The 144,179-nt window shown below is 42.1% G+C and overlaps 3 protein-coding genes across 8 annotated transcripts; 2 read left to right on the forward strand and 1 right to left on the reverse strand.

Moving 5' to 3' along the window:
• The first annotated feature begins 281 nt into the window (after nt 1-281).
• On the forward strand, nt 282-25,520 carry Rnf125 (ring finger protein 125). Of its 5 annotated transcripts, XM_038331090.2 has the most exons (7): nt 284-300; nt 1,745-1,951; nt 15,182-15,335; nt 19,710-19,804; nt 21,163-21,253; nt 22,793-22,900; nt 24,524-25,520. In XM_038331090.2, exons 2-7 carry the CDS (start codon nt 1,788-1,790, stop codon nt 24,608-24,610), a joined length of 699 nt encoding a protein of 232 aa, XP_038187018.1. In that variant the 5' UTR covers nt 284-300; nt 1,745-1,787; the 3' UTR covers nt 24,611-25,520. The 5 variants fall into 5 exon arrangements, with proteins under 5 accessions (XP_038187021.1, XP_038187018.1, XP_038187019.1 ...); XM_038331093.2 differs by lacking the exon at nt 1,745-1,951 and having other exon boundaries at nt 282-300; XM_038331091.1 differs by lacking the exons at nt 284-300; nt 24,524-25,520 and adding an exon at nt 23,349-23,639 and having other exon boundaries at nt 1,427-1,951.
• A 20,064-nt stretch (nt 25,521-45,584) lies between these two features.
• Nucleotides 45,585-70,528, forward strand: Rnf138 (ring finger protein 138). Of its 2 annotated transcripts, XM_038330323.2 has the most exons (8): nt 45,589-45,780; nt 46,185-46,379; nt 54,308-54,473; nt 55,806-55,921; nt 61,765-61,821; nt 63,741-63,852; nt 66,354-66,461; nt 68,368-70,528. In XM_038330323.2, the coding sequence occupies exons 2-8, from the start codon at nt 46,270-46,272 to the stop codon at nt 68,434-68,436; spliced, it is 738 nt and encodes a 245-aa protein (XP_038186251.1). In that variant the 5' UTR covers nt 45,589-45,780; nt 46,185-46,269; the 3' UTR covers nt 68,437-70,528. The 2 variants fall into 2 exon arrangements, with proteins under 2 accessions (XP_038186252.1, XP_038186251.1); XM_038330324.2 differs by lacking the exon at nt 66,354-66,461 and having other exon boundaries at nt 45,585-45,780.
• A 36,036-nt stretch (nt 70,529-106,564) lies between these two features.
• Nucleotides 106,565-136,880, reverse strand: LOC119815303 (meprin A subunit beta-like). Its single transcript, XM_038331443.2, has 15 exons — nt 136,818-136,880; nt 134,361-134,379; nt 133,765-133,815; nt 133,029-133,069; nt 130,516-130,594; nt 122,300-122,417; nt 120,834-121,012; nt 119,684-119,902; nt 118,923-119,075; nt 117,514-117,729; nt 115,708-116,151; nt 114,003-114,182; nt 113,071-113,224; nt 108,574-108,775; nt 106,565-106,807 (listed from the first exon to the last, which is right to left on the reverse strand). Exons 1-15 carry the CDS (start codon nt 136,878-136,880, stop codon nt 106,565-106,567), a joined length of 2,361 nt encoding a protein of 786 aa, XP_038187371.2.
• Between the last annotated feature and the right edge of the window lie 7,299 nt (nt 136,881-144,179).

Consider the following 144,179-nt stretch of genomic DNA (forward strand, 5'->3'; position numbering starts at 1 on the left):
CACCCATTGACTTCTAACCAAACTTCTACCTGCGAAGATTGCCTATTGCTGTTGTAATAGTGGCATGACTGTTCTGGGATTAACCAACTGATTTTTGATTGGATTTCAGGCCTGGTCTAAAGGAGAGAATACATAACTTGTGTTATGTCCATGTCCCCAAACAAGACCATAACAGAACTGGTATTGGATGCAAATACACTGGGATTTATTGATTTCAAGTTAGCTCAAGTTAGCTACCTCGGACTGTAATCCAACACACCGCCACAACAGATGGGGGAGAATAGACCTCAAGGCTTCAAGGTAAGGGGATTTTAAAGGGGTGCTTTCCTTTAATTCCAGTATTCAGGAGGAAGAGGCAGGTAGATCTCTGGGAATTCAAGGCCAGTCTGAGCTGGGTCCAGGCCAGCTAGGGCTACATTGTAAGACCCATTTTCAAAACAGCAACAACCAAAATCAAAAACTAAAAAAAAAAAAAAAAAAAACCCTAAGCAAAAACTAAAAAGAAAGTCCAAGCTTAATGATAGAATATCTGCCTGAGAGAGAAGGCCCAGCATCAATTAAGCAATATAAAATAAAATTAAAAGTGTCAGCTGGGCATGGTGGTATGTGCCTTTGATTCCAGCAGAGGCAGATGCAGGCAACTCCTTGATTTGAGGCCAGCATGGTCTACAAAGCAAGTTTCAGAACAGCCAGACTATCCAAAGAGACCCTGTCTTGAAAAGAAAGAAAAAATAAAATTAAAAGTCTCAAAAACAAATGGAAAACATAAAGACCGGAAGAAACTGGATGAAGAGCAGAAACTTTAATACATTACATATTTTGTAGTATTATCTATAGTCTATACTGTGTATTTGTTCATGCAATTGCATTTAATATATAACTCTCCAACCTATGTTTCCCTCCTAGCTCAGCCTCCCATGCGCTGTTACTACAGGCATGTCCCACCACAGGCAGGTACCAGTTTAGTTTATTCTTCACTTTTTCATTTACATCAGTACTGGGGACCAAACCCAGACCTCATCCAGCGTAGAAAAGCACACAATACTGAACTACATCTAAAACGATGGTGTTTTCTTGAGATGGACTCATTCCATATCCCTGAATGTCCTGGAATTCACTGTGTAGCCCAGGCTGCCCTGAAACTTTGGATAATCCTCTTTCCTGAATGGCGTACGTGCTGAAATTGAAGGCATAAACCACAATGTCTGTCTGGCTTATTTGTGTTTTTGAAACACAGCCGTGTTCAAATGCAGCCCAAGCTGGCCTCGAACTCACAGCTGCCAGACTGTTGGCTTTGTATTTGTTAAGTCACCAAGTGGCACTCTGGAGCAGGAAACTTTCCACTGCCCCGGGCTATCATCTCACCCTGATTGAAGTATTGAGTCAATCACCGAAATGGTCATAGGTCGGCTCTGAGGCTTATTAAGATACCAACTTGGAGGCCAGATAGAGTCATCCCGTCTCCAGTGGGTGTTCTCAAACTGTACTTTGCAGAACTCTTAGTGCGGTCGCCGGGTGGAAGGTTCAGGTTTCACTCTCCAGGGACCTCGAGCTTCTGCAGCGCCTGGTCGCTCGCGGAAGAGCGTTTGCAAGCGGCAGTCGCGCGCTCCGCTTGCGCTCCACCGAGAGGCCCCGCGACGCTGCTGGCCGAGCCAGGAGGCGGCGATCCCGGCTGGGCCGGGACTTCCTTCCTCCCGGGAGGGACAACTGACCCCCCCCCCCCCCCCGCGCGCCCCGCCCGCAGCCCGCACCGAGCTCCTGGCAGCCTGCGGTGCTAGCGCGCAGCGATGGGCTCCCTGCTGAGCAGCGACAGCTCCAAGTCCGCGCCCGCCTCCGCCGCCCCGCGGCCCCTAGAGCGCAGCCGGGACCCCGAGCTGCCCATCACCTCCTTCGACTGCTCAGTGTGCCTGGAGGTGCTACATCAGCCGGTCCGGACCCGCTGTGGCCACGTGTGAGTGTTCGGGAGCTTGAGTGGCGTGCCCACCAAGCGGGGAAGGTTGCGGGAGGCGGGGGTGGGGAGTGGGGATGGAAGCGGAGGGGCACAAAGTGGGTGGGAGTTGAAGCAGCGACTATTGGGGAAACTGACACAGGGCTGGTTAGGGGCGCACTTACACAAGGATTGCAAGAGCTGGGTCTCATGGGGCTGTAGGGCAGGGGGCTTCCACCATGAACAGGTCCCCCTGATTTTGAGTGAATTCGGGTGTGCTTCCTACTCTCCTGAGAACCTGGGTGGGTTTTGTTTTGCTGGGGCTTTGCACATGTTCCAGAACCTCCAGAGGCTTATCTCTTGTGCTGTAGAGGATCTGTATGAACTCTTTCAATTCTCACCCCTCGTCCTTTTCCCAACACACACAGACACCGAGCCCCTTGAAGGTGGAAGGTCGTAGGTCGTTAATATGACCTTCATATTGCCAAAGGTCTCTCGGACGTTTGCTCCCCGCCAGTATATTCACTCATTTGAAACTCAGCTACAGAGTGACTGGATACTGTGTGCTACCTGCCATAGGCACCGGCTCTTCCCAGAACTGAAAGTATAGACCGAACTGAAAGTATAGACCATGTTCTTCAAAATCTTGTGTCATGTCGTGAAAACTCACTACTGTTGCAAAGCAGTGGTAGTTTCTAAGGCTTTAAAAATGAAGCCCCGACCCTAATGGGTATGCTCTTAGGGGATGTTCGAATAAGTCAAAGGCCTTCGATGTGTGAAATTGTGCTAGCCGTTTGTTAGGCAGGTTTTTTTCGTGGTAATGTGGGTCTGAGTTGTGTGATTGTGTGCGTCATAGGTCGAAATTAAAGCCCACAACACCATCAACTCTATGAAACTAACTACACTGAGATAAAGCAACAGAACAAAAACACTGTTTGCTGGTGTGAACATTCGGCTAATCAACAAAAACAAACCAAATCCTGTATATTAAAAATGCATGTGCACGACTGTGCTTTTTAATAGCACTTGAGTGCGGCTTGACAAATACGGAGAGCCAGGAAGTCCTGGTGCCCACCGTGAGCCAGGGAGGAGAATGTGCCGGCCACACAGTGTTTAAATCGAGAGTGCTCTGGGCTCTACTTTGTGGTTCATTCTCAGGACCTGTTTTTTTTTTTCAGCTTTGTACTTTAAACTCAAGGCTTACATTTTAAATGTCTTTTCCAATTAGTGATGTTTCCTAGCTTTCTCAACATAGCTCTTTGACATACCATCCAAAGGCCAAGTTGATGGTTTAAGAGCCAAGGTTCTGTTGTGTAATGTCATGAAAGGTGTTGATTAGGTCAGAACAATAGCCTAAAGAGAACTACATTTTTTTTTTTTTTTTTTTTTTTTTTTTTTTTTTTTTTTTTTTTTTTTTTTTTGGTTTTTCGAGACAGGGTTTCTCTGTGGCTTTGGAGCCTGTCCTGGAACTAGCTCTTGTAGACCAGGCTGGTCTCGAACTCACAGAGATCCACCTGCCTCTGCCTCCCGAGTGCTGGGATTAAAGGCGTGCGCCACCACCGCCCGGCGAGAACTACATTTTTTAAAGACCTATTTGTTTTCCTTTGGGGGGCTCAGAGGTGAGTTTGGGTTTCATGTAGAATAGTGTAGCTTCAGACTTACTAAGTAGCTGTGGATATGAGGATAACCTTGAACTTTTTTTTTTTTGTTTTGTTTTGAGAATCTATTTAGCCTTGGCTGGCCTTGATATCGCTTCTGTAGATCAGGCCGACCTCTAACTCAGTGATCTGATGGCCTCTGCCTCCCGGGTGCTACCACACTTGCCCAGCCTTGGCCTTGAACCTCCCGTGTCCACGGCCAACTGCTGGGACCACTGACCTGCAGACACCGCATGCCCAGTTTGTATCAGGCTGGGGATCCTTGCATGGCAAGGAAGCTCCCTGCCTGCCAGCTCCTCATTTTCCACTGTGTGTGTGTATGTGGAATTCGGGGACCTGTAGATCACTAAGCGAGCGTTCTGTCTCTGAGCTAGATCCCCAGAGTTTTAAACTTTATTAAAGCTTTGCAGCTGAACCAAAGATGTTTAATAGTGTTGAAAATCCCTTCTACAGCCCTGAAGGGGGCAGCTTGGCTGCTGGAATCAGATGACTCCAGACTGTTTTCAAGGGTTGGACTTTAAACACAATAATTTATTTGTTTCTACCAAAGGGTAATATAAACTTGCAAAATGTTACATTTATTTTTGTTTCATCTTTTTTTCTTTGTTAAAGTGAATAGGAAACTGGCCCCTGGAAAAATAGTCATAAAGTAGCATAACAAGGGCTGGATGAATTGTCTTCCCTCCCTTCGCTGTTCTTTGTTTGGACAAATCTATGTCCATTGTTCTGGCTGGGGCAGAATTTCCACGTCTTTCCTTTTGGCCAACTTGGGCCCCTTCCATTTTATAAATGTTAACCCGAGGCCTTCTGCACTGGAGACTTTTGTTAGCACCAATTGCACATTTTAAATGAATTCCTCTTTTCTGCCCAACTTTAGTTGGAAAATGAGAAAGTCGCAAGTGAAGCCCTTTGTTTTCGATATGCCGTATTGAGGTTAGATTTCTAACAGGGCTGGCTTTGTTGATTTTAGTTCATAAATCTATGACACGTCAAATATGCATAGTGACAGCAGTTCTCTGGATGAATGTATAGATGATCCTTTACGAACACAATTGTGCCACGGTTGCGCATGACTGAAAGTGGGGTTGAAATCAGCACAGCCGCGAGCCATCTTGTGACCAAGTGGCTGAATCTCAGAATCTCCGTCTCTTCCTTTTAAAATGGTGAGAAATGTGATTTTGTGGGCATGTGAAATGTAGAGAAGCCTGTAAGAAGGGCTGAGAGCTGGAAGCGCGGATGCAGCGGTAGAGCGCTTACGTAGCACAAGCCAAGCCCTGAACTGGATCCCAGTGTCCCACGCGCAAACGGCTCAAAACGCAGTTTCTGCTTGTTTCAGTCGTTTTATAAGCAAAGCATCCGTACATAGGTATGTTCATCATCATCTTTATTTTGACAGAGTCCCAGGTATTCCTGAACTCACTATGTAGTCAAGGATGACGTCCACTTTTAGTCATTAAATTTCTCTCGGTTTTTTCTTTTTTCTTCCTTCCTTCCTTCCTTCCTTCCTTCCTTTCTTTCTTTTCCTTCTTTTCTTTCCTGCCTTCCAAGTGCTGGGATTAAAGGTGTGCACCACATGTCTGACATCCAGTATTTTATATTTTATATTACTTATCCATATCACAAAAATAGTTTTAAAGCCGGGCGGTGGTGGCACACGCTTTTAATCCCAGATTAAAGGGAGCCAGAAGTAGGTGGATCTCTGTGAGTTCAAGGCCAGCCTGGTCTACAAGAGCTAGTTCCAGGACAGACAGCAAAGCTATAGAGAAACCTTGTCTCAAGAGAACAATAATAATAATAATAATAGTTTTAAAATTGGAGTAGGAGAAAAGGATTTCTTACTTTTGCTTTAATATTGTCAGTGAACTAGGGAAAGAGGGAATTGCTGAATAGAAACTGTGAAATGAACTAAAAAGGAACCAGATTTACAGTTGGAGAGAAAAATCAAAGATGTGGGGCAGTTGTTCCTTGGTAAAGCACTTGTCTGGCGTGCAAGGCCCAGGCTCAGTGCCCAGCACCAACGAAATCAACTGTTGTGAGCGTCCTAACACTGATGAGTGACATGCCTGCCCAGGGGCCGGGGATACACATTAGCTGCTTTGTTGTTACTATGCTAAGACACTGTGACCAAGGCAACCTATAAAAGAAGGAATTTCTTATAGCTCCATGATGGCAGAGTGGAGGCATGGCAGCTGGAAACTGGGAGCTTACATCTTGGAACATAAACAGGAAGTAGAGAGAATGAATTCAGTCTTTAAATTCTCAAAGCCTGCCTCAGGTGGATCCTTCTTCCAACAAGGCTGCAACCCCCCAACCTTCCCAAACACCACCAACAGCGAGGAACCAAATGTCTACATGGCCAGAACTAGAAGGGACATCTTCAGACCAGCACAAGGTCTATTGCAGTGGCAGGGTCCTTGCCTAGTATGCACAAGGTTTAGAATTCAATCCCTTAGTTTCACATACTCAAATAGAAACGGCTGAATAATTAGTTTTTCAATTGGGTATGGAAGACAAAGGAGAAAAATGTTAGAGACAATTCCTAGGATTTAATGGACTCATGAAAGGGCCTTGTATTGTTCAGGGTTCTCTAGAGTCGCAGAACTTATAGAATGAACTCTCTCTGTATATAGAAAGGGGATTTATTAGAATGGTTTACAGGCTGCCGTTCAGCTAATCCAACAATGGCTGGCTGTGAATGGAAGGTCCAAGAATCCAGCAGTTGCTCAGTCCACAAGGCTGGAAGTCTCAGCTGGTCTCCAGTCTACCCTACAATCCTGAAGAAGTCAGCTATAATGCCAGTGAAGGAATGGACGTGCTAGCAAGGCAAGGGCAAGCAGGCAAAGAGCCAAAGCTTTGGTCTCCCATGTCCTCAGTAGGTGTGGCCCTGATCAAAATCAGGTATATTTTCCTGCTGCAAGATCTGGATCAGAGGTCCTACCTTAAAGATCTGGATTAGAAGTGTATCTACCTATTTCAAATTAAGAAAAATGAAATCCCTCATAGGTGTGACCTCCATTTTGGGGTTTTAGTTAATTCCAGATGTGGTCCATTTGACAACCTAGAATAGCCACCACAGCCCTACTGAGCATTTAACAATCTGGTAAAGAGAATTTAAAATGCAATTGCTTATAGCTGGTTCTGGTGGGGCATGCGTGTAATCCCAGAATTTGAAATGTAGAAGCTGAAGACTGTCACAAGTTTAAATCCAGCCTGAATATCAAGTGTTAGCCAGGTAGGACTGCATAAGGAGACACTGTCTCCAAAATAACAAATACCAGAAATAAACAAGCAAACACAACTTCTCAAAGATTGGGAGTAATTTTAGGGAAGTAGATGAAAGCTAAAAGAGTAACTTACAAGATCTAGAACAGTGTTTCTCAACCTGTGGGTCTCGGCCCCTTTGGGGGGCATCATATCCATTTTACAGGGTTTACCTAAGACCACCAAAAATACAGATATTTACATTATGATTCATAACAGTAGCAAAATCACAGCTATGAAGTAGCAACAAAGATAATCTTACTGTTGGGGAGTCACCAAGGATTGCAGTATTAGGAAGGTTGAGAACCACTGCCCTAGAGGTTGAGAATGGGCCTAAGAGAGCCAAGACTGGGGTGTGGGATAGGATGGGAAGAGCTGTATCTCCCTCGAACTCAGTGGAGACAATGGCTTAAAGCTATAGATGTGCACACCTTTCTGTTGAGGAAAGTGGATGAAAATGTTCATTTGTAATTAAGTAGCAGCAAAGCTTCTCCGAGGTGGCGGCTCTCTCCAGTAAGCACATCCTGGCTGGTTTTTGGTTGGTTGGTTGCTTGGTTTTAGGATGGTTCTTGCTATGTAGCCTTACCTAGCCTAGAACTCGAGATTCTCTGGCCCCAGACTCCTAAATGCTATGATGGTGGGCACACTCTATGACACCAGACTCAGATGAGGTTTCACTTCCCCGTGACTAAGAATCGAACTTGGGCCCTTGAGTCAAGAGGCAAGTGCTGAGTTACACCCCCAAAGACAGAGCTTTCATTCTTAGAGATGAACAACTCAAAAGACTTCTTTCTTATCTTAAAGTGACCCCATCTTATTCTATTGTGTATCATAGTATTTGTTATCTGCTTATGTATTATCAGTTAGTGAGAGCCCCTAGAGAAACTATCTAGAGGACGTGTGTCTCTGTATGCTTGTTACATTCAGCCTCCGGGGTATAACTGAGTTTGGTGAAGACAGTAGACAGAAGTTTTGTGGCTTTTCCTCCCGAGATGTGAATTAACACCTATTCACTCCGGATAACACCAGTGATAGATCAACGGGGTTATTTCAAGTGCGTCTTGGTAAAACAGTGAGTTCATTTTGGGGGTTATCTACATGATCATAGGTGACTCAGAGGCTTTGTTTCCACAAACCCCCATTCCATTGTGAATGGTGAACCTAAAGAGCTGTGTCCCTGCAGCTTCTTGGACAATCTGTAAGTACCTGCACTCAAGAGTCGCCTCTCCACTAGCATTTATTAAAGGTTTATTTTTAGGTATGCGTGTGTGTGGTGTGCATGTGTGTGTGTGATGTGTGTGTAACGTGGTGTGCATGTGTGTGGCATGGTGTGGTGTGTATTTGTGGGTAGGTGCACACCAGTGTAGGTACTTTCAGAGACCAGAGAGGGAGCTTGATTCCCTAGGGTTGGCTGGGATTGCAGTGTTTGTGTACTCCTGACATGGATGAGGGGAGCAGAACTCAGGTACTCTAGAAGGGCAGGAAGTGCTCTTAACCACTGTGTTATCACTCCAGCCTCTAGACAGTTTTTCTTGTTTCTGTAACAAAATGCCTGAGAAGCAACTTAAGGAAAGGTTGGTTTGGTTTTTTTTTTTTTTTTTGGTTTTTATATTTTAAATTGTTTAGTTATATCACAAAAAATTTTAAAGAGAGAAGGATTTCTTTTGCTTTAATATTGTCAGTGAACTAGGGAAAGAGGGAATTGCTGAATAGAAACTGTGAAATGAACTAAAAAGGAACCAGATTTACAGTTAGAGAGAAAAGTCAAAGATGTGGGGCAGTTGTTCCTTGGTAAAGCACTTGTCTGGCGTGCAAGGCCCAGGCTCAGTGCCCAGCACCAGCGAAATCAACTGTAGTGAGTGTCCTAACACTGATGAGTGACATGCCTGCCCAGGGGCCGGGGATACACATTAGCTGCTATGGTGACCATGACCAAGCATTTTATAAAAGAAAGATTTTATTTGGGCATATGGAAGGCATGATGGGCAGAGTACGAGGCACCTGATGATATTTTGTCTACAGTTAGGAAGCTGAGCGAGATGAATTATGAAGTCGCTAGCTTTGTACTTTCCCTCCTTTTATTCAGTCTGGGGCCCCAGCCCATGGGATAGTGCCATCCAGATTCTGACTGGATCTTCTTCAGAAACCTCTCCAGAAGTGTGTGTGCTGCATGCTTCCAAATCCAGTTGAACTGACGATGAAGATGAGCCTTCACAGACCCTTCTAACTTTGTTTGCGTCCTGAGTTTTGTGAGCTCTCCTCTCTCTCTAGGAGGGCATGCTGGGATTGCTGGAGTGGGCCACCGTGCTCAGCTCCTTCTATAGACTTAACATGAAGATTAATAAACAACGCCTTGTTCCTGGGGGAAAGAAGAAGGGTAAGGAAGTTACTTCAGTTACAGCTAAGTGAATGAGGGTCCAGGTAGGCTTTTTTTCTTAGATTGATTTTTGTTTTCTTGACCAAACCATTGCCATTTTTAACATTGGTGTATGGTAGAACATCTCTAATTTCCTGGAAATCCTCACCTGCCTCACATAACTTTCAGACTTCAGCTGAACAAAACAAGTTCAAGTCATGAGACTCAGATGGGGACATATGTACTTGGGTTTGTAAGATGGTATTGGGATTGAACCCAAGACTTTGTGGATGCTAGGCAAGCACTCTACCAACTGAGCCACACCCCAGCTCCAATGATCTATGATTTGTCTCTAATGATTTTAAGATAAACCTGATTAGACAGGAGCCTCCATACCCCAGAAGAGCATCCCAGTGTACCTGGTGAGTGTGTTAGGACGTGATGTGTGAAGCCTTTTGTTCCACAGCAATCTGGAAGTTCTTAAGTGCCATTGTTCTAGTAAATGAACACTCCTCTTAAAATCACAATGTCCCCTGATGTGAGGTTCCCCTCTGTGTGCTGTGAACACCATTGGTGAATAAAGAAACTGCCTTGGGCCTGCGCAGGGACTAGAGGTAGGCAGGGAAAACTAAACTGAATGCTGAAAGGAGGCAGAGTCAGGAGAAGCCATGGAGCCATGAACCCGCAGGAGACAGTTGCTGAAACTTTGCCGGTAACCCACAGCCTCGTGGTGATCCTTGGGCCAAGCAGTGATTTAAATAATACAGTTTCTGTGTGATTATTTGGGGGCTGAACAGCTGGGAACAAGCGAGTGCTCCTCCTACAACAGTCACCGCTCCATGAAGGTTTGGCAATTAAATGTTTGATATTGGTTGGGTTAATGAGTATCATTGACTCCAAAATAAAACATAGTTTGTACCATTTGATGTCCTTCCATATCATAAGTCACCCAACCTTCTGTGTGTGTGTGTGTGTGTGTGTGTGTGTGTCATATTAAACAGGATAGGACTGTTGTTAGTTTTTGTTTTGTTTTTTTAAATATTTATTTATTTATTTATTATGTATACAATATTCTGTCTGTGTGTATGCCTGCACGCCAGAAGAGGGCACCAGACCCCATTAGAGATGGTTGGGAGCCACCATGTGGTTGCTGGGAATCGAACTCAGGACCTTTGGAAGAGCAGGCAATGCTCTTAACCTCTGAGCCATCTCTCCAGCTCTTGTTTTGTTTTGTTTTGTTTTGTTTTGTTTTGCTGTGCCAGGAACTGAACTCTGTTTCTCGCTCCTACTAGGCAAGCATTATATATACACACTGTACTTTGGAGCTGTACTTGAGTCTGAGCTGTATGGTATGATCTATAGCTGAAGGTAGTGTGTGTGTGTGTGTGTGTGTGTGTGTGTGTGTGTGTGTGTTGCCCTATAGTGGACTATTAGCCTGTGACTGTTGTCTTTGGATAATGGCTCTAATTCTATTGTTCGATTTCCATTTTCATGCTTACTTTGCCAGCTTGTCTTTTGTTTTTTTTAAATACAGTTTAGACAGGTTCTTACTGTAACCCAGGCTGACCTAGAACACACTATATAGCCTTGACCAGCCTTCAACTTAAAGCAGTCTCCTGCTTCAGCCTCCAACTGGTGGGATTCCAGGTGTGAGCCATTAAACTAGCCATCTCAAAGTTTGAACTCAACTTTGTAATGTGGTGAAGCTTTGTGTTGGGTCTCACTTAAAAGGTTAGGCCTGCCACATGCTGCCAGCAGCCTCTTCCAGAACCCTGCCCTGTTCCCGAGAGAGTCCCCAGGGCTTCTCTTTCCTGTTTCAATTCATTTAGAGTTTAGTTTTGCTCTGAGATTGGGACATACGTCTCTCCATTGTCCTTAGCTGTGTTTTCCTGGTTCCTTCCAGCACTCTGCTAGCCTGTTTATCACAGGGGATTTTGCTAATTACTTAATTTAGAGAAATAGAATGGGGTTCGTAAAGTAACAAATAGAAGTGATGTAATTCAGTTTCCAGCTGGTTTCAGAGTTGGTTGAACTCTGTTATGGAGTTTCCTTATTGGTTTGCTCCTGCTGTGCTACAGGGGAGTGCCATCTCCTCAGGGAGGGCTTCAGTCACAGCCCTTCTGGGAGATGGCACTGCAGTGGGCAGGGACTAGTAAGGCCAGCCACACCGCTGAGCCAGGAGACTGGACTCCTGTTAAATCTGCTTTCTAAACCCTGGTAATTCATTCAGATTTCCTTCTGTTGTTTTCTCATTGAAAAAATTATATTTGTTTATCTTATGTGGGGTGTATGTGGAAGGGTGCATGTGCTGAGTCTACACGTGACAGTCAGAGGACCACTGGTGATAGACTGGGTATTTCACTGACCACATTCAGAGTTTTTGAAAATGAGGAGCCAGATTGGTTTTTTCTGTTGCTATTTGAGACATAGGGTCTCACAACGTAGTCTTCTTGACTGGCCTGTAGACAAGGCTGGTCCTGAATTCACAGAGATCCTCCAGCCTCTGCCTCCTGGATATTGGTATTAAAGGAGTGTTTCACCATGCTGGAGTGGAGCGAGATTTTCATCCGTGGTCAACTTTTATCTTCCAACTGCATATTCTTTTTGTGATGGTCCTCCCTTTGTGATTCCTCACCGCACAACCTCCTGATGGGACAGGCCAGCCAAGCAAATGCCTCCTTTCCTTAGTGTCTATTCCTCCCCCGTGGACTCTTCAGGGCAGAAAGAATCACCCCCTTTGAGACAAGATCTCACTTAGAGTTCTGGCTGGTCAACTCTTTGCCATTGGGGTTGATCTTGAACTGTGGACCTCCTGCCCTCGCCTTCCAAATGCTGGGATTATAGATCTGCACGGCGGCACCTGGGGCTCTGTGCACAGGCACTCCATCAGCTGAGCTACAGGGCACCACAGTATGACTTACTCCCGGGAACTTTGGGAATTCCCAGAAAAGACTCTATTGGGCAATTCCTCCTGATTGTTATGTCAACTTTCTGACCGTGTTCTGAGCAGCTGTGTCCTGCGTGGTGTAGGAGGGAGGCTGTGTTGGAAGTGGTCCTGTGATCTTTCTCACAGTGTTACTGTAACTGCCCTGGCATCACAGAGACGTTTTTGTTTTGCTCCTCAGCTTTACTGAGGTGATAGAGTGTGACTCATGCAGTGTGTGTGGTTGATGAATTGCAGCAATTGTTCACAGCCTGTAACAACACCATTCGGAGATCTGAGCAATCAGTTCCTTAAGCTGAGAAATCCCTTCCTGTCCTTTGTGGTCATTCTCTCCCCCCTGTGGCTAGCCCCATCAGCCCCATCTGCTTCTGCCATCAACTTTGGGACCACTTGCACAAAGGACCTGTCTAGTCCCCTTTGCCACTGTCAACTGCCATTTGCTGCTGTAAGGCACAAGTAGGTCTTGGCTTTTGAGTCAGGGTCTCCTATATCAAACTCACTAATGTAGCTAAGATGACTCTGAACAACTCCTCCCTCCACCTGAGGATTTCTGAGATTACTGGTATGTTCAACCATGTCTCACTGTGGTGGGTATGGGTCCTGGGGCTGTAAACATGCTAAGCAAGCACTCTACCCACTGAGCCATAGTCCTAACCTGGTCCTGGTTATTAGAGACAAGATCTCATGTGACTCAAGCTGGTCTTGAACTTGTTTAGAGTCACATTAGTCTTTTGATCCTCCTTATACTTCCCAAGTGTAAGGTTTGCAAGTTTGTTTTTCCACACCCAGCTTAAGGCACCAAAATGTCTTGAATAAATTTATTATAAACTTAAAAGCATATGAGGTGGTTGCTTCTCTTGTAGGGCCTAGAATAGCCTATGAAATGTTACCCCCCCCTTGCTTAATTCTAAATACCTTTCTATGACTCTCAGCTTTAGCCCTGGTTTTATATTTTGCAAGAGGTCCCCAGGGCTGAAAGTGTATTCTTGAAGTACATATTGCAAGAGGTTCAAATGTTCAACTAAAAATAATATATTTTTTAATGGTCCTCTGGATCTGTACCTAGGCTGGCCTTGAACTTGTGTGATCTTCCTCTTGAGTTTAGGCTGGTCCCCATTTACTTCTGCCCTCCTTTTCCTCTTTCCCTCCCTCCTTCTCCCCCCAGCTCAGATTATGCCCTAGGATTCCTAGTTGCCTTCCCTAACTTCATTCAGCAAAATGGTAAAATAGTCCCAAGCTGGTGTAGTTTTTGGTTTTGTTTCCATTAGGAAAGTATTCCCAGTTCTTCTCCAGGTTTCTTTGGACAAACACCACTGTTTTTCTGTTTGGTTTCTGGAAAGGGTCTTATATTGTAGCTTGGCCTATCCTAGAACTCTCATGTGTAGCCCAGGTTGACTGAAATCCTCTGCGCAGGTCTCCCAAGTACGGGGATTATAGTGGGATTACCATGCCCATTTAAATTGTTTCCTTCTAATATGACAAAGGATGTACCCCTGTTTTTATTTCATTACTCTTCTCCCTATCCCTTTTTAGTTTAGTTTGTTTGTTTTTTGTTTTTGGAGGCTAGACTAGCTATTAAGCTGGGGATGACCTTGAACTTCCAATTTTCCTGCCTCCAACTCCCAAGTGCTAAGATTATAGCTGTGTGCCACCATACCCAACTTAAAACCTTGGGGCTTATTAAACTGAGTACTTCTGAGTCTCATTTCCAACTTCTGTAGAGTAAGGGTTATCTGCTGGTACACAAGTCACATAAGCAGATAATTCAGGTTGGAGCCAATTATAGTGTATTTGGCATGTTAATTTTTTTAGTTGAACATTTGAACCATTTACAACAGGATACTGGTGGCTCATGCCTTTAATCCCAGCACTCAGGAAGCAGAGGCAGGGGAATCTCTGTGGTTTGAGGCCAGTCTGGTCTACAGAGTGAGTTTCAGGACAACCAGGGCTACACAGTGAAACCCTGTCTCAAAAACAAACAAATAAACAAATACCTTTGAACCATTTATAATGAATACTCTTAAAAGAATATACTTTGAAGGCTGTGCATGGTGTCCCATACTCTTATTCCTAGCACTTAGGAGGCAGAATCTGTGAGCCAGCCTCATCTACATAGTGCATTCCAGAAAACCATGACTACACAGTGAGACCCTTTCTCAAAAACAGACAAACAAAACAAGAACTGCATTCAGTCAGGCCTAGTGATGTATTCCTGTAACCCCAGGTATATTATGGCGGTAGAGATGTTAGTGAGAAAACTGAGGCTCCCTCTTCAGATTCTTCGTCTCATTCATAAAAGGATTTAGATGTGGGGAAAAAGTCATGCCTTTTGAGTTAGGGTCCAGCATGTTCCGTAAGCAGCCACACGGCAGAAGCAGAGACTGAGAAAACCGGAGTATCAATCAATGAGGGTATGCCCAGAGTTAGGGAGGGAGGGAGGGAGAGAGGGAGGGAGAAAGGAATGAAGAGAAAAAGTTAACATTTTTCTGGGTAATCAGAAAAGTTGAGACTCCCGTAAGAGACTACTTCCAGGGTGGGGTTTCTGAGAAGGAAAAGTATGTTTCTCATTAAGGAGATAGTTACTCCACCCTTTTTATCAAGGCTTGAGAAAGTCAGCCTGTCTGTCTGATTGATAGGCCCAGCTGGATTGACTGTTTTGGGTGTCCCTGCAGAGCCGTAGGCAGACCTTGGATTCTGGTCTTTTCACCTGGGAGCAGCTGAGTGGCCTTTACAAACCCAGGTACTCCCACCTTCTTTTTTTGAGACAGGGTCTCACTGTATGACTCTGGCTAGCCTGGAACCTGCTGTGTAGAACAAGCTGGCCTTGAACTCGCAGAACTGTTTGTCTCTGCCTAGCTATTTTGTTTTCAGTCATGTGTCTATGTCTGCAATGGGTATGTGCCCACATGAATGCAGGTGTCCTGGGAGGCCCGAAGACTTGGGTGCTGGGAATGGAATCAGGTCCTCTGGGCGAGCAGTGTGAACTCAAGTGCTAAGCTGTGTCTCCTGATGCATCCTCTGTCTGTTTTGAGTAGGTTCTGCCGATCCTGTATTGCAACCAGTATAAAAAATCATAAATGGACATGTCCATACTGCCGAGCATACCTTCCTTCAGAGGGAGTGCCAGCAACTGACATAGCCAAGAGAATGAAGTCAGAATACCAGAACTGTGCTGAGTGCGGGACTCTGGTGAGTAACACAACCCTTGTTCACGATTACAAGCAACGTTTTCATTGCACCTGCTCCATCTCTCCAGCCCCCCCACTTTGGGAACAGGATCTCATTCTATAACCCACGATGAACTTAAACTTGCCATCCTCCTGCCTCTGCTTTGGAAGTGTCAGGATTACATGCATGCCCACCACATTAGCACCCTTAGTTTTGGTGTATATATAGCACAGAGAGATTGAACCCAAGGCTTCCTGCATGCTAGGTGACTGTTTACCCCTGAGCCATATCCCCAGCCAGCTGTGCACTTACTCTGTCACCCTACAGTAGCTTGCATTACAGGCTTGCCCGCCAGCCTTGTAAACACTTGTTAAGGGGGGTGGAGGGCTCAAGACAGGGTTTCTCAGTCTTGGCTATCTTGGAACTAGCTCTGTAGACCATGCTGGTCCTAAGCCCACAGAGATCTGCCTGCCTCTGCCTCCCAAGTGCTGGGACTAAAAGCATTCACCACCACCACCTAGCAAACATTTTTTTTTCAAAGTTGGAACTTTTACTTTGTTCATCTGTTTTCTTACCACCATCCAGAGCTGGAAAATAAAAAAATTTTAACCTGGATGGAATTTAAAGAAACATACGAAAAATTCATGCCTTTAATCTCAATATACTGGAGGCCAAAACAGGAGGATCTGCTGCATGTTCAAGGCAGTTGTTCTAGTCCAGCCAGGACCCTGTAACAATGCACATGCCAGAACAACAAGGACAAATACCCAAAACAAAGTCAGTCCTGGTGGCGCACTCAGGAGGCAGAGGCCAGCCTGGGCTACAGAGCAAGTTCCAGGACAGCCAAGGCTACATGAAGAAACCTTGTCTGGAAAAAAGAAAAAAGGCTGGAGAGATGGCTCAGTGGTTAAGGGCACTGGCTGCTTGTCCCGAGGTCCTGAGTTCAATTCCAACACTCACATGGTGACTCACAACCACCTGTGATGAAATCTAGTGCCCTCTTTTGGCATGTAGGCATGTATGCAGGCAGAACACTATACATAATAAATAAATTTTTTAAAAAAATCCAGTCCTCAGCAGTTATTCTCACCCCTTGCCTGAGATCCTGGAAACCAACTGAACTTCATCCTCCTTCCTCTGCCCCTTAAGACAATACTTCTGACTGAGGGAGCAGGAAGATGCTAAATGGCCTTTCAGTTTCCTAGCTCCTGAGAGTGACTGATTTGATTTGGTTCCCTGCACCCCTTTCCCAGGGCCCTTGTCCCCTGTTAGGCTTCCTTCCTGTTACCATCTTTCCTGTTTCCTGGAGAGCTGAATGGTCACACTCCATCTGTCAGCCACTGCCAGGGCCCTTGAGCAAGAACACAAGGGGAGCTTGGCACCTCCTCTGACGTAGCACCCAGCACCTCACCTCTAAGGCCTTGGTGCATTAAAAGACATTTATAAAATGGGTGTGGTGGCACACACTTTTAAGCCCAGCTCTTTGGAAGCAGAGGCAGGTGGATCTCCATGAGTTCGAGGCCAGCCTGGTCTACAAAGCAAGTTCCAGGACAGCCACAGCAGTTACACAGAGAAACCCTGTCTCGAGAAACAAAAAAAAAATAATAAAAAATAAATAAAAGGAAAAAATAAAGACATTTGTAAGTATAAGGCTCAATAATCTATCATGACCACCTGGCCAGAATTTATACATCTCCTTTGGAGACAAGCATTCTGAGATCCAACACTAATTCTCTCACTGTTTCTGGTTTGACACAAATTATTTGTTCTTATAAATTTATTTATTTTATGTAGGGGTGGCACACATAGGCAACCTTACTTTGATTTTCTATCCAGAACAACAGCATTCTCTCAGGTCCTGGGTGGAACTCTCACCTGATTCTCATCTCTGGTATCCATCAGTCACAGGATTTTGGTTAATGTTTGAGGAACTCTATGCCCTCTCTTGCTTTCTAGACTGTTCTTCTTCCTGTTTCTTTTACAGGTTTCAGCTCTGCATGCTTCACTGTGAGGCCCGCTCCCCTCTCCATGCAGCCTGGCCTTAGTATTTTTAGTTCCTCTCAAAGCAACTTCTGAGATAGTTGTCTGCACATATTTTTCCTCTGTTTGATTGTCTGCAGCATTAGAACAGGCAAGAGACTCGTTGTCTACTGTCTGTTCGATGGCACCTTACATAATGTTGTGTGTATGTCTAGATTATAACTTTAACAATCTCTTTATTTGTCAGTGTGCAATCCCCAGGTTGATGATTTTTCTAAGGAAAGCTTGTCTTTCTTGAACAAAGAATCTGAATTTTTGTGAAACAGAGTGGTCTAGCCTGAAACTTGTGATCCTCCTGCTTCAAATCCTCCTCCTCCCAAACCTTGAGGATTATGTGTGTACCACCACACCCACTGACACACTGAGTTTTCCTTCCTTTTCCTCCCTCCCTCTCTCCCTCCCTCCCTCCCTCCTCCCTCCTCCCTCCCTCCCTCCCATCCTCCCATCCTCTCTCTTTCTTCCTTTCTTTCTTCCTTCTCCTGTTTTTATGTTTCTTTGGAGACCAGTTTCACCCAGCATGCCTGTATGATGCCTGTATGGCCTGGGACTCACAGTGTGGATCAAGTTGGCAGAGATTACCTGCTTCTCCCTCTCAAGTGTTGGGATTAAAAATGTGTGCCATAATGCCTGGCTTAGAAGTATAGACATACTTATACACAATTAAACTAAATAAAGAGAAGCTGCGTAACCAGGATTCTTAAATTTTTATCTTGGTTAAGAGGAGAGCAAGAGCGTGTGTGTGCACCAACAGGCAAATATGGGCCACAGCTTGCATGTGGAAGCCGGAATACAGTTTGTAGGAATTGGTTCTCTCCTCCCTTGTGGGGACCTAGAATCAGCTGTCAGACTTAGTACCAGGTACCTTTACTCAGTGAGCTATCTCAGCAGCCCCCAAAGAAGATGCTACAGGTTATAAACATCTCCTTCCTCCTGTTCCTCCTCCTCCCCTTCCCTACCCCAGTCTCAGATAGGGTCTCACTGGATAGCCCTGGCTGATATGGAACTCTGAAAGATCTACTCAGCTTTGCCTCCCAAGTGCTGGGATTAGAGGTGTGCGCCACTGCTGGGCTTACACCTTTAATCCTTTATATCTTAATATCTTTTTAAGATCGCTACCTTCATCGGTCTCCTCTTTATGTTTTTGATGGGGACTTTGTCACTGTTTTCATGTTCTTGCTAGCTTGCTTTACTTCTGCCTTTTGTTAGGTGACTGTGGCTATTTCCATCACGTGCTAGAGCTTTTGAAGCTGAACTTTCAAAGGAAGTTTGGGCAGAAGGAGGCTGGCTGTGGGCTGCCACCTAGCTACAGCTGTAAGAAGCCTCCTCCACCAGGAGATCTTATCAGTGTTTCTGCTGAAACTTAGTGTAGTGTTTCTGTACTCTGAGTATAGCCCCTGAGTGTTTGTCTGCACTGATCAAGGTGGGCTACGGGAACTGTGGCTCCTTAGCTCTGGGGGCACCATTAAGTATACTGTGCATTCTGATTTCACACAACACTGTTGGCCATGTCATGAATTGATGGCATTTATTCACTTAAGGTGTGCGAGGTTTCCTTTACTTCATGATGGACACTTGCAAAACATGTGCATTCAACGGTCTCCATCTCCATTTCTTTTCATCTCTTGTTAATGTTTTTCTTCTTCTCTTATTCTCACTCTTTCTCTTCATCTAGTTTTCTTTTTATCCAAAACCTACTTACAAAACAGCATGCAAAAAATTCTTTGTTACTATACATCTTTTTGCTTAAAAAAAACCAGCATGGTGGTGTTTTAAAAAAAAAAAAAAAAAGACCACGGGTGGTAGTGGTGCACACCTTTAATCTTAGCACTCGGGAGGCAGAGGCAGGTGGATCTCTGTGAGTACGAGACCAGCCTGGTCTACAAGAGCTAGTTCCAGGACAGGCTCCGAACTTACAGAGAAATACTATCTCAAAAAAAAAAAAAAAAAGAAAGAAGGAAAGAAAAAAAGAAAGAAAACAGCATGCTTTTTTAGAAGGAACAAATTTAAAAACTTAACATTATGTTAGGAGATTTTAAACACAGTATATTTATTATTGTTATTGTTATTACTATTACTACTACTACTATTACTTTTTGGTTTTTAGAGACAGGGTTTCTCTGTGTATCCCTGGCTGTCCACAGGCCGTGACACAGAGATCTGCCTGCCTCTGCCTCTTGAGTGCTGGTATTAAAAGGCGTTCTCATCTGACTCAGTATTATTCTTGATAATGCCTGTACTCTGTGACTATTCATGAATAAATCCAATTAATTACTGCCCCAATTTGAAAGTTATGGAGTTAGGTCACATAAAGGCCCTCTCCAACAGAAGTCTGATCTTGAATTTGCCTTTTTGTAGGTTTGCCTCAGTGACATGAGGACACACATAAGGACTTGTGAGAAGTACATTGACAAATATGGACCACTGCAAGAACTTGGCGAGACAACAACAAGGTTTGCTTGAATACAGTGTAGTGTCATGCTAAATTCAGTATGTCTCTGAAGAATTTAAGCCTAACACTTGGGAAGCAGAGACAGGAGGATTCTTATGAGTCTGAAGCCATTTTGGCCTACACACGAAATTGCACTGGGAATTCAACTTGAATATTTCTCTTTTAAAAAATACTTTTTAAATTTTTATTTTATTTGTCTTGCATTGTCTGTGCACCATGTATATGCAATGGCCACAGAGGTCAGAAGAAGGTGTCAGAAAACCACCATGCGGGTATTAGAATTCCAAGCCAGGTCCTCTGTAAGAATAGCCAGTGCTCTTACCTGCTGAGCTTTCTCTCCAGCCCCAACAGCCCTTTTTTAAATAGTGGGTGAGTTCAGTACCCAAATCCCATCTTTATTTTCTTAGTATTTGTGTGTATGTATGGTGCCAGAGCATATGTCTGCACCAAGTGGACGTAGGGCCCTGTGGAGGTGGGAATTTGTGTTGGATCCCCACGGGAGTTATGCAGAGTTGTGAACCGCCCCCACGCAGATGCTGAGACTGGGCCTGCGTCCTCTGCAAGTGCAGCGAGTGCTTTTCACCACTGAGCCATCTCCAGCCTTGGACTTATGCATCTCAACCTAGAAGTCTAAGGCTTACTCTGGCCTTTTCGTAAATGATGCCATAAATTTTAAATGAATATTTTTAATGTAAGCAGAGTACAAATTCTGCTAAATTGACCAGAAGAGAGGAAAAAAAGACTAAAATATAGCTTGAGAAAATATGGCTTTGACTGAAAATTGATGGAGCTTATGGAAAATTTAAAATATATAGAAACTAACTTAACCTCTTATTTCTTTTACTGGTTAAAGTTATAGCAAAGACTCCTGCAGCTAAACTTGGTGGCGTGAACTATAATTGTAGTACTCAGTAGACCAAGGCAGGAGGATCACCACTGCAGGGCTAGCCTATGCTACATAGCAACTTTGAGGACAGCTTGAACCATGCAACAAAACAAACAAAAACCCAGCCCAGTATGGTGACAAATGCCTATAACCACAGCATTCTAGGAAGCTGAGGCAGATATAAGCTTGAGAAAAGCCTGAGCTACATAGCAAAACACTTGTCTCAAAACAAACAAACCAGAAAAGCAAACCAGGTGTGATGGTGCATACCTGTTATCCCAGCACTTAGGGACTAGAAGCAGGAGGACCAAGGCAAGCCTGGGCTACATAATGAGACCCTGCTCCCTCACACACAACAAAACAAAACATACTAACCTAGCTGTAGTCAGTATAGTCTGTTTTTTTTTAATTTCTAACTGACTACTCTCTAGCTGACCACTATTTTAGTGATTGTAATTCTGTGCTATTTCCAGATGTGTCTGTCCATTTTGTCAGAAGGAATTGGAAGAAGACTGCTTGCTGGATCATTGTATTACCTATCACAGATCAGAGAGGAGGCCTGTGGTAATGACTCTTACCTACTACCTGTCTGTCTGCCTTTCTGTCTGTATGTACTGTCTAAATTTAAGATGTGTTAGAGTCTGGGCATCGTGGCTCGTGTCTGTAATCTCAGCGCTGGGGAGGAAAGGAAGGGCAGATCCTGGAGGTCTGAGACCGACCTGGGCTACACAGAGAGTTCCTTGTCGGCACTTCCTTACTTCCTAATTTTCAAAGTTACTGCATTTATTTATCTGTGTGTTCACACATATAGAGATGAGAGAACTTGGGAAGTCTTTTGGCAGAGAACATTTGGCACAACTGGTGTCAAGTGCCTTTACTACAGAGCACTTCACCAGCCCTGAAAAACTGTTTAATACTGTGTTGCTGGCATGATGGCACACACTTTTGGAAAGCAGAAGCAGGCGGATCTTCGTGAATTCAAGACAAACCTGGCCTACACAGTACGTTCTAGGCTAGGCAGGTCTGCAGCAGTGAAAGTCTGTCTTTTTTTTTTAATTCTTAAAAAAAAAAGATACTCAGTTGTAAAGATAAATACATAGAATCTCACTGTGCAGCCCCATCTGACCATCTGACCTGACCTGGAAATTTCTTTGTGAACCTGACTGGCTTTGAAGATCACAGGAAGATCACAGAGATCTTCCTGGCTATACATATAATTTTTTTAATATTGAGATATGAAGCCAAGTGTACTAGTAGACAGGTTGTTTCAGGCCAGCCTTGGCCACAGTGGATTCAAAGCTAGCCTGAACTACATGAGAAACAAAACAAAGCAGTTCTAAAGAGGTGGCTCAGTCAGTGAAGTGCCTCACCCAAGAAGGAAGACCCAAGTTCTGATCCCCAGCACTCCCCTAAAGCCCAAGTGTGATGCTGTGGTGCCCACTGGAATCCCAGGACTGGGAGTACAGAGGTGGAGTCCTGGAGCCAGCTAGCCTAGGAGGTAAGCTTAATTGCTTACCTCCAGGTTCGATGAGAAACTCTGTCTCAAAAAAGAAAGTTGGAGGGGGCTGAAGAGATTGCACAGTGTTTAAGAATACCTGCTTCTCTTGCAGAGACAGGTCTCAGCACCTATGTGGTGACCTACAGCAATCTATACCTTCAGTTCCAGGATATCTGATGTTCTCTTCTGGATTCTATGGGCACCAGGCATGGATGTGATACATATATCATATGCTAGAACACTCATACATGTAAAGTTAATAAATCATTTTTTAAAACCTTAAAAATTGTATGGCGACTTAAATACATAAAGTGGAAATTAAAAATAAAAATAAGAACACAGGATTGAGAATAATTGAAGAAAACACTCGACATTGACCTATGACCTTCATGTGAAGACGCACAAACATGACCATGTACATATACATGCAAACACAAGAACACATAGCTACATCACACACATGAAACTGAACAAAGTAGTGTTGAGGTATGGTCAATGGATTCCTCGTTAAAATTCACATTCAATGGTGACTTCTTTTTAAAAATTCTGGTATTAATAGTTATTTGAAATTCTTTCTTGAACTGTTGATTTGTCTTTCTCTCTAGTTCTGCCCGCTTTGCCATTTGCTACCTAATGAGAGCCCAAGTACCTTCAATGGCAGTTTAATTAGACATCTGCAAGTCAGCCACACTTTGTTTTACGATGATTTCTTAGTAAGTATAATTCTACCTTTTTCATTATGGTTTTTTGCTGTCTGTGTTAATCTTACTTTTTAAAATCCCAGTAAATAAAATTATACAAGAAAAGTTGAGCATGTTGGTAAAGTGTACAGTATTAGCATTAGCAAGGAGAACGCCGGAACAGTAGAGTGCTTTATAGCACTCACTACTAATGTTGACGTAGTCTTCTCTAACCATCTGTGGAAGTGTGCACCTTTGACTCCAGCACTGGGGAGGTGGAGGCAGGTGGAACTCTGTGTGTTCAAGGCCAGCCTGTTCTACACAGTAAGTTCCAGGCCAGCCAGGACCACATAGTAAGACACTGTCTGAATGAACAAACTACAATGATAAAATGAACCTAACGCAGCAGTTCCACCTTTGGTTGTAGAAGCAAGAGGGACTGGAAGGATGGAGACCTTACAGCTTTTCTTTTTACTCATAGACGTGCTGATGTGAAGCTTAAATTTCACCGTGACAAATAAAGAAGCATTTTTGTTACACTGTTCTGTCCATAAATCAATAATTAATAGAACTGTTAGCATTCTGAGTCCTAGGAGTGGCTTTGTTCCCCCCCCCCCCCCGCAGTGTTAAGAGATTGACCCTGGGGTCTTCCCCATTCTAGGAAAATACAAAATACAGCATTCAACTATGACCGCCCCCTCCCCCAAAGCTATCAGGAATGTGTAAACTTTCTTCCAAGTGTGTGTGAAATATAGAGAACATCCTGACCTGACAAGGCTTCCTTTCTCTTACATGTCTAAATCTTCAGGTTTCACTTGACTTTTTACCTATATGTCTATGTGTACTGTTGCGGAAGAGGGCGTGTTTGTCCATTGAGGTCAGAAGTGGACCTCAGATTCCCTAGTAGTTGTGAGCCACGTGATGTGGTGTTGTAGAGTTTGAGATCACCAGGAAAAGACCCCAGAGTCCATTCAGAGTATAATTAAACAAATTTATTAAGGCTGCTAGCAGGAACAACTTCTGTGCCTTCCAGAAGCAGGCGAAGGAAGGGCTCTTAAAGCCTTTTATCCACAAGAACTGTCCTGCCGTGCCAAGATTAGATGGTCGAGGCAACCTCAAAATAGTCCTTGAATGTCTGCACAAAAGCAAGTTACAGAAGCCAAAATCAGCAGTTAGTCATGATAATGAGCAGATGGTCACAGCTGTGCATTCCTGAGCGGGGGACAAGGAGTCAGGGTTGCTGGGAACTTCTCTTCCAGGAGCTTGAGTCAGAGACCAGCAGCTGTTAGGTACCAAGGTGGATGGCTAGCACAAAATGGAGTTTCTTTAGCAATCATAGTGGGTGCTAGGAAATGAGCTCGGGCCCTCTGGAAAAGTAGCTTGTGTTCTTAACACTGAGCCATTTCTCCAGCACACATTCCCTATATTCTCTATTAATTAAGACTTGATGGCAATTCCTGAAAGGCCGGTGAAGTGGAACAGGAACCAGTAACCTCAGAGTGAGTTCTGGGTAGGACAGACTTCCCGGAATGATGGACAGGCTGTGTAACTCCGGGAATTTATTCCTGAAAAATGAGCATGGCATTGACCCTTGTTCCACCCCATCCCATTTCTGAAACACTACTGGCTGTTTCTAACCATTCTTCTCTATTGTAGGATTTTGATATAATCGAGGAAGCCCTTATCCGAAGAGTGTTAGACCGCTCACTTCTTGAATATGTGAATCACTCAAATACCACATGAGTTTATAAATAGCGAAGGATCATTCCCTTGTGCCATGTAAGATGCTGCTTGAAGGACTAGGGGAAACTGTCAATGTTTCATGGAGAAAAATGTACTACAGTGTTACACACTTGTCTTTGTTATGCTGCATTCAAAAACTGCTTTCATTCTGGTCTAGATCTGCCTTTACATCCTTGAGTTTCTTAGACATTTAACCACAGGCAATCAGCTCCACAAGCTATTGGCAAATGGGAAAGACACAGGCTGAGTATGTGTGCAGGAGCTCCGTGTGCACGTTGGTGATGCTGTGCGGAAGGCTGCGTGTTCATGACTGTCATCATGGTTAGGCAAGATGACCAATCTCTGTTCGACACAAGAAGATGGAGAAAGGAACAAAATGTGGACATCAAAGGAAACCTGAAATTTATTGAAATCCTCATGCTCTAATCTGCAATAAAGGAATGTGGACAATCTTACTTGAAAGGAGGAAGGGAAAGAATTTGAAGTCAACAAAATCCATTTTAACCAAATTACAGTACATAATACCATAACAGATTTTGTGTTTGGAATGTATGGTGATGCATGCCTGCAGTCCAAGTATTTGGGAGGAGGAAGAATCAGAAGTGCAAGGCCAGTCTTGGCTAATGAAACCATTAAAAAAAATTTAAAAATTGAAAAAAGAAAAAAATCTATGCGAACTTAACTATTGAAATAATATATATACACATATAAAAATTTGATAGAATATTTTTCAAATATTTGTAGCTTATTATTTAGAAGTATTTTATAATGTAGGTGATTTCTTAAGACCTATCTGTTGATATCTGTGGTTGAAGTTTTCACATTGGTAATTTTGCATGGAATTCCCAGGCTTTGGTTTTAATTTTAAAATCTTAAAAGGTGTAAAATAAAGCACACATACTAAAAACCAGATACAAAATGTATAGCTTAATGTGTTGTTATAAGAATCATTATTGCTCATGGATGGTGACGTGTATATTCCTGAGAGACAGAGCAGGATTGTTTCAAGTTCAAAGCCAATCTGGGCTACAAGTTGAAGGCCTGCTTGGGCCATAGTGTAAGACCCTGTTTCAAAACCAAAGAAACAAAGCATTATGAACTCATGTATCTAGACATCTATCAATGGACTTCCTTCCATTACCAACGTCACTTTACTGAGATTCAACCTCTTTTCTTTGGCTGCTCCTCAAAGGTTGGCTGAGTTCTTTGAACACTTTATTACTTTCCTTGCTCTCTCCTACGGCAAGAATTTCCCTGCTGAACGTGTGTTTGCTACTATGGACCTGAAATCATCAACTCTTTTAGAATCCTGGTTGTTTTCTGTGCAGAATGGTATTTCAAACCACAATCTGAAGCTGGGGATAGTAGCCTGTGCCTGTAAGGAGGATCTGTTGAAGATCTTCCTCAGCTACATGACAGCCTAGGCTACACAAGGCCCTATTCAACCCACCCCCTTTCTCATTCCAGAAAATGTCTCTACAGATACTTACTGCTATTGAGGTGGCCGTTGTTTGAAGGAGAGAGCTGGTAAACAGCTGTGTGTTTGTTTAAAGAGAGAACACTTCATAGCCAGGCATGGTGGTCATGGTAGTCCAGGATGGCTGCTAACTTGAGACCCTCTTGCTTCAGCCTCCTGTGTGTGAGGATACAGGTGTGTGTTACCATGCCTGGCAGTCATTCCCCATTTTCAAAAATTGTTTATTGTGCCAACATTCTTGTGTTATACTGTGCTCTCTCCCTTTTATCCCCCAGTTCTGCAAATAATGTGTATTTATTATTACTGGAGTTTTCACATCTGATTCTTTAATGACACATTCAGGACACTGATGAGAATTTCCATTTTGAAATGAAGAAAAAAGATAACAAAGACTGACCATCAACTCCTGAGTGTGAAACGCTATTTGACTTAAAAGTAGCTTCTTTAAAGGGCTGGTGAGATGGCTCAATAGGCAAAGGCACTTGCTGCCAAGCCTAGCAATCTGAGTTTTGATCCCTGTGATCCACATAAAAGAGAACTAACTCCCACAAAGTGCTGACATAATGGGTACCACACACACACACACACAAACATAATACAGCTAAAGTTGTAATGATTTATAAGCATCATTTGTGCACATCAACATTGTCACAATCAGGTGCAATGATTTCTTCCCCTCCTTTGTGAGATAACTTCTCCATATGTATACCTGGCTGGTCTAGAACTCACTGCGTAGGGCAGACTGGCCTTGAACATTAGGTGATCTTCCTGCTTCTGCCTCCTAGTGCTGGGATTTAGATGTGGGCCACTGGTTTCTAAAATTTCTCTAATGAATTCTCCATGACTAGTTTGATATTGCTACTGTTTTCCCACCCAGGACAAGGTCACTTGGGAGATATAAAGGCAGGGAGGAAAAAGACTTCAGGACATCCCTTTTGTTCGTTCATTTCTCTATTTTTGGTCTTGGATTACATCCAAGAACTGGTGTGTGTCAGGACAGTGTAACATAGTCATTCTATGTTAATTTAGAATCATAAAGTCATTACATCTGTAAGTTTAAAAACCCATTCTGAGGGCTGGAGAGATGGCTCAGTGATTAAGAGCACTGGCTGCTCTTCCAGAGGACCCCGGTTCAATTCCAGCACCCACATGGCAGCTCACAACTGTAATTCCAGCTCTAGGGCACCTGACACTCTCACACAGACATAAATTTAGGCAAAACACCAATGCACATAAAATAAGAATAAACATTGAAAAAAATTAAGAAAAAAACCTATTTTGGATAACCAAGATGGCTCAGCAAGTAAAGACTCTCTGCGCAAGTCTGGCATCCAGGCTTGTCTGATCCCCAACAGCTCATGGTAGAAGAACTGACTCCGGAGAGTTGTCTTCACCTCCACACATGCACCATGCATGCTCATGTTGGAACTCACATCAGCACACATAAAAGTAACGGCTTGGGGGAGGGGCCTGGCTGAAGGGTGCTTGCTGTCCCGTCATGAGACCCGAGGTCCAGCACCCATGCAGGACAGCTCACTGTAGCAGCTCCTCTGGCTTCCACCGGTACCTGAGAACAGTGAGCGAGCACAGGTGCATGAGCATCTGCACACACACACACACACACACATACACACAAGACATTTCAAAATAATGAAGTAAGAAACCCAACAACTGGATTCTAAGTTGGACATGGTGACTAAAGTCTGTAATCCCAGCACTTGGGAGGTAAATGCAGAAAGATCAGAAGCTTGGGTCCAGCCTCAGCTACACAACAGGTTTAGGCCAGCCTGGGGTCGCATGTGGCTTTGTCTCTAAAACCAAAGCACTGTGTTTTAAGTACATGCATTGCTAACAATGCATGGACAGACTCAGAATTGCACCTGAGGTTTGTTTGTTTTTTAATTTTGTCACTTAGAGGATAAGTTAGTGCTGGCCGCCTGAATGCTTTTGGGTTCTGGATTGCTGCAGTGTGAGAGTGGCATGCAGGTAGATACCCTTTCACTATGCGTATACCTTCTTATAAAAAGGCGTTTGTGATTCCTTGCTTTAAAACGTCAAAACCGGTATTCAAAGCTGTGTCGATTGACAATACAAATCTTTCATGTGCTCTTTTGTAAATACCGCCTTATGATACAACTGTATCGAAGGGAAAAATATTCCAGTGGCGTGCTAAAGCTAAGTTCTCCTAAACTGTGGGGGGGGAAATGAAATGGCTGTGGACCAGTGGTGAAGAGTTCGCGCTCCTAAGACCCCCTGACTGTGCTAATGTTGGTTCCATAATGTTACTGGGTATTACGTGTGTTTCGTTTCAAAGTGAGCTTACTCTGCTTTTTGAATGTTTATCATATGATAATTTGTATGCTCGCACATTGACGGTATTTTTTAAGTACTAAGAGATTCATTCTTGTTCAAATGTAGAAAGAACTTTGATCAGAATTTAAAATGTATAATTCTTTTTCTTTTGAAAACTATTATTATGAAAAATAAAAATGGCAGGACCATTGCTTTCATTAAAATAGCCAATGTGTGTATTTGGTTTTTTTATATTTGTGGTACTGGGCATTGAACCTAGGACCTCACACATGCTGGTAAAGCATTTGTGTGCCAAGCTACATCCCTGGTCCTCTTCCTTTTTAAGGCAGAATCTAAATTAGTTGCCTAGGCTGCCCTCGAACTTGTGACCCTCTGTCTTAGCCTCTCAAGTGTCTGGGATTACAAGCATGAGTCACCATATAGTTTTTGTTGTTTTGAAGCAGGGTCTTACCATGTAGCCCTGTTTACATAGCCCAGGCTGGTCTTGAACTTGTGATCATTCTATCTATGTGTTCCCCTGCAAGTCCTGGGACTGTAGCCATGCATTACTGTTCCTGGACAGGTAGTTTGGAGAAGCCTCCACCACCTCTTTGCAGTGTTAGGGCAGCACCCAGGACATGTGCACACCAGCTTACCTTTTTAGTTCCAGTGGAGCCCCTTGCTCACAGCCAGCAGTAACACCATGGTGCTCAGAATGCCAAGTTTTCTAGACTGTGCTGTTGTTATGGGTATTTTGAGTGTTAATAAGGAGGGTCTACCTTCTCACTGTAGAATATATTGAATATTCTTAGTTTCTGCCTAGATTCCCAAGCCAAAAGCATGCTCTTCCCTGTTAGGACAACCAGACATGTCTCTAGACAATGACAGTGTCTGCTGGGACATAGGATCTTTAGTTGAAAACTGCTGAACTAAGTGAAAATTACGTTTGTGGTGGATATTACTTAGCAACAATTAAAAACAAAGAGGTGGAGCGTACCTCAGTAAGAAAGCTTGCTTAGGATTGTTGATGACCACCTTCAGTCATTGAAGGAGTTGTGGTCAAGCCTGAGATACTTGGGACTCTGGCTCTACATCGTAGTGCTTCTACATTGCCTTTGGACCGGGCATGAGTCCTAGAGAGCTTGCCTCACACACAAATCTGTAGATCCAAACCTTAGCACCAAATGAAATAGGTGTGATCACATTTGCCCATAATCTCAGCATTGAGGAGGTACAGACATGAGGGCCTTATATTGAGTTTGAGATCAGCTTGGCCCATGAAATATACAGTCTTATATATCAGAAAATACACATTTAAAAAGTTTTAATTTAATTTAAATGTGTGTGTGTGTGTGTGTGTGTGGTGTGCATGCATGCTTGCCTGAGTGTGTGTATATACACCATGTGCATGCAGGAACCCTTAGGCTAGAGGCATCAGATGCCCGGGAACTGGAGATAACAGTTGTAAGTTGGCATGTGGGTAATGAGAATTGAACCCAGGTTCTCTGTGAGAGCAGCCAGTGCACCAGGTGGTGGTGGCGCATGCCTTTAATCCTAGCACTCGGGAGGCAGAGGCAGGCAGATCTCTGTGAGTTCATGGCCAGTCTGGTCTACAGAGCAAGTGCCAGGACAGGCTCTAAAGCCACAGAGAGACACCCTGTTTTGAAAACAAAAACAAACAAAGCAACAACAACAACAACAAAGAGAGCTGGCTCAGTGGTTAAGAGCACTGACTGCCTGCCCTTCCAGAGGTTCTGAGTTCAATTCCCAGCAACCATGTGGTGGTTCACAACCATCTGTAATGAGATCTGCTGCCCTCTTATGGCCTGCAAGCATATATACAGACAGAACACTGTGTACATATAATAAATTAAAAATCTTTAAAAAAAAAAAAAAGAAGCAGCCAATACTTTTAACCACTGAATCATCTCTCCATCCAGAAGAGAAAACATCTTGGTTTTTTTTTTGTTTGTTTGTTTTTTAGGCACTATCTTAACCTACAGCTCCTACTGGCCCTAGAAGCCAGAAATTTGCCTCCTGGGAACACAGATTAGACATGTGTGCCACCTTACCTGAATCAAAACAAAACAAAACAAAATGAACACATCTTTCATTTGTTAATGTTTCCCAAGTTTGAGTAAAATTAACTAAAAGTTACCATGGCAAAGCTGTCTATCAGAGCCAGATATGGTGGCACATCCCTCTAATCCTGGGATTTTGGAGGCCGAGGCGGGAAGAGAGTTTAGACCTAACGAGCTGTGTAAGGAGGTCAAGACTAGACTTCAAGCCTTAGTGAGAATCTTTTTTGTTTTTGAGACAGGATCTCAGCCCAGACTGACCTCAGACTCAACATATAGCTAAAAGCAACCTGGAACTCTGTCACCTCGGGATGTTAGGATCACTAACCAGGAACTCTGTCACAGGGATGCTAGGATCGCTAACCCGGAACTCTGTCACAGGATGCTAGGATCGCTAACCTGGAACTCTGTCACAGGGATGCTAGGATCACTAACCTGGAACTCTGTCACAGGGATGCTAGGATCGTTAACCTGGAACTCTCACAGGGATGCTAGGATCGCTAACCTGGAACTCTGTCACAGGGATGCTAGGATCGCTAACCTGGAACTCTGTCACAGGGATGCTAGGATCGCTAACCTGGAACTCTGTCACAGGGATGCTAGGATCGTTAACCTGGAACTCTCACAGGGATGCTAGGATCGCTAACCTGGAACTCTGTCACAGGGATGCTAGGATCGTTAACCTGGAACTCTCACAGGGATGCTAGGATCGCTAACCTGGAACTCTGTCACAGGGATGCTAGGATCGCTAACCTGGAACTCTGTCACAGGGATGCTAGGATCGTTAACCTGGAACTCTGTCACAGGGATGCTAGGATCGCTAACCTGGAACTCTGTCACAGGGATGCTAGGATCGCTAACCTGGAACTCTGTCACAGGGATGCTAGGATCGCTAACCTGGAACTCTGTCACAGGGATGCTAGGATCGTTAACCTGGAACTCTGTCACAGGGATGCTAGGATCGCTAACCTGGAACTCTGTCACAGGGATGCTAGGATCGCTAACCTGGAACTCTGTCACAGGGATGCTAGGATCGCTAACCTGGAACTCTGTCACAGGGATGCTAGGATCGCTAACACCTGCCATCTCATCTGGCTCTTGTTTTGTTTTTGAAACAGGTGCTCACTATGTAGCTCCGGCTGTCCTGGAACTCTCTATGTAGACCAGGGTGGCTTCAAACTCACAGACATTCTCCCTTCCCCCTCCCCCTCCCTCCCCTCCCCCTCCCTCTTCCCCCTCTCTCTCTCCCTCTCCCTCCTCTCTCTCACTCACTCTCTCTCTCAGAGGGCCTAAAATGCAACATTATATTATCCTTTGATTTTAAGGTTATGGTCTGCTGGTTTGAAACCCCTTACACGGGTGTTGTAAAATATTATTTAACTAGGCAAAGATGTGTTACATTTGTTTATACTGCAGCATATGACTTTAATTGTGCAAAGGTGTGTCCCTGTGTTACTTTTGTTTATGCTCCATTTGTTTAATTATGAAAAAAGGTTGTATTTGTTTCACCTCGCCTTCCTGATTGGTCTAATAAGGAGCTGAACAGTCAATAGCTAGGCAGAGAAGGATAGTTGGGGCTGGCAGGCAGAGGAGGAGAAATCTAGGCTTGAGAGAAGAGAAGAACAAGAAGGAGGAGGAGAGAACGAGGAATTATGCTGCAGCAAGAAGCCAGGCAGACACCAGCCAGCCAGACCAGAAACACGCCCTGGGCAAGAAGCCAGGGAGTCGCCAGCCTGACGCAGAGAAGCAAAAAAAGTAAGATATACAGAAGTAAGAAAGGCAATAAGCCCCGAGGCGAAAAGTAGATAAAGAGAAACTTTTACGTTAAAAGAGCTAGCCAGAAATGATCCTAAGTGAGACCCAGCACTCAAAACTAATAATAAGCCTCATGATTTGGGAGCTAGTTGGTGACCCAAAGAAAAAGCCTGGTACAGACGGGGAATAACATCGCCCTCCCCCAATGTTGGGCACTGAACCGAGGGCCTTGCACATGCTACCCAAGCTCTCTACCGCGTAACAACACCCCCAGCTTTCCCAGTTAAAAACATGTAGTAAAGTAATACAATTCATAGAAACAAAAAACGGCATGGTTTCCAGCGATTGAGAGGAAATTGGGAGTTATTGTTTAATGGGTATAGAGTTTCAGTTCAGTAGTAGGCAAAGTTCTAAGACCTGTTGTAGAAACAAGGTATACAGCTGATACTATGACACTGCACATTTAAAAGTGATCAAAATGGGCTGTTCTAGATTCAATTCCCAACACCCGCAGGGCCCTCTTCTGGCTTTTGCCAGCATTGTGCGCACAGACATACAGCCTGGCAAAACACTGAAACACAGAAGTAATAACATCTCTGTGTTAGATGTATTCATTTTATAAGTGTTTTTGCCTGCATGCATGTATGGCTTGTTGCTCATGGAGGTCAGAAGAGGGCATCAGAAACCCAGGAGTTGGAGTTACAGGTGCTGGCTGAGCCATCTCTCTACCAGCCCCCCCCCACAAATAATCTTTAAAAAATTAATTATCTAGATGGGTTTTCTTTTGTGTGAGTGCTTGTGTGCATGTGAGGCCAGAGACTGGTGTCTTCATCAGTCACTCTCCACTTGACTTTATTTTCTCACCCCAGCTCTCTCTCTCTCTCTCTCTCTCTCTCTCTCTCTCTCTCTCTCTCTCTCTCACACACACACACACACACACACACACACACATACACACACACACACGTACACACACACACACGTACACACACACATACACACGAGCGTTTTTTCTTCTTAACAAGTCTAGTAAATTATAGTTGTCAGTGAAATTTGGAATAAAATTAAAGTCATCTCCCTGGAGTGTTCCTAAACTTTCAAAAACAAAACGTGTAAATATAGACTGAGAAACTCCTTGTGCTGGTTTTCACCCGTGGTTTCTGATCAGATTTCTGATAGAGCTCAAAGCACTTAGCCTTGTCTGACCTTTTCACCTTTCATGTGCTGCTGGTGGTGTTCTCTCACTGAGTGTTAGCCAGAGGACGATCACCCCCATTATAACTTTTTTGTTCATTTGTGTTTTGTTTTGAGACAGGGTCTCGTTACGTAGAACTGGCTGGCCTGGAACTCACTGTGTAGACCAGGCTGGCCTGGAATTCACGAAGGACTTCTTACCTCTGCCTGGGTTAAGCTGTGTACCACTATGATTGCCCCCGCTACCCCATTTGAACATTTTGTTCTGTAATGATGGGGATGGAGCCCGGAACCTTGCACATTGCTAGGCAAGCGTCCTACCACTCAGCTCCATCCCTAGCCTCCCCACCCCATCTCAGCTTAGTTATCTCAAGTACTCCACCACTGAGTGACACACTTAGGAATTGGTTGGTTTCTTTTGGTGGGGGTCTCGTTATGTTACCCAGGATGGCCTTGACCTCCTGGGACCTAGTGAGCCTTCTGCCTCAGTCTCTCAAATAGCCTGGACTATGGCGTATGATGCTGGACAGGGCTAAAATTCTCATATGGAGTTTCATGTAGTGCAGACGTGCTGATGTCCAGTGTGCAATATAGTAAAAAAAAAAAAAAAAAAAAAAGGGTTATATAACCCTGTGAAGGGGCCGTCTTTGTTAGGGTTTCTATTGTGAAGAGACACTATGACCACAGCAACTCTTAGCAATGAAAACATTGAGCTGGGCAGTGGTGGCACATGGCTTTAATCCCAGCACTAGGGAGGCAGAGGCAGAGGGACCTCTGTGAGTTTGAGGCCAGCCTAGTCTACAAGAGCTAGTTCCAGGAGAGGCTCCAAAGCTACAGAGAAACCCTGTCTCGAAAAAAAAAAAAAAATCTGAGGCTTCCTTACAGTTTCAGAGGTTCAGTCCATTATCATCACAGTGGGGAGCATGGTGGTGTGGGGAGCATGGCAGTATGTAGGCAGCCATGATGCTGGAATAGTAGCTGGAATATCTTGCAAGCAATAGAAAGTCAACTGAGACACTGGGTGGTATTATGAGCATAGGAAACCTCAAAGCCTGCCCCACCATATGCACTTCCTGTAACAAGGCTGTACCCACTCCAACAAAGCCACACTTCTTAATAGTGCCACTCCCTATGAGATTATGAGGTCAATTACATTCAACTGCCCCAGATCCCAAGACCAAATTCTCAGAACAAAGGAGATTTATTTACCCCAGAGGGACAAAAGACAGGGAATACGAGACAAATGCAGAAAAGGAAGGGTGAGGGAGAAGGAGAAGGGAAGAAGGGGGAAGGGGAAGGCATATTTGCTCTGAAGAGACAAAGGACTGCCTCTGCTGAGAGAGGAGGCAGACACAGCCTACAGGCCATGAAGAGATAGGGAAAAATGCATGTTAGGACGAGGTGTTTAATTTTGATTGGACAGGTTAATTAGGACTGCCAAAGGGGGCTTTTGCTTGCTGGACTTTGATATTTTTAAAGCTGGACCTTGGTAGTCAGCCTCAGGAGGAAGTGGCAAAATAAGGGAATAGACCTGGGTAGCTTGCTTTAGAAATGTAATCTATTTTAGCAAGGCAGAGGAAATAGGGGAAGGGCAAAGCCTAGCAGAGCCATGTTCACCATGTTAGGCCTGCCAGAGCCATGTTCACCATGCTCAGGTCTGGCGGAGCCATGTTCGCCATGCTGGGCCTGCCAGAGCCATGTTCGCCATGCTGGGCCCGCCAGAGCCATGTTCACCATGCTCAGATCTGGTGGAGCCATGTTCACCATGCTCAGGTCTGGTGGAGCCATGTTCACCATGCTCAGGTCTGGTGGAGCCATGTTCGCCATGCTCAGGTCTGGCAGAGCTATGTTCGCCATGCTGGGCCTGCCAGAGCCATGTTCACCATGCTCGGGTCTGGCAGAGCCATGTTCACCATGCTAGGCCTGCCAGAGCCATGTTCGCCATGCTGGGCCCGCCAGAGCCATGTTCGCCATGCTCAGGTCTGGCAGAGCTATGTTCACCATGCTGGGCCTGCCAGAGCCATGTTCACCATGCTCAGATCTGGTAGAGCACCTCACCTGAGCTTTTGATTCCCCTGCTTTCACCTTCCCAGTACAGAATTCAAGGGTATGTCTCTACACCTAGTTTTCATGGTTAGTGGAGTCTGAAACCCGGGCCTCACCACAATACCAACTGAACCACATCCCATCCCCTTTGAGTGTTTTTCTCGACAAGATCTCACTATGTAGTGTAGGACCCAGCCATGACAAGCTCAATAGAGGCCCAAGTTTATCCTTAGGTATTACCTGGTTCAGAGAAAGAACACAAAGTGAGACCACCCAGGAGCCACCAAGGAACAGACTATCTAAAGGAAATTCCTAACATTCCAAACATTTAGATAGGATCACTTGCCAGCACACACCCATCGCTTTTCACCAGGACACCTCTAAACAAATGTCAGCCAATCAGGGGTCCTGAACCTTAGAAAGCCCTCACCCCCAACTTTGCTACCATAAAAACCCAACCCTAACTAAGCTTGGGGTTCTCTGATCCCTCCAGTATGTTGGAGAGTCCGAGTTTGCAAACTTGTGTGAGAATAAAGGCTCTTTCCAGATGGATCTATATGTTTTTCTTTAGGTTTACCTTATTACTTAACTTCTCTAGGTTTGCAAACTATAGGCTCAATGTCCTTTGTTTATGGCTAGAATCCACTAATGAGTGAGTACATACCATATTCATATTTTGGAAGCAGACAAGATTGCCAGGCAAAAGTTGGGAGCGTGTGGGTGGGGGGGAAAGGGGAGAGGGGGAGAGAGAGGGGAGAAGGGGAGGGTTGGGGAGAGCTTGGGGGAGTGGAATGGTTGAGATGGAAGAAGGACGGATATGGGAGCAGGGAAGAAGATCTCTTAATTAAGGGAGCCATTTGGTGTTGGCAAGTGGCTTGGTTCCCAGGTGTCCACAGTGATGTTCCCAGCTAGGACCCTGGGCAGTGGAGGAGAGGGTGCCTGAACTGCCTTGTCCTGTAGTCAGACTGATGACTATCTTGAATATCACCATAGAACCTTCATCCAGCGACAGATGGAGATAGAGACAGAGACCCACATCGGAGCACTGGACTGAGCTCCCCAGGTCCAGTTGAAGAGTAGAAGGAGGGAGAGTACGAGCAAGGAAGTCAGGACTGTTATTCTTCTGGCCCTTTAAGGGGGCAAACCACGTCCACTCCCAGCGACCCCCCCCACCCCTCTTGCCGCCATCTTGAATCTTCCTTCCTGTCCCTTTGCGTGTGCACGCATCTTTCTGTCTCTCTCTCTCTCTCCTCTCTCTCCTCTCTCTCTCTCTCTCTCTCTCTCTCTCTCTCTCTCTCTCTCTCTCTCTCTCTCTCTCTCTCTCTCTCTCTCTGCCCCCCTTCTCCCTTTCCCCTCCATAACCCCCTGAATAAACATTCAACATGTTGTGTCTGTCCATGTCTCTGTCTTCTGCCCGCCCGCCCGCCCCTGCCGCAAGCAAGCTGCACCGGGGACTCGCCAGTATTCCCCACAGCTAGCTGCTCAGGGACCCGCCTGGGGATCTTGGGTAACCCGCTGGGGACCCGCAAGTCTCTGCCTTGGGACTGGCTGCTCCCAGAGTCTGCTGCCTGCCTACAGCTGCTGCCTGGGACTTTATAGCATTTTTTAAAAGAACAACATTGGTGCCGAAACCCAGGAGATTCGCCTGCCCTGGACTAACACTCGGGGCTGGGGTCAGTCCAGGACTCTGAGCCCCTCAGGAGACAAATTGTAACTGAGGACCTTCTCAACAACGACCCACACGAACAACACCGACTTCTAATTGCGAGTGTCCCCATTTGAGCCAGCTTAACCATCTCTTTTAACCTGAGAGATTGACCATTGAGCTCCTGGCAACCCTTCACGGTTTCTAGGGAGGGGAACCCCAACTGCAGGCCTTCAGGGCCTCGGTTGTTCCCTTTGCTGGCATTCAATTTGGCTTGTCTCCTTTGCTAGCCCTGCCTAGGATGGCACAGCCTCCTGGCTCACCTGCACCTGGAGGCCCTGGGTCTCCAGTCCTTTCTCTTTCTCTCTTTTCCTTCCTTTTCTTCCTTCTTTTTGTTGTGACCACCGCTACCGTGTGGCCTGCTGCTATGGTGCAGCCCGCCTCTGATTTCTGAGTAATCTGCCCAGATCCAGCCAGGCCATTAACACCCCACTCGTAAAATGGGGACGCCCGCTTAAGTGTCTTGGGTGTTCGTGCCATCTGCATCTCACCTAACGGGGATCCGTTCTCATTGTAGGCTTTAGGTGCCACGGTTTTTTGTGGGTGTTTTCACGGCCTTGACTATGGGGACCAAGCTGTCCAGACCTATCACTCTGACCTCCCTGCTGGGACGCCTTTTGGACGCCCTGCAGCCTCACACTTTAATGCCTTCCTTACAGACCTCCACACTTATCCGTCTCTGTTCAAATCTACCACTGTACAGCAAATATGTAGGCGCTAAGACGGCTTTTAAAATTCCAGCCAGCTTTTTCAATTCCAGCCGTGGCATGGTGCAGTTTTTCCAGTTCCAGCCTTTTGCCCCTTCTGCAGCTTGTGTTATGGAATAGCAGCTCAGCAACAGAGCAGATCACGCCTTTAGGTCCCTCTCATTAATCTTAAAATCCTTACAGCTCAAAAATTGTAACTTTTTTCCCACAACACGTGGCTGCTGCCATGTTCACTGGGGTCAGGTGACTTTATCGCCATCTTGGCTGAGAGCCAGGTCACGTGACCAAGCTCTCCCATTTTTAAGTGTGCCCTACATCCTCCCCCCGGTTTTCACTAAGATCCTCTTGTTAACTCTGTTACATGTGTTTTGTGCAGTGGCATGCCTTTGATAGGGCCCATCAAAGGCATCCATGTTGCCCAATTCCTGTTCACTCTTTCTATGTATAATAATTGTTCATTACATCTCATTTCAGACTACAAAATCATAAGTCTCATATTTTAAACTGGTATGTACTTTTAAGTCTCTTATATTTAATATTAAACTGTTCTCTACTATTGTCAGTTCTGCCATTAATCTTCTATTGCAAGCAGTTTCTTCTTTCTGCCCTTTTTACGAGTGTAAATCTTACCTGTTAAGAGCTAGTACAGTCAAGCTCTGACCCAACCTTCCAGACAGATTCTATACTGCAGCTATACCTAATAAGCGGCCCTCAACTGCTCAGAGATCTGGGGAATGTGATATTTAAATATTTAATTATTAAAAAAAAACGTTTCATAACAAAGAACAAAGTTAAATTAAGGAAAAAAAATTTAAAATCAGGGAATCGAGGGGGATGTATTTTTTTCCTTAATTTAACTTTGTTCTGCCAATACCTTAAACAGGATAAGGTACATCAGACATTTCCATGCCACAGACACCCGGTCGGGAGCAAAGAGACCAGCTATGCCAGGATGTAGCCAGCACCCAGCCTTCTCTCAGGTTCCCCCCCAAAGACGACGCCCACAAATCAGCCAGAAGCAGTTTTGAGAATCTGCCGCCCCAATTCCGTCAAACTGTGGTGTCTAATCTCCTACTTTTTATTATAAGGAAGACCTGGGAATGTTATTCTTCTGGCCCTTTAAGGGGGAAAGCCACGCCCACTCCCAGCAGACCCCCCTCTCGCCACCATCTTGAATCTTCCTTCCTGTTCCTTGGTGTGTGCACGCGTGTCTCTCTGTCTCTTTCTCCTTTTCTCTCTCTCTCTCTCTCTCTCTCTCTCTCTCTCTCTCTCTCTCTCTCTCTCTGTCTCTCTCTCTCTGCCCCTCTCTCTGCCCCCCCTTTCCCCTCCATAACCCCCTGAATAAACATTCAACATGTTGTGTCTGTCCATGTCTCTGTCTTCTGCCCGCCCGCCCGCCCCTGCCGCAAGCAAGCCACACCGGGGACTCGCCAGTATTCCCCGCAGCTAGCTGCTCAGGGACCCGCCTGGGGATCCTGGGCGACCCACTGGGGACCCGCGAGTCTCTGCCTTGGGACTGGCTGCTCCCAGAGTCTGCTGCCTGCCTACAGCTGCTGCCTGGGACTTTATAGCATTTTTTAAAAGAACAAGGACCATGAGGGGTTGATCCACCCACTGACACAGTGTGCCTGTTCTAATAGGAGCTCACCAAATCCAGCTGGACTGGGACTGAATGAGCATGGGATCAAACTGGACCCTTTGAATGTGGCTGACAATTGGGGCAGACTGAGAAGCCAATGATAATGGCATTGGGATTTGTCTCTACCACATGTATTGGTTTTTTGGGATCCTAGTCCATTTGGATGCACACCTTTCTAAGCCTGGATGGGGGGGGGGAGGGCCTTGGACTTCCCACAGGGCAGGGTACCCTGCCCTCTCTTACTTAGGACTGGAGGAGGAGTGGGGGTGAGTGGGGGAGCAGGAGGGAAGTGGGAGGAGAGGAAGTAGAAATTTTGAATGGTAAAAAATAAAAAAAATAAAGGCTCTTTGCTTTTACATGGTGAAAAAGGCCCTCTGCAAAGAAGGGCCACTTGGGAAGATGAGAAATCCATGGTTTTCTGAGGGCTGGAAGTTTTAAAATCTCTGAAGAGTTTTCCTTCCCTAATTTAGAGTTGGTCAGTTTGAAGAAAGACAGATGGCTATTGTGTAAAAGCCCAGACCCAGTCTTTGGGAGGCAGGGGCCTACAAAGCCTTTGTCTTAGCTGCCAGGATTTGTTTCAGATCAAGAAGGCGAGGAAGATCTGCCTTGGAAGTTCATTGTAGGGACCATGGGTCTACCCCTGTTCCCGGGGTTCATTTTGAGGACAGTTTCTGGCCAGCCAGCATTTCCTGTTTGTTCCTGTGCTTCCTCCCCCCTCCATCCCCCCCCCCCCCCCCCCCCGCCCCCGTGAGTACCTATAGGGCATTGTTGACTCCACCTTGGATGAGGTATTTTCCCACCTGCCTGGGAGGTACCCATTGTACAGCAGCCAGGTATTTAAGGTTTTTCCTAAGTTTGAATAAATGGCATTCGGCTGATCTCCTTTCGAATGACCCAGGTCTCTTGTGTGTTCTTTCAATCCCCAGGCCCTTGCCCGGCTTGCATACAGTACAGTGGCATGCGAACTGTACCGAGAGTAAGGAAGGCACAGGCATTACAGTTCGTCATCTTTATTACCCAGTCACGGTCCAGCTCCCTATCTGTCTGCCTACCTGGGAGACTGAGCCCTAGTTCTCAGGAGCACACCCATGCTGGCCAAGTGCTCTACCATGGAGCAATCTTCCCAGCCCCAGGCTTGGCTCTTCAATTCAGCAGACTTGCTGGCCTGACCAAGTTTTTGATGTTTGCATTTTAAAAGTTCCCCTGAAGCAAAACTAGCAGTGAATTCATTTCAGGGGAGTGTAAAGGCAAAATAGGCACAGCTACAACTTAACAGGGGAGTGAGTTGTCTTAACTGCTGCAGGATGGTTGAGCCTAGAGCAGTGTGTGTGTGTGTGTGTGTGTGTGTGTGTGTCTGTGTGTCTGTGTGTCGGTGTGTGATTTCCTCAGCAATTCCTTCCTTGAACTAAGGAATTATAGGGATTTTTTCTTCAGGGCCTCTCTCTAGTCACGTCCATTCCTACGCATGCTTCACTAAGGAGTCATGGCTGTGCAGGCTCAGCTCAGGATCATAATCTAAGAAGACAGCAGACGCATTTTCAGGCATTTGTAGCTTAAGGTCATGAAGCAAACAGAAGGTGAAACCTGAGCCTTTCATTCTTTTAGTTTTCCAGTTGCTTCTTCTAAAGCAATCATTTAACCAACAAAATGGGCTTTTGAAGTTTTATGTTGAGACAAAGTCAGGCTTTGTCAAGAAAGAAAATTATTTTCTTGTTTATTTAATTTTTGAGACAAGGTCTCATGAAAAGCCCATTTTGTGCCTAAGGCTAGCTTTGAGAGTGTTGATTACAGGTTTGTCCCACCATGCCCAGTTCTTAAATTTGTTGATGGATTTGTGCATGCTACCAACTACAGCTTACAGCTACACCAAACAATTTAGAATATAGGGAGTAGTATGAATAAACTTGAAATAGACACATGGAAAGTCAGGATTACAGAGGATGAAACAAAATTAAAATCATAAGATTAACTTCATTGTTAGGTATTCTTAGAAATGACTTTAAAGAACACTTAAGGAAATGTTCAACATCCTTAGTCATCAGAGAAATGAAAATCAAAACAACTCTGAGATTCCATCTTACATCTGTAAGAATGGCCAAGATCAAAAACACTGATGACAACTTATGCTGGAGAGGTTGTGGGGAAAAGGGAACACTTCTGCATTGCTGGTGGGAATGCAAGCTGGTACAACCCCTTGGATGTCAGTGTGGCGATTTCTCAGAAAATTAGGAAATGACCTTCCTCAAGACCCAGTAATACCACTTTTGGGTATATACCAAAGGATACTCAATCGTGCCACAAGGACATGAGCTCAACTATGTTCATAGCAGCTTTGTTTGTCATAGACAGAAACTGGAAGCAACCTAAATGCCCCTCGACTAAAGAATGGATAAGGAAAATGTGGTACATTTACACAATGGAGTACTACACAGTAGAAAAAAATAATATCTTGAATTTTGCAGGAAAATGGATGGAGCTAGAAAACATCATTTTGAGTGAGGTAACCCAGACACAGAAAGACAATTATCACATGTACTCACTCATAGGTGGTTTTTAAACATAAAGCAAGGAAAGCCAGCCTACAAACCACAATCCCAGAGAACTTAGACAACAATGAGGACACTAAGAGAGGCTTACATAGATCTAATCTACATGGAAAATAAAAAGTAGAAAAAGACAAGATCTTCTTGGGAGCATGGGGACCTTGGAGGAGGGTTGAAGGAGGGAGGGGAGAGGAGCAGAGGAAAATGTAGAGCTCAATATATATCAAAAAATAAATAAAGGCATGTGCCACCACCACCAAAAAAAAAAAAAAAAAAAAAAAAAAAAGCTCAGACTAGTTTAACACAAGACCAAAATTCTGAGCTTTCACATACAGATGCTGAAGCAGGGACTCACTGCCTCTCATGAAAGAAAATAAATATATGGACTAGAGTGTGCTGGAACACACCTGTAATCTCACCAAGTAGGAAGCAGAAGCTGAGAGATCGCCATAGTTTTAGGTTAGCTTATACTACACAATGAGTTCCTGTCTTAGCCTTCCCTCACCGAAGATGAGTGTACAAAGAAATATATCACTGCCATTCAGTTAACTACTGTGTATACTAGTTTTGCTAAATTACTCACCCTTGCACAATAAAGGGCACATGCCAAAAAGAAAAAAGAAAAAAGAAATGACTTTAAAGAATATCATATTGTGTGCGTTTGTGGTTTTTTGCCCTGTATTTATTTACTTAAAAAATAACTTTGCTATTTTATTTGTCTTGCCTGCATGTATATCTGTGTACTGCCTGTGTGGCTGTGCTCTCAGAAGCCAGCAGATGTCATTGGATCCCCTGGAATTGGAGTTGCAGATGTTTATGAGCTACCAGGTAGGTGCTAGATCCTCTACAAAAGCATAGGCTGCTCTTCCAAAGGTCCTGAGTTCAATTCCTATCACCCACGTGGTGACACACAACCATCTGTAAAGAGAGCTGGTGCCCTCTTCTGGTGTGTGTATACACAAAGAGTAGCAAGTGCTCTCAACCATATCTCCAGCCCCTAATTTACTTTTATTCTGTTTCTTTCCTGCCTGTTTTGTTGTTTGTTTTGTTTTGGTTTGGTTTTTGTTTTTTTTGAGACAAGGTTTCTCTGTAGCTTTGGAGCCTGTCCTAGAACTAGATCTTGTAGACCAGGCTGGCCTCGAATTCTGTGTCTGCCTCTGCTTCCTGAGTGATGGGATTAACGGTGTGTGCTACCACTGCCTGGCTGCCTGTTTTGTAAAGAAAGAAAAAGAGGCATAGAGTTGAATAGGCAAGGAGTTGGGGGAGGGTCTGAAAGGTGACAGGGAAGGGGGAACATGATTAGAATATATTGTATAAATTGTAAATAAAAAGCAAAATATCATATTGATAGTGTATTATATTTCCTAAGGTGGTCAGATGAGTGGAATGAGTTTATATACACTATGAAACAGTGACACTAGCATCTGGAAAACATCTAAGGAGATTTGAGAAGCTGCATGTCCCGCCTATCACATGCTCTTTCCCCTCCCAGGAAATATCAAGCTAATATTAGCTTTCCTGCCCTGCTTCCACTTCCACTGTACTCGATGTTATGGAGCAAAAAGAACAAGACTGCAAGCAGTTATATCCTGGTAGAAGGAATTAGCTATTCTAGAAACCCATCTCCCCACAAGTTGTTTTTCTTTCCTGATCTACAGTCCAGGTTGATCTTGAACTCTCCATCCTCCCCCTCTCACGTGCTGATTAGGACTTCCTCCTCCTCCTCGCTTTATCATGCACACTGAGCTCAAGGTTGTCTAGAAATCCGGATTCTAACCCTTCCATATTTTACCCTCATAATCACTATTAATGTAAAATTTAATACTTCATGAAATAGCATGTTTTGTTTCTCCAGTTTCTCTTTGAAAAATCATTTTGAAAGCAGAGTGAAATTAGTTGACACTAAAACTCATGACATCTGCAAAATACCTAAAAGTGCTTTTAGAAAAATTATAAATCTTGAAATCTGAATTTTATCTGCAATTTGTGAATCCACAACACCCCATTCCACCAAGTAAAGCAGTGTTGTGAGTAGGAGTCTGGCCGCATAGACAGAAGTAGGTTAGGAGAGCAAGATTAGAGCAAGGATTCCAGTCAGCTGAGGTATTCCCCCCTCCCCGCCCTTTCCCCTGTGAAGGATAAAGCACAGGAGACTTCCCTAGACTGGCTAAAACTGGGTTATATGAGAATCTGGTTATTTCTCACTTTCCCTCCTGAATTTTTTTTTTTTTTTAGCCAAGGACAGATAATTTAGTTTCAAATTTGACTTTGGCTGACTCCACATTAGGATAACCTGGTGTGACATGAGCTCTGTCCAGACCAGTATCGTACCAGTTTCTACTTGACAATACGGAGGACAATGACAGTGATGAACTGCAGTCAGGACCTGACTAGGGTCTTCTTCCTTCCTTTTTTCTTTTTTTCTGAGACAGGTTTCTCTGTGTAGCCCTGGCTGTCCAGGAACTCACACTATAGACTAGACTGGCCCAAACTCAGAGATCTGCCTGCCTATGCCTCCCAAGTGCTGGGATTAAAGAAAGGCGTGCACCACCACCATCCAGCAAGTCTTTTGTAAAAAATAACTTTTCTTTGCATTTCTTTTCTTTTCTGAATGTTTTGTCTGCATGGATGCCCGTGCACCTTCATGTTCAGTGCCCATGGAGGCCAGAAGAGGGAGTCAGATTTAGAACTGGAGTTGCATATGGCCCTGAGTTGCCATATTAATGCTGAGAATTGAATGTGTCCTCTGGAAGAGCAGCCAGGGCTCATAACCAGAGGCATCTCCCTGTCCCCCTAACTAGTGTCTTAGATGACATCTATTATAATTAATTTAGACTGTTTTAAGAGTTTAAACAAAACCCCTACTTGTGTTCCTATTTCATGTGGTTTTATCTAAGAATTAAGGGCTCACTCAAGACTACACACTTGTTTCTGAAGTGAGGCAAAAATAACGAATTAGTGATTTAGGTGGAATGTGTAGGTACATGCTTCTAGCTCATTTTTCTTCCAATCTATCATTCTCACCCTCTTTAACCAAAAAGGTATTAAGGTGGAATGTCAATGTGACTAGTCTGAAACGTGCAAATCTGTCTTTTTGCTTAAACCCAAAGTTCAAATTCCACATTAGCTCAGGCTGTCTATCTCAGTCTCCCCAATTACAGATGACTAACCAGATTGTGAATCCAAACGTGGTCAGGGCAAATAATGAAAATCAGATCCTTTATACTGGTAATATTTGGAAAACGAGAGAGAGAGAGAGAGAGAGAGAGAGAGAGAGAGAGAGAGAGAGAGAGAGAGGGAGGGAGGAGGAGAGAGGAGAGAAAGGAAAGAGAGGAGAGAGGGAGAGGTAACGAGAACGAAATTAAAATGCACAAAAACGCAATAAAAGGCCAAGAAACGGAATCCATCCTGCCGGCGGCCTAGGATACCGGGTGAAGCCGGCCGCCTATTGCTTTCGTCACAATCCGCCGCCGGGCCGCCCCCGGTTGCCATGGGGGCCGGGGAGGCTACCACGCCCCCGCCGGGCGGTGGGCGGTGACCTGCGGGAGGGCTGCGGGCCTCGCAATGCCGAGGGACTGCGGCTCCGGGGGTGGGGGCTCGACAGTGCTCCACGAGCCTCGGTCGGGCCCAGTCCCCTGAGGCCTGCGCGCCGCGGGGCTGGAGTCAGACGACCGCGCTGGGCCGGCCCGTGACGGAGAGGGCGCTTAAGGCCCAGCGCGCCTCGGGGACGTGAGGTGAGACCGGGCGAGCGCGGCGGAGCTCGGCGGAGGGGCCGCGAGGCCGCGCTCAGAGCGCAGAGGGCGGGCCGTGCAGAGCGGGCGAGCCGCGGAACGCCGAACCCGGTTGCGGTGGCGCCTGGCCTCTGGGGGCGGGGCCTCGGCACCATGGCGGCAGGGAGGGGTGGGGCTTCGGCGCGCGCCGGCGATAGAAGCCGCGGCGCAACCAATGAGTGCGTCTTCTGCCGCCCCGCCCGCTGAGCCCCGCCTTCGCGCCGCGCGCGCCCGCCGAGAATGGGCGGGGCCTGCTCGTGCTGCTGCCTTGTCTCGGCGTTCCGCCCCGCCCCCGAGCCCCGCCCCCTTCCTGGCGCTGGCCGCTTCCTGAGCGAGCCGCTTCCTGACACCGCTCCCTCCCCCTTCAGGGCTCTGTCGGGGCTGAGGGCCGAGGGCCGCCACCGCCACCCGGGCCCCCGCTGGCGCCGCCGCCTTTCCCGCCCAGCCCTCGCCATGTCCGAGGACCTCTCGGCGGCCACGTCCTACACGGAAGACGATTTCTACTGCCCCGTCTGTCAGGAGGTGCTCAAGACGCCGGTGCGGACCGCGGCCTGTCAGCACGTGTGAGTGGACGCCCCTCGCCCGCGCCCCGCGCGCCCCGGCCTTCCCCGCCGCCGGCCTGGCCCCCGCCGCCCGCTCTCTGCGCCCGGGGCCGGCGCTCGGGCCCTCCCGGCGGCCTCCTTGCCTGGCCGGAGGGCAGTGGCAGAGAACGTGGAGCCTTTTTGTTTCCTAGCAACCCTGTGGCGGCCCGGGCGTTGAGCGCTGGGCCCCGCGGAGGTGTCGGGCGTGTGGACGCGCTGGGCGACCCGCCCGCCGCGTTTTCGGGGCTCGTCTTCGTTTTCGAGACCCTGGCCCCTGGCTATGCGAGAACTGCCCCCCCCCCATTTGACTCCCTCCTTCACACCATCTTTGAGCGAATTTACAACTCAGGGATAAAACGGTGTAAGCTCTGAGTTAGCCTCCTTCTCCCACGGTGGGTTGGATCTGGCAGGATTTCCTGGGCTTGTGGTCGCCCCCTTTGTGCCTTCCTTCTGTTTACTATTGCTGGAGGAGGTACCTACTCTGGGGACGAGGTGGAGCACAAAGATGGCAGGCAGGGTGGCCAGAGGTAGGTGCAGGAACAGCTTGAGTCGCTTTCCAGACAGCCAGCGTCGGGAGGGTGGGAAACAGACCTCAATCCAGTACGTAAGCGAATGGCAGACCTGGGTGGTGATCAGACCCCGCGGGGAACTTGGTTTGTTTTGAGCCAGTGTCTCCTGGAGCTCTGGCTGGTCTGGAACTCACAGATCTACCTGCCTCGGGGATGAAAGGCGTGCACCGTCAAGCCAGACGTCTCCTGGAGCTCTGGCTGGTCTGGAACTCACGGCGATCTACCTGCCTGAGGGATGAAAGGCGAGCACCATCACGCAGGCTCCCCCCCCCCCCCCCCCCCGAGGAACTTTTTAAAGCAAAGATAACCAACTCCTAGGCCCCATTCCAAACTTAGATGGATTTCTGGCAGGTGCGGCCTAAAAAGGTTCTCTGCTTCCGAGCAGCTGCAAAGAATTGAACAAGCCTCTAGTTAAGTGTTTCTTTCCAATCTTTTGTTTTTAATGATGGGACTTCGAATTTTCAAGGCTTAATTACAAGCCAGGTGAGGTGGTGCTTGGGAGGCTCAAACAACAGATTTTGAGTTTGAGGCTAGCCTTGCCATGTAGTGACTTCCAGGCCACCCTGCCGGACTGGTCACAGAACACAACCACCCAATAGTACCAACAATCCCCTCTAAAAAAAGGAATAAGGGTGGTGGATAGAACTTTGCTGTCTTAGTCACAGGTCTAACTACAGATGACTTTTTTGTTGTTAATTTTTTGACATTGTTAATCTTTTTTAATTAAAAAATTTCACACATTGTAGTCTGATCACGGTTTCACCTTTCCCAGATCCTCCCCACCTACCTGCCCTTTCTTTATCTCAGTCTTTAGCAAACAAAGAAAAAGCCGAAACAAATGAGACTAAAAACAAATGAAAACACAGGAAACAAGACATAAAACTACAAAATGGGACGATAATATATAACGAAACACACAAAAAATGCCCACACAAAACAATATGATTTTAAAAATGTGCAGAAAAAACAGGGAGCTCCTTTTGTGTTGGCCGTCTCTCCTGGGCAAGGGCTAGCTCTCCACTTACACTTTTCTGTGGTAGTCTGATGAATTAGCTTTTAGGGATGAAATGTCTAAGTTATTTTTGCTCATCAAGAAAGATTAAGGAGTTTGGTGATGGTGGTGCACGCCTTTAATCCCAGTACTCGGAAGCAGAGGCTGGTGGATCTCAGTGAGTTCGAGGCCAGCACTTGTCTACAGAGCAAATTTTAGGACAGCCAGGGCTACACAGCGGAACCCTGTCTTAAAAAAAAAAAAAAAAACAAAAACAAAGTGAAAGAGAGAAAGATGGGAACTGGAGAGATGGCTCTGAGGTTAAGAACAATTACTGTTCTTCCACAGGACCTGAGCTCAGTTCCCACCACCTACAGCTGACAACTGACTGTTAACTCTAATTCTAAGGGTTCCAATATCTCTGGCTTCTCCAGGCACTTGCACTCACATGTACATTTCCACATGCACGCACATACACAAAAACATAATTTAAAACAATAAAGTTAAGTTTTATACAGAAAAAGATGAATGACAACCTGACTTTATCCTTTTGGTGCAGATGAGGTAAGAGGAAACTATAGTAGCTGCTGTGTGTGTGCTTGGTAGATCTTATGTACAGAATTATTTCAGATACTCTGGGATCGCTAACTCAGACCCCATTGTAATTTTTAGCCCCCTCATAACTGCACAAAATTCCACTGTATTTCCTATGTTATATTTAAAATGAAGGACTGTAATTTGGCTTGACCTGAAGTGATGATTTTTTTTAACTTAGTTCCAACTTTCTTCAGACTGACTTATTGGACTTTGACATGAGCAGAATAGCTTTCTACCCCAACCTTTCCTCCAGTTATTGAACAGTGTATTTAAAGAAGGAAGAGGGAGGAAAAGTTTTGTATAGACTCGGGAAGGCGAGTAATGATGGAACAGGGTCTAGATTGACTGGACTGAAAGGGGTGAAGAAATTGATTATCTTTATAACTAGAATTATTTGAAACTACTGTATTAGTTTCTTACATCATTATCTCTTTTTCACAAAAGACAGATTGTGAGTATAAGCTAGTTTATATTTTGCTGTAAAATCAGATTGTGTTTTGAGATAGGATTTAGGATTGAGCTCAGTGTCTTTTTTTTTTTTTTTTTTTTGAGACAGGGTTTTGCTGTAGTTTTTTTAGAGCCTGTCCTGGAACTGGCTCTTGTAGACCCGGCTGGCCTTGAACTCACAGAGATCGGCCTGCCTCTGCCTCCGCCTCCCAGTGCTGGGAGCCCGGCTGAGCTCAGTGTCTTAATCTTAATGTATGGACACACTCCAGAATACCAAACAGAATGAAAGAGTACCAGATTACTTCATGATTTATAGAGAGGGATGGGGTTAATGATTTGGATTATTGGGGATCTTGAAGATATTATAAAAATAAGTTTTCATGACTATTCCAGTGACAGGAAAGGAGCAGAATTGTTAAAATAACTTTATCAAGATATGTCTCTTTAAATGTCTCTTTAATCTTCATTTATTTCTCCAAATAGGAATTGTCTAATGCTTTCTATTTGGAACAAGGAGTACTTTTTCTGGTAACTGTTGATGGTCTAGTGGAGAAAACTATAAATGAGTGTTACTGATATTTACAAGATTTTAGGTAGAAATTTTTATGTTAGCAACAAGAAGCAAGTGTCTAAATCAGTTTAGGAATATAAATATAAATGGCTGATTTTCTTTATGAAGTTACTGGTGACAGTTTGTATTTGGGGCACAGTGGGGTGTACCTTGTATAGGTTTACTTTGTGTACTGTGATAAAGAGGAGTACAGAAGATGGCTATCCTCATACAGACTTTGGATATTGGCAGGAATTTACTGGGTAAGCCATTTGAATGTTTTCTTAGAAATCAGAGACCTATTTTGGCAGGGAAGCCCCATAGATAGCGTGGTTTCACTTTTAGAAAGTTTTTATTAGTGTCAAATTTCAGGTTGACAGTTGAGACTAGTATGATTGACACATTGATATGTTAGGAAAGAGAATGATTAGAACCTTAAACTAAGGTGATAGTGGTTATGCCGAGAAGAGACCCGACCGTTTAAGGGTATTGTATAAGATTTAATGACAGCATGTCCATTTTTTCAATGTATATATTGTACATTGATCTGGAATAAATGGAGTGCCTTTGTGGGTATATTCACTGAGGAACGTATGTAACTGAAAACAAGAAGGGAAAAGGTCCTAGACAGACCCAAGTTTTGGAGAATTCTTACATAACTTAAGTAGAGAGAGCTGTATCCAGAGATACAGGATAAGAAGAAAACAGGCAAGACATAAACTGAAAGAATTAAAACAAAAAGCAAAGCAATAACAAAAAGACTTAACCACAGCACTGTTAGATACCTTATACTACTCAGATAAAATGTTTTAAAGAGTAAGTAAAAACAAAGGACTGAGAGGGGGGTTAGTGTAAAAATGCTTGCCTAGCATGCACAAGAGTCTGGATTCAATCCCCAGCACGGAAAAACAAAACAAATTTGGCTTGGGTAGTACAGGCCTGCAAAAGCATCTGGGAAGACTGAGAAAGAAAGGACAATTGCAACTTCAAGGCTAGACTATGCAACGAAGTGAGACTCTGTCTCAAAACACCAAAATAAACTAGGGGACATAGCCCGGTGTTAGCATATGCAAGGTTCCCACGCCTCCCTCCCCGCCCCCAACCAGGCATGAAAACAGCACTTGGGAGGTGAGGTAAAGTAGGAGGATTGCCACGAATTTGATACCAGCATGGGCCACATAGCAATACTGTTCTTCAAAAGGTCAAAAAATAAAGTGTGTTTGAGGCAAGAATCCAAAAGACATTTCAGGAGAAAATAGAGTGGCTATTGATAAGGTTATTTCTCTTAATTTGCTTTGTAATCTTAAAAATCTCTTAGTTTCTGTTTATTTTTATTTTTGTTTTTTTAAAATATTTATTTATTATGTATACAATATTCTGTCTATGTGTATGCCTGCAGGCCAGAAGAGGGCACCAGACCCCATTGCAGATGGTTGTGAGCCGCCATGTGGTTGCTGGGAATTGAACTCAGGACCTTTGGAAGAGCAGGCAATGCTCTTAACCTCTGAGCCATCTCTCCAGCCCATTTTTGTTTTTTTAATAAAATACTTTGTCACAAAGCAGTTTAGGAAAGGAAGGGTTTATTTTATTTGATTTACAATTGCAGTCGGTTTCTTTGGAGACATCAGGCAGGAATTTAAAGTGTCACATCTAGTCAAGAACAGGTATATAGTAAATGCACAGAACCTTGTTGGCTACTCAGCCAGCCTTCTTTTACACAGTTTAGGGCCCCAAACCAGGGAAGGCTGATGTCTGAATGGTCTGGGTCTTCCTGCATCAGTAGCTATCAAAACAACCCTAAAATACACACAAAGATCAGCCAACCTAATCCAGACAATACCTCAATTGACTTTCTCTTCCCAGGCTGTTCTGGGTTGTGCCAAGTTGACGCTTAAAACCAATCACCATAGTTTCTATCACTTTTTTAAAGTATCAAGGAATATTTGTACACTGTAAGAAACTAATCCAAATGAAAATTTACATATAATAACATATCTGGGAAACATTAGTTTTCTTTCTTTGAGACTTCTTTTATATAGCTCAGGCTGACTTTGAACTCCTTATATAGTTAAGATGGGCTTTGTACTCTGATTTTCCTGTCTCTACTTCTCAAGTGCTGGGATGATAGGCATGGGCCAATATATCGGGCTTTTTTTTTTTTTTTTTTTTTTGAGTTTTGAGATGAAGTTTGACGATATAGCTCTAATTGGGAACTCACTATAATTTTTAAATATTATTTGTTGACAGTCTCATACATAAAATGTATTTTGTTCATTTTTTTTTTCAGTTACCTCCCTCTGAACTTCTTTCCAACAAATCCTTCTTCAATATTTTTATTTTTTTTTAAGGCTGGGCGGTGGTGGCGCATGACTTCAATCCCAGTGCTCAGGAGGCAGAGACAGGAGGATCTCTGTGAGTTTGAGGCCAGCCTGGTCTACAAGAGCTAGTTCCGGGACAGGCACCAAAGCTACAGAGAAACCCTGTCTCAAAAAAAAAAAAAAAAAAAGTCTCTCTGTAGCTCGGACTGTCCTGGAACTTGGCCTCAAACTCAGAGATCCACCTGCTTATGCCTATCAAGTGCTGGAATTAAGAGCATGCACTGTCACCTTCTGCCTTAAGAATTTTTTTAATATTTATTTATTATGTATACAATATTCTGTCTGTGTGTATGCCTGCAGGCCAGAAGAGGGCACCAGACCTCATTACAGATGGTTGTGAGCCACCATGTGGTTGCTGGGAATTGAACTCAGGACCTTTGGAAGAGCAGGCAATGCTCTTAACCGCTGAGCTATCTCTCCAGCCCATGCCTTAAGATTTTTTAAACTATCCAAATCCTTTGTCATTATTTATAAAGTGGCATAATTAAAAAAAAACTGTACTGTTTACTTAACAGATTTAAAGCTAAAACCAGAAGATTGACATTTTTCTTCCTCAGTTATTTTGGGGAGCTGTATATTTTGGCACTTGCTTGTAATCCCAGCATTAAAGAGACTGAGGCAGGAGAGTTGCTGTGAGTTTGAGCCACACCAGAGCTACCTTGTCTTAAGAAAAAAAAAGGCCTCGCATGCTGTGTACATGCCTGTGTACAAGATCCTTGTACTTGGAGGCAGGAGGAACAGGAGTTCAAACCCAGCTTATATGAAGAATTTGAGATCACTCTAGCTAGCTACATGAGACTTTTTTAAAATTAGCCTTTATTTTTATGTGTATTAATGATTTGCCTGTGTTTATGTTTATGCATTACTTGCATGCAGTGCCTGTGAAAGCCAGAAGAGGGCATCAGATATCTCTGGGAGTTACAGGCAGTTGTGAGTTGCCATGTGGGTGTTAGGAGTTGAACCCAGGGTCTTTGAAAGAGCAACCAGTGCTCTTAACTGTTGATCCATCTCTCCAGCCTCAAGATTCTTTTTTAAAGATAAGTTATTTGGGGGAATGATTTTGATTATATGAATTTGCTTCTAGGTATTTAGTTTACACAAAAGGCAAGGTGGATGAAAATTAGTTTTTTTTTCTCTCCCAGTATCCCTTGACTGGCCTTTGTTGGAGAATGAAAAAAGGCAAATATGAGTGGCATCTGGGAATTGCAAACTGAGAAGAATTTGTTTTGTTTTGTTTTTAGAGATAGGGTTTCTCATTGTAGCTATGGCTGTCCTGTAACATGCCCTGTAGACCAGGCTGGCCTCAAACTCACAGAGATCCTCCTGCATCTGCCTGTGGAGTGCTGGGTTTGCAGGTGTGCACCACCACCTGCCCGGTAAGAGGCATTTATAATAAGTAATAGGGTAATGTTCTGTTCTAAAGTTACAGCCTCCTTTGATGTGTGCAAAGTAAAGTGTGACACATCAGAGAAGGAAAATTACTAAAATTACTAAACTTATTTTTTTTTGAAATAGGTTTCTGTGTAGCGTATTTATCTACTTTAGTATAAAGGGAGACAGTCTTTTTTTTTTAAAGATTTGCATTCTTTTTGTTTTTTTTTTAAATATTTATTTATTACATATACAGTGTTCTGCTTGCATGTATACTTTCAGGCCAGAAGAGGGCACCAGACCCCATTACAGATGGTTGTGAGCCACCATGTGGTTGCTGGGAATTGAACTCAGGACCTCTGGAAGAGCAATCAGTGCTCTTAACCTCTGAGCCATCTCTCCAGCCCAGGGAGACAGTCTTGTACAGAAGGAAAAACAGTAAAATTGGGAATGAAAGTGTTTATTTACTGGGTGGTGGTTTGGTTTTGTTTTTTGGGTTTTTTGTTTGTTTGTTTTCTTTTATTATTTGAATGAAGGCCTTTTTATGTAGTTCTGGATGTTCTGGAACCAGGATCTCCTTGGACTCTGGCTCAAAGACAACCTTCTGCCTTGTCTTTCTGAGTCCTAGGATTAAATTCTTGTGCTACCACACCTGCCTTTGTTTTCAAACAGAAATGTAACTGGGTGTGGTGGCATATACCTGTAATTTCCATCACTCAGGAAGTTAAAGTAGGATTGCTTCCTTAGGATCTAAACTTCAGCTTCAGAGTGAGACCCTTTCTCAAAAAGAAAGTTGTAAAATGTACTTGAATGTAGTTTCATTTTGTTACCATCTAATCCAATTATTAGTCTTACTGTTTGAGAGATACTTTTAAATTTGGACTGTACATACAACCTTACTACCTTGTATATGTACATATCCATATCACTTATTTATGTTTATATATATGTTATGGAAATAAAAGTAATTTTTTCTGTAATTAACATGTCACAAATGTTTGATTTAGTTTCTGTAGAAAATGTTTCCTGACTGCAATGAGAGAAAGTGGAATTCATTGTCCCCTGTGTCGTGGAAGTGTGACTAGAAGAGAAAGAGCATGTCCAGAACGGGCCTTAGATCTTGAAAATATCATGAGGAAGTTTTCTGGTAGCTGCAGATGCTGTTCAAAAAAGGTAGAGTTATATTATGACAGTGTTTTAATTTTCCTGGTGAACATGGTTTTGAAAAGAAAGACATTTCCAGGCAGTGTGGTGTATACCTACCTATAATCCCTGCTCTCGGGAGGCTGAACTAGGAGGGTTGCAAGTTCACAGCCAGTTTGGGCTACAAATTGAGATAGTCTCAAAAACAAAATAAACAGGATGTTATTTAGATTGAGTTATGTAGAAAAGACCAGAAGCTTTGTGTATCAAAAACCTTGTGTTTTTTTATCTTTAAGATTAAAATTTTATATTCTCAATAAGCTCACAGTCTTTCAAATGTTAATTTATGTAGCCTAATAGAACTCAAACCTCTGTAGCTGCTCACTTAGGTATTTAAGAAATCATGAAATATTTCGCAGAAGATTGGTTTAAGTTTAAAGACACGGGATAATCAGATTGATAAATAAGTAGCATTCTCTAATCTACTTGAAGAAGGCTGGACTGGTGAGATGTAGTTAGGCTTTGATATGTCATTGTGTCTAGAGCATTTACACAAGTCAGATCTGTTTTCCATCTCTGAAGAAGATGTTGAACTGAAAAGGAAGAGAAATGAAAACACTTGCAGGACTCTTGCCTCACTTCTCAGTGAGAAGCCAAAAAATTTTCCCAATATGAACATGGGACCATCATTCTTTAACCTGCTTTCTAATTATTACAGGTTGTAATAGGCAAAACACCTAGAAGCATGAGGCAACCTCTTAGTATTCTTTCTTTTGCATTTTGTTTTCTGAGCTATGCTGTCAGGTAGCCCAAGTGGGCTGAGCTCATAATTGAGGATGACCTTGAACTGAACAGCTGACTTTTTTTGTCTTGTCTTCCCATAAGCATGCACCACTGTGCCTGGTTTTTTCTTTCTTTTTTCCTCTTCTTCTTCTTCTTTTTTTTTTTTTTTTTTTTTTTTTTTTTTTTTTTTTTTTTTTTTTTGGGCCTGGCTTTTTCTATCAGTATTATCATTTCAAGTGTAAAATTATTTGTTAACCCCCCCCCCCCCATGGTATAGTTGAAGCTGAACTTTTGTGCATGAACAAAAATGTGTTATCTATTTTTTTTTTCCGGCAGTCTCTCTGTGTAGCCTTAGCTGATCTGAAACTCACTGTGTAGCCCTGATTGGCTTTGACCTCTAAGAGATCTCTTTACCTAGTGCTGAATGGGGTTAAAGCTGTGTGCCATCCTGCCGGACACGAAACTTGATCTTAAATATTTAGTTATCTGTTTTCATCTTTTTTCCTCTTATTGACAGTGTCTCAAACTTTGTGTATTCTGTTTTAAATTAAAAGATATATTTTAACCAATAATTTACAGATTAAATTCTATCGCATGAGACATCATTACAAATCTTGTAAGAAGTATCAGGATGAATATGGTGTTTCTTCTGTCATTCCAAACTTTAAGATTTCTCAAGATCCAGTAAGGAGCAGGTAAGCAGCATTTATTTTAAAAGCAAAATTTTAATAATTGAAATGGAAATTGCTATGGGAATTTTGGGTTGTATATGTTTAACAAATTACACTAGGTGTCCTAACTAGTGTAATTTACCTTCAAAATTTGCTTGATGGTTGTATCGAGGATACCAGTTCCATGATACCTAAACTTATACCTAAGTTTATGTTACTTAAAATCATTCTGACAGTCTTTCTTTGAATAAAAACTGTATCTGGGAGTTGAAGACTCAACTGATTTTCATGTGAAACAATTTGAAAATTTGGCAAAATCACTTTCAATAATGTATTTAAATAGTGGGGTGGTTTTGTTTGCTTTTTTTCTTCGTTCATTGCCCTCTAAGGAATAGGTTTAGCATTTGAAGTTTTTATTCTGATAGTGCATCTACTTTTTTTTTTTAACTATTATTTTGAGACTGTATATAGTGTATCCACAGCTGGTTTTAGTACTTTGCCTGTGATGGCTTTGAACTCCTGAATCTCTTGGGCACTGGGCTTACAAATGCATAGTCCCAAACCTGGTACCACATATAGTTAAAAAAGTGGGGATTTATTTTTTATTGTTTTGTTGTTGCATCATTTATAAACATTTATTACATAAGCATTTATTACGTTTGTTTATTTGTGTGTGTGTGTGTGTGTGCACGTATGTGTGCTGCTGTGTATATTTGGAAGTCAGAGGACAACTTGGAGGACTCAGTTTTTTCTCCTGGGTCCTGGTGATTGAATTCGGGTCCAGGCCTACCTGCCTGCCTTAATTTATTTTTAAGTGGGGTGAGAGAGTATATGGAGTACTGGGCTGGGTGTAAACAAATGTCTAAGCAGATTCTAGGCAGATGTTTAACTAACTAGATGTTAAACTTTGACTAAGCCATTCTTCCTCAACCAGCTGATCTTAATATAATAAATACTTTTTGATATTTGGTAAATATTTAGGTAGTGTTTCATTTACAGAGTTTCTGTGTGACCCTGGCTGTCTTGGACTTTGCTTTGTAGACCAGGCTGATCTCAAACTCAAAGAGATTGCCTGCCTCTGTCTCCCAAGTGCTGGGATTGAAGGTGTGTGCACTTGCCGTTAATTCTTCTAAATATGGGGTAATGTTATCTTTTTTTTTTCAACAGTATTCTGAATTGTCAGCAAAGTTCCTAGAGTGTCCTACTTACACAGTCACTGCTTATTGGGCTGCTTTTTTGTTGTTGTTGGGTTTTTTTTGTTTTGTTTTGTTTTGTTTTGTTTTGTTTGAGATTTGGTTTCACTATGTAGCCATAGCTGGTGTAGACCTTGATATATAAACTATCCTGACCTTAAACTTTGATGCCTCTGTTGCCTGAGTACTGGAATTACAGGTATACACCACTGTACTCAGCACTACTTGTTAAATGACAGTTCCCTGCCGTATTCCTAGGAGACAGACCTTGCTCATTTGGTTCCTTAGGTTCATTTGGTCAGACAATGTTTGGTCTTAATAACAATATTCCTTATCTGTTTTGTTTCTTTCCTGTTGTTACTTCCCTAACTCAATCCCTCTTATTTTTCTGAATAGTATTAGTGCTCAGTTGCTAGTTCTCTAATCTGCCTGATTGGGCATTCCAGTCTGTTCAATTATGTGTAGACCTGTGTTTGTACATGTGAGTGCAGGTACCTGCAGAGGCCAGAAGAGGGTGTCGTATTTCCCAGAATTGGAGTTACAGGTGGTTGTGAGCCAGATGATGCGGTTGTTCTCAGACTGTTGTCAGGTCCTCTGCAAGTATATGTTTTTTTTTTGTTGTTGTTGTTTTTGATTTTTAGCAACATCTCTACAACCCTGGCAACATATTTTCTTTGGTGTTTAGGAAAAAGGATATCATCTCCAAACTCTAATAACTGACTGATAGCACAGAGTCCTATTCCAGGCTCCTTTTTTATTTGACCTTTTTTTAACCTTTGTCTTTGCTGTGTAATTCTACATATCATTGTATATACTTTAAACCATGTTTAACATATCCATGCTACCTTGTGTGTATTATGTATACATGTTAATGTATATGCATTCATGTGGTGTGGGACAAAAGACTATCATATCTTCAGTTGCTCTCCACCTTTGTGTTTGAGATAGTCTTTTCACTGAACCTGGAGATCACTGATAGGCTAGGGATCTGTTTCTCTCTGCTTCCCCAGCACTGGCTTACAGGAGTGCCTTATTGTGCCTGTCTTTTTTCATGGCTGCTGTGCTCCTGCCATCAAATAGGTTCTGAGGTCAGCTCAAATGCCATGCTTGTGTAATAAGCACTTTCACCACTGGGACATCTCCCCAGATGGATCCTTACTATTTTGGAAGACATTTAATTCAGCTAACAGTGAAAGCTGGGCAGTGGTGGTGCACACGCCTTTAATCCTAGCACTCAGGAGGCGGAGGCAGAGGCAGGCAAATCTCTGAGTTTGAGGCCAGCCTGGTCTACAAGAGCTAGTTCCAGGACAGGCTCCAAAGCTGTAGAGAAATCCTGTCTCAAAAAACCAACCAAACAAACAAAAAACAGTGAAGGTTTAACTGGATATGATGGCATTCACCTGTGATCCAGCATTCAAAAGACTAAAGCAAGAGAATTATTATGATTTCAAAGTTCGTCAAAGCTACATGATGAGTCCAAGGCCATCCTGGAATATGTAGTGAAATATTGCTCTTAATGAAAAATAAAAGGATGAGTACAATAAAATGAAAACTATAGAGATAGGTCTGGTGGTACAGGGCTGTAATCCTAGCTACTCAGGAGATTGAGGGAGGAGAAGTACAAATCCAAGGCCTGCCTGGGCTTTCATGGCCAGAAGAGACAGCTTTAGCAGGACCTTTGATCTAAGAAAGCATGGGGGGTGCTGTGAGGTAGGGCTGGGCTATCGTTTAATGCCTAGATTAGAGCTCCTGTACTGCAGATGAGCAAATGGATGAATGAATAAATGAACATGCATGTGCATGCGTGCACACTAGATTTGAGAGTGCCCTGACTCAGATTCCAGCTCTTTTCTTTCATAATTGTTTGACTTTGTCAAGAAACTGCCTTGGTTTTCTCACCTCTTTATAAGTGGGGTTGAAGGTTAATGTAGTATAGGTGAGATTAAGTTGTATAATGTCTTGCACCTCCATCCTTTACAAGTGTATTGTTTTTCCTTAGCACTGTAATCTACACTTTATCAGCTCGCCTGGCATTTGTTTATGTTTTTTGAGACAGGGTTTCTCTTGTGTAGTTCTGGCTGTCCTCAAACTTAATGACCAGCTGGCCTCCAACTTACAGATCCACCTGCCTCTGCTTCCCAAGTGCTGGGACTAAAGGAGTACATCAGCATGACTGGCAAAATTTTAATGATTTAATTTTTATTTTATGTGATTGGTGGTTTGCCTACACGTATGTCTGTGTGAGGTATCAGATCCCTTGGAACTGGAGTTACAGGCAGATGTGAGCTGCTATGTGGATGCTGGGAATTTTGAATTCAGGTCCTCTAGAAGAGGAGGCAGTGCTCTTAACCACTTCAGCTGGTAGACTTTTTATTCTTTTAATGTTTACTCTCTCTGTGTGTGTGTGTGTGTGTGTGTGTTGGAGATAAGAGAGGACAGCTCTCAGAATATGGTTCTCTGTTGCCATCTTGTGGGATCTGAAGATCAAACTCAGGTTTTAGGCCTGTGTAGAAAGATCCTATAACCCTTGAGTCATGTTACTGGCTTTTTTTTTTTAAATTTAAACTGTTAGCTCCTTGTGAAATCTTTCCTAACCTTTATAATTTCTTGTTAGTAAAACTGTAGTTTATATTCCAACTAAATTTTTAAAACTTTATTTATTTACTACTAAATCTTTTTGTTTTGTTTTGTTTTGGTTTTTCGAGACAGGATTTCTCTGTAGCTTTGGAGCCTGTTCAGGAACTGGCTCTTGTAGACCAGGCTGGCCTAGAAATCACAGAGATCCATCCGCCTGCATCTGCCTCCCAAGTGCTGGAATTAAAGGCCTGCACCATCATCGCCTGGCTTAGTATTGTTTTTATATCCTTTGCAGTGTGTTAATTGCCATAGAAGGCATCATGAATTTTCAGTATGGACATGGGCAGAGTTGTTTTTTTTGTTGTTGGGTTTGTTTGTTTTGTGGTGCTTAGGCATCCAACACAGGGATTTAGTGCTTTACATATTGTAGATAAGCTCTATACCACAAGCTACATCCTTAGACCTTAGTTTTTCTGAGATAGAATCTTGCTGTGTGACTACTAGGTAGTTTTGAATAGGCTTTGAGCTGGCTTCTGAATTGTAGGTTTATAGGTGTTGTGATACCTGGCAAAAGAAATGTTTTCCCTTGCGGGGGCACTTCTTGCACTTCCAGATGTATTTTGATTCCTAGCACCCACATCAGGTGACTTACAATCATCTAATTCCAACTCTAGGGGGAGGTGATGTCTCTGGCCTCAGGTTACCTGCATTCTCATATGCAGACACACTCATAGAATGAAAAATAATACAAATCTCTAAAAGAAAAAAAAAAGGTATTTCCCCATGGTAGACTAGTGAGCTGGAAAAGAAGCTCCAAAGCCAGCAAGTTCGTTTTTATAACATTGACAACATTGAGGAAATTCTGTGTCATGTTAGTTACAGTACCTATATGAAATGCCCCTTCTAGTATTCCATATGACATTAACTTTTCTAGCATAGGGTATAAGCAAATAGGTTAGGATGGTCAGTGTACTAGAGAAGTGTGCTAATGATGCCTAGTTTCTCTTTTAGAAATAAATTATAATCTTTACAAAAGTTCAAATATTTTGTGACACCTACTCCTACACTTTGGAAGCCACAATCTTCTACCATATCCTAGCTACTTCACAAAGGTTCACAAATATTTTAGTTTATCCAATGGTTTAAAAATTTAACAAGGAGCACTAGAGATATGGCTTAGTAGTTAGTAGAGCATTAAGTGCTCTTCCATAGCACCCGGGTTTGAATCTCAGCATCTACATGGGGTCTTACAACCATCTGTGACTTCAAATACAGGGAATCCTATACCCTTTCCTGGCGCCTGCAAGCAAAACACCCTGCATGTTTAAAAAGAAAATAGCAAGGGTCAAGTATGATAGCTCATGCTTATAATGCCAGAAGGATGAATAAAGCAGGAACATGAGGAGTTTGAAGACATCCTGAAATAACTTCTAGACCTTGTCCAAGCCCCTACTTCACTGTATCACCCCAGAAGAATATCACTGGTTGAGGGAAAAGATTTTATGTAATTACAATTCTTTGAATATTGTAAAAGTTTTTTTTGTGTGTGTGTGTGTGTGTGTGTGTGTGTGTGTGTGTGTTTTCTTCACTAGTGGCTTGGAATTCTCTTTGTAGCCCAGGATGGCTAAAACTCAGCGATACACCCGTTTTTGCCTCTGCCTCCCAAATACTGGGATTAAAGGTAAGTCTAGAGCTGGCCTCAAATGTATGATCCCTCCTGCTTCAGCTTCCTGAGTGGTGGTGACATTATCAGTGTATGCCACTATGCCCTGCTGTAAAAATCTATTTTAAAAGGAATGAATATTTGAACAGTCTTACTTGATTTGGAAAGTAATGCCATGAATATCATGAATATTTTGTATTTTAAGACTACTTGAAGTTTGCACTTTTTAAAAAAAATGTGGATGAGTGTTTTTCCTGCATGTGTAACAGACGTGTGCTTGGTGCCTATGGAGATCAGAAGTATTAACTGCTGAGCCATCTCTCCAGCCCCTGAAGTTCAGTCCTGTCATCTTCATTAAACAGTTCACATGAATGAAATCCTGGTGTCTTTTATTATTTGGGGTATTAACTCTTTTCCTCCCTGTGCTTCTTAAGTAATAGGAATGAAACACCTTCATCTGATAACACAGAAACTTACCAAGAGAATACAAGGTAAGTTTTAAAAAATTCTACTTTAGTAAATAATATTGTTGAATAATATAGAAGGTGATTATTATTTATGGTGATAAGAATTTTAGCCAGAGATTGAGCATGCTAGACATTCACTGTACCATTGAGCTATAACCCTGAATCCTCATAATAGATTTTTTTTTCCCCCTCTGAGACATGATTTTGCTGTATTGCTTAGGCTGGCCCTAAAATCATGATCTCTTGCCTAAGCCTTCAGAGTAATTGGGGTTACAGGCTTATAGGTTATAAAGATGGATTAGTTAGTAGATTTTTTATTATTGTATTATGTGATTTTTAATATGTTCTGTGTGTTCGTATGCATACCACATTACATATATAGAGGATAGCTTGTAGAAGTTCTTTCTCTCTATCAGTTATTTCTAATGCTTTTCAGAAATAAAAACAGTGCTTAAATAGTTGTTGCTTTCAGGACCATGTAAGAGCTTATCTATTTTCCTGGTCAGATTTCTTCCATGCATGATTCAGGCAAAGATATCAATATTGAACTGTCACTTGCTATAACATTCAGAGATGTTAAAACCCAGTGATACTTGATTCTTAGATTGCTTTGAACTACTTTGTCTTAGGGTTTTTGTTGCTGTGGTAAAACACCATGACCAGTACAACTTACAGAAGATAGAATTTATTTGGGGCTTACATTTCTAGATTAGAGTCCATGATGGTGGTATGAGGCTTGGTGATTGGCAGCTGGAACAGCTCCTATCTTGATACATAAGGAGGAAGCAGAAAGCACACTGGAGATGGTATCAGTTTTTTGAAACTTCAAAGTCTGCCCAATGACATACTTCCAACAAGGCCATACTTGCCTGTCCTTTCCAAACAGTTCTAACAAATGGGAACCAAGTATTCAAACATGATCCTTTGGGGGTCATTGTTATTTGAGCCACTACACATTTCAGTCTTTCCTTTTTCCTTTTTCTTTGAATTTTGTCTTAGATTCTTAATCTGGGGTATATTAAAGTTAGAATTCGATACAAATCCTTTTTTAACTGTATTTTATGTGCTTTGGGGAGGGTAGTAAAGCACATGCTGTTGTATACTTGTGCAGTTCAGATAACTTGTGCTTTCACTTGTTGAGCTCTTTCACTGGTCCATGGAGTCTGTATTCTAAAATGTGGTAAACTGTAGAACTGTTGGCAGAGATTTCTGTCCCGTCTGGTCCCGCAGCCATTCAGTCCCAAAGAAACACACAGAGGCCTACATTAGTTATAAACATGTTGGCCTATTAGCTCAGGCTTCTTACTAACTCTTACATCCTACATTAACTCATAATTCTTATCTGTGTTAACCACGTGGCTTGGTACCTTTTATCAGTGAGGCATTCTCATCTTGCTTTCTCTGTGTCTGGGTTATGATGGCAGACTGAGCCTTTCTGGTTGCCCCGACTATACTTCCTGCCTGGCTACTGACCAGCCAGCATTTTATTAAACAAGTATAAGAGACAAATCTTTACAGGGTACAAGACTATTGTGCCACAGCATATAACAGAAACGAGTGAACACACAGTGACTTCTGGCATCATATGAATGATTACAATTAAATTTGGACTTCTTAGGCATGATCTCATGTTTTGTTTATAATTGTTTGGAGATGGGTTTCATTAGGTAAATGGGGCTGATTTTGAACTTAGGATCTTACTGCTTTAGCCTTCTGGGTACTAAGAATTAAAGGCCTGGACTATAGTACTTAGCTTTAGCCCCTATGTGGCAAGGGGAAAAAACAGTCTGAAATGATAAACATTAGTACTGTATAAAATGAGACTAAACTATGGCTTAAAACACAACAATAAATTCATAACAATGTATCAAAAAACAGAAACATCTCATTTTTTATGTTGATGGTTTTGAATTTCAGTATGTCTCATTTGAATTGCCTTATAGTTCTTCTGGGCATCCCACCTTTAAGTGTCCCTTATGTCAAGAGTCAAATTTCACCAGACAGCGTTTATTGGATCACTGTAATAGTAACCATCTATTTCAGATAGTTCCTGTGGTGAGTACATATATCCAAAAGAATCTTTCGTTTAAAGCATGTGGTTCCAGGAATCTGTCTTCCTGTATATAAAGGGGAGGGTTCTTTATTTAAATTTGGATTTAAAAGTTTTAATAAATGATTGAGATGCAAAAAAATGATTTAAAATTCGATTACCTCATGTAGAGAAAGATAGTTATTGTGAGTTAATGTAGACTAGTCAAAGAATGAAAGGTGAACTGGGGAGTCATTTCTGTGTAGTGGCAGAGCCTAATTACATTGGGTCCTTTCAGTTTATTCTGCTGGATACAGAGAACTGGATCCAGCCATGTGAGTCTGTTACAGAAGATAATACCTACATATAAGAATAAAAATGGACTAGGCATGGTGGTGAATGCCTTTAATCCTAGCTCTGGCGAACAGTTCTAGGCCAGGTGGAGCTATACTGTGAGACCTTGTTTCAAAAAACAAAGTAAAACCAGTAGATATTTTTAATTATATCTTTAAAGAATATGTAAAGAATGTGTAAAGCAAGAAAGAATCATGCTATATTTTTATTTTGATGCATACTTGTCTTCTTTGTTATTTTAGTGTAAATTTATGTAGATTACAGGGTTCCAGCATTTTGTTAATGATCCCAGAAGAACTCATTTTGAGCATACATTTCATAGAATTTTAACTCTTAGACAATGGAAGAGGACATATTAAGCTGAAGGATAATTTTTCATCTCTTTTACCTTATCCCTACCCTGTACTGGGGTTTGAACTGGGGCACTTGCCCCACAAGCATCCTGCCATTAAAATATATCTCTAGCCTTTTTTTTTTCTAGTAAAATTTTATGATGGGGTCTTACTTAGTTGCCCAGGCAGACCTTGCATTAGTGTTCTTTCTGCCTCAGCATCAGTAGATGATTCTGTATATTTCTATACATATATAGGAGAAGGTTGTTGATTGCAATTTGGATTTGTTATTAATACAACATATTTTTGCTAATGATTGACCATGATGCAAAATGTGACATAAAATTTTACTACCTTATATAAAGGAGAATAATGTAGACAGTCTACAATAGGATTAGGGATTACAGGTTTGAACTACCACAAACAGCTTCTTGAAGAGTGTGTAAAATGTATTAGTAACATTTACAGCTACTCTTTAGATAATTTTAGCTAGTAGAACATGTTTCAGAAAAATGCCCTAGTAACTATTGAGGATTCCTTTCAATTTCTGCAACCATTCATTAGAAGGGAAGGGGTTAAATAAGCAAATACAGTACCAAAGAGGTATGTGGGGAATCTTCATACTTAAGACATTATGCTTGGTTTTATATTGAATTAATTTGATTTGTATTCTTTTCTGCATAATACTTGTACATTGTCAGCTTTGGCTAGAACCCAGCTATTTCTTTTTGTGATATTTAAATGTGCTTCATTAAAACTTTGAGGATATAGTTTAAACTTTATAATTTATTCCATTTCATTTTACATGTAAGTGAAATCAAGCTAATAATAATTCTATAATGGTTTTTAATTAGATTAAATAAGATTATATATTGCACATGTTGTAGGTAATGAAAACTTACTACATTGATGTTAGTATAGGCCACATGTGTTGTTTCCTGTTTAAATAGTTATATAACTAGAGATTTAAATTATAGAATATCCATGATCTTTCTTACTATAACAGTGTTATTTATCTTAGGTAATTTGCTTAGGAAATGACCTAGTTATGGGATTTGACTCTTAGAAATGGATTTCAAGAGCGGCACATGGTAGCACATGTCTGCAGTTCCAGGACTTGGCAGGCTTAAACAGAAGGATCACAAGTTCAAAGCAGCCTGGGCTACCTTGTGAGACCCTGTCTCAATGTGTTTATATTATCCAGTGTTTTTTTGTGTTCAGGCAAACCTTAAGAGACACTGTAGGTTTGAGTGCAGACACAGTAATAAAGCAAATTGTGATGTGAGGGCTCGGTGTGCTGTTGCACACTTTTAATGCCAGCATTTGGGAGGCAGAGGCAAAAGGATCTCAGTGAGTTCCAGGACAGCTTAGTCTACATAGCAAGTTCCAGGACAGCTAGGACTACATTAGAGAGACCCTGTCTCCAGGGGAAAAAAACAAAACGCGCACACACACACACACACACACACACACACATATAATTGGTGTGAATTGAGCTACACCTTTTCTGATTTTTCAGTGCATATAAAAGTTAACACGTGACTATATATACTGTTTCTGTTAAGTATACAGTAGAACTTTGTCTAAAGTATAACATCTGAGTTAAATGCTTCATTGCTAAACAGTGTTATTGATCATTTGAGCTGTTTGCCAGATAGGCTTGCTTAACACTGGTTGGCACAGACTTTCAGTTTCTAAAGAAATGTAATATCTGCAAAATGCAACAATGAAGTATACCTGACATTTTTAGTAACGTGAGCTTGTATTTTAATGCTCTCAATAAGTATATAATGTTTCGTTATTTTGTAATTTTTTTATTTAAAACAATCTGTTTCTCATAGACATGTCCTATTTGTGTGTCTCTTCCTTGGGGAGATCCTAGCCAGATTACTAGAAATTTCGTTAGTCATCTAAATCAAAGACATCAGTTTGATTATGGAGAATTTGTGGTAAGTGAGTTCTTCAAGATTAAGAAAGTTAAATTAACTTTTCAATCTAAATTTGAGTTTTCAGGCAAATTGTGGAATCAGACCACTGGATAAAGGGCAAGATGCTGTATTTAGTAGTAAAATTGTTAAGCTTCGTGAAGTTCTGAGAATTTATTGTTTATACTAGAGTGATAATTATTGGAAAAATAAGCCCCTTAATAGCAAAATGAAAGTTTAAGTAAAAATTACCTAGAATTAAGAGAAAATTAGACCTACTTGAAAAGTAAATTTTGCCGGGCGGTGGTGGTTCACGCCTTTAATCCCAGCACTTGGAAGGCAGAGGCAGGCGGATCTCTGTGAGCGCGAGGCCAGCCTGGTCTACAAGAGCTAGTTCCAGGACAGGTACCATAGCTACAGAGAAACCCTGTCTCAAAAAAAAAAGAAAAAAGTAAAATTGGTACAACATGTGGGGGGAGACTGTGTGTTATTATATATATATATTATATATATATGCTATTATATATATATTATATATGCTATTATATGAGGCACATTAACAAAACCAAAGAAACCCATCAAAAACCAGGTTGTCTACTTAGGAAAAGCAACAAAGGCCCTCAAACCAATGGGTCGTCTTCTACTTTTCATATTCATGATAATTTAAAAAAATGATGTGGTAATCTTACTTTATTAATTATAAAATTGTACTTAGCTTGTGTGTGGTTAAGATCTTATTTAATACACGATTCTCAGTAAAGAATAGCTGATATTTGTTTTCTTGTTCAGGTAAACACAGGCATGCATAATTTTCATTTTTATGGACTTTGCAGTTTTAGTCTGTTATTTGAGTATAAATGTATGTAAAATTCACATGTACTTTAGTGACTTTAGGAAGTAATTGTATATTATGAAATTTCCATTTGAAGAACAGATAACTGTGCCTGCAGGGTTATATTTGGAAGAGCAAAATGGATTTTGTCAGCTATTTTTACTCTTAATTCTTTGTTATACCGTGGCATAGAAAACTGTAGTTTGCTTGTCAAGTAGACAACTTGATGTCTTTTAAAGCTAATCCATGGGGCATAAATTGACAGCAAATTGCATTGATAAAGATAGAGTATGTTTTTTGTTGTTGCTCTTGTTTGACTGATGAGTCAGGGAGAGGGAACTCAGTGCATTCTGAGTAGCTGTTTCACACCGAGGTACTTACTAAGCACTAGTCATAGAGTCAGTCTATAATTTAAAGATGACTGAGCTATAATTACTTAGTTTCATGCTGTGGTTAAGAAGCTGTTATTCAGCTATTAATTCAGTAAATGCTTATCTTTCTTAAAATTAGTTTCTCTTCAGAACAAATCTTTTCTAGAAATGATACAACTTTATTGTGTTAACAGTTTTTTTTTAAAAAAAAAGATTTATTTATTAATTATGTATACAGCATTCTGCTTCCATGTGTCCCTGCAGGCAAGAAGAGGGCACCAGATCTTATTACAGATGGTAGTGAAACCCTGGAAGAACAGTCAGTGCTTTTAACCTCTGAGCCATCTCTCCAGCCCCTATTGTGTTATTAGTTACAAGTTTAGTCAGTATAAATTTTATCCTCTGCTGAGATGAACAGTTATTAGTTATTACTAAATAATTATAGCAGAATTTAATTTTAAAATTTTGTGTTGAAACCTTATATTTTGCTATTTTTGAGATAGGGTCCCATTATGTCCATGCATGTTTCAAACCCTTGGGCTCAAGGTATCCTCCTGCCTCATGCTCCTGAGTGTCTGAGAATATGACACACACCATGGTGCTCAGCTTAATCTTGCATTTTAAGACCTAAAACTCCCTTGTATGCAAATGTATGCAAAGATGCATAATACATTAGATAAAATTGAATAGTTATTTTCCTGTTGACGTGTTTTTTTTCTTGTTTTAGAATCTTCAGCTAGATGAGGAAGCCCAGTATCAAACTGCTGTAGAAGAGTCTTTTCAAGTAAACATCTGATGTGTGTACACATCTCTTCATCCTTGTACCTACAAGTGCCATCTTTAAGGGAAAGACAACATGAAGTCACCATTTCAGTAATTTGCTGTGCATATTAATAAAAAATTCACTCTACTGTATTAGGTTTTTAATTGAAAATAAATGTGGGCTACCCTAACTCCATTCTCTAGACAGTTACTTTAACAGCTTGGAAAAGGTTGTATTTTATTTGTGTGGTGAAAGGGAATTCCTGTTGTCCTTTTCTTCCTTGTATTACATATTCTGAATGTTTCATTGTTTTTGATATTTGATGCAGTTTCTTCTATTTACTTTAATACAGAGGTAACAGTACTTTATTACAAAGGTAACTAGCAAATTCTGAAAGATGTGATTCCTATAAAAATAATAAACCTGAGCCATTTGTCAGAGCTGCAGAATGGAAACTTGAAGTGCTAAATGGGATAATCCAAAGGGATTTTTTAAAGTATAGATTCTAGCTGAGGAATTCAACAATAAGAAATTGTATTTATGTAATGTTTTGTATTTTTGAAGACTAGTGAAATTTCTATAATAATTTTGACTTTGAAAGCGTATTGTACAAATGTTTCTTTTTTTGCTATTAGATGAACATAGCAAGAGAAGAGAAAAGAGTTTTCTGTGGTTAGTTTGTTACTTTGCTCTAGCCTGAGTAATTTGTAAGCATAAATGAGTTGTGTGGCAGTTCTTTGTAGTTAGTATTTCTCACTAGCTGACCAGTCAGTGATGATATCACACTTAAATTAGTTTTTTAAAAATCCAAAGTTGATGATGTATGTGGATATGTACATACACTTTAGCATGTATCTATACACATATATATCTTTGCCTAGAGTTTGTCAGGTTATGTATAGAATTTCTATTAAGAGTTTTAATAATGGGCAAGCAATATAGGATTGAAGTATTTATCTCATTTGATTAAAATTTTGTATGTTACCAAATTTTTTAAACAGTAAGCCAAATACTAAGTTGTATAGTTGGCTGTTATTACACCTGAAAATTTGTTATGGTGCTCATTAGTTGTATTTGAAAATAATGCATAGGTGATGTAGTGAGAGAGACTTACCAGCTACTGTTTGACTACACTTTAGTCAAAACTAAGTCTTTGGTGTAAAGTATTGTAGAGGAGGCCAGGTCACAGAGCATAGGGTGAAGAGTGAATTCCTGACATTCCATTGCTAACATACACTGTTCTGCTTTCTTTAAAATAACTAAACTCAAAAGAAAATCTCTGAAGTAGTTTGCTGCTAATATATACATATATTGTAAAAAAAAAGGTATATTTTGATTTTCTTAATACCCTCGTTGACTTTTCTACAATAAATGTTTTTTAACTTGATTTAATAAAAATGTTAATTTTGAACATGCATTTTGTAAAAACCTTTTTCAGTTAAGCAGTAATAACTTTATTTATGTTTAATAATACAGTCACACACACAAAAGCCATACATCTTAATGCCTTTTTTTCTGTCGTTTCTTGAATGTGATGTCTGCTGTGTTTTCTAGCACTTTCAGTTGGCATACAGGAATTTTAGGAGCATCTGTATAATGAACTCTTTAAAAGGAGACTTTGTCCACATTTCTTACTGCTTAAAGCAATAACTTTGATACTTTTATAAAGTTTAATTTAGCCATTGTGTCCGTAAACCATCCTTGGATGTACAAACTTCTTTAAACGGAAACTTGTACTAGAGGCCATTTTGAAATCCTGTTTTGAAGTCTTGTGGATGAGTTAAACATTAATAACATTTTCATAAAAATTACCCCCCCCCCCCCCCCACACACACACACTTCGGGAAACTCCTAACTATGGAAAAAACTTTTAACTTATCTTGTTAGTTAATTAAGAACAGGGATAGCTAGACTTTATAATTTAATTCATGGGGGAAATCCCCTACTTTATTTAGTCTGTAGTGCTTGGATAAAGCAAAGAAGTTGTAGCAATATGCTGAGGCATCAGTTTCACAGAACCAGTTAGGAAAGCTATTTCTCCTTACAATTTAGTTTATGTTGTTAAGTATGGTGTTATTTGAGATGTATTACTTTATTTTTTTCAATTAAAAATGGTTTTCTCCTATTTGTGTGTCTTAATTAAAATTTGTCCTTAGATAAACATTTTAGGTCTCATAAGACACTGCAAAATACGCATGAAACTTCTATTATTTTGCACTTGAAAAAGTTGACTTGGCTGTTAGTGCTGATACTACTGTACTTTGGGTTGAACTGTATAAAATTTTGTCTTTACGTATTTCCAATGTTAAACATCTGCATATAACTATTTCATAAAGTATTCATACACCAAGATATTTCAAGTCCTGCTAGTCAAGCGGAAAGCTAGTTGACACCTTTAATGTGGAGAAATCAGCTGTAGGCAAGATAGGGCTCTAAGAATATTTTGCATATGTAGTATTATCTTTGTGTTGGATTGCTTGGTAAATATCACTGTCTTCAATGAACCATGCCCTCTATAGGAATTACAGATCTTATATTCAAATATACTCCCATCAAAGGAATGCTATTGTAGCTTAATGTAGAAAAGATGTGTCCTAGAATACACCCAAATACATCCATGTGCAGTTTGTAGTAGAGGTGGATTTATTACATGATGCCCACCTACAGGGTTGGGGAAAGGAGAATAGAGACCGAGCATAAGCAAGGTCAAATGTTGAGAGCTGGAGAGATGACTCATCACTTGCTCTTGTAGGGGACCTGCATTTGGTTTACAACCATCCATAACTCCAGTTACAGGGTATCTGCACATGGTAGACATATTGCAGGCAAAACACTCATACACAAATCTTTTTAAGAGGTTGGTCATAGATTAGAGTAAAAAGGATAGAAGGTCAGCGAGATGGCTCAGTGGGAATTACAAAGCACTTACTGACAAAAGTTTGGCAATTTGGACTTGATCCCTGAAACTACACGGTGGAAGGAGAGCACAGACTTCCACAAAGTTGTCCCCTACCAACTGCACTTGGCTTGTCTGTCATAGGCTTTAGAGAGACCAACCATCACACTGTACTCACTAGTAAAAGATGTGGGTGTCTTTCATTCCTGCTAAGGAACCAAACTGCAATGCAAGGTTGCAGTATGTCTCTTATCTTTTTTCTTGGAACTGAATTATGTGCTCTACTTGTACACTTCCAGCCCCTGTGTAAGGGATCCTCACAAGTATAAGTTCTGGGAAAGCTGAGGCAAAGGGGATCACTGTAAAGTCATGAAAAGCCTGAGCTATGTAATTAGATCTGTTTCAACCCTCTCTAAACATTAGATTTCTGGACCTAGTGGTACATGTCTAATCCCAGCACTGGGGAGGTGGAGACCAGCCTGTTCTCAAGATCCTTGCTTTAAAAAGGTGTCAGCACTTGGAAGGCAGAGGCAGGAGTATTAGGAGTTTGAGGCCAGTCTGGTTTTAAAAAACTCTCTCTCTCTCTCTCTCTCTCTCTCTCTCTCTCTCTCTCTCTCTCTCTCTCTCCTCTCTGTATCTGTGTGTGTCTCAGTCTCTGTCTGTCTGGACGTGGTTTAGGGGATTAAAGCACTGGTTGCTTTTCTAGAGGTTCAGGGTTCAATTCCCAGCACCCATATGGAAGCTAACAATAACCTGTAACTCCAGTTGTAGAGAGACTGATACCTCTGACCTCAACAGGTATCAGACATGGTTGTACAGTCTCCATGCACATAAAGTGAAAATCTTAAAAATACTGGTCATGGTAGCACTTGAGAGATGGAGGCGGGAGAACCAAGTCATTCCTCTTATCTACATAAGACAAAAAGAGACTATGCAGTTGGAGATGAGTAAGGTGCAAGAGTGTAAGTGTGGATACAGAACATATTAGATGAATTAATAACTAATTCGATGGAGGACGTGGAGCAGACACACAGGATGTGGGGGAGGAAATTGCTGGTCTATCCATGGTAGTGATGGACATGACACTGAGCATACACAAAGAGAACAAGCATCGGTGACTGCTCACATCAACCTATCTTCCCCACATATCTAACTTGTCTTTTGCTCAGATTAGAAATGTAGAGTTGGCTTGGCGGTGGTGGTAGACACCTTTAATCCCAACACTCAAGAAGCAGAGATCAGCCAAGGTTACACAGAAAATCCTTGTCTCCAATAAAAAAAAGTTTTGTTTTTTTTTTTAAATAAAAAATTTAGTTTCTTGGCAAGATCTTCCTCTGTAGCCTGGGCTACCTAGAACTTGAATCCTGTCTCAGCCTCTAGAACATCGGAATTGCAGGCACGTGCCGCAATATTTAACCAAAGTTTTGGTGTTTGTGAACATTGGCTTGAAACTAGGCAGTCTTTTGACCTTAGGGATGCTGTATATAATAAACCAAAACTGGCTGGTCTCATTGTAACCTACTGAAGGTGCAGATGGCCTAACAACTCTCCATGCTCTCCATGGCTATGTTTTACATGTCTTTTCAACAAGTTGTGTGTGTGTGTGTGTGTGTGTAGAAAGACTGGGCGTGTGAGTGCTGTGCATACAGAAACTAGAGGACAACTTTGAAAAGTCTCTTCTTCCACTGTGGGTTCCAGGGATCAAATTCAAGTCATCAGGTATGCAGACAAGTGCTTTCACCATCAGACATGTTGCTAACAAGCCTGAAGGCTTCCAGGCATTTTATAGGTATGGTTTGTCTGTCTGCTACAGAACCCTCTTGCTTTCTTGTTTTACATATTTAATAAAGATATAAGTATTAAGACTAAAAAATAGCTGCAGAACAAATTATTCATGTCATCCAGCCTTGATGGGAGCAAAAGTTCTTTCAACCATTTGGCATTTTCAAACATAGTTTTGGGGGAACCTCTCCTCTCCTCCACCCCATTTCCACACTTAAACTCTTCCACCATCAGTATTCCCCTTTTCATGGTTTTTTTTTTTTTTTCCCTCCTTACCCTACTCTTAAAACCGTTTCCCTTTCTAGATCTCTTTCTGGTTCTGTGCTATTTACAGTCACTTCCACATAAACATACATAAACTTGAAGCAAAGTTCATGTATGAAATGTAACATGCTATGTTTGTCTTTCTGAGCCAGGACCTTAGATTTTTCACTGGGCCTGTGTTTTGAGCAGCTCTACTATGGAACTACACTCCCAGGCCTGTGCAGATCATCTTTAAGAATTGACAAATGTAAGATTCATAAATCTACTGGCAAGACTGAATTGAATTGTAATGTCTCTAAATCTACAATTTAGATGCATTTGAAACATTCTTACGGGGCTAAAGATTTGGCTTAGCAGTTTAGAACACTGACTGCTCTTCCAGAAGACCTGGGTTTGATTCTCAGCAACCATGTGGCAGCTCAGCCCACAGCTGTCCTTAACTCCAGGTTTTAACATCCTCACACAGACATACATATAGCCATAACACCAAGGTACATAAAAAATAAAACCATTCTTTGTGGGATATTTCTCTTTTTAATTATTTAACTTTATTTTATGTGCATTGGTTTGAAGGTATCATATCCCCTGGAGCTGGAGTTACAGACAGTTGTGAACTGCTATGTGGGTGCTGGGAAATGAACCCAGGTCCTCTGGAAGAACTTCCAGTGCTCCTAACCCACTAGCCATCTCTCCAGCTCGGGATGTCATTTTTTAATTACTGTGGAGATAACACAATGTGGCCAACATGGTGTTCTCTGGGCCTTCTGAAGTTCTCCAGGAATAATCCTCTGAGCTAAGTTGTGGGCATGTAAACAGAATGGGGGGAAACAGGACCCCCTTCCTTTTTGCCATTCCTGTGAGACACAACGTATTTTCAATAATTCCTAGGAGATGTCACTGCAGCCATGCTCAGTCCAGTAACAAGGATAGGTGAACTACAAAAATGCCAAGTGTTGCTTTAGAATTACTGATTTTGAGGGTTGAGATGCACTTCAGTTGATGGACTGTTTGCCTAGCATGCCAGAGTCCCTGGGTTGACCTCTAGCCAAATAACGCTGAGTGAGGTGGGCATGTGAGGACCAGGGAGGGAGTCAAGGTTATCCTTGGCTAGAGAAAGTTTGAGACTGGCCTAGGCTACATTCCTTTTTCAAACCTAAAACAAAAAGAATTAGTAATTTTGAAATGAAAGAATTGTATTAACTGTATTAAAGAGAGCGAATGCTAGGCAAAATTTTTGTCAAAAATCTTTTATGGGTCAATGTAAGATTTTTTTATAAGGTATTTTTGTATGTAGGGTTTTGTGTATCTGTTTATCAGTATGGACACAAGAACAGATGCTGGAGGAGGCCAAAGGCATTTAGATTGTGTGTATGTGGGTTAGAGTGTGTGTATGTAGGAAGGATGGTAATATCCCTTGAGTGCAGGTGCCTGAAGAAGACAGAGGGAGTTAGATGTCACTAGAGTTGGAGTTACAGGTGATTATAAGCCACATGATGTAGGTGCTAGGAATCAAACTTGGATCCTCTGAAAGAGCAGCAAGTGCCCTTAACCACTGAACTGAAAGACCCAGATAAATCCAGACCCCTCTAGCAGAAAAAAATGAGCCAAAAATCTAAGCAGGGCGAGAAAAATCAAAAATCTAGGTTAGCCGGTTCAGTGACTGTTTCCAGGAACTAGCTGACCATAAAGTTAGGTTATAATCTTGAGAATAATCTTGAGAAACAGAGATTTACCCCTTTGTGATGATCACTGGTATTTTCAGAATTTTCCAATGACGCCCTCCCTACCCCCTTTGGGTTATTCAGTTACGGTTTCTTCCCTTAAATACCCCTTCCCACAGCTACTCGGGGTTGAACTCTACCCCTGTGTGGGAAATAAGTTTCGGCCCCAGTGCACTGGTTTCTGTCCTGTCAATAAGCCTCGTGTGATTGCAGCAAGGACGGTCTCTTGTGAGTTCCTGGGGGGTCGTGTTATCCCGAGACTTGAGTGAGAGTCTTCCCGCTCTGGGGGTCTTTCAGAACCATCTCCCCAGTCCCAGTACCAGATTTTGTTTGGAAGAAAATAAAAAAGGAGATGGTTTCCCTAAGAACATTTAAATGTATTCTTGAAAGCATGGCTACTTGGATTTGTGGAACTTGCAACAGAGTGCTAGAATTTGTGTGCATGTGTGTGTGTTAGTGATATATTTGTGTTTTAATAAATAAAGCTTGCCTGAAGGTCAGTGCAAAGCAGTCTTGTAATGATTTCTGCCACATAAGGCTGATACTTCCAGGTTCTAGGGGTCATGCAGGTGCAGACAAGCCCTCAGGCAGAAGTGCCTAATGGCCCCCAGGGATGTTAAAGGGCTCCCCCCATGACCTACATGAGGCATGTATTACATAATCCACCTATGACTCAGTTAAGCCCTTGCATGCATGCTTGAGCTCCGTCACCTGCCTATGCCACATCAACCCCTTGTGCATGTGCTAGGCAGCTTTTAAAAGCTAGACGTGCCATCTTTTTCCCTCTGCACACTGACATCCCCAGGCTCATACATGCCTCCTCTAATAAACTCCTAAGTGGGTTTGTTGCATGTCCCGTGTTTCCTTCTGACTTGCACCAGGTAATTTCAATACTAGTCAGCCATACAGGTCAGGCAGTGGTGACATACACCTTTAATCTCAACAACCACACTAGTTAGCCATAGCAGCCTGGTAGTGGTGGTGCATGGCTTTAATCACAGCACTAGAGAGTAATATATAACAGGATGAGGAACTCTCAATCTGAAGATTTCATAGAGGTAAGAGCTCTCTAGTGGCTTGGCTGCTTTGCTTTTCTGATCTTCAGGTTGAACCCAAATATCTGCCTCTGGGTTTTTATTAGTCGTGATACAATGTGCTGTGCTGTGTGTGTGTGTGTGTGCGCGCGCGTGCTTTCCCACCCAATCAGTTCAGCTTTCCCCTCTCCCTGAAGATCTGCTCTATTTCCACTGTAGACCTGTTGACTTTCTTGTTTGAGGGATTTCTAGAAGGCACCACTCACCCTAAAATAGAGGTGTGAGCATTTTGTCCCAGGTTTCCTTTATGATTATAATTGTCATATGGTCTTACATAAGGTTGCCTCACGACTGCCCAATAAATGCACGTGAAAGGAATCTGGATTGCTGGGGAGCAATGAGTCTTTAAAATGCAAATTTCAAGGTGAAGGGGAAGTTGTGTACCCCTGCTCTTTTGGAGGTCTTGGGATTCTTGTTTTGTATTGTAACCCATTTTCATGATTCTTAGAGGAATACTGGTGCTGCTGCAGAAGGAAGCATGTGTTTCAGCTCTTCTCCTGTCATATGTGAGCTGCACTGTTCCCAGATTTCAGGGAGTGTGGAAGGACCAGAATGTAGAAGGCAAAAGGAATTTGACAACCGACTGAAGCCAGGCTTCCTTCCCACTGCAGACTGATTATAACATGCATGTAGGTGTAGGAGCCACTAGATGGCAGCTTAGAACTATAACATGACAGGGTGTTCCAAATCCAGTAGTGTTGGTGTCAGTGGACAAGGGAGGAAAGAGTACAGTTTATGTATGTACTTGTAACATCTCTCATCTTGTTTTCTCTGTGGAACAGTATAACACACATCCACACCTAAACACACACACACACACACACTCACACACACATACACACACAAAGCCTCATGCATTGCACACTGTTATGTCCAGATCATGGAGCCCCCCCAAAACCAACTAGGAGACCAAGTCCTATGTATGTAATAGCAAAGAGCCTTTATTCTTATTTAAGTCTGAACTCCGACTCTCCATGTGTCCAACATTTTGGCATGATCAGAGAGCCCCAAGCTCAGTTGAGGTGGGTTTTTTTTTTTTTTTTTTTTTTTTTTATAATAGCAGAGGTTGGGGTGAGAGATTTATAAGATTCAGTGAAATTACACACCTATCTAATATGCTTTTACAGGCTATTTAATTTTTCAGTTTCTACCTAAGGTAGTTGCCGTCAAACTTCAGAGCTCTTTATAAAAGTGTATAGTTTTGGAGATTTATCTGTAATTCATGACAATATATACCCTCCATCGATAAGAAGGGAAACTAGTATTTTCTTTTGTGATCCACACACAACAGGTGCTCAGTAGATGTTGGCTGATGGAATGGAAGGGAAATGGAGAAAAGGTATCTGGAAATGGGAGATGAGGAACTGATGGCAGAATGAAAATGCAACACAATGTGGAGGGTCACAGAGGGGCAAGAGAAGGGAAAAGAACATGCCTGCACCTCGTGCTCTTCTCAGAGCAAACCTGCTACATTCATGAAACCCAGGGGCCTTTTGCCAGCTTCTTATTAATATTCATTTATTTGTATGAGACATGGTCTCATAAGGGCTGGTCACAAATTCTCTTTGTACTCAAAAATGCCCTAGACCTCTCAATTGGATCCTCCCACCTCTACTTACCCAGTGCTGGGATTTACAGGCATATACTCCCAGGCTTTTATGTTAGTACGTAGATAGACAAATACACATCCAACTTGAATGGCAAAAATAAATGTTATGGAATCTCAGAGGGAGGGAGCCTTCATAGAAGGTTGAAGGCGTAAGTCACAAAACAATCCCATACCAGTTTGGAATTATGATTAATAAAAGGGTTATTTATTTAAAGGGAAAAGCTTACAGATCACTGTTCTAGATGACAGCCATCTGCACAACCAGAAAAGGAGTATAGTAGCCGGAAGTGGAGCTGGAAGCAAGAGAGAGAGTGCATGGCTACTGCTGCTTTCTAAAGCAAAAGAGACCACGCCCAAGTGGGCTGGTATCTTAAAGGCTATTGGCTGAAGGTGCCGAAGGACCTCCCACAGCACCTCCCCCCTTTGTTTAAGTAAGAGAGTTCTAAACCCAATACAAAACTATATACACTAGAAACAGATATTAAGTGTAAGATTAGAATTGCAATGAGCATAAACAATATTAAGCAAGAAACATATGCTAAATGTTTTAATAAACATTCTATCCTATAGAGTCTAAGTCTTGTATTGGAGATGGCTTGGCTAGATCATAAGAGGATGGTAACTATAACTATCTAATTTCAACCCTATGGAAGGCCTGAGAAGGGAGAAGGCAGTAGCTTCCAAAACGAGCACTGTATGACAGAGACAATTAGCTACCTGAGCAATCACCCAAAATCTCATTTTGCAGTGTTGAAGCAACCAACTTTGGCTATGGCCTAATGTCAGACCATTTTCAGAGGCAGGAAATTTTTCAAAACTGTCTTATCCTGTCTTGGCAAGATTTGACAGTCCTGCTTACCCATTTCTGGATATCATGTAACTTGTCAGTGATTGAGGCATTGTCAGTTCCTTGCCCAAAAGCCAGTTTTGCCAAGAAAAAAATAAGTTCCAAGTGGAGTGTCTTTGGTGCTCAACATTCTCTTGGGAATAGATTGGTGCTGTCAGAAGCAGTCATGTCTCATGTCAACAGAACCCTATGTTATTTAAATGCCATGTTCCACAGAACCTTGAAGTAGTTGAAGATTACCTACCTAGACAGAATATAATCTCTATGTATCTAAAGAACCTAATTGATCTAACTGTATGTACAGCAATCATGAACAACTAATGACCTATAATAATTAATACCTGTATAACTTAAAGACTAAAACTTCATGTCAGAATATTAAATAACCTGTAAACAAATGTGCAACAAATTAGGACAATGACCTCAAAATGTAAACAATATATAAGTATCTAAGTAGGAGTAATATATAATGCAATATGAAAATATATCCCAAAAGTTGTATCAATATACAAAATGTCCTAAACAGAGATAATCACATCCCTTCCTCCCTTCCTCTCTCTCCCTCCTTTCTTTCCTTTTCTTTAAATTGTTGGCTTTTGAGAACTCCACAATAAAATGCTTCCTCTTAAAAAAAAAAGATAATCACATAAATATATACAATCTGAAAAAATAACTTTGTATAGGTGAACAAAGAAACAAAAATAACAGATATAATTTGAACTTGTATCAATATACAAAAACTATACTAATGTAAATTATCCATAAATAATAGCTCACAAGTATTCACTCTATTACCCACTAATCCACCCCCCTTTTTAAACAAACATAGTTTCCACCCCAACCCTCTATCTAATACAAGTAATAGTCAACAATCCCTAAACAGTATTCCCAACCCTATGGACAAACTTTTTGAAAATGGGGGTGTCGTCTTCTAGAATTGCTTCTCACTGTCATGGGGGTGATGTTCTCTTAATGGAATCCTGCAAAATTAAAGTGATGGTTAAGTTTCAAAATTACTGTCTAGTATAGTTGCAAACAATTTCCAAGCAGTCAATAAATAGGATTTTTTCCCAAAGTTCTTATTTGGAGTCCTGGCCAGAATGTCATGAGAAGGTGTACCATTTCAGCAGCTTGTACCCAAATAGAGAAGCGGTCTTATTGTAGCACTGTCTGCATCATGATGTCATCTCAACTAGGTAGAGCTGTTGCTGTGGGGCCCCACCTTCTTCCTGGAAACTTCAAAGATTACTGCAGAAAAAGAATCTGTAAGAAAATCTATTGTTCATCATGGAAAAACTTCATATATATATATATATATATATATATATATATATATATATACACATTCAATGAAGAATATAATATAGACAAAAAAGGCATGGAGAAAGTAAAAATTTTTCCTAAAGTCTTTCTTCTGTCTCATACCAGATGGCTCCCAATATGAGACAGAAACTCTGAATGTTCCTTTTAACAACACGCTTGGATTTAGAGAAGTACAGAGCCATTGTCCAACTCCAAAGCCAGCTGAATATATTAATATAAATATGTGTGTGTGCACGTGTGTGCGTGTGTATAACTGTAAGTGTAACCCATACTTGGATTCATAAACCATATTCTGTTTTCTAGATGTTCCTTAATGGATATTTATTTTTTCTTCTGTCAGCATTCAGACATCCAGGGACTCTTGAATTTTTGGTGATGTGTATTTTCCTGCAAAGATAAAAGCAGAACCCTTGCCCTAACCCTTATGAGCTTTGCCTTCCACCTGTATGATTGTCACCATTGTGGATGACCTATCATTTCTCTTTTTCAAGAGGTTTCTCATTTTCAACATGAATCTTTATTAATTTTGATGGTATCCATAATTTTTCTTCTCCTGTGGAAACAAGAGCGAAAACCCTTCCCCAACATAGTACATCTCCTGGTTTCCATTGTGAGGTCAACACATCCTTGAAATATGCTGGTTGATTCAATTCAGAAGTTTTTCCATTATTCAGTGCCTCTTGCTGCTGTTGTTCCTTTCTCATTAGCGTTAAGAAAATTCAAGGTTAATAAAGCATTGTGCAATCTATTTCTGGGGGTATTTTCCATTCCTTTCTGTTTGTTCACCATATCCTTTATAGTACAATTTAATCTTTCTATGACTGCCTGACCTGTAGGATTATTTGGTATACCTGTAATGTACTTTATATTATAATAAGCAAAAAAGCATTTCATTTTCTTAGATACATATGCTGGACCATTGTCTGTCTTTATTTGTGTAGGTATACCCATGATGGCCAAAACTTCCAATAAATATGTGATTACTGAATCAGCCTTTTCTGAGCTCAGGGCAGTTGCCCATTGAAAACCTGAATACGTGTCTATGGTGTGGTCTACATATTTTAATTTACCAAATTCGATAAAGTGGAACACATCCATCTGCCAGATTTCATTCCTTTGAGTACCCTTTGGGTTACTTCCTGCAGGCAATGGTGTTTGATTATAGAAAGAACAAGTAGGGCATCTCTTTATAATCTCCTTAGCTTGTTGCCATGTAATAGAAAACTATTTCTTTAAACCTATTGACATGATGTTTTTTATGAAATTCTGAGGCCTGCAACATGCTTCCAATCAATAATTGATCAATTTCTGCATTACCTTGTACTAGAGGACCAGGCAGACCCATATGGGATCGGATGTGTGTTATGTACATAGGATAAAGCCTATTCCTAATTATGTCTTGCACCTGGATAAACAATGAAGTCAATTCTGTATCATCTGGTATAAATTCAGTGGTTTCAATATGCAAGATAACTCTGTATATTGTGAATCCATAACTATATTAAGAGGTTCTTTAAAATCCCTTAGCACCATAAGAATGCCATATAATTCTTCTGGACAGAATTATAAGGGTTTTGTTCCACCTTACTCAATTCTTCTGATTTGTAACCTGCTTTCCCTGATTTATTTGCATCAGTATAAAATGTATGGGCTCCAGTTATTGGTGCATCATGTACAATTTGAGGAAGAATCCAAGAAGTTCTCTTTATGAGGTTAAGTCTATCACTTTTGGGATAGTTGCTATTAATTTCTCCCAAAAAATTAGCACAAGCTCTTTGCCATGGTCGATTGTCTCCCCATAACTTTTTTTTTTATTTAATCAGTAGTAAAAAGCACTGTAATTTCTGCTGGGTCTATACCTGCTAGGTGTTGAAGTCTCAGTTTACCTTTTAGAATTAATTCAGAGACTTTTTCCACATAAGTTTTTAATTTTTTATTTGGTTTATGTGGTATAAATATCCATTCTAAAATAATATCTTCCCTCTGCATTAAAATTCCCATAGGAGAAATTCTGGAAGGCAATATGACTAGGATACAACTAAGATTTGGATTCACCCTATCCACATGTGCCTCCTGTGATTTTTCCTCAACCATTGTCAATATCAAATGGAAAAAAGAAAGCATATTTAACAAGTGATGCTGGCATATCTGGATATCACATGTAGAAGAATGAAAATAGACCCATATCTATCACCATGCACAAAACTCAAGTCCAAATGGACCAAAAACCTCAACACAACGCCAGCCACACTGAACCTTATAGAAGAGAAAGTGGGAAGTACACTTGAACGCATTGGCACAGGGAACTACTTCCTAAATATAACCCCAGTAGCACAGACACTGAGAGAAACAATTAATAAATGGGACCTCGTGAAACTGAAAAGCTTCTGTAAAGCAAAGCACACGGTCAACAAGACAAAATGACAGCTTACAGAATGGGAAAAGATCTTCACTAACCCCACATCAGACAGAGTTCTGATCTCCAAAATATACAAAAAACTCAAGAAATTGGTAATCAAAAGAACACATAATCCAATTTAAAAAATGGAGTACAGACATAGAGAACTCTCAACAGAGGAATCTAAAATGGCTGAAAAACACTTAAGTAAATGTTCAACATCCTTAGTCATCAGAGAAATGAAAATCAAAACAACTCTGAGATTCCATCTTACACCTATAAAAATGTCCAAGATCAAAAACACTGATGACAAGCCGGGCGGTGGTGGCGCACGCCTTTAATCCCAGCACTCGGGAGGCAGAGGCAGGCGGATCTCTGTGAGTTCGAGACCAGCCTGGTCTACAAGAGCTAGTTCCAGGATAGGCTTCAAAGCTACAGAGAAACCCTGTCTCGAAAAACCAAAAAAAAAAAAAAAAAAAAAAAAAAACACACTGATGACAACTTATGCTGGAGAGGTTGTGGGGTAAAGGGAACACTTCTGCATTACTATGGGAATATAAACTGGTACAGCCCCTTTGGATGTCAGTGTGGCGGTTTCTCTGAAATTTAGGAAACAACCTTCCTCAAGACCCAGTAATACCCCTTTTGGGTATATATCCAAAGGATGCTCAACTGTGCCACAAGGACATGTGCTCAACTATGTTCATAGCAGCATTGTTTGTCATAGCCAGAACCTGGAAACAACCTAAATGCCCCTCAACTGAAGAATGGATAAGGAAAATGTGTTACATTTACAAAATGGAGTACTACACAGCAGAAAAAAAATAACGACAGTTTGAATTTTGCAGGCAACTGAATGGAGCTAGAAAATATTATTTTGAGTGTGGTAACCCAGACACAGAAAGACAATTATCACATGTACTCACTCATAGGTGGTTTTTAAACATAAAGCAAGGAAAGCCAGCCTACAAACCACAATCCCAGAGAATTTAGACAACAATGAGGACACTAAGAGAGACTTACATAGATCTAATCTGTATGGGAAGTTAGGAATTCCTTTTGGATGGTCTGTTCCTAGGAGGTCTCTGTTTGTGGTCTTTTTCAGAGCCAGGTATTGCCTCGGGGTAAACTACTGAGACTCAGGCTGCTAATGAGCTTGTCATGGCTGGGTCCTACACCCGGGAGAAGTTCAAGACCACCCCTACAGGCTATTTAAACTGCCCCCTAGGGACTGGCCATGTGCTTTTTTTCAGTTTCTTCTCCCCAGTCTCCTCTCTGGAGGGTGGGGAGATCATCCAGGAGCCTTTTACTCATTAAACCTGGGCTTTTAATTTTTAATTTGGCTCGATTTGAATTATTGTGTCAGCAGAGAGGCTTAATATCGGGATACAGAAAACTTTCAGTGGGTAATGAAAATTCTAAAATGTATTTGGGCTATGGTTACAAAATCATCAATATGCTGTCATTGTACATTGCACACTTCTAGTGAATATATGGTATATAAATTGATTCTTACTAACAAAATTATCAGAAATAAAACCTCACTTGCCATGGGTATCACAGTACTAGAAACGACTTCAAGGTATCATCAAATGTAGTTTAATCATATATAGTTCATCTAACTAATGTTAACCAAACAGTTAAGCACTTTCACAGGTCAAGTACCAAAGATATGTTGGCAGCCCTGGATGAAGGCACTTGGCTCACACTGGAAGTCAGGAGTGCTCCTTGGAGAAGTTGGTACTTAAGCCAAGAGGTGAAGACTATTGGTAGTGTTAAGTAAAAATAATAAAGGGGGCAGCTCCACCAGCGCAAGAAGTCCAATTAGGTCAAATCAAACCAAATCAAAATGCCCATTGTTTTATTAAGTACAACACTCTCGGGTGGCCAAGCACATGGCGAGAGACAGGACAGCAGAGAGCACATGCAAACCCGGAACCACGTGTTTCTCCTCTGGGAGCCCACTTAAATACCCTGTGGGAGTGGCCCTCACCCCTGCTCCCAGGGAGGGGTCAGGACCTGGCATGCTGGGATTTGGAGTCCAGAACAATGCAACTCCCAGGCCAGGGGTTCTGGGATGAATGCCAGGGGCTGGAAGCTATGCTCCAGACTTAACAGGTAGCATGGAGACATTAAGAAGACGGAGGACTGAATCGGGGGAGGACACAGATAGCGGCCTCCCAGACTTTTTGGTCTGGGGTAGAGAGGGGGCTAATCAACCTGGTTGGGCACCACGCCTGTGCAAAACAGTAGAGCTGTCCCTGGTGATGTGAGTGTGGGGACCTGGATCTGAGGACCTGAGAGCAGGAGAACTGACCCTGCTTCTTGCCGTAGGCTGTCTTGGGTGAGCTAGCTGAGATAGTGCTGCAGAGTTGCTCGGGTAGTGCCGATGAGGGAGAGCTGAAGGTTGGACCAACCCAGCTACCATCCATTGTGTCTACAATCATGGAGCAGAGACTTGAATGCTCAGCTTGCTTTAGACTTTATTTCCGTTTTTATTCAACTTGGAATCCCAGCCAGTGAAATACCATCTATATTCAGGCTGAGTCTCCCCTACTCAGCCCTCTGCGGAAACAATCCCACAGGCATGCCCAAAGTGTGTCTCCTAGGTGATTTCAAATCAAGCGAAAGGCACAGTAAAGATGAACCATCACAGCACCTATAACTTAGCATCACTCTTTCTGCACTGAGCCCTCTATTTCTTCCCACCCCACCCAAACCAGGCTTCTTTTAGTTTTTCAAATTTTAGCCCCAAACAATTTAATGCTCCAAAATCAGTCCCCACTCTGATTTCTCGTCTTTTTCTTCATAGCTCATGTCCTGTCCAAGCCCCACTGACTCCACTTATAAAATATTCTCATGATCCTCTTTGCACTATCCCCATGGCTACTTTCTTGGTGGGAACCAGCTCCCCTGCAGATTTTTACAATAACTGTGTTATCTCCACTCATAAATCTTTCAGTATAGTTCCCAATACAGCATCCTTAACAATCCTGATGAAACATGCTTGTTGCTCGCTGTTCAGGATCATCCAGTGGATCTTTATCCCATTGAGAACAAGTCGAAGTCACGACAATGTTCTTTCTTCACCCCTACTCGGTCCCTCCTGCTGTTAGGTTCCACAACTACCCATCATCTTTGTCATTCTTTGAGTTATGCTTTCTGCCGGGCCTTCCTGTACTCCTTCCTGTATTCAGAACTCTCTTCCTATACAGTCCCCTGTGCCTGCACCTAAACTTCCCTCTCAATATTCAAACATCATCTTTGTTGTTGATGCTTCCAACGACAGAGTTTAATAAAAGCAATTTCCCTATGAGTCATCGAGTTGCCGACTGGAAGCTCTCACAGAGGAATCAACAAAAGAGCTGTGACCATCCCTGGGCCTGGGGAAGCAGAGAGGAGGGAGTAGGATTCTTAAGCACCATTTCAAGGAGATCTGGTTGATGCTGTTGTCTCTGAAGGAGCATTAGCTAGCCCCAGAGAAACTGCAAACTGGATTCAGCCACCGCTGAGATAAGTTGGAGCTGCTTGGTTGGCACTGGCAGGGACAGCAACCCTTCCATTAAGACAGGGATATATTTCATGCAGCCCAGCTTTGAGCTCTTTGTGTGGCTGAGGATGACCTTGAATTTTTTGATTATCCTGCTGTTCTCACCAAGTCTGGGATTCCTGGTGCAGGTTACCATGCCTAGCTAAAATACCGTACTAATAGTAAATGTTTTCTTGACCATCCCGTTGAAAATTAATTGCACTCCCCAGATATTCCTTATTCCCTTCCTTAGCCATGGAGGATATATAATGTGTCAGCTGAGCTTAGCTAGAGTTACATTTGTAGATTGGCCTCCCAGAGTTCCAAGGTTTCACAGGCCCAGAGGGTACTGCTTAGGCACGGAAAGCAGACACGAGTTTCACACGGAAGACTCAAACAGGGCAGAACGTGGTGGTGTGCCTACGTGTGTACTTATTTACCCGTGGGCTCACGTCTCACTTCTTGGGTCACCTGCTTGGCACCCGGCAGTCACTGGACCCACAACTCCTTGTTGCTGACCCCTCTCAGTGTGTCAGTGTCCTGGGACAGGGTGTGGTCAGCTCTGTGATACAGGGGCTTCTCCCTTGGGGCTCTCTACCCGTCCTTAGCATGGAGGCTTGAAGACTGTGCCCTCAGTGTCTCGGACAGCACTCTTGGTCTTCAGCTCAGCTGAGGGTTTGGGGGATGTGAAGTTGGGGGCGGGGCACACAGGTCCAGAGAGCTGACTGTCGGGAAGTTTGGTGATAACGGAGCCAGAGCACTGCAGGTCAAGAGCTGACTCATCTTGGGCTGTGTTCACCAGTAAACAGCCCCTTGTGGCCCTCTTCTGTGTTTGCACTAACACCTACTTGACTTTTAGATAAATCATTTTAGAATGTAAAAAAAATGAAAACTAGCTTCCACCATCTGCTTTTGTCACCCACCTGCCTGCTGTTTCTGCCAACGTATTTTCAAGGTACCTTGATTTATGACTCTTCGTTCTGTTACTTTAAGAACTTCATGACACTGTTACCATGATGGAACCTGTGTTCTTGGGCCGTGGTCCTTCTTATTTGGTTCGAGATTAATTCTTTCTTATCCTCTCTGAGGTGACAGCTACACGTTTGCACCAACAGTTCCACCCTGGTCCCCTTAATCTTGGCTTGATTATCCACCTTGCTTCCTTCAGGCACCAGCAACGCCCACCAAAGAAACAGCTCAGGCACACGGCTTGTCTAGTCCCTAGAACCCAATAAGTTCCTGGATAGAGAGCAGGGAGGTGGGAAGGGGACAGTGTACAAGGATGGGGGTGGGGAGGGAGGAAGAGAGAGAGAGAGAGAGAGAGAGAGAGAGAGAGAGAGAGAGAGAGAGAGAGAGAGAGAGAGAGAGAGAATAAGATAGGTGGATCTTTGGGAGTTCAAGGCTAGCCTGGTCTACAAGAGCTAGTTCCAGGGCAAGCTACAGAGAAACCCTGTCTCAAAAATATCAAAAAAAAAAAAAAAGTTAAATGAGCCCCAGCCGCTGTAAATGGCACCAGCACAGCACTGTGAACGCCAACCAATGAGCTTGTCTTTTTGAGACAGGGTTTCTCTGTGTTGCCCTAGAGGTGCAGGAATTCGTTCTGTAGATCAGCCAGGCTGGCCTTGAACTCGGATGTCTGCCTGCCTAGTGCTGGGATTAAAGGCACTGTGTCACCACACCTGAGTTTTGTTTGCTTGTTTTTAAAGATTTCTTTATTTATTATGTATACAGTGTTCCGACTGCAAGTTTGCCTGCAGGCCAGAAGAGGGCATCAGATCTCGTTATAGATGGTTGTGAGCTCCCATGTGACTGTGGAATTGAACTCAGGACCCAGGACCTACAGAGGAGCAGCCAGCGCTCTTAACCTCTGAGTCATCTCGCTAGACCTCCCTCATGCGCTTGCTTTAAATGTACTATGGAGTTTAGTTACCCATCTTCTGCCCTTAGAACGTCACCCTTTTGTGGCAAGGGTGCTTGCCTGTTTTAGTCCTGGCGCTTGAGAGCTGACCACACAATTAATGAGGCAGTGTAAACAGAGCACACTTGCTGCTGGCCAGTCACCTGGCTGTGTTGAACAAGTACTTGTGGGGTACCTACCACAGGCTAGATATTTTGTTAGCTGCTAAGGTATACAAAAAGCACAAGGCTTCTTTGTTAATCTGGCAGAATGCAGCATGATAAGAGGAAAATCACTGTCAGGAAAACCAGGGGTAACAAAGATTTTCAAGACTGGGGAAACATCTCACAGTTTGCCTCAAAGCCAGTGCAATGTCTGTGTACAAAAGGGTTGAAGTCCTCTTTACTGGAGAGTTCAATTATAGGAGGGTTCCCCCCACCGCATGCACAATTGCTGGGTGCTACACTACCGAAGCATGTTGGCTATTAGCTATGTTCTTTTGGAGCCAGGCAATGTGATTTATCTGTTTTCATTACAGTGCCCCCCACCCTTTTTGAGACAGGTCCCTCTATGTAGCGCAGGCTGCCTTTAATCTCTCCATCTTTTTGCCCCAGCCTCCCCTTGCTGGGGTCACGGGTGTGTGCCACCACAGCCGGCAGCACTCTTTCTTCTGTTGGAAATGTAGCGGGGAGGGCTGTTACTGATACCTTCTGTCCCTGCGTATCATTTACACAAAAAGGGTTGATATAAGATATATAAAAACCTTGAACAATGCAGTAGCAAGAAAATAGCCTAAGGATGGACAAAGGCCCTGGTAGACATTGTTTAAAAGAAGTTATTGCTCTCCTATGAAGTTATAGTCTATGAAGTTGGTGCCAGAGCAAACAGCAGGAGCTGACTGGTCACATTGTATCTTTTTTTTTATTGATTTTTATTGAGCTCTACATTTTTCTCTGCTTCCCTCCCTGCCTCTTCCCTCCCCCTTCAGCCCTTCCCCAAGGTCCCCATGTTCCCAATTTACTCAGGAGATCTTGTCTTTTTCTACTTCCCATATAGATTAGATCTATGTAAGTGTTTCTTAGGGTCCGCATTGTTGTCTAAGTTCTCTGGGATTGTGACTTGTAGGCTGGTTTTCTTTGCTTTATGTTTAAAAACCACCAATGAGTGAGTACATGTGATAATTGTCTCCAATGCTGAGCTTTTCAAGGTCTGCATCATCGACCCCTCATTGGCTTCCTGTGAGTGCAAGAAAAAGCCAGCTGACTCCAGATTCCTTCTTGGCCATCCTTGTAAAGCACATGCTCTAAAATGTGCTGATTTATTTATTGTTGTATGGACAACTGGGAAGAGTCAGTTTTCCATATGGATCTGGGTACCGAGCTCAGGTCATCAGGCTTGGTGGCAGATGTCTTTACCATTTACGCCGTCTTAGCCACCCAGTCACACCCCCTTAAATATCTTGGGCTCCTCACCTAGAGTTTTATTTCTGCGTGAGACTTATCCTGACGTGTGTCCACGGTTACTTATTACCTATCACCCTTTTGCCTGAGGGCAGGGATTCTTATCTGTTTACGTCACTGCTCTCTGTCCAGCCCTGAGAATAGCCCCAACATAAAGAAGCTGTAGGCAGTAAGTTGAACAGATGATTATGAGTCTTTGACATTGGACAGAGTCGCACTGTGTAGCCCTGACTGACCTGGAACTAGGTTTGTAGGCCAGCCTGACCTTGAACTCACACGGATCTCCTGTCTCTGCTTCCTGAGTTCTGGGATTAAAGGTGTGTGCCACTAGTGCTGGCTGGTTATGAGCCTTGGAGAGCGGTGAGTGGATCAGGGTCTCTCTACATAGCCCTGGTTGGCCTTAAATCCACAGAGATCCGCCTGCCTCTGCCTCTCCCATGTTGGGATTATAGGTGTATGTCACCATGCCCAGTCTCTTTTTAGAAAGTTTCCAGAAGACCAGTGTGGTGGCTCACACCTGTGCGATTCCTGCATCTGGGAGGCTGAGGCCAGAAGGAAGTTTAGGGCCATTTTGGACTACATAGTGAGTTAGTTCTAGGACAGTCTAAGTTATGGAGTAAGTTTCTATCTCTATATGCCACTGTACCACTAAAAGAAAAAAAGAGAGAAAAAGTTTGCAGAAACTGGTAAGACAAGAACACTGGTGTCTCAGAAAGAGAATGTCTCTTCTGAAAGGACCACCACACTCAAAGTCCCTCCCTACTACTTCCCGTGTGCCTCTTTATTTGTTTTCTGGACTCTCTCTGACTCTCTGTGATTACTTCCTGTCAACTAGTTGCTGGTTCCACCTCCGGACCCAAGGTTGATTTTATTTAATTAACACAAATGCAAACTCACGCTTCACAGTGTGATATCACATATCCCACAACAGTTACCCTCTTGTCTATCGAGGACTCACAGATGCTCATTCTGTCTTGAGATGAAAGAGGAAACCAGATATGAGATCTGCAGCAGCTACTTTAACTGAAGCAATTTGGGCCCAAGCCAGGTGTCCCAGCCTAGAGAGCAGAACTGACTAATGTGACACAGGCTTTCAGAAGGGGAAAGAAAAGTCCAACACCATTTACATAGACAGTTACCATGCTTTCACTAATGCGCATGTCCACAGTATGAGCGATAGAGACAGGTCTTCTCCCCACTCGGGGAACAGACATTGAAAACAAAGAGAAAATCGTGGCCCTCCTAGAGGCTATTTGGCTTCACCTATTAATTGCTGTCTTCTACCTCTTGAAGGTCTTGGAGGACATAGAATGGTGATTCCCCTGAGAGAAGAGGTCATTGGGACACTGACCTGGATGCCTACAAATAGCCCTATTTGGGGCCTATTGGTATTCTGAGGACATACCCTGACCCAGTATTGCCTGTTGTCATGGTACAACCAAGAAGAAACAGAATGCAAAAAGGTTGGTGGAGGACATCAGAGGGACATATCGCTCTCCCAGAAACAATCGACAGGACTCTGGTAACTGTCTTTCACTAGGCTGGTCATCTGCAGCCTACAACACGGCCTGAGTTGCTCAGACCAAGGTATGTTATACTTATGACAGCCTGGGAGATGGGGTTGTGAAACTGAGGCTTCCTGGAAAATTCCTTAAGAAATATTCTGACCTTTGGGAAACAGGGAGAACCTGGAGAATTGGAATCTATGCCACAGAAAGGGACTCTAGGGATAGATTCAAACCTGTCCTCAAGGTCTCCAGACCTTTGGGTCCTAACAAAGACCTCCTACCTGTGCTTAGGCCCTGACCTAGTTTTGTCTCCGAAGTACTTCCAACACCCAGGGCCAGAGCCCCACCTCACTGTCTAGGAAGCTGAGGGATTCCCATCTCTATTTTCCATTCTTGACAAGGTCCACTGCTTAGCTAATTATTCCCAGCAAGAAATCGACCAGCATTTTTGGTTATTCTTAGAGCTCTAATCCCCAAACTATTTAGGGGATTATGTAGGAACTAACTAGACTGTCAGTCAATGACTGACAAAACTCACTGTGACTGGGGGCAGGGGACAGTCCAAATCAACATTAAAGGACTTACAAGGTGCCGAAGCTTTTCTAATATCCCAAACCTTTAGCCTAGGCACTTCGTCTTGTTCTGATGCCTGATATTCTGCCTTGCAGGTTAACTCATCTGTACAATAGCAATATTACTGGGCCTCTGAGACTACGTGATGGGCACATACTAATAGATTAATTAAATGTTTCTCTTCTAATGCTTTCTGTAAATGGAGTTTTCCTGCCCTGAAGCCACTCTCAAAAAGTACTCAAAGGCTAAGTATAAATTACAAGTACTTGGCTAATAGTTCAGGCTTATTAATAATTAGCTCTTACATTTTAAGTTAACCATGTTCTTTATTTATGCTCTGCCATGTGTCAGTGTCTTTATTAGCATGGCATGTTTATTTCTTACTCCCTCTGTGTCTGACTGGTGACTCCTCGCCCCACCCTTCTCCTTCCCATCATCTTTAGTCTGGTTGCCCCACCTATATTTCCTGCTTGGTTATGGGCCAGTCAATGTTTTATTAAACCAATTTAAGTGACAAATCTTTACAGTGTACAAGAGAATTATTACACATCAGCTTTCCAAACTGAGGAACTCCTTTTATGCATCTTAGTACACATTCTGCCCCTATATAATGGGAAAGAAGAAAAATGTGTTTTAATATTGACCTTGGACTATAAAAAAAAGAGCCGCTCCTGTTCTTAGCCCATTCTTGGTTGGTGCCAGCAGCAGCCATGGACACACTAACTCTTATCATGGGAATGCAAACTTTAAAAACTAAGTAGGCAGGGGGCTGAGAGATGGCTCAGAGGTTAAGAGCACTGACTGCTCTTCCAGAGGTCCGGAGTTCAATTCCCAGCAACTACATGGTGGCTCACAACCATCTATAATGAGATCTGGTGCCCTCTTCTGGCCTTCAGGGATACATTAAGGCAGATGCTGTATACATAATGTATAATAAATTTAAAAAAAAGAATGTGGCTGCCTTTTAAAAAAAAAAGAAAAAAATTAAGTAGGCAAGTTGATTGGTACCTAGAGGCATTAAAAGTTTCCATTTCTGAATTAAAACAGTGGTTAGATTCTCTCACAAAAGTGGTTCTCAAAATTAGAGAGACTTATAATTACTTTTCATGAGATAAGGAGGGCCATGTATGGCTTTGGAAAAAACCTGTTGTTTCTATGGTAATTAATCAGGAAATAAGTTAGAGAAAATCTTGCCATGATTGAGCAAAACCTCAAAAAGACAAAGAGACAAAGACATAAATCAGATAATTGATACCAATCTCTGTTTTCTTGGTCTCCCTGGCTAGCTACAATATTACCAACACTGGCTGGGCCTTTAAGTCTCATTATGACTAATTAATGGTGGACCTTGCATCTTAAACTATTTTGTCCAATTTTATGAAGAATGAATTGCTTGACTCATTTACTAACACCAGTGGGAAATGTAACAGAGCACTAGACCTTAATAGACCCCCAGACACAACTGACTCCATGATGGAAGTTCATAAAACTCAGCACATAGACAGTACCACCTGCTAAAACAAAATCAAAGACCTAATTCATCAAACTCTGTAGACTTTCTTGGAAAGTCTTTAAATGTACCAACCTTGCTTTTTGACTTCTATAGTTCTGCTTCTGGCTAACTGTTCTTGTCAACTGAAATATGTCAACCTAAAATATGGTTTTTGTGCTTAAAAGCTCACCTTGAGAAAGACTCAGGGCTACACTGGGATCCTGAGCATCCAGTCTAGTTGCTGGCCAGCTAACGAGACTTTCTATTGGCTTAAACTTGTCTCTGAGCAGTCTGCTCTGATATCCAACAATTAGTTTTGCTTTTTGTTGGGATATTTTATCCCAGCAGCAGGAAGGAACCTGTTGTCTCAGGATAGCTATGCATGCAGCCCTGCATGTTTACAGACTATGACATCATGCTGCAATGTTAAAATATTGGGTACCTTTGTCTGACAGCCCTGCTGCTTGTGGGAGCCTAGACTTGGGCATAGCGCCTCCTCCCCGGAGCATTAATTCTTAGGGATGTTACTCTACATCCCCAGAGTTAATGTGCTGTCCACATCATGTGGTCTGTTCCCACCTCCCAGGCTACCATGGAATAAATCTCATGACTGGTTAAATGGCTAGTGGTTAGTTAGACCTTTCTAAAACAGCTTTGCCAATCATATGAGAGTTTTAAGGACAACTTCCTGTAATCTGTAGCTCTCCTGGTAGCAAGTCCTGCCTGTACCGTGTGTCATACATCTCCACACGGGTTCATGTTTATCATAATACATACATACAGGCAGTCAGACATATGTTGCAGGATGTTTGTTTACACTGGGTGAAGATGTGTTGTCAGAGACCAACTTTGACAAGTGTACTACTTACCAGCATAGGGGCTTGGAGATTAGAAAAGTTAGTAAAGAGAATGTAGATGTGAGTGAAGATAATAAAACAGAAACATAGGATAGTACCAGGAGGGAGTTCCAGTGAATATTGAAATTTACCCACTTTTAATTTTCCACACACCTTTATACCCCAATACAACAGGGGGAAGAAGGCAAATGACTGCTTTAACATGATACAAAGGACAACTCTCAAGTCATTAATCATTGAAAAAAGCATTCTGTTGTTTAGGCAGTGAACCCACCCTAGAACAAGTATCCTGCGGGCAGCTATTCCCTAAGTCAAACCTCTAAACTCAAAAGAAGGAGCAGAAGTATGCTAGAATTCTCTGACCTTTGGTCATGGTGAAGTGAATCAACTTGTATGGGCCATCTCAATTTCCAAAACAACAAGTGACCACACCCTAGGTCAGGGTGTGTAGCCACAGTTGTTGTCAACAACTTTGAACAAAGCTAAAACTTTCTGACCTTTAGACAAGGTGGAAATAGGCTCACATTTTTGGGCCTTGACAATGAGTCATTGTGATTAGGGTAATAAAAAGCTGAATGGACAATAGCTAGGCAGGAGAAAATAGGTGGGACTTCCAGTGAAAGAGAGGAACTCTGGAAAGAAGAGAGGTAGATGAACACCAGGAAGACACAGAGGAAGTCAGATGTACAGAATGAAAGAGGGGTAAAAAATCACATGACAGAATGTAGATTAATAGGAGCAGGTTAATTGAGTTATAATAACTAGTTGGGAACAAGCCTAAGTTAAAGGCCAAGCTTTTATAATTAACAATAAGTCTCTACATCATTATCAGGGGGCCAACTGTCCCAAAAGAAAGTCCAACTGCATTTTGGCACTCTAATGAGTGACACAAACACACAGAGGGAGAAGTCACACTAGCTAATGCTGCTCTAGTTGTTACCTGGGCCTCTCCATGAGCACTCACCACAGTTGGCTGCCATTTGTGGGGACTCTGTCATTTTTATAGTTTTGGAAAGTGTTTGCTCTATACTTCCTATTTACTCAGGTAATATATCCTTCTCAGGTCTCTGATGGGGTTGAAGACTAGATAATTAAAATTTCAGAGTTTTTTTTGTTACCAATTCAGAAAAGAAACTTATATAAGAGATGTAAAGTTTGTAAGGTTGAGAAACATAAAAATTTAATTTTTTTATCTAAGAAAATGTTTTAAAGTGTGAAAAAATTTTTAGGTTGGTTATATGTTATAATAGAAAGTGGTTTAGGTATAAAACTTTGGACTAATCAAAGATAGAATAGATAATATTTTCTTTGAATTTTCCAAATGCTAATGGGCTGGACATTGTGAGTGTAATTCTTATCCGATAATTATTCTTATTGTATATAGATTTACTGTGTTAAAGTTAAAAATCTTTCCTTTTTATTTAGACAAAAAAGGAACATGTAATTCTTGCCTGATAATCATTCTCTTTTTCATTCTCTACATCTTACTTCCTCTGTGTCTCACGGGTGTCTCTCTACCTCTCTTCTTCTCAGACGTTCCATCTATTCTCTCCTGCCTAGCTATGGGCCAGTGAATGTCTTATTAAACCAATCACAATGACATATCTTTATACAGTATAAACAAATGCCCTATAACACATATATGCATACATATATAGTGTTAACTTAATGACCCTGGCAGTCAGACTTGACTTTGGTGGTAAAACTTAATTTTATGCCTATATAGAATAGCAGAAACAAACATTTGGGAAGATTTATGAAATTTTAATTCTGTTGGAAATGTGATATACCAATAGGTCAATTTACTCTTGGGACTTTTCTTTCTGGATGATTTATCTTTTTTCTTCAGGTGTCTCATTTGTACAGAGATCTTCAAATTCCTTAGCTGGATATCTTTAGTCTCCTGAAAAGGCAGAAACCCTAATTTTGGGGAGATTCTCTTTTGGCAAGTTATATCTGATCAAATGAAAAGCACTTGTTAATTTTATAGGTTACTTTAAATTAAATGGCCATGCTGTTTGATGAACTATCATCTCTTCTAATTAAGAGCTGCCTCTTGTTCAAATTCGATCTTTTTCAATTTTGATTGTATCTATAGCTTTTCTTCTGTGGAAACAAAAGCAAAACCCCTTCCCCCACATAACATATGCCCCTGTTTCTATTCTGAGGTCAGTATGTCTTTAAAGTATATCAGCTGACTTAATTTTATAATTTTTTTCTATGATCCAATTTTCAACTCTGCAGATGTTATACCTTTCTCATTAGTTAATAAAGCATTATGTAATCTCTTTCTGGGGGATATTTATCATCCCTTTCTATTTATTAAATATATCCTTTAGAGTTCAATTTGATCTTTCTATAACTGCTTGCCCTATAAGATTGTATGTAATATCTGTAATATGCTTTATATTATATAAGCAAAAAGCTGTTTCATTTTCTTTAAGACATATGCTGGACCATTGTCAGTTTTTATTTGTACAGGTATACCCATGATGGCCATAACTTCTAGCAAATATGTAATCACCGAATCAGACTTTCCCAAACTCAAAGTAGTTGATCATTGAAAACCTGAATAGGCATCAATGGTGTGATGTACATGTTTTAGTCTTCCAAACTCTACAAAACAGAACACATCCATCTGCCAGATTTTATTCCTTTGAGTACCCTTTGGGTTATTTCCTGCAGGTAGTGGTGTTTGGTTGTATACAAACAAGTAGGACATTTCCTTATATTTCCTTGGCTTGTTGACATGTGATAGAATATTCTTTTTTTTAAACCTTTGCTATTGACATCATGTTTTTTATGAAATTCCAATGACTTCAACACATTTTCAATCAATAATTGATTGATTTCTGCATTACCTTGTGTTAAGAGGACCTGACAGACCTATACGGGGTTGGATGTGTGTTATGAACATGGGATGGTGCCTATTCCTGATTATATATTGTAACTGAATAAATAATGAAGTCAATTCTCTTTTATCTTATATAAGTTCATTGGTTTCAATATGCAAAACAACTCTTTCTGAGTATTGTGAATTGGTAACTATGGTGAAAGTGTCCTTGAAATCATTTAATACCATGAGAATAGCATATAAATTCTAACTTTTGGACAGAATTATAAGGACTTTGATCAACTTTACTTAAATTTCCTAATTGGTAACCTGCCTTTACTCATTTATTTACATCAGTATAGAATGTAGGGGCTCTAGTTGTTGGTGTGTCCCATGCAATACAAGGAAGGATCCTGTTAGTTCTCTTTATAAGTTGAATTCTCTTACTTTTGGGATATTTGTTGTTAATCTCTCCAAAAAATTACTACAAGTTCTTTGCCAGGGTTCACTTTCTGCCCATAATTTGTCAATTTCATCATTATTAAAAGGTACTATAATTTCTGCTGGGTCTATTCCTGCTAATCTTTGAAGTCTCAATTTTCCTTTTAGAATTAACTTGGAGATATTTTCCACATAAGTTTTTAGGTTTGTTTATTGCTCAGTTTCTGTGGTTAAAAAAATCTATTCTAAGATAATGTCTTCCCTCTGCATTAGAAGGGAATGTTTGGAGGGTAATATGAATAGAATGCAGTTAATATTTGTATCCACATGATCCATACACGTCTTCTGTAACTTTTGTAACTTCTTTTCAAACAAAGCTTCATCTGAATATTCCCTGAAACTATTTAAGTCCTTGTCATCATCTAGGTTTTGTTTAAATTAATCAAGTCATCAGGACCTATTCCATAGATGTGAAATGTCTCCTAGTAATCTTTGGAAGTCATTAAGAATCTGCAATCAATCTCTCACAATTTGCACTTTTTGGGGTCTAATCTTTTGTAAACCTATTTTATAGCCTAAATGTTTAACAGAATCTCCTCTTTGTAATTTTTCAGGAGCAATTTGTAATCTCCAACATGGCAAAATTTTCCTTACTTCTTAAAACCTTTTTTTTCTCTAAAATAGCTAAAGTTGAACCAGATAGTAAAATGTCATCCATGTAATGGTAAACTATAGATTCAGGAAATTGCTTGTGTATCATTTCCAATGGCTGACTTGCAAAGTTTTGGAACAGGGTAGGGCTGTTTAATATTCCCTGTGGGAGAATCTTCCACTATCTATCTCTTAGCAGGTTGAGAGTTACTGTAAGTAGGAACTGTGAAGGCAAATTTTTCTATCTTTTTTCTGTAAAGGTATAATGAAGAAACAATCTTCTAAATCAGTAACTATAAGAGGCCATTCATTAGGCAATATGGAAGGCAAAGGAATGCCAGATTGTAGAGAGCACATTGGAAGAATCATCTTATTTTTAACAGTTCTCAGATCTGTTACCATTCTTCATTTCCAAGATTTCTTTTTAACTAAAAATGCAGGAGAATTCCAAGGACTGGTTGATTCTTCAATATTTTGATGAAATTATTCTTATATCTGCACCTGTGTCTGCAGACCTTGAATGACAACATCATTTATTTATATTTTTCATTTTGGTCATTGTTCATTTATAGAAGTTTGCCAAAATACTCACTTTATGGTTTCTCCTGAATTTTTTGTTCTTTCTTCTACAGCTGTTTTATTATCCACAACAGTATGGTTTCTTACTATAGGCATTAGGTTCTTTAATTGTTCAAGGAAGGAATTTCCTCTATGATGACAGGAAATGATCAAACCAGATTTGGCTTAGGGGCCTGTGAGAGGCTCCACATGGAGTTTCCCAATGACAAAGGGTTACCATGAATATTTATTGTTGATCTACATTCCCTTAATGCAACCCTTGTCTTTGCCACACCTTCCACATAATTCAGAAAGGAGAGGCATTCTGAATAGATTATTCTTAGAAAAAACATTGTTTCAAGGAATTGCCTGTCTATAATCCCTTTTATGGTGACCTTGTTTGCCATAATTATATCATTTGCCATTTCAATTTTTCCTAAAACCTCTGGAAATTACCTCTTCTATTCATGTATTATTATGTTCATGAGATTCAATATTAAATATATCTCAGATCCATTTCTCCAATGGTTCTGACTTGCCTTTAATGGTCTAATTATCTTTTTTTGCATAGAGAACTGGCATTTTCAAAATCCAAAATTTCGATTAGTATTTGTCTAGCTTCTGAATTTGGTGTTATTCTATTTACTATTCAAATCAATTTTTGTAAGAAATCAGTAAAGACTTCTTTTGGGCCCTATATAACTTTAGTAAATGACTCAATTTTTTCCCTATTTCTCCAATTCTGCCCCAAGCATTCAAAGCAGCTGCACAGCATAAATACAGGGTGTGGACATCATATATATAGCTTGCTTTTTGATAATAGTATATTCTCTGTCTCCAGGAATTTGATCTTGGGAGATTTCCCTATCTCTAGTTTTACTCTGTTGTTCAGTAATCTTAGCCTCTTCTCAGAACAACCAGGTCATCATCATCATCATTTATGCCCCAGCAATGCTTAAGCATGCATGGGCAGCCCATTTATGGCAGTTCTCTAGTTGTGCCTATCCTGGGCAGTCCTAGATGCTTGTGTTATTGGCATACCCTAGGTTCCATAATCTTCCTTTATGCTGTCTATCCAGCATTTCTTGGGCCTTCCTCTTCATCTTATCCCATGTACTCCTCCAAGCAATGCTATCATTGGGTATCTGTGGTCATTTATTCTCATAACATGACTGAAGTATCTCAAGAACCATTGCTGTATTCTGTAGTTTTTGCCCTTCTCTATATGGAGATGTTTCTTAATGTCTTCATTGTGCAGCCTATCTCTTTATGTGACACTAGAATCCATTCAGCTGCTGTTCTGAGGAGTGTTTCATTGTCCAGATTTTGGAGTTGTAAAGAAGTCAGCTCAAGACAAGTGTCTCATATATTTGCAATTTTGTTGTCGTTATGTCTCTTGCTGACCAAACCTTTCCTAGTGCCTGGAACACAGCCCTAGCTATCCCTATTTGCCTCTGTATGTTTGAAATAGTTTCCTTGTTTGAACTGAGGTTTTCTCCTAGATAGACAAAGTTGACTGTTTGCTTGAGGTTCTGATTCTTTATTACAATGTTAAAATCCTTGTGTGCTCTTCCCACATGTTGTATCTCAGTCTTCTCAATGTTTACTTTTATACCAAGGTTTTCACTAACTCCCACCATCCAATTTACTGTGGCATGGAGCTAATTTGGACTTTCAGCAAGTAGTGCTACATTGTCGGTGAAATGCAAGTTATTGATTTTCACACCACCTACCTGTATACCTGTCTCCTTATCGCCTAGGGCTGTTGCTATTGTTAATTCCAGTAATATATTAAGAGTAGTGTAGAGAGGACACATCCCTGCAACACTCCTACGATTGTCTTAAACTGATCACATAGTTCTCCATGGACTTTGATGCAAAGTTATCTTTATAGACATTTTTCTTTAGGTACCTATAGAACCTCATCATTTCCCAAAGTCTTTTCCTCCAAATGCTATTGAATGCCTTCCTGAAGTTTATGTAACAGATATATAAGTCTTTTCCAAATTCTTTGTATTTTTCTGTCAGTTGCCTTAAAGGGAAGATCTGATCAATTGTGCTCTTGTTAGCTCTGAATCTGCACTGGGCCTCTGCTAGGATTTCCCCTGTTCTACCCTCAATCCTTTGTAAGATAATGGGGGAGAAGATCTTACTGCTATGGCATAACAGACTAATGTCCCTGTAATTTGAGTGGTCCAGCTTGTTCTTCTTCTTGTATATGGGAATTATGACTGAGTGTTTCCAATCCATGGGAATCACTTCATGTTCCCATATCTCTCTGAAGAGTCTAGAAGTGGCTCAGCCCATGAGCCTATTGTAGCTACCTCTAGCTCCTCCACCATGATGTCATCTACTCCTGGGGCCTTCCTGCATTTTGCTCTCTTGATAGCTTCCTTTATCTCACTCCTGTAACTATTTAATATTTCCTCATAGTCTCTGGTGTTCAAGTGGCTTCTGACATGTTTCTCATTGTAGTATATGTTGACAGCATATGTTGACAGGGTCATTGTATAGGGTTTGACCTATAGTATAGTCTCTATCTTTGCTTTACTTCCCCTGGTTCTGTTAATAACATGTTTATGTTTTCACCTTTTCCACAGTATTTTTGGTCTCCTGGTAACTGCCTTCTCCTTGGCAAGACTGGAAGTGACAAGCTAGGTCCTCTGGAAACCTAGGGACTTTAGTATGTGGGTGGAAAGAGGTCCAGCTGGTTGGCCAAAGGTTACCACATGAAGAGGAAGAGACCTGATCAATCATCCTCATCAATTCAGACTATGAAACCCAATATGGAATCTGAACCAGGTTCTCCACTGTAATTGTGGACCAGTATCTAAAATACCTTTAACCAAATCTGTCCAGTTGTTAGGGATAATTCTATTACAAACTGACCATGAGTTTAACATTTGCTTCACAAAAGGTGAATGCATGCCATATGAGACTATTGTTTCCTTGAATCTCCTTAAATCTAACATTGCCACAGGAATCCAGTTAGCTGTAACAGAGCCTCTGCCATTTGGAAATTCTTGTAAGGTTACTGGATATATTAAGTTTGGTTGTCTGAAAACCTTAGGCTGTTCCTCTCTATTCTTATAATGCAACATTATAATGCAATAATGTGATCTGTTTTATTAGGTTTTTCTAAGGCCTGTATCTTAGCACTCAGATTAACTTTTTTAGTGATAAGACAAAAATGATAAAGTTGATGTTTATTTACAATTGACATTACATAAATCCCAACTAAATTAGATATTCTTTCATTTAATTGTTCCATTTTCAAACTGTCTAACACATTATCATACAAAGACCCAAATATCTCCATTGTAATGGTTTTCCCCATTTTTTTAATGTGGGAAAGAACTCTCTTTTAACTAATTTCTCCCTTTAAGAATTCCTGATTGTCTTTCCAAATCTACTGATGATGTTGATACAGATGTGAAGCTTATTGCTGCTGCATGGAACAGTAAAAACCTGACTGGATTTTGAGGCAGCTACCTGCTTTGGCAGTAGCCTGAGAAGAGGGTTCAGAGAGAACCTGCAATCCATGGTGAAGAGATAGAAGGGGAGAAGGGAGGGAAGGAGAGAGAGAGCGAGAGAGAGAGAGAAAGAGAGAGAGAGAGAGAGAGAGAGAGAGAGGTCTGAAAAACACACAGGGGATTGGGGATTGTTTAGAAAAATCATGTGTGTTGGGGGGGCGCCTGAAGGCTACAACAGAAAAATCCCAAAGTTGCTCAGACGCTTAAGTAAAAGAAAGCCTAGACGGGTGGTGTGGTGCTGGAGCCCCACATGCAACTCTGGCCTGCTGCAATGGCTTTCTCATGAATTCGTACCCAGAGACAGATACTGAAGTTCAAGCTGAAGGTCAGAAAGCAAAACAGCCAACCACTAGAGAGTCTTACCTCTACCAAGGCTGGGCACTGCAGACTGAGCTCTGAGCCTCAGTCTCTTCTCGTTTTCTATTCTCCTTTAGTGCTGGGATTAAAGGTGTGTGACACCCCCCCAGTGTTGGGATTAAAGGTGTGAGCCGCTACCACCACCTGGATCTGTTTCTACATTGATCTTGTGTAGCCCACAGTGTCCTAGAATTTACAGAGATCCACTTGCCTCTGTCTCCCAAATCCTGAGGTTAAAGGTGTGAGATTAAAGTGTCTTAGTTTATGCTCTGATATTCAGCAAGCTTTATTTATTAAAACACAAATAAAATATCACTATTATAGAACAACAACAATAAATACAATTGAGCATCAGCAAAATACACTAAAGGGTTTCATATGCAGATGATAGAAGAAAAACATGAACACAAGGAACTACAAACCAAACAATAGCACGCGACTTCACATACATCAGTGATGCTGAAATTAAAAAACAGAACAAAATGGTGAAGACAGTGGCCCAGGTGTTTTGAGACTAGAAGGGCAGGAAGGGTGAGCAGGTGGCTTACAAGCATAGAGAATTGAAACTGTTGTGCAGGTGATGGGCATACACACACCATGCATTTCTCAAAGCCCAGAGGTTATGCAAAGACAAATGTGAACACAGTGAAAGGACCGGGCTTCCAATGCTAGTAACATTGTAATGTGGCTTTGATGCTCACGAAAGACCCCTCTGATTCAAGCTATTGGTGGCGGGAAAGACCGTGTGAATCTAAAAGGTAGATGGAAGCTCTCTGTATCATCCACTTGATATTTTCTGAATCTAAAACTATTATAAAATTGAAGTCTGTAAGCAAAGCATGGTGGGACCTGCCTATAATTCCAGCATTTGGGAGATGAAGGCAGGAGGATTACAGATTAGAGGTCATCTCAGATTATATAGTGAGACTGTCTTAAATAATACAAAGTAATGGTGATGATAACAACAACAATAACAACAAACAAAAGCAGGCAAGGACTAAGGGAAACTGATTCATTCATGTATGGCTGGTGGGGGTACAATCCGTATCAAACTTACTGACACATTTCTTGTCAGCAGTGACACTCTGCTGTTCTGATATTGTATAATGAAGTATTTCAAGATTTTGGGCACTGCCTAACTAGAGTTTTTCTAAATGAGTGATGTAGTATGTGACCAAGCCATACACAGTTGAAACCCATTTAAAATATACATGGAGTTAGGTATGGTGGCATATGCTTTTAATCCCAACACTTGGGAGGCAGAGTCAGGCAGATTTCTGTGAGGGAGGGAGGGGATGGGAGGAAAGGAAAGGGGAGAAGAAGAAGGGAGGAAAGAGGGGAAAGGAGGAGAGGAGAGGGGAGGAGGAGAGGCAAGAAAAGAGAAAATGCACATGGAGTTTACTGGATAGAGGATAAAATTTGACCCTGTAGTTTCAGATTCTAATTGCAACTTACCTTTATAAAATTAGCCGTTTAACTTAAAAAAATATGTTCATTTACTTGCAAAGGCTCTTCAGCTGGAACTCCCCTATGTACTACATTTCTCTAAGGTTAGTTCTTCAGGTCCTTCTACAAGACAGCATACCCCAACAGGCCGCTTGAAGAGACACAGCAGGAAACCAGCTTTCATCTATTAAATCATCAAAGATTTGCAAAAAGAAATCTAAACTAACATCGGGATTTTGACGAATGTGTGATGGTCCACTAAATATATCTCATAATGAGATTGTGTGTGTGTGTGTGTGTGTGTGTGTGTGTGTGTGTGTGTATGTGTACTGAGGCTTCAGCTAGGGCCCTCACATTTATATTAGGAAGGCACACCTCAGGAGAATGCATTCTTTTTGTTTGTTTAGTTTTTAGATACAGGCTGTCACTCTGTAAACCAGGCTGGCCTCAAACTCAGACATCCAACTGTCTCTGTCTTCCAAGTGCTGAGATTGAGATTAAAGGTGTGACAAAAAAAGTAGCCGGACAGTGGTGGCGCACGCCTTTAATCCTGGCACTCGGGAGGCAGAGGCAGGCGGATCTCTGTGAGTTCGAGGCCAGCCTAGTCTACAGAGCTAGTTCCAGGACAGGCTTCAAAACTTCAGAGAAACCTTGCCTCGAAAAATCAAAAATCAAAATCAAAATAAAAAAAGGTGTGGGCCATCATGCCCAGTACCAGAATTTATTCTTATTCTTCATTTTTTTTTTAAATTTGTGGATGCGTTGTCTGTGTGTTTGTTCTACACGTGTGTAGGTACCCACAAAGGCCAGAAGAGGGCATCAGATCTTCTAGAGTTGAAGTTATACACTGGGAACCTAACTCTAGTCTGCTGGCAAAACAAGTACTCAACCACTGAGCTCTCTCAGTCCCTGTCCTTCTAATAAACAAAAACCTAATTTAAAATGATCTCACTGTGAGTTCCTCTAGATGCCAATATTGATCAGGGAACACACATAAATAAAAGTTCTTCTGGGTCTGGTGAGAACCATAAGTTGTATCTTAATTTTGGCACCATGCCTAAGAGATCCATGAAACAAAAATGCCTGTAACCTATAGTCAGACTTTCTTTGGACCACCGGCTCCTAAATAATGACACAGAGACTTTCTATTAATTATGAAAGCTTGGCCTTACCTTAGGCTTGTTCCCAACTAGTTCTTTTTTTTTTTTTTTTTTTGAAGCTGCCTAAACGCATGTTTTACTCAGCAAGGGCCCCAGGGAACCAACTAGTTCTTAAAACTTAAATTAATTTGTTTATTTTAATCAGTGTTCTGCCATATGGATCATTACCTCTCCTCAGTACCATACCTCAGACTTTCTCCACATCTGGCTGACAAATCTCTTGCATTAGACTCTTTCCCAGAGTTCCTATCTCTGCTCAGAAGTTTCACCTATTCTCTCTGCCAAACTATTGGCCATTCAGCTCTTTATTAAACCAATCAGAATGTGCCTTAGGCAGGTGAGGGAGGACAGAGACACGTCCTTACACAGTGTACAAAAAGATTATCACAACAGTAACCTGTGAGCCTCTTGCCCAAGGATGGATACTTCCTGAAATGCTGGAGACTATTGTTAACATGAGAGAACAAGCCATGTGTTTTCACTCCCTAAACAATTGTGTTTTGTCCCAGGGCAGTGAGAGCTACATAGGCAGGAAATATGTCAGGATTTACACTTGCCCCTGATTGGATATAGGCAGGAGGTATAAAAACAGGAAGTACATCAGGCTATATGCTTGCCCTTGTCTGGACCTGACGGAAAATACCATGACTCTGTAGTTGTGACCTTTTTAAGTCTCTGCAAAATGTGACTTGTGGCCATTTCCTGGGAACCCAGAGATGGACCTGGCCAGAGTCCATCATCCTGTCCAGTATTTAATTAATGCTTGTTTCAAATTTGGCTCACAATTATGGAGCTGGTTTTTCTCCCACGAGTTTTATGTTTAACAGTCCTTAGAAAATGCTTAAAAATATAAAAGCTCATGAGGGTCCTCTACCCCAGATTTTGAGTTAAAACTTTTCCTGATGACTTCAGTTTTATTTAAGGCAGGATCAAGTATCCAAGACCACAGGAGGAAAGAAGAAGGGAGCTGGTTTGGAAGACCACGTGAGGGAAGCCCAGAAAGGCCTCCCAGTGTCCTTCCCTGCTTTGGGACAGGACAGCACTGAAACAGCCGAGATGCTAGCCCAGGGTATGTCTTCTGTAGTGACCCTTGGTGATTGCTGTGAGATACGATATTTTGTCCCTGAGTAGAAAGAACAATAATTTGGAAAGCTGTCTCTATTTTCTTCCTTTTACTGACAAAGTTATGCACCTAGAGAGGCCTGAACTGCTGAGAGAGACAGGGAGGGAGAGAGATGACCAGTTTGATTTTTACCAAAATAATGATTTATTATCCGTTCAGCTATTTACAGAGATGGTTGGTTTGGAATGCAGTGAAGGTCATACGGCTTGGGTAAAAAATTCTTCCATGGTGAAGAATCCTTTTCATCTCACTTGCTGGCTGTGTGGTTGAGTTAATATTCAAAAAGCATGTTGCTGAAAGGAGAAAATACAATTGATGACACAATTTCCAATTATAAGAGCTGCCTCTTCCGTGGGTCACAATGCAACAGTCAGGCTTTCAAAGGAAGCCCCCATGGCAGTCTCCTGGCTCCCCTCCCGGCTGACATGCAGTGCCTGCTCTGACCCTGGGAAGAGCTTCTGGCCTTTGTGGATTGAGTGTCTCAGATGGAAAACATGGTGAGGGCTCATGCTGGCCTCAGAAGGGTGAGCATCCAGTTAAGATCTAACTGATCTGCAAGACCCGTTACCGCTAAACACACTGAAGAAACCCCAAGATGAAAGGAAACGTAGAGGACTCCTCACACCTGACAGTGGATTTAGTGACTCAGAGCAGGGCTGTTGAGACATCATGGCAGAGTGTGTGTCCACACGGTCCCTGCCATGTCCCCTGTGACATCATGGTGGCACATGCGTCCACTCAGTGTCCTGCCATGTCCCTGATATGCTCATATTGTTACTCCTCTGTTGACTCTGCCTCGTCTCTCTGTTTTATCCCGTTTCTTTCACTATTCCGACATGTGCTGACTCAGTCAGAGCCCTCACAATCTCTCTTGTACCGCCCAGGTCTAGGGAGGGCTCTTGACAGTCACCTGCACCTGTACTGCTGGGTCCCACCTCACCACTCTCAGCCCTCCCTGCACCCATGTCTGGGGCATCCTTCCTAACAGTGGGGACCAGGCACAGAGGCAGAGCTGCAGACAGGGAGTCCAGCAGGGTCTCACATTGGATGTTCTATTGCTATTATTTAACTAAAAACAAAAACAACAACAACAAAAAAACCAAAAGCTGAGCCGGGTGCTGGTGGCGCACGCCTTTAATCCCAGCACTTGGGAGGCAGAGGCAAGCAGATCTCTGTGAGTTCAAGGCCAGCCTGGTCTACAAGAAAGAGTTCCAGGACAGGCAATGTCTCCATAATAATAATAATAATAATAATAATAATGATAATGATAATGATAATGATAATGATAATAATAATAATAATAATAATAAATCTTTCAAAAGAAAATCAACTTGTATACATGTAATTCACTGTTTTTGGTATTTGAGGAGACAAGATCTCTATATAGTCCTGGCACTGCTCTGTAACCCAGATCCTCCTGTCTCTGCCTTCCACTTGCTGGGGTTTAAGGTGTGTGTGTTCCACCATGCCCAGCTCATGTACTTTTTAAATATGTAATGGAATGTATTATTGAATGATGACATCAAACATCTTCCTAAGTTGAAGAAACAGAATAATATTAGAGACAGAACCATTTGCTTTCAGCATCACTGACTGACTTCCAACTGATTTTGCAAAATGAAGAGGTAGAATCATTATTAAATAGTGATACACATTGGAAGAATGTGTTTAAGTTGCGTCTCCATACTAAGCTCTCCACTTAGAGTCTTCACACAAGGTCTTAAGCATGTAGCTCTGCTAAAGAAAACACACTCTTGCTTTAGTTCATCCCGATGATTGTATTCTGAGCTCTTTTTTCCATTTGTCCCACTAGCCATCTTCTAAATCCTTCGGTCTGAATAAAACGGAGCTCCATGACTCGGGTTCTCACTCCAGTGTTCAGTGTGACACCTTGTGCTTTGAGCTTTGTTGTAAGGCCAGGTGTTGCTCTGTGCACCCTGCTCTCTATCGCTGTGCTCTCTGGAGAATTCCAGGCACATGCTCAACCCTGCCAGCTTTCATTCAAGCACTGTCCTCCCTCAAAGGCCATCACCCAGGCAGTTTTGTGTCACTCCTTATGTCTGTCCTCATGTGCTCGCATTCATGTGGTCAGTACAAGGGCCTGGTCCATTTCCTTCAAGGTGAATGTGTGGAGGGGTCTGTCACAGTCCCCAGGGTCCTTGGAGGACAGCTGAAGCACAAAGCCCAGCCTCACCCCTACCCAGTGTGGCTGCCCTAATTCTATCCCAGCTGCTCCCCAAAACACTCCTCAGTAAACTGCCTGCACCCAACTATGCACTCAGAACATATGGACTAGGAACCTGTGTTTGGATCTGGAGATTTCAAACATCTGGGGTCATTTAGAAGTTTCATCTGAGGCAAACTTAAAACCCTTCACATGAAAAAAATTGCCCTGGAGACAGTTACTCCAGAAGAAGGCAGATTTCACTGGAACCTGTATAAGAGAGACACTTCCCCAAACACACATCCATCCACTTCCTGAGTCCAGCCATCTGAAGACCCTCAGAACAAAGACACTGATAAGTCATGTCCCCCTTGTTAGGGAGGTAGAGACTTACAGGGAAAGTCATCTGTGTGGGTCAGTTGTGTGGTTCACCCCAGAAAAGTATAAACAACCAGGTATAACTCCCGGAGTATAATGAGGCCCCTCCAAGAAGGCTCTGAAGACCGCAGGTTCAGACTCTGATTCACAGGAGTGCAAATAGTCACCCATCAGTTAACTTTGTAAGACACACAATATTAAAAATGAAGAAGACTGTAAACATGCCAAGCTCTTCTACATGGAGGGTTTGAATAATAGCCATTACACTTGACTTACATTTCTTAGGTTCGCGGCTGCGCTATTTGAGCTCATCTTGCGGTATTTCCTCCGGGTGCAGTAGACACTGACAAGAGTAATGATCAGCATCACGACAAACACGGCGACAGTGGAAGAAACAGCGATGACAACGGTGTCCTGGGTGGACCCTCTCTTCTCACACTGTCTTCCCATGTACCACCAGTCTTCTCCTGCAGGACACCTACACGAAGAGATATGGTGACATTTATGGTATCGTCTGGGTGACATTTAACTGTGAACATCTTCATAGTTAAAGGGTCCTTGCATATTTGAACACAGATAGTCACTGACGTAGGTACCTATTTGACCCTAGACTACCTGAACCAATGAAGATAGGACCAGGTGAGGATTATAACTAATCCGATACTGAGTTAGGAGCTGGGGGAGCAGGGAGAAAGCCACCTGAGAGGATCTGGTCCACTATCATGAGCTCTACACCTTGGCTAAGGACTCAGCACTTTAGTGTTTTGATCTAGAAAATGGGGACCTGAGAACCTGCAGAGTCGAGGGACAGGACTGCTGTGAGGATTAAGACATGTAGTAATATAATATGATATGTCATATAATAAGATATGTAATGTAAGATATGTAATATAATAAGGCAGGTAATATAATAAGATATGTAATATAATAAGACATGTAATATAACAAGATATGTAATATAAGATATGTAATATAATAGGGTATGTAATATAATAATATATGTAATATAATAAGATATATAATATAATAATATATGTAATTCCATCAGTTAGACTCTAATTAACTATGTCCTCACAAATAATTATTATAGTGGCTGCCAGAGACCCAAATGGAGTTCAAAAGAGTAACTGTTCTAGACAATTCTATGTCAGCTTGATGTCATCTGAGAGGAGGGAACCTCAATTAAGAAAATGCCTCCATAAAATTCGACTGCAGTTAAAATGCTCAATAAAATACCAGCAAACCAAATCCCTGAACACATAAAAAATAAATCCACAATGATCCCAGAAATTAACTTAATCCCAGAAATTCGGGGATGATTCAGCATACAAAAATCAGTCAATGTAATCCAACATATAAACAAACTAAGAGAAACAAAAAACATGGTCATCTTATTAGATGCTGAAAAACCTTAACAAAATCCAGCGCCCTTTTTTTGATAAAGGTCTTAGAGAAATCAGGGATACAAGGAACATACCTAAACTTAATAAAAGCAATATACAGCAAGCCAACAGCCAACATCAAACTCAATGGAATGAAACACAAAGTGCTTTCACTGAAATCAGGACAGACAAGACTGGCCGCTCTCCCCTTATCTATTCACTATAGGACTGGAGGTTCTAGCAAGAGCAATAAGACAACGAAAGGGGACCAAGGCGATACAAACTGGTAAGGAAGAAGTCAAACTCTCACTATTTGCAGATGATATGGCAGTCTACATATGTGACCCCAGAAACTCTACCAGGGAACTCCTACAGCTGATAAACACCTTCAGTAATTGTTGGAAGCTGCAGATTCCCGGTTCCTTGATTTTCTTTGCCTACTTCAGATTCTTTGCCTACTGAAGTGAGCAAAACACCTGTGCCTGCATGAGACCTGGCTTACAGGTAAACTGAGCATGAGCTCTGAGCACGAGACCTCGCCTGCAGCTGCTCTGAGCACGAGATCTGAACACGAGGCCTGCAGCTGAAAAATCCTGAGAACTGGGCGTGGCTAAGGATCCCTATATAAGCTTTCTCTGAGCATAATAAACTTGGCAGTTGGCCCTCTTGTGTCAAGGATGACCTGTGTCCACGTCTCTCTGTCTCTGTGTTTGTCTGTATGTTTCTAATTGTCCAGGCTCCATTCCCAAGGCGCGTGCGCAACTGGTTTCCTAGTGGCACGGGAGCTACAGGCCTAGTATCGAAGTACATGTAGTACAGGCACAAACCGTATGGTAGAGCAAAGAGCTCTTGGAGCTTTCAGGTTTTTACAGTTGGAGGCCCCACTGGGATAGAGACAGTGTTCGGTTTTTATAAGTAATGTGGCAGGACACAAGATTAGGCCGGGCAGTGGTGGCGCACGCCTTTAATCCTAGCACTTGGGAGGCAGGGGCAGGTGGATCTTTGTGAGTTCGAGACCAGCCTGGTCTACAAGAGCTAGTTCCAGGACAGGCTCCAAAGCTACAGAGAAACCCTGTCTCGAAAAAACAAAACAAAACAAAACAAAAAAAACCCAAAACAAAAAACAAAACCCATTAGTAACCTTCTTATATACAAATGATAAACAGGTTGAGAAAGAAATCAGAGAAACATAACCCTTTACAATAGCCACAAATAATATAAAATATCTTGGGATAACCGTAACCAAACAAGTGAAAGACCTGTATTACAAGAACTTAAAGTCTTTAATGAAAGAAATTGAAGGAATGTCAGAAAATGGAAAAGTCTCCCATGCTTTTGGATAGGTAGGATCAACACAATAAAAATGCCAATATTACCAAAAGCAACCTACAGATTCAATGCAATCCCAATCAAAATCCCAGTACAATTCTTCACAGGCATTGAAATTAGCATTATTCAACTTTATATAGAAAAACAAACAGAAAAAAACCCAGGATAGCCAAAACAATCCTGTACAGTAAAGAAACTTCTGGAGGCATCACCCATCACCATCCCTTACTTTAAGTTCTACTATAGAGCTATAGTAATAAAAATAGCTTGGTATTGGCATAAACACAGGCGCATGGATCAATGGGATTGAATTGAAGATTCTGTTATTAATCCACACACATGTGAACAATTTTTTGACAAAGAAGCCACAATTGCACAATAGAAAAAAAGAGAACAGCTTCAACAAATGGTGCTGTCATAACTGAATGTTGGCATGTAGAAGAATGAAAATAGATCCATCTCTATCCTGGACATTCACAAAACTCAAGTCCACATTTGGACTTGACCTCAGCATAAATCCAGTTACACTGACCCTGATAGAAGAGAAAGTGGGAAGTAGCCTTGGATGCATGGGTACAGGAGACCACTTCCTAAATATAACATCAGTAGCACAGATAGTGAGAGCAACAATTAATGAAAGGAACCTCCTGAAACTGAGAAGCTTCTGTAAGGGAAAGGACACAATAAATAAGACAAAACAATAGCCTACAGAATGGAAAAAAATCTTCACCAACCCCACATCTGACAGAGGACTGATTTCCAAAATACATAAAGAACTAAAGAAACTAGACATCAAAATATCAAATAATCAAATTAAAAAATGGGGTACATATCTAAACAGAGAATTCTCTACAGAAAAAAACTCAAATGGCCAAAAGACATTTAAAGAATTGCTTAACATCATTGCCATTAGGGCAATGCAATAAATAAATAAATAAATAAATACCCAAACCAAACAAACAACAACAACTCTGAGATACCATCTTATACCTGTCAGAATGACTAAGATAACAAACACTAATGACAATTTATGCTGGAGAAGATATGGAGTAAGGGGAACACTCCTCCACTGCTGGTGGGAGTGCAAACTTGTACAGCCACTTTGGAAATCAGTATGGCAGTTTCTCAGAAATTTGGGAATTAATTTACCTCGGGGCCTAACAATACCACTCCTGGGCATATACCCAAAGGATGCACAACCATACCACAAAGACATTTGTTCAATTATGTTCACAGCAGCATTATTCATAATAGCCAGAACCTGGAATCAACCTAAATGCCTCTCAACTGAAGAGAGGATAAAGAAAACGTGGTGCATTTACACATGGAGTATTAATCAGTGGTAAAAAAACAATGACATCTTGATACTTGCAAGGAAAAGGATGGAACTAGAAAAAAAATTCCAGAGTGAGGTAACTCTGATCCAGAAAGACAAACATGGCTTGTACTCATTCATAAGTAGGTATTAGAAGTAAAGCATAGGATAACCCAGCTCAATACACAATCTCAGAGAAGCTAGGAAAAAAAGAGGACTAAGAGGGACACCCAGAGGGCCCCGGCAAAGGGGAATAGTTAAGATCTCCTGGATAAACTGGGAAGAGGAGTAGAAGGGAGGGAATGGAGGGTGGGAGCATGAATACTCGAGATGACCGCATTGGGGGAGGGACAGAGAGGGGGAACAATGAAAGAGATATCCTGATAGAAAGAGTCATTATGGGGTAAGGGAGAAACCAGGTGCTAGGGAAATCTGCAAGGATGACCCCAGCTAAGACTTCATTATTCACATCCTCTTCACTACTGCGAGGAGACTTAACTGGGCTCATCCTGTTTGAGTTCCTATCCTAACTTCCTTCAATAATGGACTACAGTGTAAAAGTATAAGTCAAATAAATCGTTAACTCCCCAACCTGCTTTTCTTACGGTGTTTCATCACAGCAATAGAATCCTTAACTAAGACATTTTCTCAGTGTCATCCATGCGCATTATCAGCATCAATTTCCAGCAGGACAAGAACCTATCTAGTGAGAGAGTGAGACAGTGAACCTGCCAAAGGAGCCCTCACCTGCACTCGGCTCTACCGTCATGGACAGTGCAGATTCCGCCATTCTGACACTCAACCTCTGAGCAGGCATTGTGGACGTTCGAGGTGGGGACTGGCTTTGGGATGATCAAGGTGGGGACTGGGATGGTCGACTTGGATTTGAGGTGAGATATATCTGCAGAGGGAAGGAGAGAGCGTGGTGGAAATCAGCTTTTGTGTTACTTGTTGTTGACCCCAGATAATACTCAGAGTTCGGGCTTGTGACAAAAGTATGTGATCTTGGTACATGATCCAGCAGCATTCGTGGGCAGTCAAATGAGAATCAGGCAAAGTGGCTTTTGGTGGCAGAATTGATATCACTCTCCAGACCCCATGTTTAAGAAAAAGCCATATGAAGTCATGCATCGTTATAGTCTCAGCACTGGAGAGCCAGGGAGACAGGCGGATAACAGGATTAGAGACCAGCCAGCCTACCAGGTAGAAGTGAGAGACTGTCTCAGAAAACATGGTGGGTGGGGGTGTTTAAAGCAGCCACTGGTACACACACACACACACACACACACACACACACACACACCACACTACACACAACACACACACCAAGTTGGGGAGCTGGGTGACAATCACCATGCTTAGCTGTCAGTTGGAGCTCTGAGGGCCAACCTCCTGCCCAGGGTGTTGTGTTTCCTGTCTGAGGAAATAATACATTTCCACCTAAAGATTTCAACTGTTATTCCATAATACAGTAAATAAATGTTTAACTCTATAACCTTTGATGTTTCAAATTAAGCTATTTTCATATTTCTAATCATTCATACAAAAACGTTCCCATTTGTGTCCAGTTCCTCCCACATCCTGTAACAAATCTAAAAACAAAACCCAGAAGAACACAGCAGACAACCAATGGCTACAACAAGGAGCAAGCTCCCATCAAACTACTGCTGTTTCTATACCTTCAACAGTCAGTAGGATGTAAACATCATCTCCCTTGACGAACTCCCTGCTCTTCAGCCTCTCGTAGGTTATAAAGGTCCAGGTTCCATAGCCTATGCTTCTGTAATACTGAGTTCCATTAGGGAAGGAAGCCAAATTTCCCACCTTGGAAGGCCTATCCCAAAAATAGTCTCCATTACCTGAAAAAACAATTTATATGAATAGGCTGTGTTTAGCATCATCATAGTTTTCAGTGGTAGGAAAGGCAAGGCTGTGAGACACCAGTAGGATGAAGCTGAAGAGAACTGATTGATGCCATTGACCTATGATGTAGTCCTAGGCACATCATTGCAACTTGTTCATTCACATTGCACCTCAGGAAATGAGACTGCTCACGAGTGAGAACCAAACCCTAGCCCAGTGGTTCTCAAGCCCCCTAATGCTGCGACCCTTTAAGACAGTTCCTCATGTTAACCCTAAAATTATTTTCACTGTTACTTCATAACTGTAATTTTGCTGCAATTTGAATCTTGATGTAAGTATCTCTGTTTTCTGACGGTCTTAGGCAACTCCTGTGAATGGTCATTTGACCCTCCCCACAAGGAGTTGGGACCCACAGATTGAGAACTGCTGCTCTAGACAATGAGTTGAGAGTTACCACGTCGGGATATCACCCTATGTATGGTGTCTGTTACAAAAACCCTTCTGTCTGGTGGGATCAAGTCTCAGCAGCCTTCTGAGCTGCAATTGGCCCTTTAAACTGAGTTAAGGCAGTGAGTAGCTGAGAGTTTCCTGTAAGAGCAATGAACAATTTATCTCATAAACTGAACTTAATGGCATTTCAGTGCCATCAGGAGGAATGTGTTAGAAAGAATGAAATATTCTGCATGTTTAAACCTTCCAGTTTCTGTTATTTTTTTTCTATCAGATTCAGTCACTATTTTCCTATGTCATTTTGATCCATACTTGTGGTTTTTAAAATTCCTTTGATGATATTCAGTTTCCCATAATTCTGTGTTTCCCTCTAGTCAGTTTGCAGGGACAAAAGATTCGTGAAATTCCAAGTGTGATCATGGCTCCCTGGGCGATGACTCTTTTTGAGACTTGGAATGTAGCCACCATGAGTGACAACCCTCTACAGTGCATTAATAAGATGTCACCGCCCACTTCCAAGCTGTTGCCACCAGTGTCCTAGCATCTCCATTCTGACTGAAGACCCTCTTCTCAAGAGCTGATTGGGTCTCACAATGCCAGCAGTGTGACTAAGGCAGCATGGGCGAATGAAACTCAATATCAGAGGAGCTCTCCCTCCCCAAGCCTTCCATATTGACCTCTCCTAATTCTCCTAATGATCCTATGGGGCTATTGTTCCTGCCTTGGTTTAACAGCCAAGCACCCTGGGACTTCAGGATCACAGAGCTAATCGGATTAGCTAATCTTGAATTAGACCCAAGCATGCCAGCCTCTAAAGCCAACAGTCCTTAGCCAATACCTAGAATGCAGGGATGATTAAATCCCAGTGTCACAGTCTTTGCTAATATTCCTAACAGCCTCTGACTGAGAACTGTCTTCCATAATTGAATCCTTTCCCTGAAGCTGAAAATCTTTACTTCAAGGATGAACTTCCATAACTAACCAACGGTGCAATCTCTCATTCCCAAATGACCATCCCTCCTTGAACAATGTTCAAGTCCCTAGCTATGCGGAAAATAAGAAGCTACAAACCATTGGTCATCGTTGGGTCTGTAGTTATACTCAGCTGGTTGGACATACGCTTCCGGATGTCAGGATTTTGATCCAAGAGTGTCATTGTGGCTTGTTGCCAGGGACACGGCCACTGTAATTGATCGTCATTGGCACCAGAGATCAGGAAGAAATAAATTCCTACTCTATTTGAGGAATTCAGATCCAGGTAAACCTGATAAGCATAGCCTTCAGGAGAATAATATGGAGGACTATACACATCGGTATTCTGGCTGTCAAGAAGTTGTGTGAAATTCTGTATATGCCAGATATGGTGAGGACAGCTGGTTTCTGAGAGATTGATGTCATCAATAGACAGACCACCCGATGATGGACCAGGGCCTCTGAGTCCTTCAAATGCCACTCGGAATTTTTCAGTCATTTGCAATGTTACGTAGTAAAGTTGCCAGCTCCCAGTGGGTATATCTGCAGAAAGAGTCACTGTTTCAAGGCCAATGAAGGATTATGAATTCTTTCCTGATATAGTCAATATTAGAATCCTATACTTCAAAGGGAAATAATAGTTGGTGAGCCAAAGATACTTATAGATTTGGTGAATGGCTTCTCAATTCTTTATCTCAGGGCATTGCTGCGGTTGGACCATTCACTGGGTATTTAATGTTTACATTCCTGCTCTCAGATAGCTCACTCTTTCTCAGAGATGGGTAAGAAACCCATCTCTGAGAGCTACATTCTGCTTACCAGTTACCTGGCATTCCATGTTAGTTAACAGTCAAACCATATTAACATCTGTGATTTGCTGGTACTCTCATAAAGATTTCTTTATGTATATGTAATAAAACTGGAATACTTAAATTTCAGTAGAATTTAAGCAGAGTTAATCAGGAATCTCCAAGCCCAGGAAGCCACATCCCATTCATTCCTGGTGACTCGATGTTACAAGTGCTTACCCGACCGTGGCAACCGCTCTTTGCTAACATCCACTTCCTTCCTGTCTTGCACATTTAGCTCACTGCATGGGGAGATTTTTAGCTCATTTAAGCTGGAAATGAGAGGTTAGTCTCTCTTCCAGTCATAGGATACCTTTGGTAAGAGGGAAGCTGGGAAGGGAAAGTCAAACTACCATCTACCCCTACTGCAGAGAAACGGCAGGCAGAGGCACTTCAGGAGCCCCCGCGACAACACGGCAGAAAGTCATGCAAACTGTCAGTTCATGCTGGAGGGAAGCTCGACTATATCAGCACTCAGTGACAATTGAAACTGTCTGGAAATAAACTGTAAACATTCAGGTTACAGAAAGTGCTCCTGCCCATGGATAGATTACAGACTGAGCAAAACCTTCCATCTACATTTGAAGGTTTGGCTTCAGTGTGGTCCTTCCTCCCCACGAGGCCCAGAAGGAATCACAAGCAGTCTTGGGTGACTGTCTTCATTCATAGGCACAGGTTGTTCATCCTGGGAAGATCTGCATCCCAAACATGGACAATGACATACATACATACATATATATACATACATATATATACATATATATATAAATGTTTGCGATAACATACATATTAATGCATAATAATCCTTAGTTTTTTTTTCCTTTACTATCAACGCTCCCCATGTCATCCAGAGTTCACAGTGCATTTTTATTACTACGTACAGTTCCAGAGACCAGCTATGTTTTCTAAGTAAGGACCCTTATTTTATCTTCCTTACAAATAAGGCAGACAAGTTCTATTGAAAGTCAATATTTTTACCCCCTGCTCTGCTGCCAGTAGCCACAGTAATTGAAGAGGTCTCACCTGCATCCAAACTGTGAGACTGTGGATACTGTACCTTGTATTTCTCTCTGCAGGGTTAAAACCCCGTCTGGGTGGCCTGCAATGTACTCTCGGGTGTAGATTGTCAGTTGGTCCCTTTCACTTCCACTGTTGTACAGGTAAAATTCCAAGCACTGAAACCCTCTCTTGGGGTACAGCATTCTGCTCTCCAGCATTGCTCTGTCCCCCACATTTGCAGAGCTGGTGTCGAAATACATGAAGAAGCCGGAATCTGTTGTGGGCACAGAAGCACAATGAAGACAGCAGAGCTCTGAGCTAAAGCTGCTTTCTTTAGTGTTTGCTGAGTTCCCACCATGCATGGATGCTATAGCCTGGTTTGCCCCAGAGTTCACGCATGGGGAATAACGTTCAAACTTCTATGTTGAGGACATTTGGAAGTGGGATCTTTGGAGGTGACAGAATAACATGAAGTCATGGTGTGCGCAGTTGTGGCTTTTGCAGAGAGACCTGAGCCAGCAGAATGTTCTGTTTGATCATGTGGTGACCCTTGCTCTGGGATGCAGCAGAATGTCCCTCTTCAGCTGACAAGCAGACACCAGGTACCCTGCTCTTAAATTATCCCATGTACATAGCCATAAGAAAGTGATATTTTAAAATAAAGCACCCAGTCTCGGGTACTCAGGTATAGCAAGAGGAAACAAACGGAACATGACGTTGTACTGGGCATTATGTCGCAGTTCTATAAGCAGGGACTTTGCAAATGAGACATAGTTAGACACCCTTTCTCTTGCTACAGCTTCCAAAAACAGGAAGAATTTGGAAACACCTAGACTGGAGGTTCCTGTCGTCATTGTAGGTATTTTGGTACCCAGGACACACAATTACCTCCAGCTAGGATTCTCTGTGGAGTGACACACAGCCCAGCGGTGCTCATTCGTCTCCTACATTGTGTGACGTATGGGAGGAGACAACAGAGCCCCTGGAATAAAAGTGCATGCAGGAGGTGCATTGCGGTTCCGCTCCGCATATGTACTGTGTGAGATGTAGAAGGAAGCCATTCTGAATGAGTAAGGCAGAGACACGGCATCCCATTACCGTGCACAAGTCTCATTCCTTCAGAGAAACTGCATGGGCTACCAATAACAATTCTGATAGAGGAGATGGAGAGATTGCTCAGTGGTTCAATGCACCTAATGTTCTTGTAACGGACCAGAGTTCCATTCCCTGCACCCAAGTTAGGCAGCTCACAACTGCTCGTAACTCCAGAGGATCTAAGGCCTCTGTCCTCTAAGGCGCTTACACTCACATGTGAACACCCCCGACCTCACACACATACACATAGTCTGGAATAATACAGATAGATTATCTTAAAACCAACAATAATTACAATAGAAATGAGAGATGAATCACCCATCTTTCAGCCTGAAGAAGAAGGTTGGAGCCACTGATCCTGAAATCCGTTACCTATGCACTGGCCCATATTGGAGTGATCGTTCTCTGGGCCCCCGGGGGCCTGGGAAACCCTTCGCCAGTCAGCATTGTCTCCTGAGCTTTGGATCATGCCACAGATATTTTCCAACTCAAAATCGCAGAAGTCCATAAAACTCAGCGAAGAAGCTACAAAAGCAAAGAAGGAAACGGATGTGAGCATTTGTTCAACACAGTGATGGAAGTGGTCAAACCTGAGCTGGTCACAGAACTATGAGGAACATCACTGAAAAGGGAACATCTGGTTGACTGTGTGACCTCCTGACTGGAAGACACTTCTCTGCCTGCAGAAGCCCAAAACAAACTTAGTTTGTGTGCATGAATTCCCAGTCCACACCAACCCTTTCTTCTCGTCTATTTGTGGGAAACTGAGTCACTATTCCTCCTGTTAGTCAAACCTTAATGCCACAGCAAAGGTTATTTTGTCTCACTTACGGGACAACTGCACATTTCATTATGACTTAAAAGAGGCTTGAATCTAGAAACGGTCTGCACTGGAATTAGCAAACCCTTCGAAAGTCAGCATGGGGCTCATTTCTGCAAGGACTCCAGCTGCTTTAGTAAATCTCAAGGCAAACTCTGTAAGAAGGACAAGTGCTGGAAACGGCTAGTAGATTGGGACCTGCGTGATGTTCTGATTTTTTTAAATCAAACTTTTATGATCTCAGAGACCCCAAAGGTGTCCAGAACATCCCTTATCCAGCAAGGAGAGGTCATTTCAAGTGCTCATCACTTACAGCAGTTGTACAGCCGGTTCAGCTTCAACACATCATAGTCACTGAAGTCCATTTCTTGGCCAATCACATCTTCAAAATCTGAGATCTTTGTGACAATGGTGGGCTCTGTTCCATTCTGGAAAGCTGTTTTACTGTAGTGCATGACTGAGGTGTAGTCATAGGGTACATTCAGGGAATCTGTCACACTGTCACTGAAGATGTCGAAATTGTATTCTCTGCCTGGATATGTTTTAATTAATTTTTTTATGTTCATAAAATGAAGGTGCTCTTACTAAACACTCTAAACTGAGAAATCAAAAATGTAATAGAGTAAACTTTGTGCACATTATGTCCTGAGTGTCACGTGTTCCAGACACCCCTGTCTTTGGACCCGCTATCATGCACAACTGTGATAGCAACAGTCAAACTAACAACTTGACACTTCCAGTCCAGCCAAAAGTCTAATTTCTACCAACTGCTGTTGGGAAGGAAGGTTCTATGAAACCGTCGAAACATTCAGAGTCACTGGCCAGCACTGCTGACGGTTTAATGTGCTCACAGCGGACCAAGTAAAAGCAGGCCTTTAGGGAGTCTGCTAAAATGGGACCCTGCGTTGATAATGTGGCCAAGAGTCATTAGAAAAGATGGACATCACTGAGAACTCAAAGGTTATTGATTCTTGCACATGAATTTACATTACATTGATTATAATTCATAACAGCACATATTATTATAAAATTATAAATAAGTGTCTTTGCAACTAATGTCTTCTCACAAAAAAATACTTCCTGAAGTGACAGGCATGGTGACTGAGTTTATTTTATTGAGGCTCTAAATGTGCTGTTTTAATCAATACAAACATAGCAGAATATCACCTTGTTGCCCATATATGTTTATAAAGATAATGGTAGATTCAAAATGTTATTTTTATAAGCCATCATGAGCTCCAAAGACAATCATTTTAAAACATTTCCCTGAGTGTATTTAGAGAAGACACCAGGCTGCTTTGCATCCTGTTATTGGACAACTGATTGCAATTTGATATCAGATGAATTTGTAGACACAGTCAAGTACCTCTGGTATCAAAGCACAGACACCCATTGCCAGGCTGGTCCTGATGCAAACATCCTCAGAGAGTTGACCTATAACTAGGTATATAAGAGAAACATACCTGATAGAATCCTGTCCCAAACTATAGTGACATAGTCATCTCGGTCAGAACGAGACTGCTCATGCAAGAATCCCAGGGCATGGAGGAACTCGTGTTGAACCGTTGCTATTCTGTCACAGTTTTCCCCGATGGACAGCTCCTGCTTCCCAACATGCCAGTTCCCCACTGAAGACCAGCACCTGACGGAGAGTGTGCAGACCAGGGAGGGACAGGCTGTTTGCATGAGGAGCACAAGGTCACAAGACATAGGTGCATATGTCCTCTTGCTGAGTGTGGACATGGAACTGCTCTCAGCCGTGCTCATCCTGGGAATCGCAACCCTTTCTAAATGGGCATTGCTATGCCCTTCACCATGAGTTGTTTTATTTCCTAATTTCATTGTTTATCTCTGTGAGTGTCTGTCTGGGTATACGTATGTGGTTGGATACCCCAGAAGTCATAAGAGGGAGCTGAACCCCTGGAACTGGAATCACGAATGTGTGTGAGCCAGCTAACACGGATGCTGGGAACAGAGTGCAGTTCCCTACAAGAGCATCTAGGGTCTTAACCACTGAGTTATCTCATCAGTTAACAGATAGGAGTTCTATAGGAACAACAATCGCTCAGAATCACTGTGTTCAGGTCAATGACACTGCCACCTGTCAAACAGTAAGACTTACTCAGCTAAAATGAACTCACACACTATGTACAGTACATTTCACTAGCAGGGAGAATAAAGAATATTCAGTTGTCAATGAGATGAAGCTCACAGGGCTATTGGATAAATGGCATCCATTCACACTATTTGTTGACTTTGGTAGTCTGGTTATATGTAAGAAACCATTTTCAATTTTCTTATGTATTTTACTGAATGTGCATGTGTGTACACATGTTTGTGCAGGTGTGTATGCATGTGGAGGCCAGAGTGTGTCTTCCTCAGTTGCCCTCCACCTTACATTTTGAAACAGGGTATCTCACAGAGCCTGAAGCTCAGCAATTTGACTAGGCTGACTGGCCAGTGACATCCATGAATCTGCTCCTATCTCCCTGAATGAAAAGTTGTCTCATCTAGGTTTTTTTCAAATGGTGCTGGGGATCCAAACTCAGGAGGTCTTTTTGCTTTGGAGCAAGGATTTCAGCAACTGAGCCATCTCTCCAGTACCAGGTTGACTGCTCCTTCCTTCCTTCTTTCTTTCCTTCCTTTTCTTTTTTTCTTTCTCCCCCTTCCTCCTCGTTCCTTCCTACTCATTCCTTTTCATAGTACTGTGGCACAGGGATGGACACATACCAGGCAGGCCCTCTAATACTGTAAAAAACTTTATTTTATGGCCAGAGAAACCAGGTCTAAAGGTCATGCTCTGCCCAGATAGTAAAGGAAGTTGTGGCCCCATCTGAAGGTCCAGACCTTGAATGATTACTGTGGTGTCTATTGTTCCTTGGAGAACAATAGCCACCTCAGAACCTTACCAGGTAACCCTTGAACTTACCCACTGCCCTTGAACACTGATATGTAGTTAGCTTCTCCAGACCAGGGCTTGAAGTCGATGCACGTTTTAAGGCGGTAGCGCTCGAAGGCTTTGAGGATAACTCCTTTAGCGTTCATATCTGATGGAAGACAAAAGTGTGCACTGAGATTCTTAAAATAAAGTCACCACATCACTCTCTTAGAGCGGGCTGGAAATGGGGCCCAATAGTAAAGCTTTGAGAGGAGACCTTCATCCTTCTGTGAACCAAGCAGAACATGTGTGAAAGCATCACAAAATGCAGAGACCTCGACCAGGGTAAGCTGTCCATTTACTGTGTGTCTTTACTACCACAGGCCTTGGCTAAGTTTGGGTCATTTGTAGAATGCTTGACCTGGCTCATGGCAGAAATCCTTGCCATCCCAAGAATGAAGGAAGTTCCTGAAAATCCCAGGATCTCAGCAAACATTGGAGTAGTTCCTTTTTTTTTCTTTTTCAAGACAGGGTTTCTCTGTAGCTTTGGAGTCTGTCCTGGAACTAGCTCTTGCACCCCAGGCTGATCTCAAATTCACAGAGATCCGCCTGCCTCTGCCTCCCAAGTGCTGGGATTAAAGGCGTGTGCTACCACCGCCCAGCATTGGAGTAGTTCCTGAGACCTACATGTGATACGGTTCCTCTGTGTGTACACTGTGGCACATACATAAACAGAATAGACAAATAATGTCATTAAAAAATACAACAAGAAAAATACAATACATTAGCTTAAACAACCAGAAAAACCTAGGACACCATAATTGCATTATATAAAAAATTTGTTTACTTGAATTGGAGAATCTATGCTGAATTCTTTTTTTTCTTTTTCTTTTTCTTTTCTTTTCTTTTTTGAGATAGGGTTTTGTCTGTGTAGTCTTGGAGCCTGTCCTAGAACTCACTCTGTAGACCAATCTGTCCTGGAACTCACAGAGCTCTGCCTGCCTCTGCCTCGCAAGTTCTGGAACTAATAGTATGCACTACTAGTACCCAACTCCATGCTGAATTCTTAACCTATCATGTTTTCTAAACAGTTGTTCCCTAGGCTGAGCTGCATCCTTGGCTATCCCCACACTCAGTACTCTCTTCTTGGTCCCTCACTAAGAGCCAGCTGTCTGTGGAGAGCCCTGATGTGTGTGATGCACAAGGACTGTGTGCCAGACATGCTCTCTACCAAGTGAGCTTCAGCCCCTGTTCAAGAAATGCTTGTTTCTTTTTTTTATTTTAGAAGGATCTTCACAAGTTTATCAGTGTGAAAAGGATGAATTCATAATAATAACCATGTAAAGATAGCATTTTTCTCTCAACTAACAATTTCCATTCTGCTACCATAGTTCAGCTTACCATTTGGTCTATAATAGTCACACCTCATTTCATAGGATATGAACTATACAATTGTGTATTGCAGACAAAATATCTTCAAGTTTGTTTTGAAATGATACAAGGAAAGAATAGATCAAGATTTCAAGTTTACAGAAAACCGTACTGCAACACTTGACCAATATAAATAGTTCTTAATCCTTGTTTATTCTGTTTTATTCAGATAACACTAAGAATCCTAACACATGTTCTCCTATACTCTCCTTGTGCTACTTTTCTGCTCTTTAAGTAAAACATCTCAAAGCCAACAAATTTATAGCCACTGTTTCTATCAAATAGTGATACATCAAAACCCCAATTCTCGTGAATTTTAACATATTCAAAGGACATTATTTAACCTAAGACTGAAAAACTGTGCCTTAACTTTTTTTAAAAAAAGACAGCCACATCAGTTTAATTACATATGTGATACTACCTATCCAATTTATTAAAAATTATAACAAAGTAAATAATTAACTAGTGCTCCAAACTTTAACTGTGTGTGAAGAAGACGCTATGAAGACACAAGAGACTGCCTTGCAATACAAAGCACAGATTCCTTCTACAGAGATGGCGAAATAAAGGACAATTCTAGTTATCTAAAATCAAGTAACTGTACACATTTTACCTACACTTTTGTGCACTGTCTTAATATGGATGGGACTGTTTTTCTACTTGAGCCATTTGTAACCAGAGCAAAATAACCCAAGTAATACAAAGTGTTAAAGTTCAGTATAAACATTCAAAAGCAGACATACTAATTCTATTAGGAATGTTATTATGGTGTTACATTTTATAGTCTACAATGATGTTTAGGGATCACACAGACAGACATCAAGCTGCTTTGAGGGAAATGCATAAATTTGTAGCAAAGCTTTGTAGTTATAAAAAACATTAGCAAAGAATGTGCAAATTTAATGTTTATTCCACCTTTCTGTCATATTTCTGGATTCTTTACCAATGTTACATGAAGAAGAAAAAAAACAAAAGCAAAACAAATGTAAAACTGAAATCAGAATCAGTAATATTATCAAGGAGGGCAGCAAATAAATTAAACTCTAGCAGCCACCAGCAAGAGGCCAGCAAGGAGCATGCTGTGGAAGGCCATGAGGTTGCTGGAAAACTGCAAAACACGCTCCTGCATGGAGTGGAGCAGAAGAAGATCTTTTCCTGCTATGGTAACAGAAATGCAAGTTCTTTTTCGAATACTGTGGCAAGGCAAATGTATGTATTATGGTAATTCTAACAAGCTGTCACAGGGTGGGTCACATCTGCGGGCAGATTCTGGGGTAGCGTATACTGCAATTGCTTTGATTGGGATAGTGGACACACTAGCAAAAATTGGGGAGTGAAAGCGGGGGAAGAAATGAACACAGAAGTACAAGACAAAGGTGAATGAGACTTCTCTTATATCTTAGCAACATTTAGATGGAATCAGACTTCAGTGCAGTCCACTCTGCTTGAATGAGGCTTTGTTTCAGCTCCCAATCTCGATTGCGTGATACATTCCTGTGAGAACACTCAGGTGTCTTCTTAAACAACAGACCTATTTTTAGTAGTGGAGCCACTCCTAGTAGCTGTGTCTGCCTGGGACTGATAACCATTCGCTATCTTTGGGGAAAGTCCTGACCTTCTCCTTGTGTACCTTCCTGTGTGTGTGACTGCGGCTCTGCCTTCACCTTCAGGAGTCCATGTTGCTATCTGTCATTGACATCAGCACCACATGTGTCATCGCTGAGGCCATCAAAAGTCATCAAAAGGCACAGCGGTGTCTCTAGAGAAATTGCTTGATTCTGTAGAGACATTATTTTTTCATATTCCCCAAAGGGTGTTTTTCAGACTCATATTCATCAGAGGCCACTGCTTCTCCTGTTCACAGAGAAACTGAACTCTTTACAGTTGAGCCAGGCTGGTTTGTGTTCTCTGTGTCTCTGTCAGCTCTCTCTGCCTGCCTCTTTATGTCTGTCCTCTATGTCTTTCCGTCTGTCTCTGTTTGGCTGTCTCTCTCTGTGTCTACCTCTTTCTCTCTCTGTTTCTTTCTCTCTGTCCCTGTCTGTGTCTGTCTCTGTCCATCTCTGGTCAGGTCTTGGGCTCAGGATCATCTGCCTTTCCTCCAGAGGACGGCTGGAATGACAGGTGTGCCCCACCATACCTAGCTCATAACTAAATTTCTTTTGTATGAAAAGTTTTTTTTTTTAGTTTTGTATTAGATTCGTTTTGACTATCCCCACCCTTTTCCTTTGTGTGTGTGTGTGTGTATTGTGCACATGTGTGGGCATGTGGCCATGTGTGTGTGCATGTGGGTGGAAGCTGTGGGAGCTCCTTTAGCTATGCCTTTAAGATAGCAGCCCACAATGGGCATAGTCTCATGTAATGTAAATGCAGAGGAAAAAGCATGTGTGGTGCCTCTTGGCTACTGGATTCGGTTTCCAGTTCCCAACGTGTGCAGAGGATTGCAGATCTTTACTCTTTCTGTGAGTTTATCCCCAGATAAATAAACCTTTGTTATACTCCATTTCAGGCTATTTGTGGAACTCTTTGTATGCCAACAAATTGGCGCCCAACATGGCAGAGTCCATGCCATTGTTGGACCTTGCCCAGAACCCTGTCTGTGGCCTTCTCCCACCCCATGCATTTAAACTACCACTCTGCTGCTTAACTACCCTCCTGGCTCACAGCTGCACACGTTTGGCTGGCCTGCTGCATGGTGACTTGGCAATTTCCTGCTGCCTTTGCTCATTTGGTTTGGTACCACCTACTAAGTGGTTGACTTGCTGCCACTCACGGCTTTTTGCCAAAACTCCTCCCCAACTTCTGCCAGACCTGCTATGATCAGGTCTAGCTCTGACTCTCGGATCAGGGGCTGCTCTGGCTTGCATTTCCAGTTTGGATCTGCAAATGCCAAGCTTTGACTAATAGTTTTGCTACTTGCAACTGCCTGCCAGATGTGGGTTCCTTGATATTCTGCCCAACTCAAACCTCTGTGTGCAGATTTTAAGTAATTGACTAAATTTGTTAGTAATTCCAGATAATATCTAAAGATGACAAGATAGCATTAAAGGAAAAATTTAAAATCTTAGAATCACATGTGTAGAATTATTAAACGATTTGAATTGATTGAGGAATTTGTCAGAACTGATAAGCAAGGAGAGGAGGTACAGGCAAAGGATTTAACATCGCCAGTACCTCTCAGAGTCAGAGATGACTTACCAAGAGTTTTTAGCTACTTATCATATTATTTTCTCTGAAAAGCCAGCAAATATTCAATACTCAAATGGATACAAAGAATGTAAATGGAAACCTATAGGTATGAAAGATGTATAAGAAATCAAGCAAACAGTAGTATCTTATGGCATACGTTCACTATTTGGTAGGGAGAGGGTAAACATGGGTTTCTCAAGCATTGGTTTTAATTAATCTCAGTGGTGCTAGAAGATGGGCTGCAGTTATGGTGGAAGTACTATTGGAGAGAGGAGGGTAAAGCTCTAGAACAGCAAGGTAGAGTTAAAGGGTTGGAGGCTTCCCAAGGTCAAATTCTTGGCTAGGGCTCTTATGCTGATCCATAGAGTCAAGCTATTTACAACAATCACATCTTGTCCCTATGCCACACAAGAGCCTTAAATACTTAGAACAGGATTCAAGAACTAGGAATTATAATTGAATCATATACTAAGGTCATACAAGGCCCAAGAGAAACCTTTAGTGACTTTTAACAAAGATTAACTGAAGCTGTACAAATAGGGGTAACAGATCTAGAAGCTAGACAAATACTTATTGAATCTCTGGCTTTGAAAATGCCAATAAAGAATGCAAAAAGATACTTGGACCTTTAAAGATCAGATCAGCACCAATGGCTGAATGGATTCTACACACAGTCAATGTTGAGTCATTTGACTATAATATTGAAGCTTGGGTAGGAGAAACAGTTTCCAAAGATATGAAGAGACATCAAAATACTAAATGTTTTAATTGTGGTCGAATAGGAAATCTGAGAAGGTATTCCTAGAAATAATGTTTCCTCTGGGAATGACAAAATAGAAGGTGTCAATCTTCCGGATTATGTGGAAGATGCAGCAAAGGCTGACATCGGACCAATGAAAGTAGATCAACAAGAAACAGACAAGGCAACCACTACCATCAGGAAATTCCTTGGGAGCCCTCTCACAAGCCTCCAGATCAGATGCGGTCCAGTCATTCCCAATCACTGTGGAGAACATGCCTCCCCAGGAAAATTAAAAAATCCTGTGCCTGTTGTAAAAAACCATACTGCTGGGGCTGGAGAGATGGCTCAGAGGTTAAGAGCACTGGCTATTCTTCCAGAGGTCCTGAGTTCAATTCCCAGCCACCATATGGTGGCCCACAGCCATCTGTAATGAGATCTGACACTTTCTTCAGGCCTGCAGGCATACCTATTATATATGCCTGCATGTATATATAATAAATAAATAAAGCCTTAAAAACCATACTGCTCTGGATGAAAGAATAAACATGGAGGATGGATTAAAAATTCCAGTATAAAATAGAAAACGTATATTTTGGCCAACTTCTATAAACGATCAAAGACCAAAACTGAGAGTATGAATAAATAACATTGGTTAATGGATATGGGTGTTGATGTAACCAATATTACTTCAGAATCTTGGCATCTGAATTAACCTCTTCAAGAGTGTGCACAGGATGTGGAGCCTGAGGATGATCTCAGAACTCATCCTCCATGGCTTCTTTACCTTAATCATTAAGGGAAGCTCTCTCTATCAAACTCAGAGTTTTCCAATATGGCTAGTCTCGAGATATATATATATATAGCCACCTTGCTCTGGGGTTCCTCAATTACAGTTGGTTCCTATACACAGCAAGCATTTATATGATTTCTGAATTCCCATCCTCAAGCTTGTCATTTCCCAAACCCTCTTCTGACCTTTTAATAATTTGCTACTAAGCAAGAAACTATATATTTCCTGAAAAGATAAAAGATAGTGGACTCTTGTTAACACCTGAACTTGGCAAAATAAAATCTTGGCAAAGCAAAATCATTTTATATAAATTTGTTTGATTGGTTATTTTGTAAATTTTACTTGTTTTTACACCCTGTGCTGGGACTAAGGCTGTGGGACTGGCTCAATAGTTTGAAGCTTTTGTACTGCTCAGCCAGAGGACTGAAATTTGGTTCCTAAAATCTACATGCAATGACTCCAAGCAGTTCACGGGTATTCACTGTCTCCTCTGGCCTCTGCCAGCACTGCAAACATGAGGTATTCACTCACCAGATATACATGCATACACATAACTAGAAGGGATAAACATGAATCTGTTTTTTTTTCAATAATGATTTTTACTTATATCATCCTTCCTATTTGAATTTTTTTCTCATGGTTTATTTTTTTTTTTATATTTAAAAATTTCCATCTCCTTCCCTCCTCCTCCCCCCTCCCTCCGCTCCTCCTCCCCCTTCCCTCCCCTCCTTCTCCCCCTTCCCTCCCCTTCCCTCCACCCATACCTCCCCTCCCTCCCTCTCAAGGCCAAGGAGCCATCAGGGTTCCCCACTCTATGCTAAGTCCAAGGTCCTCCCAACTCCCCCCAGGTCCAGGAAGGTGATCGACCAAGCTGAGAAGGCTCCCACAGAGCCCGTCCATGCAGAAGAATCAGAGCCCAGCGCCATTGCCCAATCATACAACAAAAGCATACGCTCATCTATGTTCATAGCAGCATTATTTGTAATAGCCAGATCCTGGAAACAACCTAGATGCCCTTCAGTGGAAGAATGGATGAAGAAACTGTGGAATATATACATGCTAGAATACTACTCAGCGGTAAAAAACAATGACATCTTGAATTTTGCAGGCAAATGGATGGAAATAGAAAACACTATTCTGAGTGAGGTAACCCAGACCCAAAAAGATGAACATGGGATGTACTCACTCATAATCGGTTTCTAGCCATAATTAAAGGACATCGAGCCTATAAATTTGGGATCCTTGAGAAGATAATAAGAAGGTGAATCTGTTTTTATAATCACTTATGATCTGGTAGTGATCAGTGGTATTCTATCTGCTAGCATATCCAAGGCCTGGATTCTACCATTAGCTCCACAAGGAATAAATAAATACCTAAACATGAGGACATATTGCTTTAAAAGAAAGACTATTGGGCTGCAGAGATAGCTATGGTCAAGATCAAGCACTGATCTTCCAGAGGACTCAACCTGAGTCCCCAGTCAGGGGGTTCACAGCTGACTGTAACTCCAGTTCCAGGGCATCCAGCACTCTTCTCTGTCTACCACAGAATGACACTCACACCATAGACACACAGAGAGGAGCAGGAGAGAGTGTGAGTGGAGGGAGTGAGAAGGGGAGATGAAGGAAGAAAAGAGGGAGAGGGAAGAGGGAGAGAGGGTGAAAGAAAGAGAATATGAATTAAAAATAGCAATAAAATCTAGAGCAAGCCTTATTAAAACCAAGAGTGTTTCCTTAATCTCTATGTTTGAACTAAGGCAACTCCCAGGGGCGGTGGCTTGGAATGGAACTTTCCACCAAATATCCCAGACTCCTTGGGTATAGGGGTGTTAGGGGCTGAAGTGATGCTTCCAACCAAAGCATTCAACACAAAGTAAGTAATCTCCATCAAGGTTGACTGAATTATTCTTAAATTGGTCAAAACCCAACTTATATTTAGGCAGAAGTATTTAAGATCTTTTAATTCTACATTTTTGCTTATTTTTTTGAAAGCAAATGTACATAGCCACACAGAGGAACAACAGAAGTCTTAACACCACACAAGGCCATTCTGGTAGACATTAATCTATCATCTCAGGAACACACAGTAGCTGTGGATACTCCAAAGTGCATACTAACCCAAGCTATCATCTAGAACATACGGAATGGTATGTGGCCATCTAAAGATGTCTCCAATGATGGAACTCTTCCCTTGTGGCTGTCAAAAATAAATGTGAAAAGGATCAGTTAGGTAAACTAGACAAAGCCAATCAATAATCAATCTGGAAATAAGTGGAGTTTATGGTTTTTCCTGGTAGCTCAAACCAATGGGACATGAGTCTGAATTTTGGCCATAATTTAATAAAGTTTATGGAAATAACTAACTAATTTATATACTTAACATGAAACTAAAGAAGAAATGATACTCAAAAAAGATTGCTGGAAACTATACTATAAGTAAGTACTGATAGATGTTTAAATATTAAAAACACACAAGAGCAGGGTATTGATATCTCTATAGTTAAGGCTGCCTGGTGCCCTATAAGAGGATCTAAGTTCAGTTGCCAGCACCCACATCAACAGCTCGCAATTGCCCGTAACTCTAGAGAATCCAGTGCCCTCTTCTGGCAGCCACAAGCAACTGCATGCATGTGGTACACATAACCTCAGGCAGGCTTAATCACACAGGCACACACAGCATAAATATGGTACACATAATTTCATGCCAGCTCACACACACAGCATGCATATGATATATATAAACAAAAGCAGGCTCACACAGATACACACACAGCATACATATGATATACATAAATAAATAAATGCAGGCTCACACACATACAAATTAATAAGTAAATAGACAGAAGGAAAGTGATAACTAAACCAAACTTTAAAAATATGCATCTCAGGAAAAAAAAGCAGACATAAGATGGCTGAAAATTTTCAAATTTTTCTGAAGGAGGGCCTGGAGAGTCGGCTCAGCTGTTAGGGTACTTGCTGTTCTTGCAGAGGGCCCAGTTTATTCCCAGCACCCATGTGGTAACTCAAAACCACCCATAACCCCAGTTCCAGGTGACCCAGTGACCTCTTATGGCTCCAGTGGGCCCCCCACAGTACAGAGACACATGCCAGCAAAACACCCATACACATAGGATAAAAAGAGATGAATAAAAAATATTTGCAAAGTAATTTAAACATAATGAATACGAATGATGTTTTATTAGTGTATCTACTCTGGCAATATAATAAATGTCACTCCAGATAATAGAAATGCCTGGGTAGTAAATGCAGCAAGGTCTGCAAACTTGAAAAGCAGGTGTTTTGTTCAGGGAGTCATCTCTGCCACAGCCACCCCATTTAGAAGATAACTTTATTACGGGAAATGGGCTTCCAGGTAGAAAAGATTATAGAGAGGGAAATGCAATATTTGAAACAGGACAAGTTTGAAGGGTATGAGAAACGTACAAGGAACCAAAGGACAGGGCTTGGATTATGATGTTGGGGAAGGTGTATGACTCAGGAGAGTCATAGACAGAATGGCAGGGAGCGCTAATGGGCTGGGAAGGGGTGGGAATAGCTTAGGAGCAAAGGGGACTCCTGAAGTTTTTATGTGTTTCCTTAAGGTGAAGGAAGTGAAGCAATGATGAGCAGCTGTATCCCCAGCTGCAATTTGAGATTTGTGATGAGATTGGGTAGCCCAGGCAGGCTTTGAACCTGCAGCTGTCCTGCTTCAGCTACCTAGCAGCATGCCAGGCCTAGCTCACAGCTCTGTTTCTTCAAGGAGGGCCTGAGAGATGAGTCTCTGATATGGGATACAAGGAAGTGACTGCAAAGTTCTGGGGGAAATTGTGGGATTTTGCAGATCACTAAGCTCTATCGGGTAATGTCTGTGTCAGAGGCCGTATATATTGTATATATCATAAAAGTGCCTAAGACACTGAGCTTTTGTTTGTTGGTTGGTTGGTTTGCTTTGCTTTGAGTTTTTTTGGGAGGTGGGGGGACAGGTTTCACTGTGCAGCCCTGGCTGTCCTGGAACTCACCATGTAGACCAGGCTGCTTGAACTCAGAGACCAACAAGCCTCTGCCTGGGTGCTGGGATTAAAGATGTATGACAGGCCACCATGTCCAGTAAGATACTGAAGTTTTAAACCCCCTTACTCTGCATATACATCTGCACATGTATTCAGCATGGCGTCATGACAACTAGGTCAGGACCAGCACTCTAAGAGCAGCTTTGGGAGAGCCCTTCCTTGATCTCACCATCTGTAGTGATGGGGGAGGGGGATAATAATAGCATTATTACTATTTCTTTTGATAAAAAGATTGGAGATACTTACAAATTCAGTTTTGTTCTGCTCCAATCAGTTAACCCAGTTCTGTTTTTAAATGAAAATTCTTATTGCTGCAGTCATTAAAATCAGAGCACCACATATGTGAGATAGTGACCTTCACAGCACAGAAACTTGAGTGATGGAAGATGAAGGCGTAGACATGAGAGTCCTTCCGGGACAGCGTGTCAGGGAGTTAGCACCACCGCCACCAGTGGCTGCACCTTCAGAAACAGAGTCTCAACAAGCAGCCTGTGCCCATCCATCCGCAGATACTCACAGCTGCCTACCATGATTCACCATGCAAGCATCATTGCAACTCACCTTGAGTTTGATGTCTCCCTCAAAAAGGTCCAGTCCCAAACCTAAGAGAAGAATTCAGAGAATTCACGTTGGGTTCCCATACCACATAATAGATGATGTTTTAAGACTTCCAAAGGAAGAAGGCTCACAAGATTCCACAACCAAGGCTCTATATGAGGGTTAGTGGTTGCTTTATGTGGAAGAGACATTTTCTTTACCAGTGTAGCCATGTTAAGTTGTAAAAGACCCCTCACATCCAGACTTTTGTAAGAAACCCTAATGACACACATCAGTGCCCAAGAAGAGAGAAAGACCAAGAGAGTAGAGTGGGACTAACTGAGAAGAGGGTGGAGGTTGCTGGAGCCTGGGGAAACCAGAGGGAAATGGGACGGACAAGAACAAATGCGTTATATACATGCATGAAAATGTCATAAGGGAAGCCATCATCGTACACAAGTAAAATATGATAATAAAACAAACTAAGAGGGGCCCTGCAAGACAGTGCAGGCAGTAAAAGGCACCCGCCACCTCGCCTTGACATCTGAGTTTGAGTCCTGGAAACTCACATGGTGGGAAAAGAGGACCGACTCCTACATGTTGTCCTCTGACCTCCAAGTCTCTCTCTCTCTCTCTCTCTCTCTCTCTCTCTCTCTCTCTCTCTCACACACACACACACACACACACACACACACACACACAAATAATAAAAATATTTTAAATATGATAGCAAAAAAAGAATGAAGAAAAATCCACAAACCTTCATTGATATCGAATATGTCTCGCTCAATTCCCTCATCTATATCTTTGACTGAAATAAGAAAAAAACACATTGAATGTTATGTTCATGAGAGGAAAGAGGATCTCATTAATCAAACAATCAGAAGGAATTCTGCCTCAGATTCTAATTTAACTTGCATTGATTAAGTGAGGGGGACTCTCATTCCTTGAGACCCTCCTGTGAGCCAGACTGGGGACCAGATGGAGGACTTTGGATGCATACTCTGTCCTCTCCACATCCCTTGGGTGTCAGGTGACTGTAGGAGTAGCATTGCTCCCTCCGTATGTCAGTAAGCATAGCGTGGAAGGTGGGAATGAGTGACTAACTAGGAAATGAGTGTCTAAAATCACTCAACCCGAAAGCCATTTTATTGGCCTTTCTTGCACTTCTATTTTTCAGCTGGGCAGATGGGTCCTGGTGAACGGAAGAAGCCAGTGTTGACCAAAGTTCAGGTCACTGCTGCAGTCACGCTGTTGTCTGCTGTATTCCACCTGCCACCTTGGTGCTTCTGTCCTTGTCATTCACCCCATAACTGCCTTACCCTGCATTCTAGAGCAAATCTCCAGCAGACTCACCAAAGTTTTCTGGAGCTGGCTGTGAAAGAAACACACAAAAAGATATTATTGTGATACCCAAACATAAATGACATTTTGTTACAAGTTTAGATCCCTTTTATAATCATCCTTAAGATTTCATTCATTCATTCATTCATTCATTCAATGGTGTCTGTGTGTGATGGACAGAGGAGAACCGGAGATAATCAGTTCTCTGTGTCCAGTTTGAGTTTCTAGGACTAAACTCACATCATCAAGCTTGGCGGCCAGGGCTGTGTCACCTGCTGAGCCATCTCACTGGCCCCAATTTTGTAGTTATTTTGAACAGAGTCTCTCTTTTAGTTTGAACTGGAACTCACATTTCAGTCTAAGTCTAACCCTGAACTTGCTACAATCCTCCTGCCTCAGCTATCCAAGCACTGGGGTGACAAGCATGAGCCACAGTGGCTCTAACTCACAACCACACAGTTCTTTTTACTAATATGACATATTGTTTTCTTCCATATATGCCAGACAAGAAAGCTGGAGTTTACATGACATTTTGTCCATAAAGATATCCTTACTTCTTATAGAAACTGAACCGTCCTGTTTAATGAGTTTAAAGGTACAGACAAAAAGTCAACTTCAAAGCTGGAAAAGAACATAGTGCACAAGACTCCAGCCCTGGTACACACTCACTTTACACACGATGTCATGTAACACTCATGGAGCAGTGCTTGGGAGAGCTAAAAATTTATTTCCAAATAATAACAGAAACTTTCCTCATACCTCAGGAAAATCATGTTTACTTTCATGCCTCTCCCAGGACTCTACATTCAAAATGAATACCAAATATCTAAGCAAAGGACCAACGGGTAGATTTTGTGATTTTTTTAAAAAAAATTATACATTCCTCTTTTCCTTTTTCGTTTGTTTTTGAAACAATTTCTCTCTGTGTAGCCCTGGCTCTCCTGTACACCAGGCTGGCTTTGATGTCAGAGTTGCCTCTGCCTCTGCCTCCCAAGTGCAAGAATTAAAGGCTTGTGCCACCAGCACCTGGGTAAAATGCATATATTTTCAAATGGATAGTAAACCAATTACAGAGTTACATATGCAATGTGTAAATAAAATTTGAAATCAACATCAGAAATTTATTTTGGGGTGGGTTATGCACAGGTGCATGGGTGTGTGTGCCGGGGGGGGGGCTGCTTATAGCAGTCAGAAATCATCCACAAGTGTTATTCCTCAGGAGACAACTGCCTTACTTCTGACACAGAGTCTCTCACTGGGCCCATGGCTGATCAACTAGGCTAGGATGTCTCATCAACCGGCCTCCAGAAGCCTCACATCTTGGTCTCTTCAGCATTGACATTAGAAGCACATGCCACCACAGGTGGGTTTTTATGTGTGTTCTGGGAGTCAAACTCAAGTCCTCTTGCCTGCAGTGGTAAGCAGCTTACTGAAGGCTGTCTCCCGAAGGCCCTCTGAGAAATTTCATAATTGATTATTCCTTTATCTTAATCTAGGAAGAAGGCAGCAGAACTGGTAGACAGTCTGTATGAGTTATGCCTGGGTTCCCTAAGCAAAGTCAATTTAGTCTACCCTCCTGGGTCTCAGATTATTTGTGTTACATGGTTACCACCCGATTTGGATGAGTGTCATTAAGTTATATGGTTCCACGCAAAAACATGCTGTAAAAATGTAATGTGTGTCACATAAGTGTAAAGTCCAATTGCATTCAAATTCAAACTAACAGCTGAAGTAAAGAATCCTCCGAAATGCTCGACAGGACATGGGGATGAACAGCTCAGATGGCTCCCGTCATGTCGACAGCAAACACCCTAGTTTTCTCACACAGGATCACACACACAGTCACAGATCATCCCGGCACACGTGCAGAAAGAGATTCCCGAGAAGCTACTGAGCCACAGTCAAACATGGTGAAACAGCACCTCACAGCTTAATTCTCCGTTCATATCTGTATACCATCAGCTCAGTATGATATATTTTAAGTCCAATTAAAGGGTTTCCTTGGCCATTAGAAATTCTGTCTAAGACCATGAACTAGCTTGGGGTACAAACTGCCCATCAGTGAGGGAAGATTAGTTTAGACCCACAAAGATGCAGAAGGGAATCTCCATATTAAACCTTGAAGTATGGACATTGCCTCTGACATTTCTCAGTCTTCCCCCATGTCCTTACTCTAGTGGCAATCAGTCTGCCACTCAGCAACAGCAATGGCTTTCAAAACTCACATTCTCTGTCTTAGCAAAAGAAACCTGTCACACAACAGAGAAACTGAAAGGAAAATACAGTTTTCTCTCACAATCTCCAGACCTCTCTGCCGGAGTGACTTCTTATACCCAATACCTTTCTGGCCTCTGTCTACCAGCAAGAAATGCTCATTTAAGATGAAAATTTTGATACATAAAACAAAACCTGAGCAAATGATTATCACTAAATGGTTGATATCAATGGGGCCCCCAATTGTTTTCTTACCAAGCCAGAAACCAGGAGAAATGTGGCACAAACCAGGAACCAAGGCAGATGCCAGGCATCCATACTGTGACTTCCAGCAGAAAGTTGTAAGCTATGGCATAGTCATTGAAGAACTAACTTTTAAATGCTAGTCATCATAACTTCCGGCCTTTGGTCCTCGTGTTAAAGGCTCATCTCCCAAATCATCTTGTTGCTGTAGTGACTTCCAGTCAAGGAGGTAAAGTCCACAGTCATTAACACGCCTCTATTTTTCCCTCTCTTTACTGTGCCAACAATGAATTGCTAACATCTGTCACTGATGTATATGGACTGTTCACTTGAGCAAACAGAAACATATGCACCCCCCCCACACACACATACAAACGCATGCACGCGCAAGGTCGGAGGTGTGGGTCAGTTGGTAGAATGCTTGTCTAGCATGTGTGTGGCACAGGGTTCATCCCCTACCCCACATACACCAGGCATGGTGGTGTACGTTTGTAATCTCAGCACTCGGTAGGTAAAGGAAGGAGGATCTGAAATTCAAGATCATCTTGGTTAAATAGTGAATTTGAGGCCAGCCTGGAATATATTTAAATAATAAAATACATATACCAAGTTTATACTCTTGTTCAAATAATTAACATTTATGAAGCGTCTTCCATTAGATAGCCTATGTTGCTTTGATGTAGCCAATTCTGTCCACTGACTCTTATCTGTCATTAACCTAATAAACCTTTTTTGACAGTCTATAACTTTATAAAGTCTAGGATCTATTGATGTACCTAGAAATGAACATATTTGGTATTCAGATATGAAATAGCAAAATAGAGAAGTGTCTCACTCCTGAAGGTTCTCTAAGACAAACTCAGATGGGAATGGGCTGAAAGGACAGCTATACTCAGTGGTCGTCTAATAAAATGTTCCCAAGCTCTCTCAAGTCTTTGTCATAGTTTCTTTTCTCCCTAAAATAACTTCTACTCTCTGGAGACAACACAACTCAGTCCCAATGGTTTCATCTGCCTGATACAGAGTAACAGTTTTGAAATATTATTTTCTATATCTTTTTCTTCATTGCCCTTTTTAAATTTGGTCTTTTTGTACCATTCTGTGTTTATTGAAAGTTTACAAAAAGATATGTGGCATAGACAAAGTGCCCAGGATGCTGCTTCTCTTGTGAGTGTGTGTGATGCACATGTTTGTGTGAGTGTGTGATTATGTGCATGCAGAAGTGCTGTGTATTCCCACGTCAGCTCTCATACAACACAGAAGTAGGGAGGCCAGAGGCTGATTCAGGTGTTAATGCCCCTCCCCTTTCTTTTTTGAGACAGGGTATCTCGCTGAACCTAGAGATCATCGGTTTGACTAGCCTGACTAGACAGTGAGCTCTCAGAATCTGCCAACATCTGTCCCCTCAGCGCTGTGCTTACAGATGTGCACCATCATGCTTGACTTTTACATAGGTGCTGTGCATCCAAGTCAGTAAACTGACGGAGCCATTTCCCCAGTGCAGGAGGATACTTTTGAACCTGAGCAAGCCATTGCTACCCTCTGAGAGTAAGACAAAGTTTAAATGGAAAACTTTGAACAATAGGGGTGGGCTGAGATCAATGTGCATTCCTATAATTCCAGCCCTCAGGATGTTGAAGCAGGAGGATGATGAGCTCAATGTCAGCCTGACCTACATATATAGTGACAATAAATCATAAGCTGGAGTTTCTCAGTGACACAGTACTTGAAAACCATACACAAAGCACAAGATTCAGTCCAAGGACTCTGAAACAAAACCAGAAGGTATGAAGATGGATGTTGTTTGTGTTGGGGTGCTTGTCTAGAACACACAAGGGTTTGATCCCAAGTGCACACACAGACACACACACACATGTGCTCGCACACACACACGTTCATGCGTGCACACACACACCACACACAATGAACAATGTGTGCATGTGTATGAATCAACCTCACACTGTCTTCCTGATACTCCAGGGATAGTTTATTAAGTTCTGAATTAAATGGCTTGTTTCCTGGTTAGAGCCATAAGGAGTCACAATACAAAAAGAAGCAGGTATTAGGAAGGAAGAGAATCACTCTTGTGAGGCCAAAAGTGATACATACATGTTAGAGAATGTACCTACTCTGAAGGGTCACATACATGGACATGAGGGTGCTTCCATAGGAAGGCTATCTAGGATGACAACCGGAGAAACAATTTTCCAAGGGTGCCTGACATTGATGACATAGATGACATTGGGGATCACATGTGGCCTTGCCAACACCTCTGGCTTTAAACTTGGACACAAAATAATTTGGGGTTGGAGGTGCGCTTCAGCTGCAGATCCCTTGCCCAGCCCTTCCAAGGCCCTGAGTTTGATCCCCAAAACCACACATGCAAAAATGGTTTGCCCTGAATTGGCTGCAGTGAAATCTCTACCACCTTTGTGGAATAACAATAATTTTAAAGAAAAGTAAAGTGAGGGAGCTGGAGAGATGACTGGGCACTTAAGAGCTCTGGCTCCTCTTCAAAGGACCCAGGTGTTTCCCAGGTAGGATCACACTAGTCTGTTACTCTATTTCCACGAACTCTGTTGCCCTCTTCTGGCCTCTGCAGACACCAGGTAGACATGTGGTGCGTGCCCATATATATGCAGGCAAACAGTCATATACATACAAATCAACTAATATTTTTAAGGAAAGAAAGATGAAGTGAGATCCTTTAATGAGTAAGACTGAATCATGAACATCTGGCTTTCCAAGGCTCCATGTGGACCTGAATAGGAGAAGAGCAGCTGAAAGAGCAGGAAGCAGCAGTTCCTGGGACAGGGAAGTCTCTTTTCCATGCTAATCCCAGGGTATGATCCAAGTCTGAGGAGGCATCCCATAGACCGTCAACGAGGCACTGCTGAATCCAACTGCAAAAGCTCTATGCGGCCTGCACTGAATGGACGGCTTCTGTATTCTCTTCTGTCCTGGGGTTCAAGCAAACTCGACTGCAGGAGCATCACTTGTAGGGGAAAAGGGTCTCCAGCTTCCCTTCAAAGACCATCACGTCCATCCTATCCCCAGAGAGCCTTCACAAGCTTTATCAGACCTGTGGAGCTGTGTTTGCCTCTGCTTGCTGTTCAACTGTGCCCTTCCTTTCTCTCAAGATAACATTATCAGCTGGAACCCCTGTGTTATGATTACAAAGTTTATAGGTCAGTGGGAAATTCCCTGGAACTAGGAAAACGGTTTCTCTCAGAAATATGACTCACAAAGTAACCATGGAAGAGGATGACATTCTAGACCTGAGTGTTACACAAGCTGAGGGCAGAAAGGATTCTGCAGGAGCTAGCACAGAGGTGCAACAGGGGCATCCACAATATTACACAGTGTCTCACAATGTGTCTTTCCTTGCCTGATTATCTTTCATAAAAAGTGCAAGTTGAGCCGGGCGGTGATGGCGCACGCCTTTAATCCCAGCACTCGGGAGGCAGAGGCAGGCGGATCTCTGTGAGTTCGAGGCCAGCCTGGTCTACAAGAGCTAGGTCCAGGACAGGTTCTAAAAAAGCTGCAGAGAAACCCTGTCTTGAAAAACCAAAAAAAAAGAAAAAAAAAAAGAAAAAAAAAGTGCAAGTTGTAGGGATGGTCTCTTGCTCAGTTGGTAGAGTATTTACTTAGCATGTGTGAAGCCCTGGGTTCAATCCCCAGAACTACACAAAAACGGGGAGCTATGGTATATCCTATAATCGCTGAACTAATATAGAAGTGGGTGGGTCAGAAGTTCAAGGTCAACCTGGGCTACATGATTCTAACTCAATTAAAAGCAAAAACAGCAGGTTATGACATGAGTTTCCTAAAACCAGCTCTTCACAAAATTTTCTAAAGACTCCTAAACATATTGAGAAGCTCTCTGCATCATCACCATCATCATCATCATCATCATCTCTCTCTGTCTCTGTCTCTGTCTCTGTCTCTGTCTCTCTCTCTCTCTCTCTCTCTCTCTCTCTCTCTCTATATATATATATATATATATATATATATATATATACACTCATATCTATTGGGAAGCTCCCGCCATCACTCTCTATAAAGACATTGTGCATATGTACATACATATATCTGTGTGCTTAAACTACATATATAAGGATATAAGGAGTTAAGGGAAAGAACAATTATGGGTGGTTATGGAAGTCCTCGCATTGAGACCACAAATGTAGAACCAGGTAGACTGCAATAGCATGCACAAGGCACGGTCGCAGGTTGTCTGCACTGCTTGATGCTGATCAGCCTGACCTGTTTCTCAGGAAGGTTTTCCAAGACCCTCCCTTAGATTACCCTCTTTTACCACATTCCTCAGACCATGGTTTCTGATTAGCCAGGGTCTTTCAGATGGAAGGAACACAAGCATGTGTAAACACCCAGAGGGAGAAAGATTTACTTTGATTAGTTGATTCTACATGATAACAGAGGCTAGCCCATCCAAAATCTGCAGACGGCAGGACCCAGCTAGCTGGACAACCCAGGCAGGAGAGTTGCAGTACTGGACATGTTGACTAGAGAAATTCTTCTTCCTTTAAGGACCCCTATCCTTGATTCTCAGAAGCAGCCAAGGCTCAGGAGTAGCTCATCAAAGTCAGTTGACTGAGGCTGAAAGGGAAAATTCTATCCCTTCACAGGCCACCCCACTTCTAATACCTGAGCTCTGCTGGCAGCAAGCTCACAGGGAACAAAGCAAAACACATAATTCATGCCTCCATCAGACCAGGTTACAACTTTCTCCACCACAACAGGAGTACTGAGTCCAGCCCACTCAGCTGGTGTCTTGTTACTGTGAACGACTACAATCTAGACTGGGATTGGTGACTCTGGTCAAAAACAGTAACCATGGAGCCTGCTTCTAATTGGTTGTTTGTCTACTTCATGGGGCTGCTCGAGGGATTTGGGGACTGGAAAGATGCTCACTGGCAAAAGCATCCACTGCTTTTGTTGAAGACCAGAATTTGGTTAACAACATAACACTGCCTGCAACCTCAGCTCCAGAGGATCCGAGGCCATAATCTGACTTTCATGGGTGAACAAATACCACACAAAAACAAACAAATTCACAGATTTTTCCACGTAATAGAATAAATCTTTTTTTGAATGAAAGTTGACTCCCTCAAAGCCAAGTTCAGCTAAATGCCCCCTCTGCTCAAGCTTTCAAACATCTTGAAGAAACATCACTCTTGATTTTATTTTTAGATTTATTTTCTATATTCTACATGTATGAGCATTTTTCTGCATGTTTCTCTCTCAACTACATGTGTCCCTTGCAGAAGCAAAAAGAAGGTACCAGGTCCCTTGGGACTGGAGTTACAGATGGTTATTAGCCACCATGTGGGTGCTGGGATTAAACCAGTGTCCTCTGGAAGAGCAACCAATGCTTTTAACCACTGAGCATCTCTCCAGCCCCATTACTGAGTTTTGGCAAAATATTTGTTTGTTTGTATGTCTATGTATGCACATGTGAGAAGGTGGCATGTGTGTCTCTGCCCACACAAGCCCTGAAGGGGACACAGGTGTCCTCCTCTATCACGTTTAGTTTATTCATTTGAGGCAGGTGTTGTGGGGCATTCCCCGGAGAAGACTGTCTGGACATGGATTTTAAACCCCCCCAAAAATTTCATTTGCTGACTGAGCTAATAGTGGGCTGCTAGGCCAGTTAGCTCCTATCTCTATGTAGTACAGGATGTGGGTATCTAAGCATAACCATCAATTCTGGTTGATTTTTGGCTGGGAATGATTATTGCTATCCTTAAGGTCCATTCCTGTTCCTGAGTTTGAATTCTTTGAGCTTCCCCCCCCCTTTGCTCCCCCACCTGCCCAGGCCAGAATACGTTAAAGGAATTTTTTAAAGGAAGTCTTAGTTTTACAACCCTAATTATTGCAATGGAAACTTCCTTGTTTCTGGTAACTAGGAGGACCACCCAGAAGGCATGCATAGAATTGTAAACTTTATGTTCTTATCTCAAAAGATAAGTTTTTATAGATTTTATTTTTGCTCTGTACAACCAGTCACTTGACGTTGGTACTAGTAAGTAAAGATCAAGATAGATGTCAGTTGCTGATCTGTAATTACTCTAGTGAATACCTTCCATGTGTCTGCCTTTCTTATGTTCCAGGCCCTTCCTAAGCATGGTGGAGGTTGGACCAATACCCTGTATTCATATCCATAGTACAAAACACGAGACTCGGGAGGAGGTAGAGGGACAGTGAGTAGAAGGTCCTGGGCCCAATGAAACCTTAATTTCAATGAGCCCATAATCCAGAAGCAGTCCATTTGTCATGGGCATCTGTGGCTTGCACTTTCTTGGCCTGGTGTGGTGGACCCATGGTGTAATGTCAGCTGTCTTCACCACTGTGGGAGCAGAGAGTCACCTTGTAGACTTCTTTCCCGGTTATTTCCAGCACCCTCTGGCTCTTCTCCTGACTCAGATGGCATCAATGGAATAACAAGGGGAAGCTGGTGTGGACCCAGAGGTCAGCTGGGTCTCTCAGATAGTTTAATGAACAGCTGTATGGAGAACTGGAGGGTCTGTAATGACTTGAGAAAGGAATGGTTAGGCAGTTTTCCCAACTACAGTTCTCTGGGCCAGGGAAGCACCTAGGGAGATCTTTCAAACATAATTTCGTAATGGTAAAAGTAAAATGCTGTGGATCCCCAAGTGGCTGCAGCCGGCAGTTGGCCATGAGACCACTGCAGGTCCCCAATGTAATGGTTGTTCTATTTCTTTAAGAGACAAGCCATGCCCACTTCCTCCCCCATCTGCTGAGGCAGGCGGGTCTTCCTTCCTGCTTACAGGCTTAGTCTCTCTCTTCTCTCCATCTCCCTCTTGGAGAGGCAGCTTTGGTCTCTCTCCCTCTCTCTCTCCCTCTCCCTCTTCTTCCTCTCTCTCTCTCTCTCTCTCTCTCTCTCTCTCTCTCTCTCTCTCTCTTTCTCTCTGCCTCTTGCTCTTCTCCCCTTCTCCCTTCCCCTCCATAACCCCCCTGAATAAATATCCAGCCTTACTCTGCATGTCATGCCTATCCATGTCTCTGTCTCTTGCCTGCCCGCCACATGTCTCCCTGCCTGGGACTAGCACTGCTCGGAGACCAGCAGCTGTCTCTGCCTGGGACTGGCTGCTCTCAGGGCCCGCTGCCTGCTGCCACATGGCCCACTACCACTGCTTGTGGACCTACAGCATTTCTGCTGCCTGCTGCCTTGGGGAATCCTGCAGCATTTTTAATTTCTCCATTACACCCAAGATGCAGGTAGCAGGCAGGGAGCCACATGGTAGGTGAGAGACAGATGATATAGGCATGCCATGCAGAGTGAGGTTGGATATTTATTTCATGGGTTATGGAAATGAAGGGGAGAAGAGA

The sequence above is a fragment of the Arvicola amphibius genome, chromosome 5 (assembly GCF_903992535.2).
Source record: "Arvicola amphibius chromosome 5, mArvAmp1.2, whole genome shotgun sequence".
NCBI lineage: Eukaryota > Metazoa > Chordata > Mammalia > Rodentia > Cricetidae > Arvicola > Arvicola amphibius.

Excerpts from the sequence above, each read along its gene's own strand:
- LOC119815303 (XM_038331443.2), bottom strand. The coding sequence starts at position 136,880 with ATGGATGCCTGGCATCTGCCTTGGTTCCTGGTTTGTGCCACATTTCTC. Across the intron at positions 108,776-113,070 it reads GACGGTAGAGCCGAGTGCAG|GTGTCCTGCAGGAGAAGACT; the intron begins GTGAGGGCTCCT and ends CTCTTCGTGTAG. Across the intron at positions 106,808-108,573 it reads CAGCCGCGAACCTAAGAAAT|AACATCCAATGTGAGACCCT; the intron begins GTAAGTCAAGTG and ends TAATAGCAATAG.
- Rnf125 (XM_038331090.2), top strand. The coding sequence starts at position 1,788 with ATGGGCTCCCTGCTGAGCAGCGACAGCTCCAAGTCCGCGCCCGCCTCC. Across the intron at positions 1,952-15,181 it reads CGGACCCGCTGTGGCCACGT|GTTCTGCCGATCCTGTATTG; the intron begins GTGAGTGTTCGG and ends TGTTTTGAGTAG. Across the intron at positions 21,254-22,792 it reads GATCAGAGAGGAGGCCTGTG|TTCTGCCCGCTTTGCCATTT; the intron begins GTAATGACTCTT and ends CTTTCTCTCTAG.
- Rnf138 (XM_038330323.2), top strand. The coding sequence starts at position 46,270 with ATGTCCGAGGACCTCTCGGCGGCCACGTCCTACACGGAAGACGATTTC. Across the intron at positions 54,474-55,805 it reads GCAGATGCTGTTCAAAAAAG|ATTAAATTCTATCGCATGAG; the intron begins GTAGAGTTATAT and ends AATAATTTACAG. Across the intron at positions 61,822-63,740 it reads ACTTACCAAGAGAATACAAG|TTCTTCTGGGCATCCCACCT; the intron begins GTAAGTTTTAAA and ends ATTGCCTTATAG.